The following is a 144179-nucleotide window of genomic DNA, read 5'->3' as shown; positions in this document are numbered from 1 at the left end:
CCCCATCTTGTGCTACGACTACTTGATCATCAGCAAACAATAAATGATGTAGGTAAACTCCATCTCTTATTTCTAATCCCGTACTGTTACATTTACGAGACCATGTTCTAAGGCTAATATCTATATAGATTTTAAATAATGATGGTGACATGGGACAGACATGTGAAAGGCCTTTGCTTGTTCTAAATTTTCACTTGGCAAATGTTATCTTTATACATCTGTTGTATTATTTTAGTCAAGGAAGGGTTTATGTTTGCTATATGTAGTGCTCTCCAAAGTAATTTGGCATACTGTTGACAATCAGGTCTTCTTCCTATGCGTCTTTTAATTCTGCTATTAGCGCTATAACTGTTTGCACTACTCGGATCTTTCTACTGAGGGTGTCAGCGTTCTCACGTAGTTCTACTGGTATACGAAGTACTTCACAATCATATTCTGCTAGTTTTATAGCTCAATGTGTCAGTCAGTACTGGGATCTTTTAAAGGCAACTGCCATAACAAACAGCATGATCATTCATCACTGTGAATTTCTTGCTACATAGATAACATTTAAATAAGTTAACACGATTCATTAAGGCCAGCGACTCTTTTCGTGTAGTACTATAATTGATCTCGGCTTTGCCGAGCTGGCGAGAAGCATAACCTATAGTTTCTTCTTCACCATTGTGCAGTTGACTTGATACAGCACCTATGGCAAAGTCTGAGGCATCACACTAGAATATAAATGGTTTTCCAAAGTCAGTGTCTATCAATAGAGGTGAAATCGTCAATACTTCATTAGCTTTTTGTACATCAATTTTACATTCTGCGATCCATTCAAAAGTTACTCCTATCTTTAATAACCTGGTTAAGGGCATGGTCACAGTGCATATTAGTTTATGAAGTGACAATACTAATCGGCTAGTCCTAAGAAACTCTGTAATTATTTTACGTTTGTTGGAGAAGGGAAATTATCTATGCGTTCCATGAATCACAGGTCCGATTTTACCCCATTCGAGCTAATAATGTGTCCCAGGTACTGAACCTGTGACTCTGCAAAAGAGGATTTTTGCAATTTCAAATTTAGAAGAGCATTCTCTAACCTGGCCAATACATTTATCAACTGTTCTACATGTTCTTTGGTTGTTCAACTGAACACTATAATGTTGTCTAAATAAAAGAAAGAGACAGTGAATTTCATACCTCTCAACAACAGATCAACGATCCTCTGAAACGTGCTGGGTGCATTTATTAAGCCAAAAGGCATCTGCAAAACTCTTACAAGCCACAAGGTTCAATAGAAGCTATATTAGGCTTGTCCTGAGGGTTATCAGACTCTGATGACAGCCTGAGCACATATCAAATGTAGTGAAAAACTTACAATTTCCTGATCTGCCCAGCAATTCATCAATATTTGGCAAGGAGTAGTGACTTCGTTTACTGCTCTCATGTCTACACGTAGGTAGTAGGCCTTCTCACCACTAATCAGTTTCACTGGAACAACTTGCAGTTAACTGTCAGACTTGACAGGGGACTGGCTGCTGGTTGAATAACGATGGCAACAAGTCATTGTTGGACAGTGCATTCCACAACAGACTGTAACTCATACAGGATTTGGCACAATTTCTGTGCATGTCGAGTTGTTTTTCCAGTAGAATTTCATAATGAACTGGATCAACAGCTGACAAGTATTACCTTTCTTCAAATACCCACGGATTCTCCTCTACAAGTGGGTCTAATAAACTTTCCTCAAAATCAATTAAATGAGGCAATCTGTCCTGCACTTGCTCCTTGAGGAATATCATGATTGTGTAATCTTCTCGTACTGGTAATTATTTTCATCTTTCTTAAATTTCTTTTTTAAATGGATTTTTCACTCTCTGTTACTTCTCGCATACATTTACATATTACTAGACCTAGGATTCCAAAATTGTCTAGACACACAGGAATTCTTATTACCGCTCACACAGTTTCTGTTCTACACAGACTTCCTTTCACAAGCACTTATACTCTATTGAGAACGTCATTTTGGGTGAACAGATCAACCAAAATGATGGTCACATCCTTACTGCTACGGATCTCGCTCCGTCTGCCGCCACCATCAGCCGTAACGGCGGGGAAAAGACTGAGGAAAGAGGTGAAACCCCTGCTAACAAATAAAAAGCTGAAAACACGAGAGAGATTGTTTTTATTTTATTTTAAAATGATGGTCTACCAGGGAACTCTCCCAGTGCCACCGTTTACAGTTTCAGGGATTGTTGCCTCTAGTACTAAGATATGTGGTGTATCCTAGTTCCTTCCCCAGATTTCCTCATGTCTGTGAGGTGCTGTCGCCAATAAAACAGTGAACAGATTCGCCAAATTTGTTACTGAGTGATCAGAAATCAGTTAGGCCGTGGAACTGACATAGGAAATCACTTCCCAGTTTGGTATCAAAATGAGGCTTACTTTGCCTTATAGTTTCCATCTCAATCTCATAGGTGAAGTCATTAATTGTCAGCTTTATTGAACATGCACCTGGAGGGTGCACCACTAAAACCACAATGGGCGGTTCTAGCAGCTGCTTGCTACCAGGAGAAAGAAACAATAAATTATCTAGGTGCCCATATTCACTAAAATTTGGGCCATTTTTTCTTCTATCTCTCTCTTCACAATCACATTTGCCATCTCATTCAAAGCTCTGTAATTTAAGGGCTTAACTGACTTTACTGGGAGTGTTATTGGGTGGCTGTGCCTACGCCCTTTCTGAGTTTTGGACTGAAACACTTGTTTGTTGCTATGTTGTGTACTGCTGTGGTTGTGGGTTTGTCTGTTTTGGGACCACATACAGCACACTTCTAGGTGTCTAAAACCACCAGCAATCAGGGCAGTAAAGTGTCAAGCATTAATCAGCAATATGACAGGCTCTCCTACATTCTCAACAAACTGACTCACTGATAAACACGTGATGTGGATCATTATTACGCGCAAATAGTGTCTGGCTTCTTCAGGTAACCAAACGAGCTGCCTCATGTAGTGAGTTGGTAACGGATAATTTAGCCTCCATTCTGATTCGCGAGTCAGTACCGTCAATAAAAAGATCGATCACTCGCATTTCAGCTTCTTCTAGGACCATATCATTATGGGTTGTGTACCGACCGAGGATATGTGTTTTAAATTAGATAGATCTTCTGCAATCTGCAAATTGTTGGAGATATTCCTCGCTATTTGTCTCAGGATGGAAAGTTTATGAAGGTAACAGTTAACACCCTCTTGACGGAATACCACTCTAGTAAACTTTTTGCAGGAATCCACGTCTCTCATCATTTTTCGGAGTATCGACTAGCCAACAAGTGCAAGCATTCCTTGCCAGGTTCAGTTCTACCACACACATTAGGAAATTGTCCGGCCATGAGCAGAACTGACCAATTTCATAGACATTTTGTACAAATGTATGTACATGTTTTGTAGGTTCCCCAAGAACGAAGGAATGAAATTAACTGCTGAACATTTAAGTGGGAAATATTCCCTCGTGATGGAAGGTTGGTTTAATTCTATTTTCCACTCAAAAGCATTCCCTGCATCTCTTCCATTTCCTGTCTGTTCCTCAGCATCAGATTTCGACCTACTCTAGCAAAGTTTGGACCATATCATCATCAGTCGCTTTCAGTATATCGAAGTTTTCCTCTTTAAGGCCCTCTAACGTCGGTTGAATACCTGCGTACGTTCGATCCTGGCACAGACTGCAGGCTAGAGAGCCGCAACTCGTTCCTCTAGCTTTGGTTTCTTGGTCATAAGTTTGATTTGGTAGCGTGTTAAAAGCATGCTTATAACAGGGGAAGGCCTCAGAGTTAACAGTAATGAATCAAAACGCAAGAGGAAATGAAACAAGCCCTACAAGATGAGAAATTCCTGGTCCATCTGGCTGCTAGGTAGGCACGCACATTCACCAACATATTAGTGGCAGGATGCAAAAGCAGTGGCTGGTGACACGTTAGTAGCTAGATGTGAAGATGGCGATGGCGTCGCATCGCAATGGCTCATGGCGTCCGTGACGCTCTATTAGGTGGCGGGGGGGTTCGGCGGGGCGATGCTGACCCTGTAGTCGTCGAGACTCGGATCCCCATGACGACGGCTGAAATGGATTGTTGTGGTGTGCGGTGACAAGTGCTGTCTGTCATTGGACTACAGGATGGGAACAAAAGGAGGCGAGCTGGGATAGAACTGAAGGGGGCAGGGTCGAGAAGGTTGGAGTGAGGTCAGGATAACTCCAGCATCGACGTCTGGACCCTCACAGCGGTGGCAAGAACGGGCAGCAGCGATGTTGAATGCAGCCCAGTATCGGGGAGCAAAGTGGCAGCAGCTGGCAGCGAGATGAACAGAGCCCAGGCGGCAGTGGTGTGTTGACCGGCCGGAATTCAGCGTAGCTGGACGCAGCAGCGAATATAGCACAACCCAAAATCGGCCCATATACAGCAAGACAGCACGCCGACGCATGGGTGAGTGCCTGGCATGCAGCACTTGTTGGCGGGTGCAGCATGGTGAGGACAAAATCCACGCTCTTTGCAGCGCTGGCTAACATGAGCCAGCATCTGCTACAGGCTGCACCAAAAGTTATGTTCTGCACTTGCCAATGGTTAAAACAGGATACTGACAGCAACCAGTCCTTTTGGACCCCAATTCCGATCGGATGGTGAGGACCACGAGTAGTCAAGAGCTGGGCATACAGCTGAGGATGGTCCAATAAATAAGGCAGCATCGTTTCCGAAAAATGACACCCTTTGGGTTCCATCCAGAAAAAGTGGCACACATTCGTGGCACCTATAAACGCAGCCACCGCCTAGAAAGGTGGCCAGTAAAACCAACACGTAAATGATGGCTTGGGAGAGCATGAAAGGAACGTGTTAGCTGGTGGGGCAGCGGCGAGTAAGAGAGAGATGCATCCTCACTCAGCTCTGCGCGCCCACATCTGAGACACCAAGCAACCCTACCCGGTTGACCAAGGGGGATGAACAGAAACAAGGGGGATGAACAAAGTCCATTGAAGGCGCCCTTGTTCAGCATTCCTTATTGTGACAACGTTAACAGCTCAGCAACACATGCTGAAGATGCGAAGGACTGTGGGAAGTCTGACCAGCATCTGAGCTTGTAACAAAGAATTATGAATTCTCAATGAAATAATTTTAAAAATCTAGAGCCTTTACACTCTCCAGTGGGTAACTCCTGCACACATGTGTCTTGCAGCTCGCATGGATTGGGAGAGAATACCACAGTTTTCCAAATCTCAATGAAAGGTATCTTACAAGTCACCACTCACGGTAAGAGGAATTAACGCATCCCAGTAAGTTCTTTTCACGCCTTATTCTTGTGTGTAGAACTAGTAGTTTAGGAGACGAGTGGATGCCTACCAGTTTATGTCGCAATATAATATTATAAAAATACTGCTCGATAATTTGAAAAATACGACATTTTATCGTTATAATGTGGATTGGGAATAACGTTACTATTCTCTCACACACGCTCACAGAACTAGAAGGAATGTGACAATTTCATGTTGCTATCACGTTTCTCTACATCTTTCCACTATTAAAACGTGTGATGTCATTCGCTCTCCTACATATAGCGGTTACATTGAGGAACTATAAGCTCTCTGTAGGGCCTGAATGTAAAAGAAATTCCTGATATGTCTTAAGTTTTATTACCCCTAGTCATTTTATTGCCGTGGAATGTGACTTACGTCGCCTTCAAAGCCTGTTCAGACGGTCCTTGTCTGTTTGTTTTTATTTAGGTTCTGAATGCGGTGGTATTCTACACTGGGTGCTAGTCATACGTATTTGGAACGGTGAAATATTTGGATATTGTATAAAGTGACATGATTCCATAAACTAAACGCAGTAAATATGGACTGCATATCGACGCTCCTACTGATGAAATCACAATAAGTTTGCTGATAGAGTGTAAAAGGGCTCTGTACAAAGCATTGGTAGCATACACTTTACCTACATGACTTAGATTAACAAGTAATACAATTGCTTGACGTTTATCTGATTTTTAAACAATTTATCACTGTTTTAATCTTTTCTCGGTTGTTCTGTCGGGCAGCATCAGTGGTGGGAAGTTTACAGCTTTCGACTCATAAACAGTCGACTGTTTTGGAGGAGAATCAACGTGCGTTGGACAGAAATGACTGGAGATGTGGTCAGGGCTAATAGCATTCGTATCATGTCACTGCTGTGCGGCAGGTTGGTTCCGTGACTGCTGATATCTCAGGACCAACCAGTACCGTTAGCTGTCAGCCCACACTGTCCTGAGGTTTTAATGTTTAACATTTTACCGTCATGCGTTTATTAGATTTGAATATTAATAAATACACTCTTACTATAAAATGGAATTGGTTGATGTTATAAAACAGTGTTCTAATGCAATATTGTAATAGATTCATGTAGATGATACATATATTACGCATAAGCGCCATATTATTATTTAAAAAAGTTTAAGATACACATATTACGTTCCGTCTATAACCCACATCACAGTTCGTAAGGCAAACTATTATCTGTAGTTTTAATTATTAGCATGGAAATCGATTACAAAAACTCACATTGTTCTGCACTCATATTAAATAATGTAATCTGAGCTGTTTACTACTGTTGAAGATGTGTAAGTCTAGGCTAAGCAAGGATTGAGGGTTAACGTCCATATTATTTTGTCAAAATATAGATCTTAGTTCTAATTAATATGATATCGAAGTCATCCATACATTATGACGACCTCCCTTGCTAGGGTAACTCCCAACGTTAACATTACCTCATTCTTTCAAACAGTTGTCATCATTGAGCTCTACTGTTCACTTAGGAGTGGCATCTCACATATTACAGACATCAGGGCTGATCCTTTAAAAAATATATGCTACTAAATTTCCTCTCTTAGTAGGCATTTACGTGTGTAGAGTAACACTCTGCATACAAAAAACACATGCTTGCTGCTTGTCATTTCTGGATCTACTCCACTCCTGCGCCATGCCCCTGTCCGTCGGACATCCACGTCACAGGACAAACGAAAGAGTGTAACAGGGCTACAAGTTTACAATTGGATTTCAAGTAGATTCATATTTAGATGATACAATTGAAAGATCACATGACCATATGTGCTGTCATCATGGCCTTTGTCCGAAAATTTTTGCTACTGGTACGAATACTCATCAGCAGCAAAAAGCATTTGTTTTTGGCAGACATTCTGTTCGTATTGTTATGCTAAAACACTTTCCAGTGTTTGTCCTACACATATATGAATACTAAGACTGACTGAGATGGGATCCAAACCAGCACTTTCTGGAGAACCAAAGTAAATACAGTTGACTTATGTAGAAGTACACATATTGCAGGCAATCAGTTCTGATAATGAGTTATAAAACTATTTAGATATTAAGCGTGGAAACACACATTCCAGTGGTTGACCAACACATGCAAAGAAGAGGCCATTGATAGATGTCTCAAAGATGGTAGATACAAAAATTCTAAAAAAGACTAATGTCTGGAGAATTAAATAAACAAGGTTAACTTTTGTAGAAGTTAACATATTGCAGGCAATGAGGACTGAAAATGAGTTATAAAACTATGCTCTGAATGCCTACACTTTTAGATATTTAGTTTCAAAATACTGTATGTGTTACAGTGTTTCTCCTACACACAAAAAAGAAGCCATTAATAGATATATCAGAGATGATAGGTACAAAAGTTTTAAGACAGACTTCGCATCAGAACAGCGTCTTCTGGAGAATTAAAGCATATATGGTTGACTTTTGTAGATGTATGCACACACCACGCAATCAATACCGATAATAGGTTACACAAACGATCAAACACGGATACTGACAATAGCATTATGAAATATATGTCTGTCTGGAACTCTGTTTTGCTCTGCTGGATGATTGTCTGTTCGTCATAAGAAAATTACAATTATAAATCAGTAAGGGATGCATAAGCGTTACAAGAATGCAGATTTAACACAACGTTTCCTAATAGCGGAAGGAAATTCATGACTTGCTATTCGTTTAATCAGTTCGTCAGCCATTTTACTGAGTCGTATTCTTAGTGTAGCACCAAGACTGGGAAACGCGTTTATTACTATGACATGCAATAGCGTCACTTTTTCAGAGTTTTTTATCTGATTTGCTGTTTTTTATTAATTCTGTCTCCATATTCTCATGCGTTTACTTCCTAATGACCACTTTATTAACCTTACGTGGCTGAGCAAGTCCAACAGAAACACTCACATCAAAAAAGGTTTTGCATTACAGTTCTCAGAACTCCTGAAGATAGACGTTGACTGTGGATATTGTACCATTGACGCAGTCCCTTTGACTGTTCAGAGATGTCACTAAACACGCCCAAAGACCAACCATGCATGAACAACGAGCAACGTCTATTACACGGGGGGGGGGGGGGGGGTCCGACAGCCGATCAGTTCCAGTCATTTCACCAGGAAGGAGGTACACGGCTCGTGTTGTCTGTAGTTCAACCATGCTCAGACGGTCAATACCGCGGTTCGATCGCTTCCGCATTGTTTCTTTGTGCCAGGAAGGGCTCTCAAAAAGGGAAGTGTCCAGGCGTCTAGGAGTGAACCAAAGCGATGTTGTTCGGAGATGGAGTAAATACAGAGAGACAGGAACTGTCGATGACATGCCTCGCTCAGGCCGCCCAAGGTCTACTACTGCAGTGGATGACCGCTACCTACGGGTTATGGCTCGGAGCAACCGTGACAGCAACGCCACCACGTGAATAACGCTTTCCGTGCAGCCACAGGACGTCGAGCTACGACTCAAACTGTGCGCAGTAGGCTGCATGATGCGCAACTTCACTCCTGAAGTCCATGGTCCATAGCGAGTTCCATCTTTGCAACCACGACACCATGCAACTGCCCGCATCTCGTGGTCGTGCGGTAGCGTTCTCGCTTCCCACGCCCGGGTTCCCGAGTTCGATTCCCGGCGGGGTCAGGGATTTTCTCTGCCTCGTGATGGCTGGGTGTTGTGTGATGTCCTTAGGTTAGTTAGGTTTAAGTAGTTCTAAGTTCTAGGGGACTGATGACCATAGATGTTAAGTCCCATAGTGCTCAGAGCCATTTGAACCACCATGCAACTCGGTACAGATGGGCCCAACAACTTACCGAATGGACCGCTCAGGATTGGGACCACGTTCTCTTCACCAATGAATGTCGCATATGCCTTCAACCAGACAATCGCCGGAGACGTGTTTGGAGGCAACTCGGTCAGGCTGAACGCCTTAGACACACTGTCCAGCGAGTGCAGCAAGGTGGAGCTTCTCTGATGATTTGGGGTGGCATTATGTGGGGCCGACATACGCCGCTGGTGGTAATGGAAGGCGCCGTAACGGCTGTACGATACGTGAATGTCATCCTCCGACCGATAGAGCAACCATATCCCCAGCATATCGGCGAGGCATTCGTCCTCGTGGACGACAGTTCGCAGCCCCATCGTGCACATCTTGTGAATGACTTTCTTTAGGATAACGACATCGCTCGACTAGAGTGGCCAGAATGTTCTCCAAACATGAACCCCATCGAAAACGCCTGGGATAGATTGAAAAGGGCTGTTTATGGACGACGGGACCCACCAACCACTCTGAGGGATCTACTCCTAATCGGCGTTGAGGAGTGGGACAATCTGGACCAACAGTGTCTTGACGAACCTGTGGATAGTATGCCACGACGAATATAGGTATGCATCAATGCAAGAAGACGTGCTACTGGTGTTAGAGGTACCGGTGTGTAAAGCAATCTGGACCACCACCTCTGAAGGTCTCGCTGTATGGTGGTACAACATGCAATGTGTGGTTTTCATGAGCAATAAAACTAAACTAAGCTCCATCCGAACAGGCCTTGGAAGGCCCAATGGTACCAACGGCCGCCGTGTCATCCTCAGCCCACAGGCGTCACTGGAGGCGGATATGGAGGGGCACGTGGTCACCACACCGCTCTCCCGGCCGTATGTCGGTATACGAGACTGGAGCCGCTACTTCTCAGTCAAGTAGCTCCTTGGTTTGCCTCAAAGGGCGGAAATGATGTTCATGTTGGTCTCTATTCCAGTTTTCTGTACAGGTTCCGGAACTCTCGGCACCGAGGTGATGCAAAAAACATTTTGAAGTGTGTATTTTGTGTCTTTCTCATGCTCTCGTCGACGATGCTGGCAGCTGGTTCTCGACAGCTAGGTTGGTGAGGTGTGCGGCGATGACGATACGTATATTTACTTTAAAAAGTTAATATACGTATCGTCATCATTATTTAAAAATAAAGTGCAGTTTTCTATCATTTCCTATCTTATACCATTTGGGGGGTATGGGTTACTGTGGACTTCTTAACAATCCAGGAAGAATTTTTACTTGGTCAGAGTTGTTGTGTATTATTTAATCAAGGAAATATACATTTTGGCTACAGTGTGAAATCGGCTATCGTTAAAATGAGTCGACTGTGTGGAACAATATGTAGTGATAATATCAATATGCAGTCGTGAAATACCCATGTTCACTCAACATGTTCGGTTTAATTTTTAACTATAATTTATCAGTTACATAACATGTTTCGGATTTTCGTGGTGTGTTACATAAAAAATACTCCTTTGCTCGAGAGCCTGAGACAGATAACGAGATGCGGTTAATAGATGTGGCTTACAGTTATAGGGGGAAAAATTGCGTCATTATTTCATGTTGTAGAAGTGGGAAGCCAGTCCAGTGTTTAATACATACATTTTGGCAAAAATATCAGGCGAGTGCTCACACACACATGTCGGAGATTAAAGCACACACACTCCGCAAACCACCGTATGGTGCCTGGTAGAGGACACATAGTGCCTCTTTAAAAGATATATCGAGGCCTTTTTTACTGCAGAGCTGGATAGCCAGACAAGGATTCATGTCCATGTGTCCGAACAACTATCGGACTGAACCGAGAAGCAGGCAGATGCTAGCTAATCCTGCACACATGTCTCAGAGTAACCACATTTTTTAACGCCTCTGGTAATATTTTAATGCATGTAATTTGGCCACTTGGTAATGACATCTCTCCCTAACTTTTTAGAACACACGTACTTCATAGATCATGATACGGTACCTGGCGGAGGGCACCTGTGCCACTCACAAAAATACATCAATAGCTAATAACCACCATCCATAAATCTTGGTTAGAGCTCTAAATTCTCGTATCTTACGTGAGATGGATGCAGCCCGCAGCGAATATCAGTTTTACAGGTCGTTATTAGAAAAGCGACTATTTGAGTCCATGCGTTGTTTGGACCTACCAGTAGCAAATCTCTTATTACATGACTGATAAGCAGAAAGCCGTCCACTATATTAACCATTAGTGCCGTCATGGCTTCTTTCTTGAACAGTGGGAGCGAAAGACATCCCTTTTTTACACCCTTTTTAATCCGAGCACCTCGTTCTTGGTTCCCTACTCGTATTGTTCCCACTTGATTCTTGCACGTATTATACAGGGCTATTACAAATGATTGAAGCGATTTCATAAATTTACTGTAGCTCCATTCATTGACATATGGTCACGACACACTACAGATACGCAGAAAAACTCATAAAGTTTTGTTCGGCTGAAGCCGCACTTCAGGTTTCTGCTACCAGAGCGCTCGAGAGCGCAGTGAGACAAAATGGCGACAGGAGCCGAGAAAGCGTATGTCGTGCTTGAAATGCACTCACATCAGTCAGTCATAACAGTGCAACGACACTTCAGGACGAAGTTCAACAAAGATCCACCAACTGCTAACTCCATTCGGCGATGGTATGCGCAGTTTAAAGCTTCTGGATGCCTCACGGTTTAAAGTTTACGGCCCCTTTTTCATCTGCGAAAAAACGTTACAGGACACGTGTATCTGGACATGCTAGAAAATTGGCGCATGCCACAACTGGAGACCGACAGCGCCGACTTCGTCTTTCAACAGGATGGTGCTCCACCGCACTTCCATCATGATGTTCGGCATTTCTTAAAAAGGAGATTGGAAAACCGATGGATCGGTCGTGGTGGAGATCATGATCAGCAATTCATGTCATGGCCTCCACGCTCTCCCGACTTAACCCCATGCGATTTCTTTCTGTGGGGTTATGTGAAAGATTCAGTGTTTAAACCTCCTCTACCAAGAAACGCGCCAGAACTGCGAGCTCGCATCAACGATGCTTTCGAACTCATTGATGGGGACATGCTCCGCCGAGTGTGGGAGGAACTTGATTATCGGCTTGATGTCTGCCGAATCACTAAAGGGCCACATATCGAACATTTGTGAATGCCTAAAAAAACTTTTTGAGTTTTTGTATGTGTGTGCAAAGCATTGTGAAAATATCTAAAATAATAAAGTTACTGTAGAGCTGTGAAATCGCTTCAATCATTTGTAATAACCCTGTATATTACCCGTATTTCCCTATAGCTTACCCCTACTTTTCTGAGAATTTCGAACATGTTGCATCATCTCACATTGTCGAATGCTTTTTCCACGCCGACAAATCCTACGAATGTGTCTTGATTTTTCTCGCTTCCATTATCAACAGCAACATGAGAAATGCCTCTTTAATGGCTTTTTTTCCCTGGAGCCAAACTGGTTGTCATCTAACAGATTCTCAGTTTACTTTTTTAGTCATCTGTATATTATTTTTATTAACAATTTGGATATATGAACTGTGAAGCTGATTGTGTGATAATTCTCGAACTTGTTGGCTCTTGGTATCGTCGAAATAGTGTACATGATGTTTTGTCGTTATCTATCAGATCCTCACTCTTCTTTTCCATTCTTCTGTATTTTATTTTTGTCGGAAAGTTGGATGCATGAGCTGTTAATGTGACTGTGCCATAGTTCTTGCAGTTGTCGGCTCTTGCTACCTTCGGAATTATTTGTATGATGTTTTCCGAAAGTCTGATGGTACATCGCCAATCTCATACATTCTACACACCAAGGCCGTTTTGTTGCCTCTTCCCCAATGATTTTAGAATTTCTGTTACAATGCAATCGAACACTTCTGTTTCATTTGACCTTAAGTTCTCCAAAGCTCTTTTAAGTTCTGATTCATATACTCGATCCTCTCTTTCATTCCAATCGACTCTTGTTTCTCCTTCTATCACATCATGAGACAATTTCTCTTCCCCATAGAGGGAATCAAAGTACTCTTTCACCTATCCGCTTCCTCCTCTGCATTTAACTGTGGAATTCCCATTGCACTCTTAATGTTACCACCCTAGCTTTTAATTTCACCGAACGTAGTTTTGATTTTTCTAAGTGGAGGGTCACTCTTACCGACAATCATTTCTTTTTCTATTTATTCACACTTTTCATGCAGCCATTTCGCCTCGCTCTATACATTTCCTATTTATTTCATTTCTAAACGAATTGCATCTCTATTTGTGCAAATTTCACAGACAATTTTTGTGCTTCCTTCTTTCGTCGCCCAGCTTAAGTACTTCTTCTGTTACTCAAGGTTTCCTCGCAGCTACCTTCGTTGTACCTATATTTTTCTTTCCGAATTCTGTGATTGCGCGTTTTAGAGATGTCCAGTTCTCTTCAACTGAACTACCTACTGAGCTATTTATTAGCTCAGTATCTACAGCTACAGAGAACTTCAAGCGTATCTCGTCATTCCTTAGTATTTCCACAAACCGCTTCTTCGCACATTGTTTCTTCCTGATTAGTCTCTATAACTTCCGCCTACTCTTGATCATTCGTTCAAATGGCTCTGAGCACTATGGGACTCAACATCTGAGATCATCAGTCCCCTAGAACTTAGAACTACTTAAATCTAACTAACCTAAGGACTTCACACATATCCATGCCCGAGGCAAGATTCAAACCTACGACCGTAGTGGTCGCGCAGTTCCATACTGAAGCGCCTAGAACCGCTCGGCTACAATGGCCGGCCTGTTGATCATTATTAAATTGTAATTTGATTCTGGCCTTACAATCCAATATTACGAAATCTCTGCCTGACCATGATGCAATCTAACCGAAATATTTCAGTACCTCCCGGCCTTTTCCAAGTATGCCTCCTCCTCTTGTGATTCTTGAACAGAGTATTCGCTATTACTAGCTGAAGTTTATTGCGGAACTTTTTCTTTTCTCATTCTTACAACAAAGTCCATTTTCTTCCGTAATCGGCTCTTCTACTCCTTACCCTACAACAGCATTCCAATCTCCCTTCACTAATAGGTTTTCATCTCTCTTTATGTACTGAATTACCCATTGAGTATCCTCATATTCTTTCTCTATTTGTTCATCGTCTGGCTGCGGCGTCGGCATGTGTACCAGTATTATTGCGATCGGTGTTGGTTTACTGACGACTCCGATGAGAACAACCCTGTCACTGAACTGTTACAGTAACTCACTCTCTGCCCTACCCTATTACTCATAACGAATCCTACTCCTGTTATAGCATTTTCTGCTGCTGTTGTCATTACCGTATATACAACTGACCAGAAATATTTGTCTTCTGTCCATTTAACTTCACTGACCGTCAATATATCTGGATTGATCCTTTGAACCTCAGACCAAGGACGTTGTGGTTACTAGTCGATTACGCTACCCCTAGATCACATGGGTCCACTCGTTCATATACGCTGATCGGCCAGCACGTTATCACCACGATCTACTATTCATTTATATACATTGATCACTCAGAACAACATGGCCATCGACCTACCATTCATATAAACCTGTCCAGGCGATAGCAGCATCACTTGATGAGGAATGACTGCTAGTCAGACCCGATGCATGTAGTATCAGTGAGCATGCTGCCCATGTGTAGAATTGGCAACGTGCTTGATCTAGCTGAGTTTGATCAAGGGCAGATTGTGATGGCCCAGAGGCTCAGCATGAGTGTCTCTGAAACTGCACAACTTGTCATTGTTCAGCAAGATAATGCACAATGGCGAAACCAAGGTAAACCCACATCCAGACTTCATGGGTTCGGGTGGCCACCCCTCACTGTATATGTTGTACACCATAGGCTGGGCAGGCTGGTAAAATAGGACAGGCACCATACTGTGGCGGAACCTACATCAGACTTTGATGCTTGTCAGAGTGCAAGTGTGTCTGAACACACAGTGCACCAGAGACTCTTAACGATAGGCCTCCGCAGCTGACAATCCATGCATGTGCCATGTTAACACCACAACATCGGCAGCTAGACTGAAATGGGCATGTGATCATCGGAACTTGACGTTGGCACAGTGGCAGAGCATTGCATAGTCTGAATCCTGATACCTTCTTTATCATGCCAGTGGAAGGGCATGATCATCCAAGAGAACAGCTCCTTGCCACCTGTACTGTGGTATGGAGATAAGCTCCGTTGTGCTCTTGGGGACATTCACATGGGCATCCATGATTCCAGCGTAGCTTGTGCAAGGCACCCTGATAGCCAAGGAGTATCGCACACTGGTTACAGACCATGTGCACCTCTTCATGACTGTCATGCGATGGCAGTGTCACTGTTCAGTAAGATAATGCACAATGTCAAAAGGCTAGGAGCGTGATGGAGTGATTCAGTGAACACAGTGACGAGTTCCAATTGATGTGCTGGCCCCCCAACTCGCCAGATCTGAACCCAATCAAACACATCTGGCATGTGACTGAACGTGGTGTCTGAGCTCATTGGCCCCCACCCCGAAAACTATGGGAATTAAGTGACTTGTGTGTGTGCAGATGTGTTGCCAACTCTCTACAGTGACCTACCAAGATCTCATTGCGTCCATGCCACGACATGTCGCCACTATTATCCGTGCCAGAGGTGGACATACCGGCTGTTAGGTGGATGGTCATAATGTTCTGTCTGATCAGTGTCATAAAGAGCTATTTTTCTCCTCAGATATGTGGCAGAGAGCATACGGTATGTGAGAGAGCCATCCTGTTGTGAAATTTTGTGTGAACTACTAGACATGATGGCCTAGCAACAGCCAACACACAACTGCCACATATATCTATGGTCACATTCATCATAATTATTATGGCAATCTCAGCAGAGGTTGAATGACCTTGGACAATCGATGACTTGGCTTATTGAAACAGTTTACTTTTGCTGCACTGTGGTCATTTCTCAGTGTGATATGGATGGATGGAACATGTATATACTTCTTACCTTTGCTGAAGTTACTTATGAGTGTTATTGAGATGTCACACACTAATAATGTATGGTTTCTTTGTTTAAAATATTGTGTTGTGGTAGCTTAATTGTCTTCTTACCATTTCTTATTCCATCTGGGACTGCCGGCTGACCAAGTGTGATGCTGCCCATAGTGTTTCTCTAGTATTAAAAGCTTGTTCCTTATTGGTCCAGAGAGAAAGGGGAGGCAATGGGAGTGTTTGAAGCTTATATGCAAAGCCGCCACATATTTCCGTCAGCATGTCAGGCATTCTTTATCGATATTCATGTGCCTGCTTTTGCAGCAGTGTCTTAACGCCAGCAACCAAGTTAGTCACATCAGCATACATTGTTAAAACATTGCAAATTGCTGGGGGAGATGGGTTGGTGTGCAGTGTTTTCGGTTGGTCATGGCCAGACTCTATGCATCATTGCTCAATGTGTAGCATATCCTACAAGCAACTCATTGGTCATTTCGCCCTCTGTCTGTGCAGAGAGTTCTCGTAAACGAGGTATGTATTTTTAGCAGTGTAGCATTTGTTACACACCCAGTAATTACGTGCGTCTTTGTAATCGGTAAACCACAGAAATTTTACTATGACATTATAAATTTAGTTATGTTTACCGAGATTTGATCATGATGACATTACTTTGATCAACTAAGGAACACACTCTATGATGTCATGCAGTCTAGTAATGTACAGATGACATAGAATGAGTTTATTTTGTTTCTCTATAGCACTACGCTATTAGTTTAACAGTTAAACTCTTTGCCAGAGTGTATTTGTTGTTAAATATTACGTATTTTTTTATAAATCACGCTGTATTTCTTTAAAATTTAAAATCTCTGCAACATCATATTTGTTCTTACCTAATGTGATGAAATAAGAACATATCGTCTTGTTCATTTACATATGAAGCATAGATAACATAGAAATTGCGACAAAAAGTTGAAAATGTGAAAAATATAGAAAAATAGGGACAACGGTAAAAATGTATCCGAATCTCTAGAAAAGGTAAAATTGTGGAGGGTAGAAAAAATATGGGAAATATGTAAAATGTGGAGAGTACTTACACATGAGCCAGTGGTGGTGGATGGTCTCTGCCGCCGCCAGAGACGATGAAATTCATGTAGCTGTGATACTATTAAACTTAATTTGTTATTAACAAATACCCACACACTACTCCTCTCCATAGAGCTTGAATGACGAAACTTACGCAGTTATAATAATAAAAAGCCATTTATATCAAATATCCACACCCTGTTCCTCTCCTTAAACTCAAATGATGAAACTTAAGTAGTTGTAATAACTTTAAATTAGAATTATTTATAACAAATACCAGCACCCCAACCCCAAACAAACGTCATCATCCTCTCTCTATGGTTCAAAGACACCAAATGGAGCATGGTACACAACTGCTTTAGTCATAAAAGGGCTAGGGTGAAGCGAGCTTTAATCCTATCGACTCAGAGAGGGAGGGTAAGGGTGCATAGCCAGGAGTGGGCGGGATGAGGAGGGTAGCTACGTTGAATAAAGTTCGCTCAGCTACCTTAGCTGTAACCTGATACCCCCTCTCTAGGTCAAGTGTAGCCTTACACCGCAAGTCCTTATCAGGTGCATGGGTAGGTCGTCGGTTCCCTTGGGTTACCTTAAGTATAACTCACCCAGTTACATAACATGACTCTGGAAGTGATGTCATCCAACCACATACAACCGGTTCTGCACTTGTATACTCACTACTTGATTACTGGCACTAACATCTTCTTCAGTCATATCATTGTATGATGATAATGCCAAGACAGAACTTGACACTGATGCTAGTGGTTATGGGATCTGTGCACTTCTAGAGCAAATTCAGGAATATGCTGGAAAGTTGATAGCTTATGCTTTCACAGTACTCTCAAAGTCCCAGTTGAACTAATCTGCAACCAGAAAAGGGTCATCAACAAGAACAGGCCGCATTTACTTAGCGAACTATTCACCTTTGTAACGGATTGCTATTATCCATTTTGGCTGACTAGTCTCAAGGATCCATCAGATCAGCTGGTGAGATAGTTACTGAGGCTTTAGGAGAATGATGACATCAGAGTGGTATACAAAAACGCATGCAAACACAATGATCCCAACTGCCTTTCAAGGAATCCTTTGTGGAATATAGGGGTGTGGACGAAATCTTAGTCATCACTCTATTAAATTATATTGCTGCTGAATGGCGGAAAGATGGAAGCCATAAAGTAGTTGGAACCGACCAAACAAGAATTCCCATTAATAAACAGAGCGTTGTATAACGGAAACTGTGATGCAATGGGGCAGAAAATGTTGCTGGTCTTCCCAGCTCAACTGTCGTCAGCTATCCTGTAGTATTTCCAAGACGCTCAAATATCTGGTCACCTGGTATTGATGAAGACTTAGCCAGAATCAGACGCAGGTGTCACTGGCTAGGTCTCAACCAATCTATTATACACTACATGAGCCACTGTAAGGAATACCAATCACATAAGTATGTGCCGCTATTACGTCCACGGCATTTGGTGCCAATCACGCCTACGGCAGCATCATCCTACCGATTTCGAATCGTCCTCATCAGGAGGTTCCTAACGTCGATAAACAGAAACCAATGAAAAATGGTGGCACCGACTTCCTCACCCATATGCTGTCACTGCCAAAGTTTCGGAAACAGCAAAGTCCCTTGTAGAACACACCATTTTGAAGCATGGAGCAACCCATATGACGATCTCTGTTCAGGGAGAAGTTTGACAGACCAGACTAGTATTAGAGGTAATTTCTCATAGCGATATCACGCATCCTCAACTGAGGATGACACGGCGGTTGGATGGTCCCGATGGGCCACTTGTGGCCTGAAGACGGAGTGCTTTCTTTTATATCAGCCACACAACTACCATAAGATATTGGCAGACATGCTTTCGATGTACATTGATGAAAAACAGAGAGACTGAAGTACAATATTGCCTGTCGTGACATCAGCATAAAAAACCGCGAAACAAAAGACTAAAGACTTTACACCATACTTTTGCTCCACAGACATGAGGCCGAAATGATATTGGAAACACTGTTCCGATTTCAACTGGACGATCCACATGATGAGAACACGAAACACATCATCACTACAACCAAAGAAAATAGGCAACTGGCTCGTGTACAGACCCTGGACGTCCAGGAGAAAGACCTAGAGAGCTATAAAACCTAGAACAGCCAGTGAGATACGCCCAGGAGACCTGGTATGGATTTCTGTGCCTGTATGGAAAGTGTAACTATCGACAGGATTACGAAAACAGTACTTTGGGCCATATCGTTTCCTTCATCACTTGTTGATCGTCACATACATAGTCGAGGGTTATGATTCTTCAACAGGAAGACAGAAGCGCAGAGATATCGCCCAGGTTCTCCACATTACAGGCCACAGGTGTAGATCGACGATGGGAGGTTTAAGAAAACTGAAAACCCACAAGACGATCGTGAGATTTCGACAGTGCTCACCATAGTGAAGATGATGTAACAACATGACCACAGTTTGAGGATCCGCCAGCACCGACATACAGAGGACAATTAACAAGATCTCGATCCATGGTGCTATAGATGCCTCCGATGAGGCTCTCCACCGTATCGTGCAATGCACTGAATTGTGATGCATGCGATGTGATGCAGTGGTTAATGTTTCTGGCTGGTGTGCTGAGGATCGCCAAGTGAAGTACGACAACGAGCAGTCATTTTTAATCAATAATTAATTTTCCTGGAAACCTCTTAAAGTATCTTATGTTTGTAATATTTGTATATCTGGGATATTCAATGTTTATATAAATACTAGTATTCTGATGTATTTTGATGTCTATAAGTGAACTCTCTGTTCAAAAGTTCAGACATATTCTACGTGAAGGCTCCAGTTCAGTTTTGTTCTGGCTGTAGGCTTGTTATCGTAATAAACATGCTTTCAGTGCTGCAGTAAGTCTTGAATTTCATTGACGACACTGCCTTCAGATTTGTAGTTTAATGTGGCTACAATATAACAGCATTTAACAGTTCTATTTTTGAAGTGAAGTAATATTTAAGAATAAAAGGTTGAAGTAGAAATATTACAGTGTGTTAATTTTAACTAATGACTGCATTTCATGTAGGAGTGTTATTATAGCAATGACTAGTGGAATGATTATCTGTGAGAGAATTTGCCTTTTAGGAAGATTATAATTTTTTCATACATTTTCCAAAAGTCAAGTATTAATAAATTTTCAGTATGCTATTGCAGCCTAAACTTATGAAAATGTTACTATGATGATATTGTTCATGCAGAACTTATACTGCACTAGGATCTTTAATAATTAATGAAGTTTTTGGTTAACGTGTCATGAACCAGTCCTTCTATAAAAGACTTATAATAACCAGCCTGAACAGTGAGATTCAATAAGTCTCTCCAATAATTAATTTTGCTATTATTAACACAATGGTTAGCACAGTGAATGAAATTAAGTTAAATTTCACACTAATTCAACATACTTATTAATTATAGGACGTAAAAAACGAAGGAAATGTTTGACCTGGATTTAATGATATTTTTGTGAATACTTACATTTGCAAAATGTCTTGCTGCGTGCTTGGCTTCTTGTTTCGTTGAATGAGGAATGCTGTTGGATTAGGTAATGAGAAGGGAACATTAATTATTAACATTTATGTTGCTCATCAGTAGTAAATGAAATTTTGCACTGTGTTTTTCAAATTTTAGTTGTTTGCTTTGTCATTAACTGTTTATATGAGAGAGGGTTATGGCTATGATTGTCACTAGTTCAGATTTCCTGTATCAATTAAATGACTTTTATGAGAACTACCTGTCAGTGGTTACATAACCAATGTTTTTGGAACTTTAGTTTAATTATATTTTCTTAATTATCTGATGTAAGAGAATATGTTGTACTGTGATTGCATCTTAGTTGATTTAGAAAATAGTTTTGTCTTATATTTTAGCTGCATTTCAATAATTATTACATCTTGCAAAATTTTAATTGTACTGAGATAATTAGAAAAACTGTATATTTCCTTACCCACATATGTTTTGTAACATTTACTAACGATTATGGGAGTCAGACCCCATAGTTTTATGAAACTGAATTGGTTTGAAGCAATTGATGTTGAATATATACTATTAATATGTTTGATAATAGTTTTGTTGGCAGAAAGTAATGATGAAGTGGATATGTCTTTGTTACTGTCATGATTTCTTAGTGAGGTGAGAGATTGCTTCATTGATGGAACACTGGTGCTAGTGATGATTTCATTGATGATGTATTGTACAAGGTTGAAACTATATTGTGAGAGGATAGAATTGTGATGACATATTAGGGCTTCATGAGGATAATGAAGTTTATGATTATGATGATGATGCTTTGGGGTTAGCGACGCAAAGTCATGTATAATGGTAGAGTGTCTTGATGGAATCCTGTGAAATGAAGTACTGGTTTGGCATCTGTAATTTGTGAACATAATTAATGAGATAATTTGTGACAAGGGCCAATGTAATGATTTTAACTAATGAATTGTGGAAATGACAGAGTGAAGTACCTTCTGAATTAAACTGCAAACTGCATATTGAGTAGAGATATTTACAATGATCTCAAATTAATTCGGTGATGAATAATTGAAGTATTAATTGATATCGATACTGTAATTACGACCTATAAAGTGTTAACACCAGAAGCAAAATAGAAACCCATGTTAATACAGAGAAATTGGAATGCACAATGATCTAATGAAGGAAATGAGGGGTCATTGTTATTGATTATATGGGAAATTTTAATTAAAAGTAAAACATGCAGAGTGTTTTATTAAAAAAGGAGTTAACAAAATAGTAATTAGTTATTATTTATTACATATTCTGTGCACAAGACGAGCTAGTTATTTTTAATAGCTTAGGACCTTGCCTAGTAAGGTGGTGCGGGTCTCCCACATCGTTCCCCTACACTCTGTAAAGAAGCATGGGACTTCATTTCCATTTCCATTCTGTGCACAAGATGAGCTAGTTATTTTCAATAGCTTGTGACTTAAGCACTACTTCTGAATCTTTGACACCTCTTTGTTATGTTTTTCCATTTCAGTCTTTAACATGTAGACTATGGCAGGACCATAAGCATGAGTCTTATGTGTAAATATCTAGGAAGGGTATGGGTGGCCTGTAATGGTAAAGATTAGTGGAGCATTTGATCTCCCATCTTTAATGAAGAATCAAATCTGAAGATCAGAATTATGTAAATTTTTTGTATTTACTGGAAACAGAGATAATTTTCAGATTTCGATGTGTTATCTGCCTGCAAATGTAATTACATCAAATAACACACCGTCACACGAAAATTATTATTCTCTTATGTAAAATTATTTTGTAAAATATTGTAACAACTCTTATGGTGTTTTGACCCAATAAATGCCCATATTTATGTGTTAACCATGTAGCAAAGACTTGGGGATAAAGTTATCATAAAAACAATAATGTAATTAAAATGTAAATCATCATTATCTTGTACTAATTGTTTACAAAAAGTAATTAATAAATTGTTAAACTAAAATGTACCTCTTCCTAAGTTCTGATTATACGAAATTTGTAACCATGTATTGCAGTAAGCAATCCTCCATGAAACTCATCCAGTATGTATAACCATTAACTGTATTAGTTTTTATGCACTTCTTTTAAAAATACATTGAGAAACACTGTTTGTTAGATTATACATATAGACGGTGATGGAGTCTACCAAACTGAACGCTGTTCTAGTGATAGTGGAGAGTAGTTGTCACATTAGTTATGAAGGCAAAAAGTTATGCTTTTCTCCATTGCAATGGGATTTTATAAGACAAAAATAAGTGGACGTACTTATAAAAATCCATGCAAATAACTGAGTTATACTTCCAAGAGTTGAGTAAAGCTTAAAACCTTTTCTTAGTTGTAAGATTGTCATTTGAAGTTTTATCTCAGTGTGATGTACATTACCAGTTGTTGAAGTAAAACCACCTCTAGCTTTTCTAAGTTTATTTTCGGTATTGATTAGGATATTTTGGTTAATTCACAAGTTTACAAATGCTCATTTATTTCCTTTGGCCTTTCCAAGGTATGCTCTGTTGCGACATTTATCTGTTTGGTAAATGTTGTTTAGGTATTATTCTTATTAAGATTGATGTGAAGCTGCTCTTCTTCTTTCTTCTTCTCCTGCTTTTAGAGTCTGTATTAAGTTGTAAATCTGTTGACAAAGTACCACATGTAAACAAGTAGCTTAGGGTGCAATAAGTACTTACGATTATAGAATTGTATAATTTGATCATTGATGTAGGTAGCTTGTCAAACAGTGCACTAAATATCAATAGTCACTCAACATAACGAAGCTTTATTCTGCTGATATTCTTCTTACTGACATTTTTCCTTCCAATAATGATTACAAGCAAATACAGCACACATTATACAACATATTTTGCATAATTTGTAAACATACAGTCAACAAGGAGCAAATGCATTGGAAGGATTACCATGATGGTGCATTCTGGATATTGTTCAGAACGACAATGTCAGACCCATTTCAGTAGCCATACCGCCACATGCGTTCCTTCCAGACCTTGAGATATTGTTACATGTTGTGCAGAAGCGATGCTGAGTTCAGAAGCGATGCTGATTTCCTCTCTGGTGGAGCACAAGAACACATCTGTAGTAAACTGCTCTCCCACTGCCATTAAGTTGATTGATTAAAATGAAGCTTATTACAGTATAAAGGCACAATAAAAGGTTTGGAAAACTGCCATGCAGAAATATAAAATGACAAACAGTTTAGCAACATGTGTTATATTTTTGTAGTCTCTTCATCTCAAAACTATATCATCTTGACAATTTTATCAACTAAAATGTTAGACCCATTGTAAGTACTCATAAAAATCATTGGCATAGCCATTCCTTAACTATCTCATAGTACCCATATAACTTTAAGTTTTCATAATTTCTTTACTCTTTTGCACTGTCAGACACCCCCCTCAACTGAACTTTCCTCTTACAAGATAGAAACACAGAAATGAATTTGACACACTTTCTCTGTAATACTCGCTTGTTGTTCGAACCTACCACTAACAAATGTATGTGGGGTCTCCAACTGTGATATAAATTTTGTGACTGAGGCATTAAAACCAATTTTATTTTTGAAAAAGATATTATTATGTCAAAACAATTTTTTGACGAAAACTATGGAAGAATTCGATGCTGGTCATGAATTCAAAGGACAGTGAATACTCGTTGAAATACTACTGGTAAATTAAGGTAACATCAAGCTGCTCTTCGAAAAAAGAGATAAGATAAGGATGAAATAGATTTTACAGTTTGTACTTTTTGATGTAATCGGTTTTTAAAAGTTTCAAATACTGCTGCATTCCAGAAATCTATAAGACAATTAGAGGGAAGGTTTCACTTGATTTAGGTTACAAAACATCCAGTAGAAGAAAGGAAACCAATCCGGTATGATTTGTAAGATCAGTTTCAAAAGAAATAGGTTCTAAAATATTTGAAACGGATTTGGCAATGAAATCTATTAGCGGCTTTTTAAAATCTGAACTGTAATCTAAAATAAGTAAACGATTAAAAAGTTTTAAGGACGACATAAAATAGCAAATAAAAGTACAGTCTTTTTGGATAGCAAACTAAACGATATTAACAGCAAAATCAGTCTTATTGTTAAAGAGCATCATCAGAAAGTTTAGTTGTTAATGACAATATATGGTAAAGGCGCTGACCAGAGTAGTAGTAAAATTTGAGGTTCACATTGAAAAAAACGACAATGTTTCAAACAGATGGAGTGCAGGAAATTTCTGATGAGTAACTTTGGTAAAGATGCTCTCAGAGGATGACAAGTTCTATTTGACTGTCTTCTTTCTCGTATAAAAATTATTCTGTAGACATATAAATGGCTTATGATGGATAATTAATGTCACAATGTCAGGAAAAATTTTTCTGTAATGGTATTTGCTGAAGCTGAAAATTTTCTTGGATATGGTAGGTAAAAGTATTGGTTATTATTTATGTCAATAACTTTTTGAATTTGAAATAACATTTACTACATTTTGAATTTGTACTCTGTTTGAATTTCATGAAATTTATATGAACAAAAGTTGTTTGAACCTACAGTCTATGCTTTTTGCAAACATAATCTACATGTCGTCCAGCTAATTCAAAAAAAGATGTGGAGTATTGTATTGTTGCTGTGTTGAAATAGTTAAATGAATACAAATTAATGCAGTCCTTGTTTGGAAAATTTGGAAGAGAAATTTGGTTTTCCCAAGATGGGAACTCAGACTACAAGTATTTTATGGTTTTGTTGTGATTATAGTCAGCTGTTATAGTAATATGAAGGAATCAGAAGTATTAGTAAAAAATACTGATGGGAAATGGAAATGTTATATTTTTTGCAAACTCTGTCAACTTTATTTCTGTTTTTGTATCTTATAAGAGGAAACATCAGTGAGAAAGATGTTTGACAGTCCAAAAGAGTAAACAAATTATGAAAACTAAATGTTACATGAATACTATGAGATGATTAAAGAATGCCTGTATTGATGATTTTCATGAGTTATTTCCAATGCGTCTGATATATTTGTGGTGTGTCAATTTTAGTTGACAACACTGTCAAGATAACATAATTTTGAGATGAGATATTACTAGGATAATCCATGTAAAGTCTCGAATATAATGTTGTGGCCTGTTACAAAAATACAACACCTGATGATAAACTTCGAATCTATCTGACCAATTAAATGCACAATTTAACATAAATAAATGTATGGTACCATTCAGTACTAAACAAACAGGAATACTGTTGATTTATATCAGAAATACTTCATGGTGACAATATGGTTGAAATGATTAGAGTGAACTTGACAATTAAAAGTTATATATCTACTGTGAGATCACTTAAAATCTTGTTTTCATCGAATAGTGAGATTATTTTGGGGTTTTATCACTATTGCTTTGTAAAAAATGGTTCAAATGGCTCTGAGCACTACGGACTTAACATCTGAGGTCATCAGTCCCCTAGAACTTAGAACTGCTTAAACCTAACTAACCTAAGGACATCACACACATCCATGCCTGAGGCAGGACTCGAACCGGCGACTGTAGCAGTCGCGTGGTTCCAGACTGAAGCACCTAGAACCGCTCGGCCACTGCGGCTGGTTATTGCTTTGTACATTATGTTGACTTTGTATAGACTAGAGGATGAAGTCAATTTGTCTTTAAATGCACAGCTATTTGTGAGCATCTATTTAACTAAATACTTTGTACTATGCATAATATTCAAAAATTTTGCTATGTTTTTGAGACTAATTCATTTATTTTGCTTTGTCACAAAATGCTAAGTAAAGATACTATCCACCTTTTGGAAAGGAAAGTAAAAGGGATTATACTCACATTGTTGCAGATTTGAAAAAAATATTCTTGACTTGTCTTACAGGTCAGCAGACAAGTTTACAGAATTCTGAATCATACTTTTCCCTGTAATCCATTGCTCCACTTGTCTACATGTATAAATGTGTCCTTATGAGAAAAATTTCATTCTAATATTTTTTGTGTATATAAGTCAATCTGAAAATTTCACCATTTAACCTAGTGATGTGACACTAGCTTTGGTGCCGGTAGCAGCTAATTTGTTTGGGTTTTGTGAAGTATCCTTTGCCAATATTCTGCTATGTTAGTCATTGAAGGCTTCATGCATTGACTGCTCTCTCTCCCTATCTATAGCTGTATCAGTTTTTTACAAGTTTCTTTAAAGTGACTGTTTGCCGTGGAGGATCTCTCACAACATAAATTGTTCTGCTTGGTACCTACCTATCTGTGCATGGTCAACTATTCTTATAATCTTGAGCCATAGATCGTCGATATGTTCTTGTTCTGAGCTCAAGTTTCAAGCCCATTGCGATATGACACTACCCCTTCTCAATCTAGTTTGCTGAACATGCTACTAGATCTATTATATTTCCATCATGAATGGGGATCTCACTATCTGTTGTAGGTAGTTTTCAGAGAAGGAATGTAGTAACATTTCACAAGTTACTTCTCTCACCAACCACGATAATTAGTCCAATTGAATGGTGGATAACTAAATTCCTCTCCAATTATTTTAGTATGATTAGGGATTTAATGTAAAAGAGAACTGAGGTTTTCTCTAAAGGTCTCGGTTACATGAGAAGATGACTCTGCAAATACACCATATTTATTTCCCATTTCCTTATGCTTTCGGTATGGACTTAGATTTTAACCAGATATCTCGCTACTGTCAACGTTAGGTTTTTAACCAGGTTCCTGTGATGAGTATTATGTGAGATTCAGTGCTTTCCAATAGTGTATCAAACAGTGGTACTTTGTTGTGAATGCTTTGGCAATTAACTGTTAGGCTTTTAATACTGTCACTAGTGTGAAGCTCTTCTGTGGATCTTACAATGATACTTAAAGATTTCCTATAGCTATCGTTATTTGGACTGAATGGGAAGTCCCCTAATGTAAGAACCCTACATGTATACCATACATGGTCAACTACTTCATTCGAACCTGTATGTCAAGAGCACAAATCCTTTAGAAAAACAAAGGCGTGCAGGGTTTTGCCAGCAGTCAGGTCACACGCCATAAAACTGTAAGACTGCGGCAAATACCAATGGAGATACGACCATACTGAAGCCGAATATCCACTGTTTCCTCTTCCTGAGTTGCAGTGATGATGTGAAGAACTGTGCAACAATGTAAACAGTCTTTTGTTCACGTTATAATAAGAACCACCACAAATCTATTTGGATTAGCGATGAAAACTCTGTCTCTAAAATATCTCTGAGTAATTCTATAGTACTTTGATCGGTAATACGCGCACAGTGACTTCAAGCTTGACATACCATATGTATGAACTACAGGCAAGAATAACGTCATATACTGTGCTTTGGATGGTGGTAGTCAATCCAATTTAATCAAAAATTTCTTGGATGACGTTCTGAAATAAGAAACGATAGTCAGTGAGCCACTGACAGTACATGTCTTCAACATTTCTTGTGTAACATCGGGTTCATGGCGCATAGTAGAAGTAGAAGCATATATAACAATGAATAAACCTCTCATACCGCCTTCAAGAGCACACATTCCTTCTTGCAACATCCAACAGTTCCTCAGTATTTGGAAGTACAGAGAAAGACGCGAGAATTCCAATTACCTGACCCTAGACATTACATTACATTAAATCATGAATACGATATTTCGTAATGATATGGAACAGACCCTATCTGCCTGTCTAATTACACATAACAGCTAAGAATGTTGTGCCAGAATATATTTCTCTATAGCATGCTTTAGAACCTTCCAAGTTTTGTTAGATTTCCAGCAACAATCACTTATGAATACCCATAAGCTACTGAACAGTGAGTTCCATCACTCTGTCTGAAGACATCTTCTGTAGTTTCTAGAACATAGAGACCATGGGAATAACCACAAGACAAGATCTTCCTAAGAGTCAAGGAGATTCTGCACTATTGGAAGAATTACATATATCCTACCCTATTGAAGGTCAGTGACGAATCGTTCACATTCTACTAGTGCAAACAACCTTCATATGTAACTATACTCATAACTTAATTTATTCCTTTGTATCGATTAAAAACAATGATATCTTGAAGACTATATACGAGGCACAGATTTTAGAATACATGAGAATGGGACATGTAGCAGCAGTCGTTTTACTTGCCACATCACGTATTGAGAAAGGACAGATCAGGGACTGTTAAATGGCGAATAGAATTCGACATATCATCACTTGAAGAAAATGTCCACTTACTGTACTATGTACTTCATTTTGACAGCCATTTCCAAACTCAAGCATTGACCATACTAATGAGCTTACATCTACAATTCTTCTCTGTCATCACGGATTTTATTTCTGATTTTCTGCAGACGACCCTAATAGGACTGCTATGCTGACTCTGGCTCACCTAGTACTTAAATGAAGCATGTGATATTGCTGGTATCCCAATCCGAATGAGAGAATTTTGCAAGAGATAGTATAGGTTACCGACTTGTCAGGGGCAATGACGTTATCAATGACTTTTAATACATAACAGCATCAAGATGGTGTGAAATTTAAAACTTAAAAATGGAAGATAGCAGGAAATTTAAAAATTAAATATGGTGAATGGTAAGAGAGTTAACAATTACAATGGTGATGGTGAGGAATTTTTAAACGAAACAGCCAATCGAAGTCCTTAAAATTTGCATTAAAACGAGATAGCCAATGACAGAGAAGTATTTTTTTGCTGAAGTCCCCACCAAATGCCAAATTATTCACGTTAAGTTTCTATGGGCAATATGTTCAAGAGTATTCGATTGATTTGTCACTAGCATCCAAACATTCTGAATTTTATGCACCAAGTTAAAAGCTATTTTCCTTAAAAATTATGTAGAAACTGCTACTTTCAGTATTTCCATAGGTAAAAGTATTTCACAGGCATTAAAATGAAACAATCAGTCAGAATGCGCTCTTCTTGCTCATGTTCAAAAGTATCTGAATGGACTGAATTGTTTTGGCGCCATTTTTGCATTTAGTCATCCATAAAATTATGTTAAGGGTATAAATAGCAACATTTTAGACTGTGTTTAAAGTTATCCCAAAACTGTAATTTTTTGTTTTACAGCATATTCAAAAGTATTTTTCCAAAAAAATACATAATGGTCTATCCTTCAGATTTTAACTGTGTTGAAAAGTATCCAAATGCTCTGAAATCTTTATTTCACCAGTTTCAAGGGAGTTTTATCGAAAAAGTTGCATAAAGGTTGCTGTATGCAGTATTTCTGGCTATGCTCTAACATACACGAAAACTTCTTACACCATGTTCAAAAATATTTTTCCAAAAGAAGTTATGTAAAGTGTGTAACATATTTCCACAACTCCAAGTCTCAATACTATACATGTTTAGTACCCAAGTCACGACAGTTAAAAACATGTAATAATGTAAGTAATATAACTACAGGGACTCAAATGCACTTGATTTTGATCCCTCATGACAGCTTAGGTGTGGCTCAGTACAACATGCATGACACTTCAAATCCATCTAGCCTAGTTGCTATTCTCAGCAAAAATTCTGCCTCACCAGTAAATTTCATCACTCTCGAAACAAGCAATCACAGCCCAGTATTTTATCAGCCATTAAAACGAAACAGTCAATCCTTATCTTTGTCCTCTGGACCTCCCACTTGTCAATGTATATATTTGAATCTATTTACCACATTTGATCCAATGGACACTAAAACTAAATATTTCAATACCTAAAACATCTATGTTTTGGGTATCAAAATACAGGACATTACTACTGACATAATTTACAGGTTAAGGTGCGCGTGTCAAGGAGCAGTGGAACCCAAATTAAATACTTGAGCAACCGAACAGTCCAAATCATTATTCTATAATCGTAAAAATTACATATTAGCTTAAAAAAAAGGACCATACAATGTAATAACGATGTTATCACATCGAAAATGTATTTTAAAAATGCTTAAAGAAATTGATAGTACTAATGTAACTTGCTTGATTTCCAGGTCTAAATCGACTGCAGATATTAGCTAAGTTACACAATATTATTCTACATCTAAAATTTGTGAACTACTGGTGCAACTCATAGTATTTCCAATTCATATTGTTTTCAGTAATAAGTAAGCATACACATAATTCTTATGTCACTGTTATTACCAAGTCTAAAGTTTCTCTGTTATTGTTCCATAAAACATATTTTGGCTAAAATAGTCTGTCAGCTGTTGGAAGAATGTAATTATTTGCAACTTTCACTTAATGCCTAGTCTATCTATAAACCTCTGATTATGAACAAAAACTGTGCCTCAGCACCAAAATAAAATTGGTCATATTATTTATCAAAGCACATAAAAATGTCGAGTACAGAATGCAAGTGGCACTATTATCATAATGTAATTGTTCTATAACATTTTAAAAAATACAAATCGTTCACATATCAACACTAATGATGTAATGTACAGGCTAAGCTGCAGGTGTCAATGGACATAGTTAAATGGCTACAAAGTCTTTCGCGACGTATTTCTTGAATAAAAGTCTCTCAGTGTACATGCCACATCAGTCCAGGATAAAACTCCAAGCTTTCGACCACTACCTCCATAGTCGTCGTCGGGGCTAAAACTGACTGTCGTAAAATAGCGAGGCTCCCACTGTTATATGCAAAGGATGGCTTCTGCTTAACAAGCATAAGATTTTATTTCAAGAAACGAGAGTTATAGCCCACGCATCGAATTAATTACTGGGACTCTGTGACCCGGGAAGCAGTCGAAATTAGACTTAGCGATAATAACTTTAACAGAGACAACGGCTATGCACTTAGCAACACCTGGAAGAGTGCACTGGATAAAGAAAAATCGCAGAGGAAAACTTCCCGCACTTTACCTCCTGATTCAAGGGATGGCGCTGCAAGCAACACAGGACAGAAACTACATCTATGGAAGTAGAGGGCGCCACTTCACTACGCGCCATATCGCTGTTGCTATGACGTATTCCAGCCAATCAGAAGCCATCCTTTGCATATAAAAGTGGGAGCCTCGCCATTTTACTACAGTCAGTTTTAGCCCTGACGACGACCATGGAGGTAGTGGTCGAAAGCTTGGAGTTTTATCCTGAATTGACACAGCATATACACCGAGAGACTTTTATTCAACATAGTTAAATCATTATACAGTAGCACACTTTAAAGAAACCAAATATTGTTTGTATGGTATGTACAAAAAATATGTGAAGGTTTGTTGTGTAACATTAAGAAACAAACAAAATGGTTCAAATGGCTCTGAGCACTACGGGACTTAACTTCTGAGGTCATCAGTCCCCTAGAACGTAGAACTACTTAAACGTAACTAACCTAAGGACATCACACACATCCATGCTCGAGGCAGGATTCGAACCTGCGACCGTACTGGTCACACGGTTCCAGACTAGAACCGCATGGCCACCCCAGCTGGCTAGAAACAAACATGTGACTACTGGTGACCTAACGTACAGTTCAAGTGCACTAGTCAACAAAAACAGTTCGTTAACTGTACCAAAATTTGTCCGTAATGTTTGTCAAATCACACATGTCTTCTGTTTTGTTACTACCAATCTAATAAGTTAAATTGCATTTGTTGAGGAGTTATTTATACTGTTACACGGTGGAAACTTCGTGACATTTTGATGCACTAGCATACTGTGTGGGAGTAATACATACATGTACAGGCTTACTATGCTTTGAACTAACCTTTTTCAAGTACTTTTAAAGTCATCCAAACATTACAGTGACTCCATGCTGGGTTACTAACTTTTTTTTACAGTACAAAAGTCTGTCACTTTCTGTCAATAATGCTGACTACACTTTCACACAACAGAGACTATTGACACTTTACCCCTACCTCATACATAGTCATTTTACAGCAAAATTGTAACAATTTGTCTTGTACAATACCATGATATACCTGAATGTTACCAAAAGGGCAGCATACATCGCATGTTGCAGCATTCTTGAAACAAATTGCCTGATATATTGCCATGTGCCAACAATATTATCAGCCCCCCCCCCCAAAATTCTATAAGTCCCTCCAGATTCTTGAGAGTCCTGCACTCTGCCTCACCTTCCATATACGCCTCCTGTCCCCCACATGGATCCTCTATGATCTCATTCCTTTCCCCCATCTGCCCGTGTTTCTCGAACATATCCACATACTCTAAACCTCCTGCCGCCTAGATCCCCCTCACCCCCTGGTTGCTCCTCTCCTCTCCCATCCCCGCCCCTTGGCACGCCTTTGCTGTTGTGTCCCCCCTACCCTCCATCTCTACACCCTTCATCTCCTTTTCCAAGGTGGCTTCCATCAACTCCCCCTCCCAGATGACGCCCTCTCACCCTCCATTTATCCCTCCCATCAACTCTGATCCTCACCCCCCTCCTTTCCTCTGTCCTTTCCCTGGGCTTCCTCTTTCCGCCCTTCCATTCTGTGTTTTCTCCCCACCTCACCTCTCCCTACCTCCCTTCTCCCCCCCCCCCGAGTCCTTTTCTGTTCCCCTCCTCTGCCTTCCCCACTCCCTGTCGCGTCTGCTCAGCACCCCCTGCCCCTCTTATGGGTCCTCATCCTCCATTGGCTCCTTTCCCCCCTCCCCCCGTCGCTTTTCCTCTCCTTCCCCCTTTTTTATTTTCCCATTATCTGTCCAGTTTCTCCCCACCTGCTCTCGGCTGTGGTATGTCATATTTGCCAAGTGTTCCAGTGAATGTTCAGTGTTCTTTCATCTTTCCAAGTGTTGCGAACAGAAACCATGCTGTCGCTGGGTGTGAATTTTATCTTTTGGGAACAGAAACCTGACTGTCGCCGTGTTTTTTAATTGTCTATTATTTTACCTGTCTGCTTCAAATGTATTTTAGTAGCATGATCATCCCTTTGTTCTTTGTTTTAAGTTCCACGATTTTTTCGCCATGTTCCCATTTAAGTCTCCGATTTTATCGCCTGTGTTTATTATATATTATCTTCACCTTTTTCAAACAAAGTCTGTAGGCTGAAGAGCGGCATACTATACTCCTGTCAGCCTGGCACCGTCGGGGGGAATCGAAATTCAATAAAGAAAAAAAAAATATTATAACAAACTGTCAAATACATCACTATGCTTCAGCAAAATTGTAACAAAGTGCCCCATACATCGCCATATTACACCAAAATTGTAACAGATTACCAAATACTGAGATCTCAAACGTATTATGACAATGTATGTCCCATTAAATGACGATGGGGCTCACCTACTGGGTCCCAAATAGTAAACTAACACCAAAAGCCGACAGTGCGTATGTGTCGTGCTGTGTTGGAATAATATGAATAAAATTTGGTAACTTGCCTCCAGTGATACACTTGTAACTGTTCACAATCTATGTACTGGTGTTGTTGCTGTTGTTGTGGTCTTCAGTCCTGAGACTGGTTTGATGCAGCTCTCCATGCTACTCTATCCTGTGCAAGCTTCTTCATCTCCCAGTACCTACTGCAGCATACGTCCTTCTGAATGTGCTTAGTGTACTCATCTCTTGGTCTCCTTCTACGATTTTTACCCTCCACGTTGCTCTCCAGTACTAAATTTGTGATCCCTTGATGCCCCAGAACATGTCCTACCAACCGATCCCTTCTTCTAGTCAAGTTGTGCCACAAACTCCTCTTCTCCCTAGTTCTATTCAATACCTCCTCATTAGTTATGTGATCTACCAATCTAATCTTCAGCATTCTTCTGTAGCACCACATTTCAAAAGCTTCTATTCTCTTCTTGTCTAAACTATTTATCGTCCACATTTCACTTTCATACATAGCTACACTCCATACAAATACTTTCAGAAACGAATTCCTAACAGTTAAATCAATACTCGGTGTTAACAAATTTCTCTTCTTCAGAAATGCTTTCCTTGCCATTGCCAGTCTACATCTGATATCCTCCCTACTTCGGCCATCATCAGTTATTTTGCTCCCCAAATAGCAAACCTCCTTTACTAATTCCATTATCCTTGTTTTGCTTTTGTTGATTTCATCTTATACCCTCCTTTCAAGACACTGTCCATTCCGTTCAACTGCTCTTCCAAGTCCTTTACTGTTTCGTACTGGTATGCCTCTAAAATAGTTCAATACAGTGGTCAGAACACTTGTACTTTCCCACAAAGTAATATTAAATTCACAGATGTATTAGCTCTTCAGTACTTACTGACCACGCAGTGCTTACAGTTAATGTGCAGTGCTGACTTTAATACCAGTTCATATACTGTGTATATTACTGTCTGAAATAATTGTGTAAGCGATGAATGATGACATGGGTCAATAGTGAGTAAGTACTTATCCTATGTTACTCCTTGTTAGTAAACAATTTATTTATGTACATGAATCCAACTGGCATATACTCAGAGAAAGACCCAGATATCGTTAACGAGTTGCTTGTTCTTCTTCATATTTTTTAAAATTAAATCTATGATTTCATTCAATGTAGACTCAAGAACAAAGACAAATAATCCCTTTTTGTTATAGATGTCACACCTTTACTGTATCCTTTTGTTGTAACTTAAATAAATTTATCAAATGGCTTCAGTCTTCCTGTGAAACAGTGCTGAGAGATTAAAATATCTTGGTGTTTTAGTTACATGTAAATACCTTGTGTAAGATGAGCTAGCAATATTATTATATACTAGCTTGTGAATTGAGTCTTACCAATGCTTAGTTTCATTACAATATTGTAGATGTGTGGATCCTTTCCTTCTCTAATATTCTGTTTAACATGCAAAAAGTAACAGTAATTAATATACAGTTGATTTAAAGCTCAGTTGGCCCTCTGTTACATTACTGACCAGTATGGATAACATAATTAATTTTGGTTGCTACCTATGAAAGATTCCGTCTTCCATATAACTACAGTTAAAATGCCGAAATATTAGGCAAACCCAGTGATAAGAAATACAGTTTACCAAAATATACCTACAAGCTTGATGCTTTATTTCTTTTGTCATATCAGTTATGTTAATTCCTAGCAAAATCAAGTTAACTGACAAGTTAGAACATGGAATATTAATCTCCTTCTGAGTGTTTATCAGTTACAAACAACATGTTTCCTTTACTGCTTTTAATATTTTGAGAATTACCATCAGCTATACCTATTGCTTAAAATAATAGATAGTTCTTCTTTTTACTTCTGTAAAAAATATGCAAATGATCATTATCATGTAGATAGATACAGCACACTTAAATTGTATCTTTGAACTGTTATTTTCTAATGCTGTAACAGAGAATTACTAATTTCTTTATACTCTCTCTTACATATCTTTCAAACTATTACTTCCATTTTCCCTCTTTCTTTGGGTCTCAAGATTAATTAGCGGAAAATTCTGTTTACTTTAAATGAGAAAATGGGAACTGACTTTTAATTTTCCACTAATCGAATATTTATTTGATCTCTATAATCATAATGGCAGCCTTTTGTTGGCTGTAAACAAGTAGATTCCCAAAACCAACAATGATAATAAGTAATAAAAATCATTTAGTGCCACTACCACTTTAGCATCTGAAGTTCCATAATCAGTTCAAAATTCTACCTATTCAGGTATTGACAGACACATTAAACTAACGTTTCCTTGATGAATAGTCAATTGCCACAATGATGCTGTAAGTGTAGGATAAGCTCGCTTGGATGGTTCCTTTAGGATACAATTTTTAACAATTCAGGAAAATATCTTAGAAAATCTTCATGCAGCACATGCTGTATCACCAAATTAAATTCCATTTTAAAACCCCTTGCTCAAGTTAAACGAAATTCCTGCAGTTGAATCAATTCCTTTCTCAACAGAGAGTAGTAAACCAATACGCAATGCAAATGCATCAGCTATCAATTACCTTAGAGGGCGCTGGACCAGACCACTAGCCTAAAGATATGGAACAAATTAGCTCACAATTGGTCACAAAAAATCCTCAGTCCAAAATAACAATAATAATTGCTTGGTCTAGACACAGCTCTACCAACACAATACTCAATAATCCAGTAATTCATATATGCCCACTCACCATACCATCATTTTACGAGTTATACCTATATTAACAATGCTGTCATGCATGTAAAACGAATTCTGAGCAAGTTAATATGAATCTGCTATATATTTTCACAAGCAGGTAATTCAAGTTGCTAGTAGTCACTTTTTATATAGTTGACTTACCACACATGCAAGGTAGCTCCCAACAGTGTCTGGACTCCCATACATATGTGGTCAGTGGTTACTCTGACCTGTGAGTTCCTAAAGCTCAACTGCAACTGGCCATACGACCCACATTAGTCCTTTGTGAAACCATTAAAGCAAATAAATATAGAGCGCCACCATCAGTCTTGACTATTAGTATATTTTTTACGATGGTCACCAGTTCATCATCTAGTGGCCAAATTCTTTAAAGTTTTTGCTGCTCGAAATGCCATTTGGCTGAAGGAAACTGATCTGTGATTTTGCAGAGGTTCTCATTCATTTTGATCTGTAACACATATTTGAACAACAACATGTAGGTACACATTTACAATGGCACACAATATACTCACTTTTTTTATGATGATGAACATCCTGATTTGTGATTTCCTCTGCTGCAGCTCTACATGACAAAACAACGTATCATCCAGTAACGATTATGGTCATACACTGCCTCTAAAGTATCAATAGATTTGCTACAAAATCAGAAAAGCAAGATTCTAACACAGAACAGTAATTAAACAAATAACTTTTTTCATACACATCAGTCTTTCTGGTTATGCCAGCTCCATACCATAGTTTTACTCTGTAGTGACAGAGACAGCAAGTAATACCCTGTGAACCAAATGCATTCTATCTGAAACCTTTGTGTTTACTACAACAGTGGTTCTTATTATATGATATATGACATTACATTGGTATGTCTTCTTCGAAAAGATGGCGGAACACTGAATTTAGTGGCACAACGATTGATGAATGTAGATGATCTGAAGATGGCAATCTCAATTGCACAAACTAATAGCTAAATGTGTAGCTATTGCGATCTTGGCAAAGGAAACTGTTCTAGTAAGAAGATTACATTTTTCAAATTCAGAAATCGCTCTCCTGCTGACGTTGTCAGGTAACCACTTACAGATTTATTGAGGTGAATTACCTTTCAAGAGAAAGTTCGTTGGATGCATTTGCCAACATCTGAGGAGGCGGAATTTCCATTCAACTGTATAACTGCAGGGCCTAAAGTGGTAGTGGCGTCTAGGTTTGTAGTTTTCACTTTTTATTATTCACAGTCATTGTCGGCTTGGGAAATTATTTTGTTGACACTTGTTTATGGGCAGCGGGAAATGGTGGTGAATATAATAACAATAAAATAAACATTACACTAGTGAAAAATTAAATGTCATCTCCCAACCTCTCATTTGAAGTTAATAAAATTTACACCTAATTAATCTTGAGGCTCAAAGAAAGAAAGAAAAAGGAAATAATATTTTGAAAACTGTGTAAAGGGGATGTATAATGACATTAGGAAATCTGTTAGCTGCATTGCAAGGTGACAGTCCGAAGATACAGTTTACTTTCTCTTGGAGTTAGCAAAACTTGTATGCCAAATAAAAACATCAAGCTCGTATGCATATTTTAGTAAGCTGTAAGTAAAAGGACATTTACTATGACCATGTTTGAAAATTATTTAGCATTTAGCCGTAATTAGATTGGAGACACACTTTTTCATAAGTAGTAACGAAATTTTATTATATTATCCATATCAGTCAGTGACATAGTAGGGGTACAACTGCACTTTAAAGAAAAAATTTTTGCATGTTAATCAGAATATTATATAAGGAAAGGTTCTGCTCTTCAGTGATATTGTAATGGAACTAAGCATTAGTAAGGCTTGAATTACAAGTTAATAAATAATAATGTTGCTAGCTCACCAAGTGATAGATATTTATGTGTTATTAAAACACTAATATATTAATTTAGCAGCATTGTTTTACAACAAAACTGAAGCCATTTCATAATTTTATTTAAGTGTTAATACATGGATGCAATATATGTGTGAAACTTCCTGGCAGGGAAGGGTGTGAAAATATGTGTCAAAAAGGGATGTATAACTTTTTGTACTTGGGTCTGCAAGGAATGAGATTATAAATTTAATTTTAAAAATCAAACGCCTTTATGCAACCTCTTAACAATAAATGGGTCTTTGTCTATGTATATGTCAATCAAATGTGCATGTACATATATAATTAATTGTGTACTGGAAAAGAGTAATAGAGGTCTGATACATACTTATCTTTTACATATGTCATCAATGACTGTTTAGAAATTATTCCAGACAGTAATATATGCAGAACACATACTTGTATTAAAGTTAATCCCATACATTTCTGGAGTTTGAATTTTAAATTTTCGTTTAAGGACATTCTGTGAAGGCATGGTCATTTATTAAAATAGTGAGCTTTTCTCCAAACAACTATTTTGTGAAGTGTCTAAGATAAATGCGTACAAGAGGGTGTAATAGCCTTCCTCACTTACAAAATAATTATAAATGATTCAGCCAATTATTTTTGTAAGAAATTAAAAACATCAGTACCAATGTATAAGGAAGTAGGGACAATAGCATATAACTTATCTCATATGGTAGTTTAGGCATTGTGGTAAGGTTTGTCCAGTTTACTGCCAGTCACAAGCAGTGGTGGCCTTTTGGAGCAAGCAGATTCATAAGATGTTGCACATGCCTGAACCTTTACAGCAGCATCGCAATATGAGCAAGACTACAGTCTGATGAGGCATAACCATAAAGACTGATGAGTATTAAAAAACTTATTTTTCCAATTACTGTGCTATGTTAGAATCTTAGCTGTGTGATATTTATAGTAGATTTAAAAATACTTTAGAGGTGTGAATGGACATAGTCATTATTGGATAGTATTAATTTTGGTGGTTAGTTTTACATGTAGATATGCGACAGGGGAAATCGCTAATGTTGAATAATATATATATATATATATATATATATACCAAAATGAATGAAGACTTACAGGCTTTTGTGGCTCAAATAATAGTCGGACAGGAGGAAATAGAAAAACACAATGAGGAGGAAATACAGAGCTTAGTAAGAATTAAAACATGAATTTAAAAGAGGAACTGAAGAATTGAAGCAATCACTTACCATAGGGCGGAGGCAGCAAGAAAGGATACATGGAACTGAGTCAAAAATATTAGAAAATTAACAATATGATAATAGAAGTAGAAAGGTCACTTTGTAAACTGTTGACAATCTCTCATTAAATAGACAAAGGAGCAGAAATAAAAGAAGAGGAACATTTAAGTGAAGACAATAATGGAAGTACAGGAACTGATTGAAAAAATTATGTTACAGAGAAGTATTCAGAGTCATGTAGTTTGACCAACAAAGAAAAATGTAATTTAAAACAGTTATTAATAATTAATGATCTAGTATTCAGTGAGAAACCAGGAGTAATGGAGGGATATGCATGTAAGCTATAGATAAATGAACATGTACCACTTTTCAAGTCACCCTATTCTATTGCATTAAGTATACAAGAAACAGTTGGGGGTAAAATAAATGAGGGATTGGAGAGCTGTGAGTCTGATAAACAAACAGGAGAGGAATTTTTATTTATGAGTATTAAGCAGTTGAGAAACTCTGGGATAAGGAAAGCATTCGACTTTTTATTTGGAGACAAAAAGAGAGAGACACTATTATGACATCAGAAGAACAAGAAAGAGAAAAGGAGAATTAGCAAAAGGAAAAGGCTGGAGTAAGGTTTGGTTAAAAACGAACAAAAAGACAGGAGGTGAAAGAACTTAAGGTAAGGAGGTCATGGGATTACAAGAAATATTAAGTTTTATTGTGGTTCTGTAGGTGTTGAGTGCATTTACTGAAGCCACGACTCACAAGGGACAGCAAGATTTCTATTCCAGTTGAGTAAGTTGTCTTATAATTGTTAAAAAGATTAACATAATTTGTGCTTATGAACATAGTGGAAGTTCATTAAAGTTATGGTATAAAAAGAGTGAGATGATGGTTTTAATGATAGTATATGGCTTTAATTACAGGCATTAGAAAGAGTATCTACTTCATAGGGTAATTTGAAAGTATTTTGGGTTGAAAATGAATCTGAATTCCATAGCTACTATTCAGGGCCCAGTGTAATGGTGACATCCATCTTTAGTCTGTCTCTATATGCAATGTATCAATATAAGTGCCTGATGCATGGTAAAGTGTGTAGATACAATGCTTTAAGAATCTGAAGAATCACCTGACATAAGGAATTAATCACCTGTGAGTGATAGTCGGTTGACGAAGTTAGTCAGAATTAAAAATCTTACTGGAAACTGGAAGTGTCTCAACTAATCTCAGCAAAATGAAAGACATTGGGCTAATCTTCTAATTTTGTTAGTTAGAATTGTTTGTGACCTCTGAACCTGTTGAAAAGGTTTTTTCGTAATTCTGTACGAAGTGTGCTTTGAAAAAATGTGGAATAATGAACATGAAAAAAGTTTGTCTGTTGGAGTAGGGTTTGACATATGATTTCTTTCAGAAAAAGAGAAAAGTTATTTAATTTACAATTATCTTCCAAATTTCAATGCAAAATATCTGTTTAAATGGAGACTCTCTAACCAGAAGTGCAAAGTAAAATAAATATTGTATGTAGTTGCAGGATTCCTTAGCATATTCCAGTGATGAAATTTTCTCAGATAATCAGCCGAGTGGTAGCGTTGTCTGTCTTGTCAGAATGTTTCAATGAGTTTCGTACTTATCACCTTCAAGCAAAGTGTCAGTGTGCATCATGACACTTTGCTTGAGAGTGATGGGCAGGAACATAAGACAACTCCACCACTCAAGTAATCACCCAAGAAGATTCATCATCAAAATAAATATTGTATAAATTAATTTTAATTTCCAATATTTCACAATAATTTAAGATGAGGGGGTGGGTCTGTGATAGGTCAAAATATTTGATGGTATTTGGTGTTGTGGTAGTACTATTATCTTAAACTGTTGGCTCAGCTCCTGAGTGTACATTTTCATTAAAAAAAGATGTTTATCACAATTATAAATGTTTTCATATACTTTGTTGCCCAAATACATTTTAGAGATGAAAATGAAATAGCTCCTCTGAAAATACGCGTATCAGTTGTCTACAGTCCTTCAGCATCTTGAGTAGTAAAGATGTTAAAGCATGAGGAAACTGGTCGCTCAAAAATATACAAGGTGTGAAAACTGATGGTGGCGCTCTATATTTTTAATGTTTCCAAAAAAAATTAGTGTGGGTCTTATGGACAGTTGCAGCTGAGCTTTAGGTACACCTCGGGCCAGAGTAGCTACTGACTACATATGCCTGGAAGTCTAGACATAGTTGGGAGCTAGCTTGCAAGGTTTTTAAATAAACTATGTAAAGAGGGACTACCAGAAGATTTTGTAGCTCTTCAAGTACTCTATTTTATGGTAGGTTCATATTATCTTCGTTAGAATGATAGCATTGCTAATTTTAAGAGATCTTGCGACGGGATGGTATAGTGAGTGGGCATACATTAATTATTGAATTACTGCAGCATTGTGTCAGTAGAGCTGTATCTTGACCAAGCAATTATAATGGTTATTTTGGTGTGAGGATTTCTTGTGACCAGCCTGTAGGGCCCATTTTTTCCACAACTTGTGGCTAGTGGTCCAGTTCAGCACACTCTAAGGAAGTGGAGTGACTGCTGTATTTGCATTGGGGATTGACTCGATGATCTGGTTGAGCACTGTATTGACTCAGTTGCAGGATATTTTATTTAAGAGGCATCATAGTTTAAAACGGAATTTCACTTGGTCATACAGCATATTTTGCCTGAAGACCATCCCCTGAATTTTTTTAGGAATTTTATTTTAAAGGATCCATCAATGTCAGCTTTGTGCAAAATTATCCTACCTTATGGAAAAATCAATGGGAATAATGAAACTTCCTGGCAGATTAAAACTTTGTGCCAGACCAAGACTCGAACTCAGGACCTTTGCCTTTCGCGGGCAAGTGCTCTTGGTAGAGCACTTGCCCACGAAAGGCAAAGGTCCCGAGTTCAAGTCTCGGTCCGGCACACAGTTTTAATGTGCCAGGAAGTTTCATATCAGCGTTCACTCCGCTGCAGAGTGAAAATCTCATTCTGGAAACATCCCCTAGGTTGTGGCTAAGCCATGTCTCCGCAATATCCTTTCTTTCAGGAGTGCTAGTTTTGCAAGGTTCGCAGAAGAGCTTCTGTAAAGTTTGGAAGGTAGGAGACGAGGGACTGGCAGAAGTAGAGCTGTGAGGACGGGGCGTGAGTTGTGCTTGGGTAGCTCAGTTGGTAGAGCACTTGCCCGCGAAAGGCAACGGTCCCGAGTTCGAGTCTCTGTCTGGTAGACAGTTTTAATCTTCCGGGCAGTTTCACATCAGCGCTCACTCCGCTGCAGAGTGAAAATCTCATTCTGGAATGGGAATAATGTGTCAATACCTACATAGGTAGAACTGTCAACATGGCCCAAAGTGGTGTTGGCACCAAATTTTTTGTTCGGGTTTTTTAGTATCTACTATCGTTGTTGGTTTGGGGATTTAGCTTTGCTGATTCTCATTCAAAGTCAACAAAAAACCGCTGTAAAGGTAATAAAGACCAAATTAATTTTTGATTAGTGAAAAGTTAAAAGTAAGCTTCCGATTTCTCATTTGAAATAAGTAGAATTTTTCCCTGATTAATCTCTTGTCCCAAAGTAAGAAGGAAGACGAATATAGTATTTAGAAACATATGTGAGAGAGACCATAAAAGTATTGGTAATTCTCTGTTACTGCATTAGTGGGTACAGTCCAAAGATACAATGTAAATGTTTTATGTCCATCTAAACGATAATGATAATTTTTATATTATTTGATGCACTGAAATAAAAAGAGGAACTAATAAATTTGTATAGGCAATAGGTATTTGATGGTAATTTTCGTATTATGAAAAGCAGGAAAGAAGAACAATAGTTTGTACCTGATAAATATTTAGGAGGAGAGTAATATTAAATCTCTGATTTGACAGTTAACTTGATTGTGCTAGGAGTTAGCACAAGAATATTTGCTATGGTCAGGTTTGAACAATTATTCGACATTTTAACTGTAATTAGATGGGAGACTAATCATTCATGAGTAGTAACGAAAATTAATTATGTTTTATTTATAAGTTAACAGTATAGTAGAGGTGCAACTGTGCCATAAAGAACCATACTTCAATTACTGTTCCTTTTTGCATGTTTATCAAATATTAGATAAAGAAAGGAGCCACACTTCAGTGATATTGTAGTGGAACTAATCAATAGTAATACTCGAATTACAAGTTAACAAACAATAATATTGCTATCTTATCGTAGGCTAGGTATTTTCATGTTATTAAAACACTAAGATATGTTAATTCCTTAACACTGTTTTACAGGAATACTGAAGTCATTTGAGAATATTATTTACGTTGCAAGAAAAGGATACATTACAAGTGTGACCATATGCATCAAAAAGGGATGTATTGGTCTTCATACGGCAATCTGCATAGAATGAAATTTTAGGAGTAATGAAGGTCAACTGCATAGTCACTTTTTATATATATCATCGCTGATAGCTTACAAAATGATTCAAGATTATACTATACACAGTATGTGTATTGATATTAAAGTCAACATTGTGCATAGATTCTCACTGTCATTTGGTCAGCAAGTATTGAAACGCTAGTACATCTGCAAACTTTGTATTACTTTGTGAGAAAGTATACAGAGTTCTGACCACTGTAGTGATTAATTTTAGGGACATGGCAGTTCACAGATTGCAAACTGTTTCTGAGATATCACTGGAGGCTGATTATGTGTACAAATTTTATTCATATTATTCCAATACTGTACAGCTTATATGCACTGTCAGCTTCTGGTGTTAGTTTACTATTTGGGATACAGTAGCTGAATCCCAGTGTCAGTTAATCGCACATCTACTGTCTTCATGCATACAAGATACCAATATTTGGCAATTTGTTACAGTTTTGACGTGACATGGTGATGTATGGGGCAATTTGTCACACTTTTGCTGTAACATGGTAATATGTGTCACAGTTTCTTTCAATATTGTTGTAACGTGGCAATATAATGGGCAATTTGTTACTTGTTTGCTGCACATGGGATGCTTGGGACTCATTTGGTACCACTTAGCCTTATCACAGCACTGTACAGGGTAATTCGTTTCAGTTTCACTGTCAAACAACTGTGTATGGGACAGGGGCAAATTGTCATGTGGTCTGCACTGTGTGACAACATAAATTACCATTCTTAGCAGATGGCGACAGAGTTTTGTACTGCAAGATAAAATCAATAACATAACATAGAGTCACTATAATTTTTGGGTGGCTTTGAAAAGTAGGCTAAGGTCATGCTCCAGTCATCCAACATTGATTGAAATTAAGCTTGACGAGCAGCTCAGACAGGCAGGTACTAGAGATGTTAAAATATAACAAGATTCTCATAACAGTACAGTGAAATATAATGTTAGTATGTCACAAGATTATTGTGAAAGCACAGTGAGAAATAATGTTAGTATATTGCATCAGAATATAAGGCCATTAAAAAACAAAATAGATGAGCGTCTTGTTTGTTTAGAAGATTTAGAAACTGATTGTGGAATAGATGTAAAGTGCTTGTCTGACTGTCATATAGTAACAGGAGTGGAAATGGTATATGTAGGTGAATATAAGCTTTCAGTACTTGCAAGTAGAGACACTATGCAGAGAGGAGGAGTTGCCATATATAAGAGGCATTCAAAAAGAAACGAGCAGGAGGCATAATTACATAAACCAGTACCTTTATATAGAGATATTGACACTGGCCGTTGAGACATTTGTGTTTCAACAGCTAGGGTCAATACTTCTAACATATAGGTATTGGTTCGTGTAATTATTCCTCTGGCTCGTTTCTTTTTGACTGCTCCTTATCCTAATATCTGTCATAGTGTGAAACATTTCGAAACAAAAAATTTTGTGTAGAGCAACTTATAGAACCATGTGCATGTGGGCTTAAACTAAATAATGGCACTTTGTTAGCTGTAGCCATGTATAGGTCCCCATTCGGAAATTTGCAACTATTTTTGAAAAACTTGGATCCTTTGTTGTGCTGTATGTCAGACAGAGGGAAGAAAATTATTGTTTGTGGGGATTTCAATGCAGATTTTCTGAAAGAGTGTGAGTCTGATAGAAACCTTGGTTATTTCAGTTTGATATCAGTTATTGATTTTCCTGCTCGGGTGGTACAGGAAAGCAGCACACTGATAGATCATGTTTTAATAGACCAAGATGAATTTAATCAAATAAAAACTTTTCCCATTAAGAATGGCCTGTCCGATCATGATGCTAGTTACAGTATATGACACAGCTCCATACAGTAATGCAAAAAATTCCTCCAACAAAAGTTAGACTGGGATGAGGTGTGTAGTGAACCTGATGATAATTTAAACTTCACCCTACTTAGTGATAGCTTTGAAAGTATATTTAAAAACAACTTCCCTAAGAGAAGAATGAAATATAATTGTATGAAACCTATGTAAAAACCCATGGATTACTCAAGGGTTAAAAGTGTCTTGTAAACAGAAAATGAAGTGTGTCTTATAGCTAGGAAGGGTTGTTGTGGTCTTCACTCCAGAGCCTGGTTTGTTGCAGCTCTCCATGCTACTCTATCCTGTGTAAGCTTCTTCATCTCCAAGTACTTACTGCAACCTACATCCTTCTGATCTGTTTAGTGGATTCATCTCTTGGTCTCCCTCAACGATTTTTACTCTCCACACTGCCCTCCAATACTAAATAGGTGATCCCTTGATGCCTCAGAATATGCCCTACCAACCGATCCCTTCTTCTAGCCTCTCTAATTCTATTCTGTACCTCTCATTAGTTATGTGATCTGCTCATCAAATCTTCAGCATTCTTCTGTAGCATCACATTTCGAAAGCTTCTATTCTCCTCTTGTCTAAACTATTTATCGTCCACGTTTCACGTCCATACATGGCTACACTCCATACAAATACTTTCAGAAACGACTTCCTGACACTTAAATCTATACTCGATGTTAACAAACTTCTCTTCTTCAGAAACGCTTTCGTTGCCATTGCCAGTCTATATTTTATACCCTCTCTACTTCGACCATCATCAGTTATTTTGCACCCGAAAAAGCAAAACTCATTTACTATTTTAAGACTGTCATTTCCTAATCTAATTCCCGCAGCATCACCCGATTTAATTCAACTACATTCCATTATCCTCGTTTTGCTTATGTTGTTGTTCATCTTGTATCCTCCTTCCAAGACACTGTCCACTCCGTTCAGCTGCTCTTCCAGGTCCTTTGCTGTCTCTGGCAGAATTACAATGTCATCGGCGAACATCAAAGTTTTTATTTCTTCTCTATGGATTCTAATTCCTACTCCAAATTTTTCTTTTGTTTCCTTTACTGCTTGCTCAATATACAGATTGAGTAACATTGAGGAGAGGCTACAACCCTGTCTCACACCCTTCCCAACCACTGCTTCCCTTTCATGCCCCTCGACTCTTATAACTGCCATCTGGTTTCTGTGCAAATGGCAAATAGCCTTTCGGTCCCTGTATTTTACCCTTGCCACCTTCAGAATTTGAAAGAGAATATTCCAGTCAACAATGTCAAAAGCTTTCTCTAAGTCTACAAATGCTAGAAACGTAGGTTTGCCTTTCTTTAATCATTCATCTAAGATAAGTCGTAAGGTCAGTATTGCCTCACGTGTTCCAACATTTCTACGGAATCCAAACTGATCTTCCCCGAGGTCGGTTTCTACCAGTTTTTTCATTCGTCTGTAAAGAATTCATGTGAGTATTTTGCTGCCGTGGCTTATTAAACTGATAGTTCGGTAATTTTCACATCTGTCAACACTTGCTTTCTTTGGGATTGGAATTATTATATTTTTCTTGAAGTCTGAGGGTATTTCGCCTGACTCATATATCTTGGTCACTAGATGGTAGAGTTTTGTTAGGCCTGGCTCTCCCAAGGCTGTCAGTAGTTCTAATGGAATGTTATCTATTCCTTGTCTACTCGCCTTGTTTCGACTTTCAGACTCTTCACACAGTATCATATCTCCTATTTCATCTTCATCTACATCCTTACACTTGTCCTCCAGTCATCCCTGTTTAGCCATTTTGCACTTCCTGTCGATCTCATTTTTGAGACGTTTGTATTCCTTCTTGCCTGCTTCGTTTACTGCATTTTTATATTTTCTCCTTTCATCAATTAAACTCAATATCTCTTCTGTAACCGAAGGATTTATATTAGCCTTCGTCTTTTTACCTACTTGATCCTCTGCTACCTTCACTATTTCATCTGTGAAAGCTACCCATTCTTCTTCTACTGTATTTCTTTCTCCCATTCTTGTCAATCGTTCTCTATGCTCTCCCTGAAGCTCTCTGCAACCTCTGGTTCTTTCAGTTTATCCAGGTCCCATCTCCTCAAATTCCCACCTTTCTGCAGCTTCTTCACTTTAAATCTACAGTTCATAACCAATAGATTTGGTCAGAGTCCACATCGGCCCCTGGAAATGTCTTACAATTTAAAACCTGCTTCCTGAATCTTTGTCTTACCACTATACAATCTGTCTGAGTCCTTCCAGTATCTCCAGGCTTCTTCCATGTATACCACCTTCTTTTATGATTCTTGAACCAAGTGTTAGCTACGATTAAGTTATGCTCTGTGCAAAATTCTACCAGGCAGCTTCCTCTTTCATTCCTTACTCCCATTCCATATTCATCTATTAAGTTTCCTTCTCTTCCTTTTCCTACTATCGAGTTCCAGTCACCCATGACTATTAAATTTTCGTCTCCCTTCACTATCTGAATAATTTCTTTTATGTCATCATACATTTCATCAATCTCTTCGTTATCTGCGGAGCTAATTGGCATATAAACTTGTACTGCTGTGGTATGCGTGGGATTTGTATCTATCTTGGCCACAATAATGCGTTCACTATGCTGTTTGTAGTAGCTTACCCGCATTTCTATTTTCCTATTCATTATTAAACCTACTCCTGCATTACCCCTATTTGATTTTGTATTTATAAACCTGTATGCACCTGACCAGAAGTCTTGTTCTGCCTGCCATCGAACTTCACTAATTCCCACTATATCTAACTTAAACCTATCCATTTCCCTTTTTAAATTTTCTTACCTAACTGCCGGATCTGACATTCCACACTCCAATCCGTAGAATGCCAGTTTTCTTTCTCTGATAACAACATCCTCCTGAGTAATCCCTGCCCGGAGATCCAAAACCGAGAGCGCTGAGATGCTGTATTTCTATCAAACTCAATGAAAAGTTTCTTAACAAGAAGTCAGAAGTAGAAAACATTTTCAGTAATCATTTTTTGGTGTTGTACAGAAAATAGGATCCAGCTATTCATTGGAAAATACAAGGCAGTATATGGAAGAGGTTATACCTATGCAACTTGATAAAATTGGAATTCAACCCACATCTCCTACTGAAATTAGGAAAACAATAAATTCACTCAAAACTAAACGCTCACTTGGAATTGATGGCATTTCCAACAGAGTACTATACGCTTGTTCCCAACAAATAAGTAGGATTCTCAGCCATATATGTAGTACTTTACTGAAACAGGGCATTTTTCCTGGTAGACTAAAATATGCTATTGCTAAACAAGTACATAGAAAAAGGGATAGGTCTGATGCTAACAATTACCACCCACTCTCACTTCTGACAGTTTTATCCAAAATTCCTGAAAAAGTAATGTATTCAAGAGTTGTATCACATGTTTGTAAAAACGAAATAATAAAAATGTGTCAATTTGGTTTTCAAAGGATTTTCAATAGAACATGCTGTATACGCTTTTACTGATCAAATATTAAACGCACTGAATAATCGAACATCAACCATTGGTATATTTTGTGATCTCTCAAAGGCTTTTGATTGTGTGAATCGTCAAATTCTTCTAGATTATCTTAATTATTGTGGTGTGAGTTGGACAGTGTACAAATGGTTTAATTAATTCTTAACTGGGAGACTGTAGAAGGTTGATAGTCTACAAAAGTCCTCTAACTGGGGAGGTATCAAGAATGATGTCCCACAGGTTTCAGTCTTGGGTCTATTATTGTTCTTAATATATATTAACGACTTGCCACTCTATATTCATGAAGAGGCAAACCTAGTTATTTTTGCTGATGATACAAGTATGGTAATCACACCCAAAAAAAAGAATCAGCTGATGAAATTGTAAATAACATCTTTCAGAAAATCATTAAGTTCTTCTCTGCAAATGGTTATCTCTAAATTTTGAGAAACATAGTTTATAACATTCTTTACAGTAAATTGACATAACACCATTGATAAATATAGACTGTGAACAGATGTCTGTTGCTAAGGCACAAAATTCAAAATTTATGGATGTGTGCATTGATAAAAAATTGAATTGGAACAAATGCATCGATGATCTGCTGAAACGATTAGGTTCAACCACTTATGCTATTACGATTATTGCCAATTTTGGAGATAAACAAGCCAGTAAATTAGCCTACTATGACTATTGTCATTCACTGCTTTCATATACCATCGTATTTTGGGGCAATTAGTTTTTAAGAGAGAAAGAATTCACTGTACAGAAGTGTGTAATCAGAATAATAGCTGGAGCACATCCAACATCACCGTGCAAACATTTATTTAAGATACTCAAGTTATACATAGTACCTCTGGAATACATATATTCACTTATGAAATTTGTTATTAATAACCTATCCCAATTCAAAAATAACAGCGAAGTACATAGCTACAACACTAGAAGAAAGGATGATCTTCACTATTTTGGATTATGTCTCCATATGCCACAGAAAGGGGCGAATTATGCTGCCACAAGTCCTTGGTCATTTGCCAAATAGCCTGACAGATAGCCAACCAAAACTTAAAAGCAAATTAAAAGAATTTCTGAATGACAACTCCTTCTACTCAATAGATGAATTTTTATACATGAAGTTGTAACTGTAAAAAACTATTAATTAATTATTTTGTGTAAGGAAAACTTAAGTGAAAGTCACATGTTCCACATCATTACGAAATGTCGTATTCATGGTCGATGGAACAAGTATTAATGTATGTATGTATACTTGAAAGCAGGTAGTTGAAAGCATAGCAACACAAGCCTCATACCTGTATGAATATGTTAATTTACCAAGCTGTATGCTATTGTGTCAAAATGACATGTAATTATCGCTGTGAGACAGTAGAAGTCAGTCCTCAACAAGTGCAATTTACCTATTAGATCAGTAGTAACAATACACAGGACAAGTATGATTTGACAAACGTTACATACAATTTTTGGTGTCTTTAAAGTGTGGTACAATGACCAAACTATTCTTTTTGACAAATGCACTTTAACCTGTACATTAGGTCTCCAGTAGTTCACCGTTTGCTTCATAAAGTTACTGAACAAATATTCCTGTATTTTTATAAACAATATAGACAATATTTGTTTTCAGGTGTGCCACAATGACTGAACTATGCCCATTGATAAGTGTAACTTAACCTATATGCTGTTTGGTCCCCCTTCCCGAAATCAGCCACTCAGCCATAACCTAAAATTTGTATCAGTAGAGACAATATGTGGCCCATATGAATTTTTTTTAAATGTTATAGAACAAATAAGTTATTACAGTAGTGCCCATTGTATTCCATACTTGTCACTTTTATGTATTTTGATAAATATTGTAGACAATTTTATTTTGGTATGAAGACACAATTTTCATTCTTCATCAGAGGATTGTAGTTATACTTGCATATTATGATAAGTGACCTACATGTATTTGTACAAAAAATATATATATATATATTTTCATAAGTTATTATATTTTGCTGTAAAGACTGAATTACCGAAAGTTTGAACATATCTCTCTGCATGGAACCTTGCCCATAACTGTCTTTGACCATACTGTGTTTACTTTTTTTTATTTGGTTCTTTCAATAGTTATGCTTGCGTCTCGCTGTTTAAGTAATACATAATATTAGAAGTATCACCAGAACGCTACATTTTTATTATCATTTATTGTGATAAAGTGTCTGGAAAGTAATATTGGTGGAGAGACACGCTACCACAGATGATTCTCAGACTATCAGTAAAAAAATGTAGTATCTAGTTAACAACTTGATGTATACATTTTTCTTTAACATTATCTTCTCCCTCTCCACACACACACACACACACACACACACACACACACACACACACACACACACACACACACACACACAAACTAAAATGTTGATTTGATAGCTCGTTTCTATAACATAACCATATTTAGGCCTAAGATGTAGTTTCAGCTGCCTGTTAAGCATATTATTTTAGCTACATGTGTTTTATACTGTTACAAGACAATTTAGATGTGGAAACAGCATTGTGGCACTTAATTAGATTGTCCACAGTAATGATTTTAGGTGCTAAGTGTAAGTTACTTAATAAGTGCACTCTTATAGTACCTCTCGCATTATTTTAGTTAACATGTGTGTTTCAGAACAATTAGAAAGACAATATAGACTTAGAAATAGCGTTTTGGCATTTAATTTGAGAAACACAGTCATGTCTGTAAGTGTCAGAAATAAGACACAATAATTACATTCTTCTTGTAGCTGACACATTATTTTAGCTAAAATGTGTCTCATGGAACAATAATACAGACATTTTAAACCTGGTAATAAGACTGACATAACCAGTATGTGTGTGTGTGTGTGTGTGTGTGTGTGTGTGTGTGTGTGTGTGTTTATGTATTTTTGATAAATAACACAGATGTGGAAATACTGTAATTTGGACCAGCAGCGCTGATGTCAGATGTCGAATAATATTGTGTGTATCTGCAGACATTTTAGAACTGGAAGTATTGTAAGTTGCACCAGTTCTGTCATTTTCTTTAAATCCTTGTAACAGGCAATTTCGATGTGGTAATAATATTATCACATTTGACAAGTATATTATTTTAGCTGATATGTAATTTTTACACTCATACAAAAATAATTCAAACAGTTTGGATGTGGGAATATTTATTTTTGGTGTTGCATTGTGCCTTGCACCACATGTGATGCAAAGATCAAACTATGCTCCTTGATAGTGCACCTCAATCTGTAAATTATATCAGCAGTAATGTCATGTGTATTTTGATAAATAATACAGACATTTCAGATGTGAAAATGTTTAATTTTAGCTTCCATGTGGTAAAGAGATTCAACTAAGCTCATTGACTAGTGTAAAGACCAGAGAAGAAAGACAAGGACTGGCTGTTTCATTTTAATGGCTGAGATGTGATTGGTTGTTTCAAGTGTGGTAAACTTACTGATGATGCAAAATTTTTGCTGAGAATACTGTGTATTTGGTTACTGCTGACACAGTATCTTGCCCCTGTAGCTAGGCTACACGCACCTGATGTGTCGTGCACACTGTACTGAGCCACAGCTGAGCTGCTATGAGCGATCAAGATCAATTATGCTAAGAGTCCCTTTGACGCACTACTTATATTATTACATCTTTTCAACCGTCTGTGACTTGAGTGTTAAATATGTATTTTATTGGACTTGGAGGTGTGGAAATACAGAAAGTTACGTACTTTACATAACTTGAAACTTCCTGGCAGATTAAAACTGTGTGCCTGACCGAGACTCGAACTCGGGACCTTTGCCTTTCGCGGGCAAGTGCTCTACCATCTGAGCTACCGAAGCACGACTCACACCCGGTCCTCACAGCTTTACTTCTGCCAGTATCTCGTCTCCTACCTTCCAAACTTTACAGAAGCTCTCCTGCGAGTGTTCGCAGGAGAGCTTCTGTAAAGTTTGGAAGGTAGGAGACGAGATACTGGCAGAAGTAAAGCTGTGAGGACCGGGTGTGAGTCGTGCTTCGGTAGCTCAGATGGTAGAGCACTTGCCCGCGAAAGGCAAAGGTCCCGAGTTCGAGCCTCGGTCGGGCACACAGTTTTAATCTGCCAGGATGTTTCATATCAGCGCACACTCCGCTGCAGAGTGAAAATCTCATTCTGTTTACATAAGTTGTTTAGAACAAATACTTTTTAATATGGTGTAAGAAAGGAATTCACAGCTTTTGGATACTTAAGACCGTGGCCAAGAATGGTGCAAGCCGCACAATTTACACAATTTTTTAATAAAATCCTCCTAACCTGGTAAAAAAAGATTTCATAGCATTTGGATACTTATCTACATGGTCAAAGTACTGAAAGATACACCGTTTATGTTAATTTTCGGATAAATACTTTTGAACATAATTCAAAACAAAAATTTATAGTTTTTGTATATATTTATGGACACCCTAAATTACTGCAACATCATTCCTTCAGGTAATTTTTTGGATAAATAAATAGAGAAATGGCGCCAAAAAGATTCAGACCGTTCAAATTCTTTTGACCATGGGCAGGAGGACTGCATTATAATTGTCTGTTTCATTTGAATGCCCTGTAAAGTACTTTGAGCTACGCATATATTGCAAGTGAGACTTTCTGGAAACATTTTTTTTTTAAAATACCTTTAAACATGGTGTAAAAAACACAATGTTTCTGTATTATCGCCAGAATTAATCGAGTACGCTTGATCATGTTGTCCACAGCAACACGGTGGATGTTCCGTTTTAATGAAAATTTTGAAGCGCTGTGATTGACTGTTTGCTTTAAAATTTTGTGTTAGTAGTAGGCGAACAGTTCGTCACTGACCTTCCATGTCGTAAGATACATCTAATTCGTGCAACAGTGCCGAATCCCCTTGACTCATAGGAAGATCGTGATTATTCTTATAGTTTCTATGTCACAGAAACTGCAGAAGTTATCTTCAGACAGAGTGATGAAATTCACTGCTTAGTAGGTAATGGGTATTCCTGAGTGGTTGCTGCTGGAAATCTAACAAACCTTCGAAGCTTCTAAGGTAGGATGTGGAGAAATACATATTGGCACAACATTCATAGCTATTTTGCAGTATCGATCAGAGTTTGTGAGTAATTCGACTGGTAGATTCGACCGGTGTCTAGTCAGCTAACAGTAGTTTTCGTCTCTTTCTCAGTATTAACAAACATTGAGGAAATTTTGGATGTTGCGAGAATGAATGTGTGCTGCTGCAGGCCGTATGAGAGGTTTAGTCACTCTTCTCACGTCTGCGTGAACCTGATGTGGCATAAGAAGTTATGGAGGCGTGGACTTTAGGTGGTTCACTGACAATCGTTTCTAATTTCAGACTGTCAACCAAGAAATTGCTGATTAAGTTGGATTGACTGCCACCATCCAAAGAGCATCGAATGACGTCAATAAAATGGTTCAAAACGCTCTGAGCACTATGGGACTTAACATCTGAGGTCATCAGTCCCGTAGAACTTAGAACTAATTAAACCTAACTAACCTAAGGACATCACACACATCCATGCCCGAGGCAGGATTGGAACCTGCGACCTAGAACCGCTCGGGCACAACGGCCGGCCTCGAATGACGTCACTCTAGCGTGTACGTCATTTAATGCATATGGTATATCAAGCTTGAAGACACTGCGCGCACATTGCCGATCAAAGTATCGTAGAATCATTTGGAGATATTTCAGAGACAGAGCTTTCATTGCTGCTGCAAATGGATTTGTGATGGTTCTCCTTATAATACCAACAAAAGACGGTTTCTAACTGTATACAGTTCTGCATATCATCACCATGACTGAGGAAGAGGAAACAGTGGGTAGTAGATTTCAGTATTGTGAAATGTCAGTCGGTATTTGCCACAGTCTTACAGTCTCATGCTGGGTGACCTGGTTGCTGCCTCTTTTTTCTGAAGGATTTGCGCTCTTGACATACGGATTTTGAATGAAATAGTTCATTATGTGTGGGCTGCACACAAGGGTTTTTATATCACGCGACTCTCCATCCAATCCATATAACGATAGCTGTAGGAAACCCTGAAGTGTCATTGTAAGATCCAAAGAAGTGCCACCCGCCAGTGAGAGCATTAAAATCCTAACAGTTAATTGCCGAAGAAGTGCTCCTAAAAAACACTGAACCTCACATATCATTTAGCACAAAAAGGTAATGAAAACTTCAAGCTGACAGTCGTGAGATCCATGGGAAAATTTAAGCGTATACAAAAAGGATAAGAAATGGCAAATAAAAATGGTACTTTTGTCTCAGCATACAAGAAACTCAAATCCACCGAGATAGATAATAAAGCTGCATATGACACTGTTTGGGCAAGTCTCAGTTTCAAGGGTGAGAATAAAGTTACAATACGGTCCTTCTATCGACTACCAAACTCATCTGTTAAACGTTACTAAACGCCTTCTCTGGAAACTACCTATTACAGATAGTCTGAACCCCACTCATGATGGAAATATTTTAGATCTAATGGCATCAACGAGACCTGACCTTGTCGTCCACATAGAATCTGATATCAGTGTGTATGAGGCAGTTATAACCGCAATGAATACCAAAGTTCAAAGAGCAACTAAAACAAGCAGAAATATTTATGTGTTCAGTAAACTAGGCAGAGAAGCGGTACTGTCATATCTCAATGAATAAATTGATACTTTTAGCTCAGGACAAGAACTTGTAGGCGAATTAAGGCTGAAGCTTAAAAGAATAGTTGATGATGTGCGGATAGATATGTACTCTACAGAACAGTTCATGATGGGAGCGATACTCTGTGGCACACAGTCACCGTAAAGAAACTTCTAAAGGAACAGATATAACTGTGTAATACGCATAAATGAAATCTTATGGCTACAGATTGGTAGATGTTGAATGAAACATGTTGGCAGTCAAGATAGTAATTACCGTATTGTCGAAAGGTATTTCACCAAACCCAAACAAACTCTCATCATATGTAAAGTTAGTGTCCAGTCACACATGGATAAAGTAGGATGTGAAATTGAGAGCAGCAAAGCAAAAGCAGACATGCTTAATTCTGTTTTCAAATGTTGTTTTACAAAGAAAAACCTAGGAATATTGTCCCAATTTAATTTTAGTACCGCTGGAAAGATGAATGAAGTAGATATTAGTGTCAGTGTCGTTAAGGATCAGCTGATATCGTTAAAATTGAACAACGCCCCAGAGCCAGATGGAGTCCCTATCACATTCTATAACCAATCTTCGGCTGAGTTAGCCCCCCTGTTAATTACGATCTGTCGTAGATCCCCCGAAAAAAAGATTGTCCCCAGTAGCTGGAGTAAAGCACAGGTACCCCGTTTCTACAAAAAGGGTAGCAGAAGTAATCCACAAAACTGCTGTCCAATATCCTTGACATCCATATGTTGCAGAATCTTAGAAAATATTCTGGGCTCAAACTTAATGAGGTATCCTCCGTGCCAACCAGCATGGAGTTCGGAAACGTAGCTCATTTGAAACCCAACACTTTTCTCACATGATATCCCGAAAGCCAGTAACTTGTATTAATGATCTTGCAAACAACGTTAATTTAATAGTAACATCAGACGTTCAGCAGATGATATAGTTATATGTAATAAATTACAGTCTGAACAAAGCAGCACAAGTGATCAGTTGGACCTCGATAAGATTTCAGAATGGTGCAAAAATTCGAGACTTGCTTTAAATGTCCAGAAATGTGAAACTGAGCACTTCACAAAACGAAAAAGCTTAATATCCTATGAATACAATATTAGTTGGTCATAGTTGGAATCCGTAAACTCATACAAATACCAAGATGTCACTTAGTAAGGACATGAAGTAGCACCATCACATAGGCTCAATCGTGGATAAAGAACGTAGCACACTTCATTTTATTGATGGAACACTAGGGATAGTCTAGAAAGGGCATTGCTTACAAATCACTCGTATGACTCTTCCTGGAATATTGCTCAGCCTTTATCAAATAGGACTATAGAGAGACATTGAACATAAACAGAGAAGGGCAGTACGAATTGTTAGTGGTTTGTTTGACTCGTGGGAGAATGTCACACACACGTTGGAAGAACTGAGCCGGCAGACGTAATCTATCCCGAGAAAGTCTACCAATAAAGTTTCAAGAACCCGCTTTAAATTATGAATCTAGGAATATACTACAACGCCCTAATATCGCTCCCATAAGGATCGCAAGGACAAGGCTGGATTAATTACAGCACTCACATATACATTTAAACAATCATTCTTCTCGCACTCCATACGTAAATGGAACTGGGAAAAGGCCTAATAAATGGTACAGTGGGACGTACCCTCCGCCATGCACTTCACAGTGATTGGCAGAGTATAGATGTAGGTGTAGAATGAAAATGAAATGTAGCTGCTTGGGAGGTCAGATCCGTGGAATTAAATTACCCTCTTATCTTCTGCGCAGTAAGTTTCGCACGATGTTCATGAGCTAAAAACAACATAATCTTCAAAATTTTACCTTGTGACAGTTTCTCCAAAATCCCGTGAATTATTTGGCGTTTGTTTAATATGTCGCCAGGTAATGTGCACAGTATATCTGGCGCGAGTACACTACCATGTGTATTAACCCCCTGACTTAGGGCCTGTATACATCGCTTACGGCCTATGAAAGTGATGTTCAAGATTTCTAGCGGGACGATCCGAATGGGTTCCATTTAATTGAGATATGAGGTCTCCATATCGTTTATTGAGGATTCTTTTCATGTCCTCATAAGATGATGCCGCCACTGGGATACCGTCAACGAGTAATTTCTATTGTCCTTCAACACACACTCAGAGAAATTCGTGTTTTTTGACGGTTGGCTGATAGGCGTTGTCTCCGTTGGAGTATCTGAATTTGTTGCAGGAACATAGCTGGCTTTCGTTATCTCCTGAAAAGGACTCCGGTTTACTTGCTGGCAACGTCACAGATTAAGTCAACGAGTTAAAATTTCATAGAGTGGCTGAGATACTAGTTACAGCGCTCCTAGCGGCAACCAACGCTAACTCGGCCGCCATGTTCTCCTTAGTCAAAACATTAGGAAAGCGTTACTGTTGTTTGTGTTGGAAGTGTGTCAGATGTTGTGATATTACTGCAATATTTAACTTTTCTAGTCGACTTTTTTGTTACAAAATATGAAGTCAACATGCCTGCAGTGTGCTCAGCGTTCAATTGCACAAATCGCAGCGATAAAACAATATATTTCATATTATAAGTAAGTATATTAGTACCGAAATACGACACACGTTTTTTAATGTTTATTAAAGAGTCATTTGCATTGGAACTGTAATTATGCTTAAGACAAATGCAGGAAGTAATTTATTTATCGTTGATTACAGATTTCCTTTAAAAGATAAGGAAATTACAAAAAGATGGGCTATAAATATGAAGCGAGAAAACTGGTTTCCTACTACAGCCAGTTACCTCTGTTCAGCTCATTTTGAAGAGAAATATATATACCACACAAATGTCCAGAGGCGCCTTTTGTCAAAACCAGTACCTACTATCTTTAACTTTCCACCACATTTACAAAAGCAAGATAAAGTATTACGACCACAACCCAGAAAGCGATCTTTCGACAATTTGCAAGATAGTGCTATTACAGTGACATCATTAGCACAAAGTAAGTCAATAATTTAATTTTACTCCGTGTTCTTATTACTTTGAATTACATACTTTCTATTATAATCTTATGGTGTAACTGTTATAAACTTATGATGTAACTACATTCTTTCAGTGCCTGTCAGACCCACATCTGTTTCTGGTGACCACAATTACTGTCTACCAAGCCCTAAGAAGTTGAAAACACAATATAACAGATTACAAGCAGAGAATGTGCGACTAAAGAAGCGGATAAAGCAAATGAAGCAACTTAGTGTACGACACAAAAGAAGAATAGTGCAGTTACAGACTGTAGTTGCTGGTTTGAGAAGAAGGCTATGTAGTTCAGTTTCTGAAATGTTAAACAGTGAACATGTAGTTGGTTTGTTGAAGGAGCTATTGGAACTTCGGTGCGGTGCTAAAGTATGCCATTATTCTCAGCAAATAAGGAAATTTGCCCTGACCCTACACTTTTATTCTGCCAAGGCATACAGCTACTTACGAAAATTTGTGAAATTACCCCACCCAAGAACGCTTCGACTTTGTTATTGAATTACTATGCTTGTGTTAACTACTTGTAACACATATTTCAAATAAATTCTCGTTCACAGTGTGCTGGTTTTTGAGGCTTTGACTGTTTACTTTGAAATAGCGACAAAAATATCGCATTTCTGCGCCCGTTACTGTTTCTAATAGTTAACCACAGCATGTTTAGAAGTTTCACCGTAATATTCTGGTGGTACCTGCTCTAATTGCATTAATTTATGGGCAACAAGTAACGTTATAGTGGATGGACAGACTTATTTGAGTTGTCTTGTAGTGTTACCTACATCGAAAAGTTTAGCCATATTTCGACAAAAACATCCCTTTTTGCTGTCAGTGTACACTGAAATGACTGCTGTCTATTGCTTGTTTTAGAAAAAATAAAGATAGTATGGGCTATTTCAAGTAAGTCAAACGCAGTTACAAGGGGGCGGGACACAGCAGACGAATGCCTTGACTAAAGAAAACATGGCGGCCAGAACTTCGATTTGCTTCAAACATGGCGGACCTATAGCCACTCCATGAAATTTTAACTCGTTGGTTACGACTCCTAAAGAAGATACACACCAAAAAGACTGTATACAAAGACTGATATGCAAAGAGCATTGTGCTCAGAAATATTTTTTGTAATATGTAAATCTCCTATTTACTCATATATATGTATCTATTTAAATATTCTATACTGCCACGCTCGCTTGCGGAGCGTGTCGGTAGAGGAGGCATTGTAATGGCACTTTGACTTCCGGGCCTCCGCCAATACAAAGATATAATTTACGATCGCGCACGCAGATTTTTATAAATAATTTTGTTCGTCTTTTTACTTTTGCGTAGGTTTTTTGTTTTTAACAACTAATTGATGAGACACTCTCTCTCTTGTCTTCATACGAAAGACGTGTATTTTTCGGCGATGTGTTGAATGTGCTTTTTGGGTGGAAATTAAAATTACATTACAAAGCGAGGTTGTTTCAATAGCGATTCGAGGTGGTTATCGCCAAATTTGTAAATTGATCATGACAGTGACAACTTGAAGAAGTTTTTCAACAGACGGAGAAAAGTGAAAGACGGGTCGTCCTACAAGAGAAATTAGGAGGACAGCCATGAAGACTATATTGTAATTAATACTGCGTATCTAACAAGATTATAAGGTAAATTTCAATTAGTTTTCTGATGCTATTTCAGTACAGTCGCTTTTTGTAGTGGTGCCGACCCGGTCTGCCATGCACGGTCAAATTACAGCACGATCTCAATCAATATTAAGTCCGCCTTATCCGTAACTGAAACCACCAAAATTCAAGATATCAATCAGATTTTCTATTTTATATTTTTCACGGCAGAGCCCCGAGGATAAGGTAACACTACAGTCTGACTGTAGATCGAGGACGCAGAAAGCTTACCTTCGGCCCTTTTCACTGTCTTCTCAAAATCAAGCTTCACTTTTGCTCCATACTCTTCGCATGCGACAAGTCAGTGTAATGATCATCACCTGACAAGAAATTATGCATTGTGTGTCTTCATGAAATTTCTTCCAAGCGCCTCTTACAGTTCTCTCTTCATTCAAACGGCGTCACAACGTTAACCTCATTAATCATCTGTTAGAATAGATGCACCAAAATCTTTATGTATGACAGACTTTATCGACATTTATCGCCATCGTCAAGAACCTACGAATACAACCTTGGTGAGAACGTGTATCAATGCGAATGTCATTTATAAGAAAGTCACTATATTGTACTCACTTCTAGATTGATGTGACGTCATACTACTTCGTTAGTGAAATGTCTTATAACTGTCACTGTTTTAATAAAATGGTAAATGACGTAATATATTGAAATTAACACGTTAATTATGGTGTGACAGTAGTCTGACAGTTCCAGTCTTACATATTTACAAAGATTATGCAGATGAATAACATTATTTTACTAACTGAAATTTGCATGGAGGTGAAAAAACAGAAGGGAGGTGTCATTAAGTCGCAAACTTGAAGCCGATCTCCACCATCTTAACTAGCCCAAAACATTACGTTCACGGCATTCATACGTATATAGTTCGCCGTGGTGATACTTCCTCGTGACGTCATTCTGATGTACCCATGCCCAGTTTCGACAGTGTTGGGTGGTTTGATTTTGCGCAGACGTAGATGCTTCATTAAAAATGCCACCTTGCGTTGTTTACGGTTGTAGTAATCGATCCGATCGTAACCTCAAGTTTAAAGGAATCACGTTTCATTTGTAAGTGGAGCAATTCATGCAATATTTTCTTTTGTATACATGAATTATTGTTGCACTGTTTACCTTTATTGTAATGGTTATACTTCTCTCATTTGGCTTTACATTTGCCTTACTTTAGTCAGTGTCCGTTGTTTCTCTTCTTTTCCGTGTTTTTAATTAACTCCCAAGTAGCAAAGGCTCCGACATCCGAGCCACACTCTATGAACTGTCTTGTTCCCGGTCAAGACACGGCTACGTAACCGCGCTGATTGTTGGGGCAGAATCTCATGCCCTAAATTCCACTCGCCGATAATTATTATTCCTTGTTCACATTTCCTCCCCCTTTAAAAAAGATTCTGGCTAGAACAGCCGGAGACTACGGTCATTTTCGCGTGAATTTTGTGTGTATGATTGTATGAATGCGTATGTAAGCTGTGCTTCCTTTCTGAGGAAGGATTTAGGTGAAAATTTGTGTCAATACTCTTTCCGCCGTGGCTGCCTTGTGCTCGGCGTGTGAGTAGAAATCGATCCGATTCACACTGCAGTTATTCCCTCATGAAGTTTGTTGTGAATCATCCACTGCACTTCAACAGGAATGATGAATGTACATAATTACAATACCAGAAGAAAAACGGATATTCAATACGCCATATTAAAGTTGCCTGCATCACAAACGGGGTTCACAATGCTGCAGCCAAAAGTTTTGATCACTTACCCGTTGACATAAAATCCCGGACACACAGCAAAGTAAGATTCGAAACGTTTCTCTTTGATAACTCCTCGAATACTGTGAAAGATTATCTATTACTGTGTGGGAGTCGCCAGAAGAACATCTGTGAATGCGCAGTGAAACGCAGCATTATTCTGTGGCGACGAGCGTATGGACAATGTGCTTTACTCTTTGATTCTTATTAGTATTCTTTGTATTGACGTAGATTTTTCAGTTGATTAGTGTTTGAGCTTAAGGAAATAAAAAGTAATTGGCTAACTGCTTCGTTGTATCTCATTAGCAGACGGAGATAAGCTAAAACTGAAATGTAGAAATGATCGGTAGGAATTATTAACATCTGTCTGTCTTTTATTAAAAAACGTAAAAACAATTATCAGAACTGAGGCATATAAAAAAAACAACAATGTCAATATATAATGAGGCTTTCCATATCATTATGATTTATCGTGCAAATGATACGTGGAACATGAAAGTATGTAAGTACTACTGGTATATCACAAAGCGTGGTATACACTTATATGCTTTGTATACGTTAAAATTAAATGCAAAAGTAAAATCAAGTAGGTGATGAAAGTAGACGTACAATCCAATTGTGCCACGTTCAGTTATTTCTAGAAAACTGACGGAGTTACAGGCGAGAAATATACCGGGAAAGGAAGCAAACTGACTACAGTTGGAAAGGTAGGCCTACATCTTACACAGGTTATACCATCATTACTTAACAGTTACTCACATGCATCTTAAAGCAAAATATACAGCGTTTGAGACCATTGCCTTAATCAGAATTTATAGCATTCCATAAATGTTTCAAAAAATATGTATATACAGGGTGGTCCATTGATCGTGACCACGTCAAATATCTCACGAAATAAGCATCAAACGAAAAAACTACAAAGAACGAAACTCGTCTAGCTTGAAGGGGGAAACCAAATGGCGCTATGGTTGGCCCGCTAGATGGCGCTGCCATAGGTGAAACGGATATCAACTGCGTTTTTTAAATTAGGAACCCCCATTTTTATTACATATTCGTGTAGTACGAAAATAAATATGAATGTTATAACTGGACCACTTTTCTCGCTTTGTGATATGTGGCGCTGTAATAGTCACAAATGTATAAGTACGTGGTATCACGTAACATTCCGCCAGTGCGGACGGTATTTGCTTCGTGATACATTACCCGTGTTAAAATGGACGGTTTACCAATTGCGGAAAAGGTGGATATGGTGTTGATGTATGGCTATTGTGATCAAAATGCCCAACGGACGTGTGCTATGTATCCTGCTCGGTATCCTGGACGACATCATCCAAGTGTCCGGACTGTTCGCCGGATAGTTACGTTATTTAAAGAAACAGGAAGTATTTAGCCACATGTGAAACGTCAACCACGACCTGCAACAAATGAGGCCCAAGTAGGTGTTTTAGCTGCTGTCGCAGTTAATCCGCACATCAGTAGCAGACAAACTGCACGAGAATCGGAATCTCAAAAACGTCGGTGTTGAGAATGCTACATCAACATCCATTGCACCCGTACCATATTTCCGTGCACCAGGAATTGCATGGCGACGACTTTGAACGTCGTGTACAGTTCTGCCACTGAGCACAAGAGAAATTACGGGACGATGACAGAATTTTGCACGCGTTCTATTTAGCGACGCGTGATTCACCTACAGCGGTAACGTAAACCGGCATAATATGCACTATTGGGCAACGGAAAATCCACGATGGCTGCGACAGGTAGAACATCAGTGACCTTGGCGGGTTAATGTACGGTGCGGCATTAGGGGAGGAAGGATAATTGGCCCCCATTTTATCGATGGCAATCTAAATGGTGCAATGTATGCTGATTTCCTGCGTAATGTTCTACCGATGTTACTACAAGATGTTTCACTGCATGACAGAATGGCGATGTACTTCCTATATGATGGATGTCCGGCACATAGCTCGCGTGCGGTTGAAGCGGTATTGAATAGCATATTTCATGACAGGTGGATTCGTCGTCGAAGCACCATAACATGGCCCGCACGTTCACCGGGTCTGACGTCCCCGGATATCTTTCTGTGGGGAATGTTGAAGGATATTTGCTAGCATGATCCACCGACAACGCCTGACAACATGCGTCAGCGCATTGTCAATGCATGTGCGAACATTACGGAAGGCCAACTACTCGCTGTTGAGAGGAATGTCGTTACACGTATTGCCAAATGCATTGAGGCTGGCGGACATAATTTTGAGCATTTATTGCATTAATGTGGTATTTACAGGTAATCACGCTGTAACAGCATGCGTTCTGAGAAATGATAAGTTCACAAAGGTACATGTATCACATTGGAACAACCGAAATAAAATGTTCAAACGTACCTACGTTCTGTATTTTAATTTAAAAAACCTACCTGTTACCAACTGTACGTCTAAAATTGTGAGTCGCCATCTATCACAAAGCGAAGAAAGTGGTCCAACTAAAACATTCATATTTCTTTACGTACTACTCGAATATGTAAGAAAAATGGGGGTTCCTATTTTTAAAAAAACGCAGTTGATATCCGTTTGACCTATGGCAGCGCCATCTAGCGGGCCAACCCCCTTCAAGTTAGACAAGTTTCGTTCTTTGTAGTTTTTCGTTTGACGTTTATTTCGTGAGATATTTGGCCCGGTCACGATCAATGGACCATATATATATATATATATATATATATGTGTGTGTGTGTGTGTGTGTGTGTGTGTGACTATTGCACTGACAATGTTAAAACAAGAACTCTACTCTGTGGGGAAGTATACCTCTATGCAGTTCTGTTTCTTTGACATTTCAATAATCATTCACTTAGTTGCTATGCACAAGACACGATAGCATGCCTTGCTTCTTACCTCATTACACACGTTTATGGGCTGGGAAAGAACACGTAGGAAAGGTTTTTGCTAACGTGAACACTAAAAATGTTGCGCAAACGAGTTGAAAGCTGAAAAAGTAACGAACAAGCAATGCGGAACCAATAATCAAACAAGCATTGGTTTCGGAGTTCGAGTTTCACTTGCTATTTATACAGATATAGTAAAAGTGGAATAAATTGAATTACGAAAGAATGCTTTTCATATCACTTCCTTCTGTTTCTGGTTACCAGAAATATTGCAGCAAAAAGCAAGTTAAGGAGGTCAAATGTTTCGTGTTACTAGAGCAAAGACGCACTCAAGAACAGAAAAACGTTCGAAATTGTCTTCCTTACACTACGTTGTTCATGTAAGCAGTGTAACTTTGTTATATGAAACAGCTGTTGCACGCACAGGATGAGATTAGTGAACAAGAAGTAAACCGTAAACGGTAGTCTGCTAATGTTTTGGGCTACTTAAAATGGCGGTAGCCCCCATCCACTCTGGTTTCAAAACAGCGTACAGCGTAAATCTGTAGTGCCACCATCCTTCTTTTTTTACCTCCATGGTTCAAATGGTTCAAATGGCTCTGAGCACTATGGGACTTAACATCTGAGGTCATCAGTCCCATAGAACTTAGCACTACTAAAATCTAACTAACCTAAGGACATCACACACATCCATGCCCGAGACAGGATTCGAAACTGCGACCGTAGCGTTCACGCGGTTCCAGACTGAAGCGCCTAGAACCGCTCGGCCACAACGGCCGGCTTACCTCCATGAAAATTAGTAAGATTATCTGTGGTTATTGCGTATGTTAGTTCCGACTGATCCATTTTCGTGTTTAAAAGTTCAATAAAGTTTTTGAGGTAGCACTTGCGTCTGAATTCTGCATGCTCGTTTAATATTTCTTATGGGTATCTTCTCGTGTGTGTATATAAGTTTCCAGTTTTTCAAGAATCTTCATTGTAAACCTTTTGGTATTTTGTGTATAATCTGGAATGTATTTTCGATCGTATCAGCAGCGTGGTTTTGATTTTTCATGTGTAGAAAGATGCTCGACTGACTATTTTCGCCCTCTCTAATGTGTTCCTTACATCTCACATTAAAATTTCTTCCTGTTCGGCCAATGTAAAAGCTATTACTGCTGCTGCATGCATTTTTATATATGCCTGGGTTATCACACCGTAATAAATTCTAGTTAATGAAATAATATTGCTGTTCATCCGCATGATCTTTGTAAACATAGAGAATGGAACTGTCAATCTACTGTTACATTGTAATTAAAGTTTTATTTTCAATGTATTACGTCATTACCATCTTAGTAAAACAGTGACACTTATAAGACAGTACACTAACGACGTAGCATGGACGTCACATCAGTCCAGGCGAGATTACAATGTAGTCACTTCAATGTACGTGACATTCACATTTATACAAGCAGCTATTTTGATGCATCTATTCTAATAATCATGTCGTTATCAGACACATATTACGCTGCTGGCCATAAAGAAGAAATATTGTGGACTCATTAATCATATTTGTTAACCGCATAACATTTGCTGTCTTCCGAGCTGCCTTTTTGTTAAGATTGTGCAGCATTTTGACGCCTTCTGTTGCTAGCAGCTGTTACCATAAGCTGTTGATATGAGTGCTATAATTAATCAAAGAACTAAACTACTACAAATATACACTACTGGCCATTAAAATTGCAACACCATGAAGATGACGTGCTACAGACGCGAAATTTAACCGACAGGAAGAAGATGCTGTGATATGCAAATGATTAGCAGAATATGGAATCGGTGGGTTCAGGAGGATAATACGGAACGCCGTGCTGGATCCCAACGGCCTCGTATCACTAGCAGTCGAGATGACAGGCATCTTATACGTATGGCTGTAACGGATCGTGCAGCCACGTCTCGATCCCTGAGTCAACAAATGGGGACGTTTGCAAGACAACAACCATCTGCACGAACAGTTCGACGACGTTTGCAGCACCATGGACTATTAGCTCGGAGACCATGGCTGCAGTTACCCTTGACGCTGCATCACAGACAGGAGCACCTGGGATGATGTACTCAACGACGAACCTGGGTGCACGAATGGCAAAACGTCATTTTTTCGGATGAATCCAGGATCTCTTTAAAGCATCATGATGGCGCATCCGTGTTTGGCGACATCGCAGTGAACGCACATTGGAAGCGTGTATTCGTCATCGCCATACTGGCATATCACCCAGCGTGATGGTATGGGGCGCCATTGGTTACACATCTCGGTCACCTCTTGTTCGCATTGACGGCACTTTGAACAGTGGACGTTACATTTCAGATGTGCTACGACCCGTGGCTCTACTCTTCATTCGATCCCTGCGAAACCCTACATTTCAGCTGGATAATGCACGACCGTATGTTGCAGGTCCTGTATGGGCCTTTCCGGAAACAGACAATGTTCGACTGCTGCCCTGGACAGCACATTCTCCAGATCTCTCACCAATTGAAAACATCTGGTCAATGGTGGCCGAGCAACTGGCTCGTCACAATACGCCAGTCACTTCTCTTGATGAACTGTGGTATCGTGTTGAAGCTGCATGGGCAGCTGTACCTTTACACGCCATCCAAGCTCTGTTTGACTCAATGCCCAGGCGTATCAAGGCCGTTATCACGGCCAAAGATGGTTGTTCTGGGTACTGATTTCTGAGGATCTACGCACCCAAATTACGTGAAAATGTAATCACATGTCAGTTCTAGTATATTTGTGCAATGAATGCCCATTTATCATCTGCATATCTACTTGGTGTAGTAATTTTAATGGCCAGTAGTGTATTTTAGCAGCAACTAACGCCATGTAACAATTCTGACGCCGCGTTGCCCTGTGTCAGTGGTGTCATTCAGTTTCGGTATCGAGAGGCATGGATCTGCACACTGCTCTCCCAGCTGTTGTCAGCTACCCAGCCGTGGAACCATGACTTCTCACCCATATTCACAAATGAAAAATAGTTTTGCATCACCTCGGTTCCCAGAACTCCTGAAGATAGACGTTGACTGTGGATATTGTGTCACAGACACAGTCCCTTTGACTGTTCAGAGATGTCACTAAACCCGCCCAAAGATGTAAACAACCGTGCATGAGTAGCGCCTATTACACGGAGGGGGGTCCGACAGATGATCAGTTCCAGTCATTCCACAAGGAAGGGGGTACACGGCTCGCATTGTCTGTAGTTCAACCATGCCTAGACGATCAATACCGGTTCCACCGCTTCCGCATTATTACTTTGTGCCAGGAAGGGCTCTCAACAAGGGAATTGTCCAGGCGTCTCGGAGTGAACCAAAGCGATGTTGTTCGGACATGGAGGAGATACGGAGAGACAGGAACTGGAAATGACATGCCTCGCTCGAGCCGCCCAAGGGCCACTACTGCAGTGGATGACCGCTACCTACGGATTATTGTTCGGAGGAACCTTGATAGCTGCACCACCAGGTTGAATAATACTTTTCGTGCAGCCACAGGACGTCGTGGTACCACTCAAACAGTTCGCAGTAGGTTGCATGATGCGCAACTTCACTCCCGATGTCCATGGCGAGGTTCATCTCTGCAACAACGACACCATGCAGCGCGGTACAGATAGGCCCAAAAACATGCCAAATGGACCGCTCAGGATTGGCATCACGTTTTCTTCACCAATGAGTGTCGCATATGCCTTCAACCAGACAATCGTCGGAGACGTGTTTGGAGGCAACCCAGTCAGGCTGAACGCCTCAGACACACTGTCCAGCAAGTGCAGCAAGGTGGAGGTTTCCTGCTGTTTTGGGGTGGCGTTATGTGGGACCGACGTACGCCGCTGGTGGTCATGGAAGGCGCCGTAACGGCTGTTTGATACGTCAATGCCATCATTCAACCTATAGCGCAACCATATTGGCGAGGCTTGGTCTTCATGGACGATAATTCGCGCCGCCATTGTGCACATCTTGTGAATGACTTTCTTCAGGATAACACCATCGCTCGACTAGAGTGGCCAGCATGTTCTCCAGACATGAACCCTATCGAACATGCCTGGGATAGATTGAAAAGGGCTGTTTATGGACGGCGTGACCCACGAACCACCCTGAGGTACCTACGCCGAATCGCCGTTAAGGAATGGGACAATCTGGACCAACAGTGCCTTGATGAACTTATGGATAGTATGCCACGACGAATACAGGCATGCATCAATGCTAGAGGACGTGCTACTGGGCATTAGAGGTACCAGTCGAGGGGGGGGGGGGGGGACCACCTCTGATGGTCTCGCTGTATGGTGGTACAACATGCAATATGTTACTTTCATGAGTGATGAAAAGGGCGGAAATGATATTTATGTTGATCTCTATTCCAATTTCCCGTACAGGTTCTGGAACCTTCGGAACCGAGGTGATAAAAACGTGTTTTTGGTGTGTAGTTCCCCTCATGAACCATGGACCTTGTCGTTGGTGGGGAGGCTTGCTTGCCTCAGTAATACAGATGGCCGTACCGTAGGTGCAACCACAATGGAGGGGTATCTGTTGGGAGGCCAGACAAACGTGTGGTTCCTGAAGAGGGGCAGCAGCCTTTTCAGCAGTTGCTGGGGCAACAGTCTGGATGATTGACTGATCTGGCCTTGAAACACTAACCAAAACGACCTTGCTGTGCTGCTACTGCGAACGGCTGAAAGCAAGGGGAAACTACAGCCGTAATTTTTCCTGAGGGCATGCAGCTTTACTGTATGGTTATGATGGTGTCCTCTTGGGTAAAATATTCCGGAGGTCAAATAGTCCCCCATTTGGATAACCGGGCAGGGTCTACTCAGGAGGACGTCGTTATCAGGAGAAAGAAAACTGGCGTTCTACGGATCGGAGCATGGAATGTCAGATCCCTAATTTAAAAAGGGAAATGGATAGGTTAAAGTTAGATATAGTGGGAATTAGTGAAGTTCGGTAGCAGGAGGAACAAGACTTCTGGTCAGGTGAATACAGGGTTATAAATACAAAATCAAATAAGGGGTAATGCAGGAGTATGTTTAATAATGAATAAAAAAATGGAGTGCGGGTAAGCTATTACAAACAGCATAGTGAACGCATTATTGTGGTCAAGATAGACACGAAGCCCACACCTACTACAGTAGTACAAGTTTATATGTCAACTAGCTCTGCAGATGGTGAAGAAATTGATGAAATGTATGATGAGATAAAAGAAATTATTCAGGTAGTGAAGATAGATGAAAATTTAATAGTCATGGATGACTGGAATTCGAGAGTAGGAAAAGGGAGAGAAGGTAACGTAGTTGGTGAATATGGATTGGGGGTAAGAAATGAAAGAGGAAGCTATCTGGTAGAATTTTGCACAAAGCATAACTTAATCATAGTTAACACTTGGTTCAAGAATCATAAAAGAAGATTGTATACATGGAAAAATCCTGGAGATACTAGAAGGTATCACATAGATTATATAATGGTAAGACACAGATTTAGGAAGCAGGTTTTAAATTGTAAGCCATTTCCAGGGGCCGATGTGGACTCTGACCACAATCTATTGGTTATGAACTGTAGATTAAAACTGAAGAAACTGCAAAAAGGTACGAATTTCAGGAGATGGGACCTGGATAAACTAACTAAACCAGAGGTTGTACAGAGTTTCAGGGAGAGCATAAGGGAACAATTGACAGGAGTGGGGGAAAGAAGTACAGTAGAAGAAGAATGGCTAGGTCTGAGGGATGAAGTAGTGAAAGCAGCAGAGCATCATAGGTAAAAAGATGAGGGCTAGTAGAACCCCTTGGGTAACAAAAGAAATATTGAATTAAATTGATGAAAGGAGAAAATAAAACCCCATGGGTAACAGAAGAAATATTGAATTTAATTGATTTAAGGGGAAAATATAAAAATGCAGTAAATGAAGCAGGCAAAAAGTAATACAAACGACTCAAAAATGAGATCGACAGGAAGTGCAAAATGGCATAGCAGGGTTGGCTAGAGGACAAATGTAAGGATGTAGAGGCTTATCTCACTAAAGATAAGATAGATATTGCCTACAGGAAAATTAAAGAGATCTTTGGAGAGAAGAGAACCACCTGTATGAATATCAAGGGCTCAGATGGAAACCCAGTTCTAAGCAAAGAAGGGAAAGCAGAAAGGTGGAAGGAGTATATAGAGGGTCTATACAAGGGCGATGTACGTGAGGACAATATTATGGAAATGGAAGAGGTTGTAGATGAAGACGAAATGGGTGATACGATACTGCGTGAAGAGTTTGACAGAGCACTGAAAGACCTGAGTCGAAACAAGGCCCCAGGAGTAGACAACATTCCATTAGAACTACTGACGGCCTTGGGAGAGCCAGTCCTAACAAAGCTCTACTATCTGGTGAGCAAGATGTATGAGACAGGCGAAATACCCTCAGACTTCAACAAGAATATAATACTTCCAATCCCAAAAACAAAAACAGGTGTTGACAGATGTGAAAATTACCGAGCTATCAGTTTAATAAGTCACATTTGCAAAATACTAACGCGAATTCTTTGCAGACAAATGGAAAAACTGGTAGGAGCCGACCTTGGGGAAGATCAGTTTGGATTCCGTAGAAATGTTGGAACACCTGAGGCAATGCTGACCTTACGACTAATCATAGAAGAAAGATTAAGGAAAGGCAAACCTACATTCCTAGCATTTGTAGACTTAGAGAAAGCTTTTGACAATGTTGACTGGAATACTCTCTTTCAAATTCTAAAGGTGGCAGGGGTAAAATACAGGGAGCGAAAGGCTATTTACAATTTGTACAGAAACCAGTTGGCAGTTATAAGAGTCGAGGGGCATGAAAGGGAAGCAGAGGTTGGGAAGGGTGTGAGATAGGGTTGTAGCCTATCACCGATGTTATTCAATCTTTATATTGAGCAAGTAGTAAAGGGAACAAAAGAAAAATTCGAAGTAGGTATTAAAATCCATGGAGAAGAAATAAAAACTTTGAGGTTCGCCGATGACATTGTAATTCTGTCAGATACAGCAAAGGACTTGGAAGAGCAGTTGGACGGAGTGGACAGTGTCTTGAAAGGAGGATATAAGATGAACATCAACAAAAGGAAAACGAGGATAATGGAATGTAGTCGAATTGAGTCGGGTGATGCTGAGGGAATTAGATTAGGAAATGAGACACTTAAAATAGTAAAGAAGTTTTGCTATTTGGAGAGCAAAATAACTGACGATGGTAGAAGTAGAGAAGATATAAAATGTAGACTGACAATGGCAAGGAAAGCTTTTCTGAAGAAGAGAAATTTTTTAACATCGAGTAGCGCGGGACAATTAGCCCCGCCTCCCTCTCGTAGGGCTGCCATCCTACGTCCGTCTTCTGTGCTTCCACGAAAGCAGAACTTACATAACGCTCATAGGGATCGCTGATTCGTTTTGTTGTGATGACACTCGCGTTCGAATCCCTTTGTGCACCAGTATTAGTCTCTTCACTCATGTCAAAGTAAGGTGAAAAAACAAGCAATCCATAACACACAGCAAACTAGAATTCACACAGCATTTGGTAGTGGCTATAGCGCAACTGTTTGCTGCTGTTGCTAGTGGTAGTTCAGGCCCGACCGGTATCAGTATCTTAATCAACCATAGTTCAAAACACTCCCCACCTAAAACTGCCGTGATATAGTGTCTTCATAATACCGTAACCGTCGTGTTCCTGTTGCTGTTTCTCTCTCCAGCACAGCTGTGGGAAGAAACTGTGACAGCCTGTATACTGCGATCCTCTACGTCTTTGTATCACTGGGGTCGACATAAAAATGCTGGAAATAATGCAGACTAATACGCAACAACTTTACTGATAAAGAGTAAACATAACGTATTGTATATCAAGAAGAACACAAACATGAACGTTAACGCAAGGTGTCTACCATAAGAAACCAAGATTACCGCCACCCCCCCACCCCCCCCCACCACAACCAACATCATGGAACACATCTTTCTCAAGGTGTCCCAGCAAAAGTAATGTGCATCTTCAACTTTTAAAGTAGCGACTGTTATGTTCGGCTCATTCAGTGCTGATCATTTTGGCGCTCGATAGTTCACATCAGTGGCTAGTACAGTGTTGAACGGCACCCCAGTCACGCATCAAGGCTTCCAGTATATTCCTTTGTCCAAATGCACACTACATGACTGCTTTAAAAAGCCCTATAGATGCAACGACGCAGAAGATATAATGGCTGCCTGTGACTTAAGCTATCATGGAGAATGTATGAAGAAGAAGAATATTTGAAGTCTCTGTTAGGCCGTGAACTTTCCAGCTTGTCCGCATCAGAGCCTCGAAAAATTTGCATACTTATCTAGCCAGTTAAACACAACGTTATGCACTCTTCAACTCCAGTTCCCTTCTTCTTTTCTTTGATATCGCTTTCTCCACCCCACTAAGAAAGGCCAAACCTCTGGAAGCGTAGAAAAACAGGTTGTGTCAAAAAGGACTTAATAAATTTGGAATGATATAGAAATTTATTGAGATAACTTACAGAATCGGTAGATGTATCATTTTGTAGCGAACAACTTCAAGTTGATTCATGTAGTTCATCAGTACCCGATTCTGCCGCCAAGAGCGCCAGTATAATGCACAGTTAAAATGGCTTCTTTCACTAGTAGGTGCGTGCTCGCTACATATTTTCGTTTCTTGCTCGGCGCAATTTTTACACCGAATTCGCTAAGAACCTCCAAGCAGGCCTGCAATTTACTCTTGGCATAAGAACATTGTGGAGACGGGTTGTTCACTGCGACACGGTAAATAATCGTGTACCAACGTGTTGATGAATATGTTGAACAGTTTAGGGAGAGCTTTTCCCACAGTTCACAAAAACCAAAGCAACATTTTATTAAAGACTGTGTGTATGTTCCTCCCTTACCAAACAATGTAGTCGACCTGAGAAATCGAATCTACACCGCTTATTGGATGTTACATCTGATTTGTTGCAACGAGTGTGGGAAGAAATTGATTACTGGTGGGATGTTTATCACATCACAAGTGGTAGTCACATCGAACCAAAATTACACTTGAGACTTTTATTGAAACATCTACCTATTCTGTCAGTTATCCCAATAAATTTCTATATCATTCAAAAGTTGTAAAGTCCTTTTTGACTCAACTGTATTAGCAGTTCCATTACATCAGCACTAACTAGGTCCTCCACTGTTTTGATAAATAAAAGGGCACCAACTTAAAACTAAATCATCATATGTAATATCGATTTTAGACATGATGTCCTTCACAGTAAAGTTTGGTGCGCAAACAAATGAATTAGAATTACAAATTGTACTTATTTAAGAAAGTTCAAATGGTTCAAATGACTCTGAGCACTATGGGACTTAACTACTGTGGTCATCAGTCCCCTAGAACTTAGAACTACTTAAACCTAACTAACCTAAGGACATCACACACATCCATGCCCGAGGCAGGATTCGAACCTGCGACCGTAGCAGTCGCGCGGTTCCGGACTGCGCGCCTAGAACCGCTAGACCACCGCGGCCGGCTTTAAGAAAGTGTTGAAGTATTGTCACTTTAATAAATTGGGAACTTAATAACAGGAGTCTACTAACACCTACCTTAGTAAACTGCACGACGCCACGTGCCATCCATATAGTTACGATGTGCAAGCCGAGACCAAAGAGCACAAGCATCATCCCAAAGAGCTCTGAGTCCCCGTTCAGCTGCAAGGTGCCCTTCGCCATCCAGTAGGCCAACATGATGCACACCATCACTGCGAAGTCCCATGCAGGTGGGCCATCATTTACAACATGCTCTACGAGTGCATGAAGCAGAAGTAATGCTCCAAAGAGTGTGGCGCAATTGCGACACAGCACACGTATTGTGTCGATGACCAGCCGGAAAATTCCTGTGGCTATCATGTAGACTCCCACCAACACAATCAAGCCACCCACTGCAGCGACCATTCTAATAGAGAGGAGCATTAGCAGCACCCCAGAAACTATACGTTTCACATGGCCAACCATCAATGAACCGGGGAGCTGCTGCTGGAGGTAGGGGCGAGCCACGGTTGGGATTCCTCTGACTGTCATGTAGGCTGCTAGGATTCTCAGTCCCTCAGTGAAAACACGCAGCGGCATGTCGCCTGTTGACCAACAACATGCATGTTCTGTTTGAGTAATGTGCATCTTGGCGAGAGCAGGATGAAAATAGTTCAAAATTAGTGGAACACTCACAGCAAGGTATACCACATGAACTGATAGAACACACTAGACTATACAGGACAGTTTGGAATGCAGGTTGGCTATTTTTTGGGCAAGACACCCACGACAACCAGCTACATGAATTCAGAGTTAGCCCTGCTTTAAATTTAGAACTGGATGCATTCTGGTCTCCCAGTCACCTGCAGTGTGGTGCCAATAGCATTCCAATATAGGAAATCTGTTAATATTGTATGACACATTCAAGTAGGAAGGTTACTCAGTATAAAATTCCACACATAATAATGACAGGCTTTAAGGGGCTGAAGTAAGTAGTAACTGCATAGGGATTGAAATGACCACACATATATTGATACATGATGGTATTATTATTTAACCTGTATCAAGTGAAGATCTGCAAAATAGCACATTGGTATACCCTCTACATACATTGCAGTGTGCAATCTGCATGACACAAGCTCTTGATATATTTGTGAGGGTTTGTGGCAGTAAGGGGCATACCAGTTCTACCTGAATGTTGTGCATTGTTCTTCTTAATTTAACAGCCTGGCCAGTTACCCTAGCCTAATTTAATGACCTTTATGTAAACAAACAGTTCAGTTCTGCTCTTGTTTTGTTTATTTAGGATGTAGTTAATGAGCAATAACTATCATTATAATTCAAGTTAATAGTCCATAACTGTCATTATAATTACCATAATTTATGGCCAAGATGGTGCCCTAGTATCACACTTAAGTTTGTGTTTACCACGGTGTCATAATCCAAAATTACGTCTCCTCTCCCCCAATGGTGCAGTGCACTCTTTCCCCCACCACCACTGTTGTAGTGTGCTTCTACTGTCCCTCCCCTTACCACTGCACCTGCCCCTCTTAGAGCCTCAAGCAGCCTAAGACTGTCATTCTTAACCTGTTCCTCGCTCGAGCAATGGCACCACCACTATGAAGTGCCAGAGAAAATCCACTGAGTGCGAGGAGAATAAATAGAAGAAAACTCTTTCATTCATAGGCAAGTTTCAATTCCTCTATGTCTTGAGTTATTATTATTATTGTTATTATTTGCCATTTGGTGATATTTTCTTTCTCCTGCGATACCACAGACTCCTCATAATAATACAGTTAACCTTCCTAATTTATGGGAACGACTCGATTTTCCGCCACCCTTACCTGATTCGTCAGAATTCAAGTTCCCACCAGCTGTTTCGTCTACTTTCAGCCTCCAAACCACCACCACCTGCAACAGTGTGACATATCACAGAACGATATAAAAGAACTGTACTTCTATGATCATGAGTTATCAGTATTACCTACATTTGCACTACCATCCATGTGGTGACAGTGGCTTACTCATACATTAAAGTGTTTGTATTCATGGTTATGTACAGTCTAAACATGAGAGGTAGCATATGTGTAGTTGTGTGGATGTCATCTGGTCATGAGTTCAATATTCTAATAGGTTTGAAAATCCTCAGTATGCAGTAAGATTGTTATGCTTTCATCATATGACTGTTGGCAGTTATGTGAGGATTTCTCAGGTGTAGCTTCTCTGTTAAACGATAAAACTACACCCCCTTTGTTACTGAGTTGTCACTCAGTGTGTGTCGCTGACTGAAAGTTATTAAAGTTATTAATGATGAGGATAGATTGGACCATACAGGGAGCGAAATTGAGAAACTTGACGTACACAAGTTAAGCAATTTAGCGGGCAGTGAATGGCCAAGTTGGGGGGTGGGATTATGTTTATGAATTTTTTGGTAATGTTTGGTACACTCTTTCAAAGCTGACTAATGAGTACTTTTCTGAAGATGTATTCACAAGAAACTTTAATATGTGTTTTGATGCTGTATGTAGCATGTATGGTAGGGCAATGCTACCTAGTGTAGACAAAGAAATGTATGAAACTTACATGTGTTTATCTTCCCCACAATGTTATCGGAAATTAAAAGAGAAATTAAATGAGCTGTAAGAATGAAATTTTTGTACTTTATTTCATTTGAAGATTCAGTGCTGTTGTACCTGTCAGTAGTGTACAAGCACTAAAAGAAAAAAACTGTGTGGCCCCATTACCAAAAAAATCTAATTTACGAGGGCTATCCACAAAGTACATTACGTTTTGGAATTAAAAATAAATAAAGTATTGGAATTTTTTTATTATATACAGATGAAAGCCACACTTAAATACTACTTTTCTACGTAGTTACCAATTAAATTAAGGCACTTATCGTAGCGATGGACGAGCTTGGAAATTCCTTCGTCGTAATATTCGGCCGCCTGCGCCTTCGACCACGTGGTTACCTCTTCTTGAAGCTGTGCGCCGTCATCAAAACGCTGCATAGCCAACCAGTTCTTCATTGCTGGGAACAAGTGGAAGTCGCTCGGTGCCAGGTCGGGACTGTACGGCGGATGAGGAAACAACTCCCACTTAAAAGATTCGAGAACTTCACGAGTGGCATTTGCCGTGTGGGCCCGGACGTTGTCGTGAATCTTTGAGCCCAACTTTCCCCTACGCTTGTTTTGTATTGCTCTTCTGAGGTTGTGCAGAGTTTGGCAATACCTTTGAGAGTTTATTGTAGTGCCTATTTCCAGGAAATCCACAAAAATCACACCTTTTCTGTCCCAAAAGACAGTCGCCATCACCTTCCTTGCCGACATTGTCTGCATGCATTTCTTGGGTTTTTGGGGCGAATTTGTGTGCCCCCACTACATTTACTGCAATTTTGTCTCGCAGTTCACATGCTTAACCCATGTTTCGTCACCTGTAACGATGCGATCGAGTAATGAGTCGCCATCTTTCTCGTAAGCGTCCAAAAACGTTAAGGCTGCAGCCATTCGCTGATTTTTGTGAATCTATGTCAAGAGTTTTGGTGCACAAAACTTGTGGTAACCAAACTTTTCGGTAATGATTTCGTGCAACAAACTTCGTGAAATTTGTGGAAAACTCATAGAGAGTTCCGTTATTGTGAAATTACGGTTTTCACGGACCGCGGCATCGACTTTTTAGACAAGTTCGGCAGTCACTATGCTTTTGTCTTCCACTTCGCTCTTCGTCGCGAACGTTAGTTCGGCCATTTTTAAATTTTATGACCCATTGACGCACTCCACCTTCAGTGATTATGTTGTCCCCATACACTTCACAAAGCTGCCGATAGATTTCTATCGTTGTACAGTTTTTTGCAGTCAGAAACCTTATTACAGCACGCACTTCACACTTCGCGGCATTTTCAATTAACGCTGATATTTCAAACTGCCACAGTAACTCAACGGAGTACAGCACGAACCTCTCACTAGCACGGCAGGATGCCGACTGAGCGGCGGAATGCCATGACACCAGGATGGCCGCGCTAGCCCCGCCCCTAACGGACACAAACGAAAAAGTAATGTACTTCGTGAATAGCCCTCGCATATAATGCTTACGTATTTTTACATTGCTACTGAACTATCCAAAAATATGAAATAAGTTGTTTTTCTTTATAAAGACCAAGAGAGTTAAATATATTTGATAATTTTCTGGTTTATTCATTTGGTAGACAATAATTCTTTTGAAAACAGATACATAGCATTGATTAGATACTACGCAGATACGTTTTCCTTTATGGATGACTTAGAAAAATAATAACAGAGAAACATTTTTTACACAACTATATCTCCCATGGCTGTCTAAAATAAACGTCATCTCTTTTTGATACAATATTAAAGAGAATCTTCTTTGATACAGTGTTAGGGATTCTTTGTAATGCAATTCTTGTTTTTGAAATAGACTAGGTATTTTAAACAAAATGGGAGATGAATAAAAAATATATACGTTAATAATTCTGGAGTGGGTAGCAGCAGATGAAGAAAAACCTATATACAGTACACATACACACGCTCATACTACATACACTTTACATATTAGATTTGTGTGTAAGTTTTTTGCGTTTTTCTTTTACATGCTAGTATTCTGCTTGCCATTGATTTCTTCATTGTCTTTTTTATTTGTAGTTCACTTACGCAATTTGAGCTTAAGTATTGTCATTCTGTCGTTTGGGGATAGTGAATGGAGCTGTGGACGATAGAAAATGGACTACCAAGTTGAGAGATCGGAACATTTCCGACATATTGTTCTGTTTGAGTTCAGTGGAAGGATGACAGTAGCGGAGGCAGCCAGAAACATTCGTAATATGTATGGGGATAATGCCAGTGGACAGAGCATGGTAATAAAATGGTTTTCTCGTTTTAAGGACGATCGTTTTAACATTAGTAAGTCTCCACATTCAGGAAGACCTTCAGTGTTTGATGAAGATCGTTTAAACACATTAATCCACAATGATCCATGTCAGTGTACTCGAGAACTGGCAAATGTAATGACCCATGATCATGCCACCATTGTCTGACGTTTGCATGCAATGGGGAAGGTTCCAAACTCGTGTGATCAGCTACCACAAACTCTAAGTCACAATCACAAAAATCAGTTTGTGGTCATTTACTCATATCTGCTTGCTCGTCGTCAGTACCTCGGAATAACACCGACCATCCCTATCATGTATTGTTAATGGTGACGATAAGTGCTGTCTTTATGCTAACGTAAGGAAAAGAAATTAATGGTTGAACTCTACAATGCAGCAACTCCCTGTACACAGAACTGCGCTTACCTGCATAAGACAATGTTATGCATCTGGTGGAACAGCAATGGTGTGGTGTGCTACGAATTGTTTCTGCAAGGTGTAACCATCACAGCTGACATTTATTGTCAAAAACTGAGACGTCTTGCAGACGCAATCCAAGAACAACGAACAGGAAGACTACATGAAGTGACACAACTCCGCGATAATGCCCTCCCGCATTACATTACATTGGCAAAAAACACTACAGTAGTTGGGTTGGGAAGTCATTCTGCACTCACCTTAATCACCTCATCTTGCAGCCTCAGATTTTTACCATTTCCTACATCAAACCAAAAGTCTTCAACGAACTTCTTTTATGGATCAAATTGCGCTCTGAACATGGCTCGACGAGTTCTTCGCCTCAGAAGCAAGTGATTTCTACAGTCGCAGAATCTAAAAGTTATGTAGGGTTGGCAGATTGCCGTCAATAGCGGAGCAGAATATATTTTTGATGATTAAAGTCTTTGTTATGTGTATCTTTTATGTTTATTAAACTTAATGAAAAAATGTGATGAACTTATGCACCAACCGAATGCAATTTACATGCAGCGTATGCAGGCAACACCTAAACCACATGCTTATACATAGACCTACTTATGTAACTATGACAAACCAGTCACGCAGCTCTTCTACATACACTCACACATATATATCCACTACTCTCAGATAGCACCTATTAACACACTCAACCACGCCAAGTGTATAGTGTGAGTATGGGAGAGTCGCGATCCCACCCTCACACATGACTCATGTGTCGTCATGAACTGACAGACTGATTCTACATTGCGAAACAGTATACAACCCATGCTCCGTGACTGCGTGTTCACTGAGAAGAAGAATCCTCACCTAGAAGCAGACACTCTAAGTAATCATCACTCATGAGAGCCATGGAGGCTGCACACACGCCCTTAGCCTGCCTTTTGGTGACACCTATGTCAGTAAGGTACACACACATTTTGAATCTAACACCCACAAACGCCATTATCTGCAACACATTCACGTCTTCTTCCATCAGGCTGATAATCATCTTGTTTTGAAGTCTACTACCATAAAGATTATTGACCACAAATCCGAATGTGTAGAATTTTTCAGAATTGTGCCTGACCACTTAAAATGGGTCGCAGCCTTTCACACAGTAGATGAAAAAGTCTGTTTTCATATAAAGTATATATCGATCAGAGAATTTTGTCTTTGCAAAATTATAGTGAAATCGGTACATGTGGAGTTTGGAAATGTCCAATACACACATACCAATATAAACAGGTTTTGGGAACTCTATCGAAATATCAGCCATTTCCAGAGCGACTAATCCTTGATTAAAAACCTTGAGCCATTTAAAATTTGGCCTAGCAGTACACTCTTGTGCGCCATAATGCCCATAGTGGTAAACTACATGAGTTATGCAATGGTTTCTGAAATACTCCATGGTTTCTTGGAAAATAGCATTATTCATTAATTTTAAAAAATCTGTCTCAAACATCACACATCATGAGAACTCTCTGTGCAGTATTAACATCAATAGTTCTTCAACCAGTGTGTCTGCTTGAAGGAGTTTCTGCTGTTGACTCTAATCAGTCCCATTCCCAAACTGATATACTGTTGGAGGTTCTATAGTGCATAATGTATCTATGTTCTCCCCCCCCCCCCCCCCCCCAGTGTCGTCGTCAGCTTGGTGGCAGAACCGTTGGACAGGGCTAGGTGTTCTGGGCATAGCAGCACACCATTGTGTGCATCATGCAAACTAACAGGATATCCCAAATCTGCCTCCAAAACATGTTCTTCACCACAATCAGCAACCACAATCGTGAAATCACCTAATCTGAGGATGTCCCCATCCAACAGCCATCGAAACTCCCCAGCAGGCAGATGCTGTTGCATGGTATATCCATATAAGTTGTCAACCCTTCACTACGCAGCTTTGCATATCTGCAAAGCGGAATTAAACAAAATTTTGTCGGGTATCTTTGCTAGTTTAACGTTGAAGTCCCCTTTACACAACTGCACTAATGCGTATCTAAAGCTGTGTGCAAGAATTTGCCACTAGTCCACGCCACTGTCGACTTATACGATTTATATTCGGCGCATATACAGAAACCTCAGTTTGGCATGAAGCGCCGTCTTGTAAGTGTGTGTACACGTGGTGGAAACGAAGCTAATATATATATTCGTGATTCGATAACAGCGGTGAATGTGCCTTCGTGTTTATGCATATTTCTGCTAATTAACAAGTAATAAGTAATATTATAATGTGTGCACATCTGAAAAAGTGGGTGATATGGTTGTACTGTTGTTTTCAACTCTTACATTATACAGATTCCAACTACGTGTTTTTTGCTGCAATTTCCTGTAGACATGTTGATCAAACATTACTATGATGGATTCTGTTGTGTGTTGGGATAATGGAAAAGTAAGGTTTTGACATCAGATGAATTAATGGCGATGGTTTGCCCTTCAGAGAGTGAAGATTGGCTGGAATTCAATTCGACAATTCTGACGAAGATCCAACAATAAATGTCCAAGACTCCAGACAGCGATAGTGATCCTGGAACTGATATCTAAACAGAACCAATTTCAAATATGTCCAATAGAGCTAAGGGAAATGTTCAAGGAAATTCTCCATCTCTTCCAGAAATTCGAACTAAAATTCCTGTTGCCAATAGAAGAAATATAAAAAAACCATGAGGTTTTATAGAAAAAGCAAAGGTTTCCTTCCTCTCCTGACGAGTTCCCATTCACAGGGAAGGACAAATTACAGTAATCAGTTCTAGAGCTATCTACACTGTACGAATGTTTTAAATATTTTCTCACTGATGAAATTATATCAAGAATTGTGGAAGAAACAAATTTATATGCTATTCAACAAAATCCAAACAAGCCAATTGATTGTACAAATTATGACATTTATAAATATTTTGGCATATGCATCATCAGTGCTTTGGCCCCACCAGCTAACGTCCGTGATCTATGGAATGATGTATTTAGAGGTTGAGTCGGTAAAACAGACTATGTCACAGAAATACTTCTAGAGATTGCATAGTACTTGGCATTTCAATGACAACCTGAAGCGACAAGACCCCCAAGGTCTTGAAACTGACAAACTATACAAAATAAGGCCAATACCAGACCACTTGAGCCAAAGATGTCTTTCAATACCCATGGGTGAACGTCTTTCAATTGATGAACAGGCGTGTGTCACCAAGGTAAGACCCCACATGAAAATGAATATGAAAGATAAACCACACAAGTAGGGTTCAAAACTCTTTATGGCTTGTGGTGAGTTAGGGTTTGCTCACAAATTCGAAATTTATAGGAGATGGAAAATTATCCTAAATTTCGGGCTGATGAGGAACCTGATATCGGAGCTAGTGAAAATGTTGTTATTCAGCTGTCAAGAAAATTGCCAAGACATCAGAATTACAAATTATATTTTGAAAGATATTATACTTCTCTGGATTAAGTGGTGTATTTGTTCAAGAAAGGAATTCAGTGCGTTTGTGCGATTAAACACAATAGAATTCCTAACTGCAAATTCAGTGATGAAAAAAAACTCAAAAAGGAATCATGCGGTTATTCAGAGGAATTCACAACAAAATTTGAGTCAGCTGCCATTTCTACTGTTTTGTACAAGGGTAACAATGATGTCAGTTTCTTCTCCACTTTTGTTGGAGAACTTCCAAAGTCAGCAGTGAGAAGATTTGATATGAAGGAAAAGGAGCACATAATGGTACCTTGCCCAGCAGTTGTCTCCTATGCAATTCTCACATTGGAAATGTTGATATGCTTGTCAGCAATATAGGAACGCACTACATCAAGATCAAAGAGATAACATCTTCGTCTATTTTTTCACCTGATTGACACAATGGTAACAAATTCATGGATACTGTACCGCAGAATACCTCTTGGAACAGTATCAACAGACACGCTCATGAATTAAAAGAGGTTTAGGACTGTATAGCCCAAACTCTATGCCAGGTAGACCAGGAGCCAGGAAAGCGTGGAAGACCAAGCAGCTTGGACCCAATAGAGAACAAGAGAATAAAAGTCAAGGGACCTTTGCTACCATGAAAAGATGTATGATTGAATCCAGTAAACCAGTGGCCGATTTGGAATGGGAAAAGAACAACGTGCAAAAATCCAGTGTGCAAAGGTTACACATTTGTTTCATGTGAAGAATGTAAAGTAAATTTGTGCTTGAGTAAGACAAATAACTGTTTCACCTCATTTCACAAAAAATGAAATCGCTTATACATATTTTGATTACAATGCATTTAAGTTCTTTCTCTATTGTTGTAATTTTGATAGTTTTGTTTCAACATTTTGTTTTATAAGAAAAATATGAAATAAATATTTCTTTGAATGAGGAAAATAATTGTTTCATCTCATTTCATGGACGTAAAGTCACTTAGTTGCATGCAAATAACTGAAGATAACATTTTAGTTTTTGCACTGTTTTTGTTAACCTATAGTTTTGAAATGTTTCAGATTTTTGCTGTTTAGTTTACTTTATCACTTAGTTCGATTATAAACGCGCTGCTTTGCATATGTGCAAAGTGTCAAAGAACAAAATTTATGACTTAATTCGACTATATATGCGCGGCTTTGCACATGTGCAAAGTGTCAAAAAATCAACTTTTCTCAGAAGCCGTAAGCAGAAGATTTTAAAAAATATTTTTCCAATGTTCTGTAACCCGTCCTAAATGTGTATCAAATTATAGTCACTGAGAAAAAAATCGCGTAATGAAGGGTAAACATCAAGGTACATGATGTAACTCTCATCCTCCAGTGCTCTGGACGATCCATCCATTCGCACGTTATTCGCCATCGTGTGCCTACGTACACATTAAAAAGTCTCCCACGAATCTTGTGTTCGAAAAAGAGCAGTATGCCAACATAGTTCAATAGATTAATATTGACATGTGTCCTTTTAAACATTGCATTCCATGAAAGCTCTGGCATGATGTAATAGAATACATGATTCAGAGTGTATGTGTTCATGCAAAAACTTCAGAATTTCTCCAAAAAATCTGCAAGTAGTGATGTATCCATGGCCATGCACACTGAGGTAGAGAAGGTATACTTCCCAATATCATGCTGGACCTCCTTTTGTCCAACGTAGTGCAGCAACTTGACGTGGCATGGACTCAACAAGTCACTGGAAGTCCCCTGCAGAAACACTGAGCTGTGCAGCGTATATAGTCATCCATAACTGTCTAAGTGTTGCAGAGGCAGGATACTGTTCACAAATTTTCTTCTCAATTATGCCCCATATATGTACGATGGAATTCATGTCTGGTAATCTAGACAGCCAAATCATGTGCTCTAATTGTCAAGAATGTTTGGCCCGGTGACGTGATATTGTTGTTTGGGAACATGAAGTCCACGATTGGCTGCTAATAGTCTCCAGGTAGCCAAACATAATTATTTCCAGTCAATGATTGGTTCAGTTTGACCAGGCGACCCAGTCCATTCCATGTAAGCACAGCCCACATTATTATTGGGCCACCACCAGCTTGAAAGTGCCTTGTTGGCAATTTGGGTGCATTGCTTCATGCGATCTGTGCCACACTTAAACCCTACCATCAGCACTTACCAACTGAAATTGAGGCTCATCTGACCAGGCCACGGTTTTCCAGTTGTTGAAGTTCCAACTGAAATGGTTACGAGCCCAGGAGAGTCACTGCAGGCAATGTCATGCTGTTAGCAAAGGTACTCGTGCCGGTCATCTGCTATCATAGCGTACTAACGCCAAATTTCGCCGCACTGCGTTAATTAATACATTCGACATACGTCCCACATTGATTTCTGCGGCTGTTTCATGCAGTGTTGCTTCTTTGTTAGCAGTGACAACTCCACGCAAACGCCACTGTTCTTGATCATTAAGTGAAAGCCGATGGCCACTGCATTGTCCATAGTGAGAGGTAATGCCTGTAATTCAGTATTCTGTGTATGCGATACTACCGCCATCTGCATATGTTTGTACCACTATCGCATTATTTTTGTCACCTCAGTGTTTAGTTCCATACGCTTCCCAAAAAAAGAGATGTTGGATTCCTGTCTAACAGTCACCACATGCTGTTACTATACATTTTTCATGGCTTTGCCTGTAAGCTTATTAGTAAATGCAGTTATGTTGGGCAATGTGGTTTCTTTGAGTCTTGAGAATACAGTTTTTCACAAGGAAAGACCGCAATCTTTGTCATGAAATGAAACTTTGCATCATCAAGAAATGCAGCTCCAGTGAGATACATGTCCTCCTAATACATTGCCTCAGCAAGTTTCTGAAGAGGCACTTGCATAAACTGAAGTGAGTTCAAGAACTGTTAAGTAATGTTTTGTGTCATCCGCTTGAAGAAAGAAATGTGTCTCTCAATACTTTCAGATAGATCACTAATCCAGTCATTGCGCAACCCAAAATCACCCAAGTGCTCTAAAATGAAATGTTCATAATGCCCACTCAGACTTTGGGAAAAATTAGTATGTGTCATGGCACTTGGTGGTTTAAGTTACATGCATTGTGTGCTGCACCACAGAACTTCCCTGTTGGATGACAGCAGATTCTAAGTGGAGTTTCCACTTATGTGTCTAATGACAGCACACAAACATGACATTTGACAGCTTTCTCATATAAAGCATCATTCTCCTGCATATTCGACATAGGAATGTTGGTGTCATTACTGCGATCAACACACCACACAAGTTGTTCGAACTCAGTATGCAATCACCTTGCAAGATTATCCCTGATGTTGGACTGAAACGATTTTTATTTGAACATGATATGCCACCACATACAGTATGTCACACTCTGTGATGGTTGTATGGGAGGCAGTAGAGTCTTCTTAACAGTGTGCCACAGAAGCGAGTAGTCATTCAAAATCAGCATGTACTGCAAAGGAACAATGCTCCTGGTGGTGGAAATTCTTAAACCGAGAAACTTCTGTTTCTCAGTTTGAATTTCCACACATCCAGACACATTGACTCCTGTCTGGAACAATTAAATTGATACTTCTGAAAACCTTACTCATAGTGAAAGGGTTGAAGCGTCTAGAGCAATTATCAGTTAATAAAACAGACAAAACTGAACATTTTTATCTTGGCTATTTTATTAATTAATAGCTTATAATACATCCAAGCCATGGTATCTAAAATTACCAAGAACATAAATGACGTTTATGTCTGCGTTTATTCTTTTGTTTAGAAAGTAAGCAGGACATGTTCTTGAACTATACATAGTGCTGTTTGTCACTCTTGGATAATAACAGCAAATCCACATCTTCTGCACGCTGACCAGCTACGTTCCAAAGTTAGAGGGGTCCGACTACTTGATGCTGCATTTCTTTCTTTTCCTGGACATCGTACGCTCATGGCTCACTTTACACTTTCTGCAGGATATAAATATGAACTGAATAAAGTGGTTTTCTGCCTCCAGATTTTGGTATATCCTGAATTTTATGAGGGAATGAGATGCCATCAAAGTTAAAGAGCGCACACACATTTTCCATCTAGAATGTATTTGAACAGTCATTATACTACGTGTAATTCATGTGGCAAGCCAGAATGGACCAGTCAAAGCCGAATTCGTCTTTGAAATTTTGAACACTAGCACATGCATGTTTCGCAGCTACACTTCTGCATAAAAGATGGCATATGCCACCTGGTGAACAGTAGATGTAGTGATAATGGTTTCACATTGAAATGTGTTGGATCTCCCAGAAGACTTTCTCCAGCACTATCAGCACTATTCTCTTCAGTGTTAGGTTCTCCCCTGAATTTAAGAGTTATTATCCATCACTCTTCTCATGAAAATAAGTTCTTGTTTCGAGTTCATAGTGACCCACTGTGTATCCCATAAGCGTCGTAAGTGGCAAGCATACATTAAAGCAGATGTATTCACTTATCAGTTTGTCTATGAACCATCCTACATTCTGCAGACAATTTACCTCAAAATTAGATGTGGAAACGTATGTTTTGGAAGTTTATGTTATTCCCACATTGCAGGTGCAGTAGATGTCGATGCCATTTATTTCATATCTTATATCTTCAAACAGAAAGGCGAACATATTATGCACCAATCACAAAGTCAATGTGGGTCTCCACCCTTCTTAAAAAACTGTCTTGCTAAACAAAGGAAACTTTGTTTGGAATTGTTCCGGCGTAACGACAAGTGCCTGAAGATCAAGAACGATACAGCAGAGAGAGTTGTGAGACGACATCAGCCCATAGCATGCTGTCTGGGACATCACCACAAGAGCAGCCTGTACAAGAACAGAATAAATGCGACGCACTGCCTACCCTCGGCCGCACTAGAAGAGCCGCACTAGAAGAGCCACACTGGAAAACAAGCCATGACGTGTGAACAGTATACTTACTTGTATGGAAATTGTACACATTGAAGGTCATTGATTATTAGTATTTCGCGAATTGCTTGCGACCAATGTTTGTAAGGGCGCCAAGTTAAGTATTGTCAGTCTACTTTATTGTAATCAAAACCATTAATGTGATTTGCTTGAGCTTTGTTCAGCTATCTGAGGAAGCAGCATCCTAGGCACCCTATATTACATGAGTGGGCAGGATACCACATTGACCAATAGGATTATCCATGGTAGGAAGTGCAGCATTCCGATTAACTCAGAAGCTATTTCCTAGTGCCACTCTGAGTGAACTTTCGCATCGACAGGTCGTGGGTTTGCTAACTAACTATTATGACGAACATGTGAATGTGGTAGCAGCTTGGTATCAACTCTTTGATTTCAAAAAACGGCCAGAAAAACTTGTCTTGAACGGGTAACGGATTTGCAGCGTATGACGGGGAAACGCAAATTCAGATGTGCTTGTGGTGCTTTATATTCAGATGTCATGTTGCGTGATGTGATCGTGTACATTGTACCTGATGTCAAACTCAGAGAACAGATTTTGAAACCGTCCGATCCATCATTTCAGCAAGTAGTTCAAGTACTAGATCAGTACGATTGAGCTGCCCTGTCAGCCGATAAATCTGAGCAGCCAGCAAACAGTCAGGTTGAGTCCCTTGTTTGTGATCGGCCCATTCAGCGGCAGTTTGCGCTCGCCCATCCGAGTAAACAATGCCCACTGCCGCATAAGCAGCTCGCTGAACAGGTGACTACACTGGCGAACAGTATTAAGTCTTGCCATCGGTGTTATTCACAGCACAAATGCCAAGACTGCCCTTCCCGACAAGCTCGGTGTTATGGTTGTGGCAGGAAAGACTCTGTATGTTTGCAAATAAACAAACATAAGAATATGACCCACAAACAAAATTCTAGTCACAAGGCCCATGTCATTTATGGAGTATGTTCAAAGTCTGAAACAGGTGTTCGTAAAACAAGCAAGCGAGTAGTTTCTTCAGTGATACGCCAGTCCAACGAACTTTTTTGTTCACTTGTTTCTTTGTGGGAAATGTGGGAAATTTTAGATGGACACGGGTGCCTCTGTCACACTGCTGAAACGTCACATATTTGAACTGTTAGGCCCCCCACGCCTGTCTAAAACTAGCATACAACTGATGGCTTATAATGGACAAGACATTCCTGTGTTCGAAAATGTACTGCCTGCCATGTATCGCTTGCATATGCCAACAGTGATTTTTAAAGTGCTACAATCACGCGATTCTGAGAACATACTTGGCCTTGATTCATTTGATTTGTTTGGCATTAACATTCAGGGCAATGTGTTGTCAGTGTCTGCATTCCATGAAAAAGACAGTGTAGCTAACTTGCTAAAAGAATTTTTGGAGCTCTTTTCTGAAGGTTTAGGCAAGGCTAAGAATTTTGTTGTACACGTTACCCTGAAAGACAATGCCCAGCTGAAATTTTGCCGGGTCATAACTGTTCCCATTGCATTACGGGCAAAGTCGCAGCTGAACATATACAATTGCTAGATAGCAGAGCTGTTGCGCCCATACAAGCAAATCCATGTGTTGACTTTAAGTCTGCAGTCAACCCACAAACTTTGATTGATACTTATCCATTGCCACGTCCAGAGGATCTCATGGACCGATTAGGTGCTGGACGCTATTTTTCAAAAACTGATTTGCGCGATGCGTATCTTAAAACACCACTCGATGAAGAATTTCAAAAGGTGTGTGTACTGAATACTCATTTGGGCTTGTTTGAATATGTGTATTTGCCTTTTTGCAGTCCTTCCGTACCCGCATTTTTCAACGGTATTTGGAAAATGCCCAAAAATTCAAAGTATCAAACTGTTCAAACTATTTGGACGATATTGTCGTAGCAGGCGTACACCTGAAGAGCATATTGCAAATTTGCGTGCTTTGGTTCGTGTGTTATCTGATGCAGGACTAAAGTGTAGATTGGACAAGTGTGTTTTTTTGAAACCTGAGTTACAGTATCTTGGTCATTTTGTAAACAGTCAAGGTATACATCCTCTTCAGTTGCATTTGTTAGCCATACGACATTTGTCAGTTCCTCACAATGTCACAGAATTGCAGGCAGTCTTAGGAAAATGACCTATTATATTCGGTTCATACCGAATGCTGCACAAATCGCAGCTCCATTGCATCGCTTGCGTCGCAAGAATGTCCCCTTTGTTTGGACAGGTGGATACCAAGTAGCTTTTCTTTTCAGGAACTTGAAGATGCATTCCTCAGCGACCAGTACTTAGTTCATTTTGATCCTGACAAACCAGTTCTATTGGAAGCTGACGCTTTCTCTTACGATAGGGACTGGTGACCTTAGCAGATAAGTCCCATAAGAATTCACCCACATTTTTCCTCTTACGGAATCGGTGCAGTGCTTTCGCACAGAAAAGGTGATAAAGAAAGGCCTATTGCTTTCGTATCAAAAGTGTTTTTCTAAGCTCAGTGTAACTATTCCCAAATTGCAAAACAGGCTTTGGCTGTTGTGTATGGTGTCACCAAATTCCACCAATATTTGTGTGGCAGAAAATTCTACTTAGTAACGAAAACGGGTCCTTTACGAACTGCCAAAAAATTGCAAAGTGGGCTTTGTTGTTTTTTTCAATACCAGTACGAGATTGTGTATCGTCCGACAGCTCAACATGGTGATGCGGACGCACTTTCACATCTTCTTATTGGCCCTGATACCGACTTTGACGCCTCTGCGGCATCCTGTTGTCACACCGATGATCAGGATTCTGAATTGCTTCAATATTTTCCGCTGAAGTTCAGGAAAGTTGCACAGGCCACGGAAGCTGATTCAGATTTTAACGTTTTACTAACATACATTCGCACATCTTATCCTCGCTTCTTGCATAGCATCAAGAACTCTGTAGTGTGCCGATACTTTGCACGTCGGCATAGCCTCGCTATACAGAACGGTGTGATTCTTGTTCAAAATGACAGTGGACAGTCACGTGTGTTGATCCCTAAAGATCTGCAAAAAGAAGTGTCGCAGTTGCTTCACCAAGGACACTGAGGGATCGTTCATACGGAACAATTAGTGAGTCGACACTGTACTTGGCAGGGTATGGATACCAAAATAGAACAGATGACGTCATAGTGTCACGCATATATGGAAAATCAATTCGCCCCACCCACAGAAATTCTCTGCTTGGCCTAAGTCGCAATCACCAAGGGAACGTGTGCACATAGACTTTGCGGGATGTTTTTGGGACACTCATTGGTTCATTGTCGTTGACTCGTATAACAAGTTTCCTTTTGCTGTGCCAATGAACTCGACAACGTCACGTAGCACAATTCACCTGTTGTCCTATATTTTTTGCCTCGAAAGTTTACCTGAAGTTATAGTGTCAGGCAACGGCCCTCAGTTCACGTCAAATGAATTTGAAACATTCTGTGAACGCAATGACATACAGCATCTAACTAGTGTACCGTTCCATCCACAGTCAAACGGCGAAGTAGAACGTTTCGTCAGAATCTTCAAGCAGCAGATGGCTAAACTTCGCTCCCGACGCACCAGGTATCAAGCTTTGCAACTGTTTCTCGCCTCCTCTCGTTCGCGCCCACGAGATGGACCATCGTCGGCGGAATTGCTTCACAGCCGCTGCCATCGGATGCTACTCCACCTGCTCCACTCTCCTCAGCATCCGGCGTCAAAGAAAGGCCGCAAGTATCGCTTCGCGCTGCAATATACTATCTTTTACAGGGTTTTTAACGGCAGCAGACGGTGGGCGCGAGGCGAGATAGTCCGTAGGCTTGGCGCTTGCTTGTATCTTACTTCAGGTCCAGATGGCTTGCACCGCCGACATCAAAATCAACTTCGCCTCTGTCACCTCCACAATGATCTTTCAATGTCTCTTCCCCTAGGTTCAAAGATCCCGAGAATGAGCAGCCGCAGTGGTCGTCAGAGGGTGTCATCACGACACCGTGGGACGACCCGCTGGAGACAGAGCCTTCGCCTCCTCTGCCTCTTCTCGTCCTACCAATGGAGCAGGACCCGCCCACACTGCAGCAGTCACAGCCTTCTTCACCTGGTTCATGGCATCACGAGGTGGATGGATATCCTTCTGGTCGTTTTCTGGGGGACGTTTGCGCCGCAGAAAAGGCCGAATGGCGGGGCACGACCGGAAGCTTGACGTCCCCAGCTTCTGATCCAGTGCTGCGGCCACGCTTCTGCCTCCCCGCCGTTGTTGCGCACCCTGACAGAGACCGTCGACAGTTGAAGAGGGTCGTAATTTGTAATAGGCAGACATCTATCCAGACCATCATACAGGAATTCCAAACTGCATCAGGATCCAATGCAAGTACTATGACAGTTAGGCGGAAGGTGAGAAAACTTGGATTTCATGGTCGAGCGGCGGCTCATAAGCCACACATCACGCTGGTAAATGCCAAACGACGCCTCGCTTGGTGCGAGGAGAATAAACATGGACGGTTGAACAGTGGAAAAACGTTGTGTGGAGTGACGAATCACGATACATAACGTGGCGATCCGATGACAGGGTGTGGGTATGGCGAATGCCCGGTGAACGTCATCTGCCAGCGTGTGTAGTGTCAACAATAAAATTCGGAGGCAATGGTGTTATGGTGTGGTCGTGTTTTACATGGAGGGGGCTTGCACCCCTTGTTGTTTTGCGTGGCACTATCACAGCACAAGCCTACATTCATGTTTAGACCACCTTCTTGCTTCCCAGTGTTGAAGAGCAATTAGGGGATGGCAATTGCATCTTTCAACACGATCAAGCACCTGTTCATAATGCAGGGCCTGTGGCGGAGTGGTTACACGATAATAACATCCCTCTAATGCACTGACCTACACAGAGTCCTGACCTGAATCCTACAGAACACCTTTGGGATGTTTTGGAACACCGACTTCGAGCCAGGCCTCACCGACCGACATCGATACCTCTCGTCAGTGCAGCACTCTGTGAAGAATGGGCTGCCATTCGCCAAGAAACCTTCCCGCAGCTGATTGAACGTAGGCCTGCGAGAGTGAGAGCTGTCATCAAGGCTAAGGGTGGTGGGCCAACGCCATATTAAATTCCAGCATTACCGATGGAGGGCGCCACGAACATGTAAGTCATTTTCAGCCAGGTGTCCGGATACTTTTGATCACCTAGTGTTTTTTAACTATACATCGAATCACATACATTAAATATCTGCTTACAAGGAACCAGCATTTTATTGTACTTGTATACTGTATTTAGAAGCTCATTGCTGTAGGCATCAATAAGCCTCATTTTTATAGTATTATGTTGAGAGCTGTTATAACATGCACTTATTTGTGGGAAAATATGAAGACATTCGTAAGATTCTCGAAGATTACGCTGCACTCAAATAGTGTTTTATTATTCTATTCAAACGTTGCACAGTACTTGGTTTCATATGGGTGAACGTCAGTTTGCTGTGTATTGTGTACAAATTCATTAACATCCTGATTTATGGAGCTCTTGGACGACTGTCTCATTAATTATTAAATAATGCATCGTTCTCGAAGCTCTGTAATGATTGATATGATATCGTCACGTGAGCTGTATTCCCCACAGCAGATGATGCTGTGTTCAGCCATAACTGTTCTATGATTTCATTAGAATTATTATAGTGTATGTACTCCACAGATCGATTGTTCGTTCTCTTATGCTGGATGTCGATGCCTTTATCCACAAGAAGTACAGATTCTAATGCATAAATAATAACATTAATTTACTTCTTGCTGTTTGGGCTTTTTATTTTTCCAATGGAGGAGTTGTTTAGCCTATGTGCATTAGACATACGTAATATTGCAGCATATGCTGCTGTCTCGTTAGGGAAATAACATGCTAGGATTCGAAGTTTTTAAGAATATTAGATGTACTAAACCAGGTGTTGGCTCAAACTCTTTCCTCCAACTTGAATCAAATACTTTCTGAACATATACAGTTTATCATTGGTGACTCCATACTTCCTATCTATTTTGTTAGCACTGTGATGGTTAATGTAGTGGATAATCCTGTATTCCTCTTCCTCCCCCTCCTCCCGCATCTCCCCCTCCTCCTCCTCCTCCCCCTCCTCTTGTTCTCCTCCTCCTCTTGTTCTCCTCATCTTCTGCCTCCAACCTTCATGTGTGAGAGCCATTTAAGACTTCCAATTACTAGCCTAAACATCTCTGAGAATGACTTTGCTCCAACAGCCCTAATTGTTGGAATCATAATTTACAATGAATAGCCTTACACACCTCAATGACTGTGCATTTTGTTGACGTGCTTCTGTATACTAACGTTGAGATAGTGTACAACTTATCCTTAACAGAGCACTTAAGACTTTCAATTTTTGTGTCGACATATAGATGACACATTGAATTGCGCATCACACCCTCAGAATGTGTTCATGACGGCCTTGTCAACCTATCTATAGCAAACATTATACTGATGCAGTTACGTGTAGATACAATATCTTTTAAACCAAAACTCCTGGAAGTTTCATCTGTATTAGCCATCATTCAATTTTCTAGTTTTATCAATAACGAAAACTCTATACTGCAAGTTATTCCAGCAATCCCTGAATATGGCGACGAATGCATTGACTGACATGTTGTTGTTGTTGTGGTCTTCAGTCCTGAGACTGGTTTGATGCAGCTCTCCATGCTATTCTATCCTGTGCAAGCTTCTTCATCTCCCAGTACCTACTGCAACCGACATCCTTCTGAATCTGCTTAGTGTATTCATCTCTTGGTCTCCCTCTACGATTTTTGCCCTCCACGCTGCCCTCCAATGCTAAATTTGTGATCCCTTGACGCCTCAAAACATGTCCTACCAACCGATCCCTTCTTCTAGTCAAGTTGTGCCACAAACTTCTCTTCTCCCCAATCCTATTGACTGACATATGAGTTCCTATATGATCTTAGTAAATTTGCTTTAAATTGAGATTGTCCTTCTTGAATGCAATAATAACGTTTACATTATCTCAGAACAACTTCACTAGTGTCGTTGGGTATGTCTGACTCAAATAGAAGACATTAACTTCCTTATGGGACCAAACCAGAAATATTTTCCGATCTCATCCTGATTTTCCAGTGAAATGTCAAATCTGAATACACTGTTTGATTTTATTTTTTCTGGTTGTGGAACGTTGTTGTTTTTGATGAACACATCTCCCCACATTCAGAAGCCCCAATAATTAAAGCATATATGTTATTGGGAAGGAGTGACCCTTTTTTTTTCTTCCTCTTCTCTGTATCATGAACGTTGTAGGACCAGGTGGCTACTGTGAAGTCTTCAGAAAGAGCCATATTGATGACTACAGGTTTACATTTACATGCAGAGGATTTCATAGAGTAAGAAAACACACATTGCTATTACACCTTTATGCTTTTAGAAATTTTTATATATGCTGGGATAGATATACATACTTAAATACACTCGCAGTTTGATGCCCACATCAGGCATTGTTGGTTGATACATATTTCCACATATCGATACACAGCATGCCTTATGCAGTTGAGCAATGATTTCTTCAGACAGACTAGGAGTTTGGTGCGATAATTTCTTCAAATTAGCCACACTTTCTTGTAGAATGTTTACACATAGGGTTGAAAACTTAGCTCCCTATCTAGAGCATGCTGAATTGCACAACTGAGATACATTAAATTTTTAAATGTCTGTTTCTGTCTCCTTTTCATTATGAATTTTGATCGTTTCTGGAAAGTCTCCTGAGACAACTGTATGGTCGCCTATTAACATTGCTAACACTCACTGGATCTCGACCAACGCGAGCAATAATGTCGTGATACGATAAACCGCAATCGCGATAGGCTACAATCCGACCTTTATCAAAGTCGGAAACGTGATGGTACGCATTTCTCCTCCTTACAAGAGGCATCACAACAACGTTTCACCAGGCAACGCCGATCAACTGCTGTTTATGTATGAGAAATCGGTTGTAAGCTTTCCTCATGCCAGGTGTCGCCACCGGCGTCAACCTTGTGTGAATGCTCTGAAAAGCTAATCATTTGCGTATCACAGCATCGTCTTCCTGTCGGTTAAATTTCGAGTCTGTAGCACGTCATCTTCGTGATGCAGCAATTTTAATGGCCAATAGTGTAGTATTCATAACAGAGTAAGAAATATTAAAAACGAAATGCTGTATAAAGACAGCAGCCCACAATTGTGTCAGGTGTGGAATTATCCACTGAGCCATGAAAAGGAAACGTGTTCGCATACAGTGAGGTCCACACACGAGAGTAATAGTGTGAACACATGAGACCAGATTTCGAAACTGGGTGCTGCTGCCGTCACCACCCCCACCATCCACCACAGTGGCTGCACGAATAGCAAAAGGAGCGCATTGGTGGAAGGGGTAAAGCTAGTTCATAAAGGATGCCAATATGAGCGGAGTAGCAGTCATCAGGGACCACTTGCTGAGGGCATCATGTCTCTTTGCCGAAATATTATGGAGTAAATACAACGTAACTAGGTCAGACACCCAAGAATTCTACAAGCTACAAATAGGCTGAGGAAACATCAGACTGTATATACCGTGATGCATCACCTGCACAATTAAGTCAGCACACAGACAAGATCTCTGACGCAGTTCCAGGTATATCGGAGCAGGGCACAGAACATTTCCAGACTTTGTTTGTTCATCACATCCAGTGCCTGCACCACTCATCAATCCTCAGCTAAATTGTTTCTGGCTGTTGCTGCTGAACATTACTTATCAACTGACCAACAACAGATCGAAACATGTGAATGTCAGTGGACGAAAAACCAGTCCAAGTTGCAAATATTTTATTTTTCATTCGATGACTAGTTTCTGGACGAGAGCTATTTTCAAATCAACATAACAAAGTTGAAAGTGGCATTTTCGAAGATGCCAATAAATGCGTAATGTACGTTCACAGTGCATACAGTTGAGCGTGCCGGAAGTTCACGTTAATGTCAGGTTAACACCTGACATAGACCTCGATGCTATAGCAGAAATAGAGAATATCCGGTGGGGTAAAAAGGTACAGTTGGGTGATATGAAGTGTTCTCAACTACACAGAAGACTGAGGTCATTGCATGACAACTGATTACAGTTCATTCCCTCAAGGTAACTATATCCTTGGCAGCAACTGTGCGTCCATTATTGATGTGTGTGGAGTTTGTATGATGAAGTTAAGATCACAAGACACAACACAGTGCATATACTTAAAGCATCCAAGTGCCTTGAACCCACATGGCTTGTATGCTGCAACATGGATCCCCATGAACAGACTCAAACTATGGTGAACACATGTTAAATTACTGTTTGATATTGTTGTCAAATATGTAGTGGAGCATCAAGCTCAGAAAGAGGGCGATAAGCTAGACTGGTATATAAGTGCATGTATGTTTACTTACCTAAGTAGGGTCTATTATTCCTATAAACAAAAATCCCATACAAGTGCAGTTTGTGGATAGTATACATAAATCTAGTAGTGCTCCATTTTGTATGCATGCAGTTCAGGCTTAATTTGCAACATAATAAAATCAATTATTTTGAAAACATTGCAGACTGATGAATTGTGCCAAAATAAAAAAGAAAGAATGACAATGTTTTAACGACAGTGTTTCATTTCCGACCGTTAACAAAGTACAAAAACATCTAAAAGTTGTATCAGTATATGTATATCCTGTCAGATCATCAAAGTTAAGTGGCTTGGCTAACACTTGTTTAGTGACCATCCAGTCTGTTGGCAAATGGGCTCCACTAAGCCCTTGTGAGGCAATTTGAGGACCTACTTGATTGAGAAGTAGCGGCTCCAGTCTCGTAAACTGACAACAGCTGGGAGAGCAGTGTACTGACCTTATGCCCCTCCATACACGAATTCAGTGATGGCTGTAGATTGAGCATGACATGGCAGTCAGTCAATACCACTCGGCCAATGCAAGTCTGTTTGGATTATATATATATATATATATATATATATATATATATATATATATATATATATATATATATATATATATATATATATATTATGAATTTGGCCAGCTATGGACCGCATACAACGTAAGACTCATGGTGTTTCTTTTTCTTCCGTTCTTCCCAGTACTTCTTCATTTTCTCGCCAACTGCTCGTCTCTGCTCATCTGTCCACACTCTCTTGGGTCGAGGTTTTGGCGCATCTTCTTCATAGTTTGCGTTTTCTATAAGCAGCCTAAAGTTATTCCTGTCACGTATTATTTCTTCTGTAACACCTATTTTGCTGGCGTCTTTCTTTACTCCTTCTATCCATCCTACAGTGTTTTTCAGCTTACTAACGCAATTAAAAATTTTCTTTGTAATCCGTGTTTCTTCCATTCTTTTTAAATGCCCATAAAATTTTAGCCGTCTCTTCCTCATTGTATCTGTGATCTTTTCTGTATTTTTGTATAGGTCTTCATTTCTCCTTTTAATCCACCTATTTTCCTTGTTTTTCTCAGGACCTAGAATTTTTCGTAATATTTTTCTCTCTCTTTTTTCTAGTTCTCTTAATTCGCCTTTCTTATTCAGTGTTAGGCACTCTGATCCATATGTTGCTTGTGCCCTAATAACTGAATTATAATGTTTAATCTTTGCTTGTATGGATATTGATTTCTTATTGTAGTAGTTTTGTGTTAATTTATATGCAAATTCCAACTTTTTTATACTTTCTTTATTTGTTGTGTTATCCAGTCCATTGGCTTAGATGCAGTCCCCCAGGTATTTGAATCTATCAACTCTTTTAATTTTTCCATACTTTGTTTTCATAAACTTTTCTGTATTATGTTTGTGTTCTATATACTCGGTTTTTTCGTAGGCTATTTTTAGCCCAGTCTTTTCAGCAATCTCGTGTAACATATGAAGCATAACTGTTGCGTCTGTTCGGTTTTCAGTTATCAATGCCATATCATCCGCAAAGGCTAAACATTTTACTTCAAATTTGTTCTTTCCTTGGCCCATGCTTATACCCTTTGTGCCTCTGTTTTTTAATGTGTTTTCTCATGTTTTTACTACTTTATCTAAAACCAAGTTAAAGAGAATTGGGGACAGTCCATCACCTTGTCGAACTCCTGTTTTGATTTTGAATGGTTCAGAAATTTCGCCTTGAAACTTAATTCTTGATGTTGTATCTGCGAGCGTTTGTTCAACAAGTCTTCTGGTGTTTTCATCTATCCCTGATTCATAAAGTATCTGGAATAGTGTTTGTCTGTCAGCTGAGTCGTAGGCCTTCTTGAAGTCTACGAAAGTAACTACTGTATTTTTATTTTGTATAGCTCTCACTCTCAAAATTGTTTTTAAATTAAGAATCTGTTCTGCACATGATCTACCTTTTCTAAATCCTGCTTGACAATGTCTTATATTAGGTCCTGCTTGTTCCTCTATTCTATTTAAAAGTGCTTTAGAAAGTATTTTGTATGTCACTGGTAACAAGGATATGCCCCTGTAGTTGTTGGTGTCTGTTTTATCTCCTTTTTTATGGAGAGGGTGGATCAATGCTTGTTTCCAGTCACTGGGTATGATTCCTTTTGTCCGAATGTCTTTAATTACTTTGTGAATTTTCTGACATGCGGATAAGCCCCCTAGTTTCCACATTTCTGCCACTATCCCATCCTCATCTGGTGCTTTGTTATTCTTCAATGCTTTGATAATCTTTTCTATTTCTTCTACTGTAGGTGGTTCCGACGGTGGATTTTCATGTTGTGGTTTTTGAAATTGTAACCTGTCATTAGGCTCCTCACAATTTAATAGATTTTCAAAGTATTCAGCTAAGATTTGGCAGTTCTCTTTATTGCTTAAAACCATTTTTCCATTTTTATCTTTAAAATGTAAACTTGGTGACTGGTATCCTGTTAAAACTTCTCTGAAAGTCTTATACAATTCTCTAGTGTTGTTCCTTTTGAAATCAGAATCCATTTCTTCTAATCTGTCTTTGTCATATTTTCTTTTCACTGATCTGATGATTTTTGCTGTCTTTTTCCTTTCTTCTTTAAACTCTTCCCAGTATTCGTGTTTCTTATTACTGTTCCATTTTTTCCATGCCTTTAGTCGATTGTCAATTGCTTCATCACACTGCTCGTTCCACCTTCTGTGTTTTGGTATTCTTCGTGGTTGTCCCATTTCTTTAACTGACTCTATCATTGTTTCTTTAATTTCTTCCCAATTATCCATTTTTCTTGTGTTTAGTATATGACAGAATTTGTCCTGCTTTTGCAGGAGAAATTTAGTGTTTACTCTTGGAAATCTTCTTGGTTTTGGTTTAGGTTTGTTCCAACAAAACAAACCTATATATATATATGTATATATATCCCTAACGCCCTAGAAACTTTGCACGTGTGCGATATATATAACAGTAAGTAAATGCTTTGGTTTAAAAAGTAGTTTGTTTGTCGGCATTGAAAAAGGCCAAAAACAATGATCCACCTCAAAGTCACCAATAAAATATCTCATGTAATAACATTTGTCATTTGAATGTTTTCCTGTGTTCTAATCAGTTCGCTACATTCGCTCGTTGTGAACACATATCACCAGTCTAGTGCTCTTTTCCTGTTCAGATCTGTGACATCGATGATACTGCTGCATTACGCCTAAAACAAACGAATTTAGTTTAGAAAAACGAGCACAGATAAATCTTTTGCATGAGCTAGGGAAATTGCAGGTGGAGATTTCGAAAACTGTGAGATGTTCACTCCGATATGAACAATATGCTATTGAGAGATTCCCATGAGCAGTTCACATGTTAATAGACCCAGAAACGGGTGGAAGTGGATTATAACAGACTGTGAGGACCGAATGATAGTAAGAGAAGAGGAAAACCTCTTTAGACCTCGCTGCTGAATTGTCTGAAAGTTTCAAGAAAGCAATATCTGCGCGCACCACTCGTAGACGACATCAACAAGCTGTTTTAAAAGGCTGTAAAATCAGGAAGAGGCCATAGCTGTCTGATAGGAATAGAAAGCTACAGTATGAGTGGGCTCTAAAACACCAAACAGGATTGTTCAACTATCGTGTGGTCTCATGAGCCAAAAATTCAGGGTAGTTTTTCAACCTGATGCTCTAACAACACGTACCAGTTTGGGTAGAAAACAAAATGCATTAATTTAAAAACTCATGAAAGTATTCTCTACCATATTTATTCACATTTCTGATTTTTGGAGCACTGGGTGTGACCTATGTCCTTCGCCGGATGGGCAAGGAATATAACCCAGAGTGTGTTGTACCAACTGTAAAACGCGGCAGAAAGAGTGTCGTGATCTGGGGCTACATGAGCACTGCAGGAGTGGAACATATGGTCGTATGTGAAGGCCGCATGGATTCCACAAAGTACATAGACGTCCTAGAATCTGTTTTACTGCACTGTTTTACAACCCTTTGTGGCGATACAATCATCGACGGTGTTAAATTCCAGCACGATAACGCAACCTGTCACAAATCTGTCCACACAATAACCTCGCTTCAGGAAATTAACATTGAGCTTCTGGACTGACCTTCCCAGTTACTCGACTTGAGCCCCATAGAAAATTTATCGGGTGTATTGAAGCGTAAAGTCAGGTAGCACACAATTAATTGAAGAAAAGAATTAAAAGTCCACCTGCGCCTTGAGTGGAACGACATAAGTGCCAAAGATGGTAAAAAGCTGGTGTAATCTCTATCAAAAAGAATTTCTGCTGTAGTAAGGGCGAAAGGTGGACCCACGAAATGTTGATTTCGTGCTGCTAATAAACATAGTAAACTCAAACAAATTGTTTTCATTTATTTAATTTTCTTATTTTTCACAACATTCAAAGTTACCTAGGGTGCTCAATATCTTTGGGCAGGGGTGTGTCTACATATATCCCATGAGACTTAAAAATTCTTATATGCTGCAAAATAATGTAGTTGGCATTCCCAGATAAGAATTAAGATGCATTACCTGGTGAAGCAAAAAGTGACAGAATGGAGCGATATCCCCCTGGAGCAATATCGTAGTTGGGGCAGCGAACTGTCTGGTACCAACTCAGCAAAATGACGTCACAGGGAGAGAGGTTTCATCACTGTGGTGACTATGTACCATCAAGGAACAAGACTTATTTATGAGGCAAAGACGCTCATTCGCGAAGCTAACTAAGCAGAAGAAGCTAGCCAGCACATCTGAAGAGTGAAGTTGCACTGTGTTACAACTTGGCAAGGTTCCTTCGGGAGCTGATTGAGAAGGTCAGAGTTAATGAAGTCATTGACGGAAAATAGTGAAGACTGCCTATCATGAACTGCTGCGTCTTCCAGGGTGGGGCTGCTGCTGTTGGAGCGATAACAGCCAGAAGACTCTCATAATGAAATGAAATGTACCTATGGCAAATATGGCCATGAGACTCCTTCTGGAAAGTTTGGCCTCCTGGTGCAATGAAATGTACCTATGGCAAATATGGCCATGAGTCCCCTTCTGGAAAGTTTGACCCCCTGGTGCAAGACTTTTCGCTTGACACCACATCAGCAACTCGTGCGTCAATGATGATACACTTCTGGCCATTAAAATTGCTACACCACGAAGATGACGTGCCACAGATGCGAAATTTAACCGACAGGAAGACGATGCTGTGATATGCTAATGATTAGCTTTTCAGAGCATTCACACAAGGTTGGCGCCGGTGGCGACACCTACCACGTGCTCACATGAGGGAAGTTCCAACAGATTTCTCACACGCAAACAGCAGCTGACCGGCGTTGCCTGGTGATACGTTGTTGTGATGCCTCGTGTAAGGAGGAGAAATGCGTACCATCACGTTTCTGTCTTTGACAAAGGTCGGACTGTAGCCTATCACGATTGCGGTTTATCGTATCGCGGCATTGCTGCTCGCGTTGGTCGAGATCCAATGAGTGTTAGCAGAATATGGAATCGGTGGGTTCAGGAGGGTAATACGGAACGGCCTCGTATCACTAGCAGTCGAGATGACAGGCATCTTATCCGCATGGCTGTAACGGATCGTACAGCCACGTCTCGATCCCTGAGTCAACAGATGGGGACGTTAACAAGACAACAACCATCTGCACGAACAGTTCGACGACGTTTGCAGCAGCATGGACTATCAGCTCGGAGACCATGGCTGCAGTTACCCTTGACGCTGCGTCACAGACTGGAGCGCCTGCGATGGTGTACTAAACGACGAACCTGGGTGCACGAATGACAAAACGTCATTTCTTCGGTTGAATCCACGTTCTGTTTACAGCATCATGATGGTCGCATCCGTGTTTGGCGACATCGCGGTGAACGCACATTGGAAGCGTGTATTCGTCATCGCCATACTGGCGTATCACTCAGCGTGATGGTATGGGGTGCCATTGGTTACACGTCTCGGTCACCTCTTGTTCGCATTGACGGCACTTTGAACAGTGGACGTTACATTTCAGATGTGTTATGACCCGTGGCTCTACCCTTCATTCGATCCCTGCGAAACCCTACATTTCAGCAGGATAATGCATGACAGCATGTTGCAGGTCCTGTACGGGCCTTTCTGGATACAGAAAATGTTCGATTGCTGCCCTGGTCATCACATTCTCCAGATCTCTCACCAATTGAAAACGTCTGGTCAATGGTGGCCGAGCAACTGGCTCGTCACAATACCCCAGTCACTACTACTGATGAACTGTGGTATCGTGTTGAAGCTGCATGGGCATCTGTACCTGTACACATCATCCAAGCTCTCTTTGACTCAATGCCCAGACGTATCAAGGCCGTTATTACGGCCAGAGGTGGTTGTTCTGGCTAGTGATTTCTCAGGATCTATGCACCGAAATTGCGTGAAAATGAAAGCACATGTCAGTTCTAGTACAACATATTTGTCCAATGAATACCCGTTTATCATCTGCATTTCTTCTTGGTGTAGCAATTTTAATGGCCAGCAGTGTAAAATGGCGATGAGGACAACACAGATACCCAGGACCACGGGGGAAAAATCCGTAAACTGGCCACGCATATGATAAAGAGTCAGAAACACTACTACAAGACCACGAGCTGCTGAACGACGCTCGTTAGCATTCCCCAAATCAGAAGCTCATTTCAGGATTTCTCAGTTTTTAGATAGTCTGCAGGTGTGTAAATGAAACCAATCTAACTCCGAGTCGAACACTATTGGCAGTGCTCAATGATGTAGCCATTCAACTACTCTGCTCTTGGACTGCAGAAGCTGCAGTTATCCCCGTGAACAGAAAAGATGGAATGCAGACTATATGACGTCTTCACACCACCAAGTCACCTACTGGGTGACTACCTCCTGATGGCATCCACCTTCCTGGGGGGGTGTGCTTTCGGATCTGGACCGGTAGCTGCCTGGTGTACTGGGACATAACGCTGGTTTACCTGTATGTGTACATGTTTTATTTTTTATGTCTATTTTTATCCGTTCATTCGCCTAAGTAGTTTACGGCAAAGATTAAATCGGGCTACGCCCACAGCAATCAAGCCTGTAAAGCTAGCGAGAAAAGACGAACAACATTAATTTTCCCTTGTTTGTAAAAGCTCCTATCGGATGTTTCATCGATCTTGAACTGTCTGTCTTTTCTTGTCCATGATAGATAGAGGACGTGGATATCTGTTTAGTTCACTAGTAATGTCAAAGACATTAATTCTTATGGTAGGAATTCGATGTCACTTATTAGTTCCTTATTTCACCTGATTTGTCTGCGTTACCGGTGCCTGTAATACTTCGGAGAAGCAAGAAATTTAAGCAGAGAAACCTGGACGTCGTAACATTGTCTAACTTCAAGGCTCGAACAACTATCAACTAATAATACAATATTATACGTTACACATTTTTCGTATAAAAGAAAAATCATAAGACTCACTGCCTGGAGTGTGCATCGCTGTTCGCAAAATAGCTGAGACACGTACTCTCTAGAGAACTCACTATTGTTGCAAATTTTCATCGTAGTTATTATTCTTAAAATTATTATTAATGAGTAGAACCGGCGACCATTCCATTGACGGTGCCGCAGATTAACAGCTCTAATAATTAAATGACAAAAAACATTTTGTGTTATCAATATATTGTACTAATTGTTTTTATTTACTTTGTTTCATGATTGGAATACTGCCGAGAGGAAACCAAGGTCAAACACCGCGTGTTATGCTTAAATTACAAATGGTTAACCGGAGGAATTGTAACAACAACATTTAAGAATGTAGAAAAGAACTTATACCTCGCATGACCACGCTTGTTACGCCTCGATTAAAAGTAGTATCAGTACCTTGCTCTATCCAGTCATAAATTTGAAGCATTTTTCTTTAAAGCAATAGAGTTTTGGCTTAAGATTATTTTGATTTTTTGGGATGTGGATACAAAAATTGTAAACGGCAACAAAAAGCTGAAATACTGGCGCAAAGTACACCGTGTACTGATCGGGAAAATTCTCGAAATCAGTATTAAGATTAATATTCAATTTCATTTCGTATTTGGATCTTTCACAAAGATTCACAAAACGGAACCAGTTAATAAGGTTGTGCTGACTGATGAAAATAGTGTACAGATACAAAATGTCCCCACAGTGGGTGTGACGACAAATGATAGTGGCACCGAAAATATCGATCATTTCGACGGCAGCCGGGAATGTTACACAAATTCAGTTTATGCGGACGCTACCATGCTCACGTTAGACAAGACTAGTTCCCACATCTCACCGAGAAGCATTTACTCGCTTGAAGCAACTGAAAGATCCGCTAGTGCGAAATCAATAAATTGCTATTTCTCCATGCCACGAGCGCTTGTTTCAAATGTGATGGAGCAAGACACGGTAGTTACACAAGAAGCTAAGGCGTCATCAATGTATTCAATGCAGGATATGTATGAAGGTCTTACTCACATAATTAAGAATTTATTTGATAATTTTTCTACACAACAAATCGAAAAACTTTACGAAAAATTTCGTATTTCTAATAATACACGAAAACAAACATTTGATGGTTTTAAGAATTACCTACCACTGAGGTTCGATAATTTAAGACAAAATGTACACCGTATCTTTCTAACGATTTAACATACAAACTTCAGATACAGGGAAGAAACTAAAGGTGAAATTATTCGCTGATTTGTGTCAAGAGATAAACAGCCTAGATCAAAAAGTGTCATCTATAGACGAGGCACAAGGGTAAATTGCAAGCAAACTAAAGATTATAAGTGTCTTGCAGACTCAGATGCAAGAGGCTCAGTCGGAAATTTGTGAAAATTTAGGCACCGTTAATGAATTGCAATCTAAATGTAAAGATTTACTGGAAGTAGTACTGGAGCTTTGGGAAAAAATGTGTAATTTAGATTTATTCACTAAGTTCATAAAGAAAGCACAGAAACATCGAAAAGGAGATAAATGATTTAAACGACAGAGCAGAAGCGGGAATGTTAGAGAAGGGTACAATACTAGCACAGAAGGTTATACAAGAGCATAAGAACCATGCCAAAGTAGTTGAAGAAGTGGTAAAGGAAAGGGAAAACGAATTGACTGGTAGGATTGAGCTAGGCTTAAAGGCAGCGCAAGAGAAGTTGCAGAGCTGCCTAATTGATGTAGCGATAATACTTATCAACTATTTGCTACCAGCCCTTCAGACGGAGAAGAAAAGGATTACATAATTCAACAGGCACTGCCAATGTCAATGCCAGTTGCGCAAACGTATTCAGAATATAATCAGCTACATCCGAACAACCCCACGACGGCAACAGACAATACTGCATGTTTGTCTACTTTATTAGCGAACGAGGGTCTGCTCCGTCATAGGCAATTTCTGATTTTTTCGACAGATGGTAAGAGAATGAACAGCGTCGTGTTTATAAGAGCTTTTTGCAACGTGTTACGCCACAACTGGACAGAAGCAAAGAAGATCCAGTTCGTTGTTGGGTTCACACAGAGCCCCACCACCCCGCCCCCCAGTAGCCTCTCCTCCTTGATGACTGTCCCTTTCCTGACAACCTCAGAAAGGCCAACCACTTTGCCTCTCACCTATCCGATGTTTTTTCCATCCCAGATGATCCCAAATTTGATTATTCCCTCTTCCATGAAGTCATCAACCATACGAATACCTCTGTTCCTCCCCTTGCTCCTAGCTTCCAATACTCGGGCCACACACCACTTTCTGAACTTAACACTCCCATCACTACACAGGACATCAGCCTCATACTCCGCACTAAATGCAACACTGCTCCCAGCCATGGCCGCATTGCCTACTGCCACCTCAAACACTGCCCCCCCTCCTTCCTTGCAGTCCTTGCCACCCTCTACAATGTCATCCTTGCCACCGGTTTCTACCCCAACCTGTGGAAAACCTCCCGTATCCTGATGTTCTCTAAACACAACAAGCCTCCATCTGATGCCTCTTCCTATCAGCCTATATGTCTCACCTCGGTGTCCAGCAAGCTCTTGGAATCCATTCTTATCCAGCGCATCCATCACCATCTCTGCCGAAGCCATCTCCTCCCCAACACCCAATGTGGCTTTCGATCTTCCTTCTCTGCCAAAGACCAACTCCAACGCCTCACTTTCCCTCCAGTTTAACTACCGCTGCTCCGCCATTTTTGTCTCCCTCGACCTCCAAAAGGCCTACAATTGTGTCTGGCATCCTGGTCTCCTGTTTAAACTTCAAACCTACGTTCTTCCTGTCAACTACATCCGTCTGATGGCCTCCTCCCTCTCCCGCCACCCCTCCTACGTTACCATCCATAATGCCGATTCTCACACCTTCTACCCCTCTGCAGGTGTGCCCCAGGGCTCTGTTCTCTCCCCTCTCCCCAACCTACCCCCTCCAGAACACCTCCTGCAGTATGCCAATGACACCGCATTCCTTGCCCTCGCTCCTACCCTCCCACAATCCCAACACCTTCTACAGAATTATCTTGACCTTTTTGCTGCATAGTGTAACCAGTGGCTCCTGAAAATCAATCCTTCCAAGAACGTGGCAATCATCGTATGTCGTACCACTCGCTCCTTCCAGCTCCTGGATTTCTCCTTTACCATCTGCACCCGTCCTGTCTGCCTCTCCCCCGCGCTCACCTACCTTGGCCTCACCATTGACTGTCACCTCACCTGGATCCCTCATCTCCGCTCCATCCAATCCAAAGCCCACAACTGCCTCTGACTCCTCAAACTCCTCTCTGTCCGAACATGGTGGTTGCACCCCTCTACCATCCTCCCACCTACAAATCCTTAACCTGTCCCATCCTCTGTTATACCAGTCCTGCCTGGATATCCGTCCCCCGCCCCCCCCCCCCCCCAAATTCTATTAAGTCCCTCCAGATACTTGAGTGCCATGTACTCCGCCTGTGTCCCCCACGCAGATCCTCTACAACCTCATTCCTTTCCCACATGTGCTCCTATTCCTAGAACATATCCGCATACTCTACACCTCCCGCCGACTTGATCCCCCTCACCCCCTGGTTGCTCCTTTCCTCTCCAATCCCTGCCCTCTGCCACGCCTTTACTGTTGTGCTCCCCCTACCCTCCATCTCTACACCCTTCATCTCCTTTCCCAAGGTGGCTTCCGTCAACTCCCCCTCCTGGATGATGCCCTCTCTCCCTCCATTTATCCCACCTATCAACTCTGATCCTCAATCCCCCTCCTTTCCTCTGTCCTTTCGCTGGACTCCCTCTCCCCCCCTTCCATCCTGTTTTCTCCCCACCTAACCTCTATCTGTCTCCCCTCCCCCCCCCAAATCCTTTTGTATACCCCTCCTCTGCCTTTCCCCACTCCTTGTTATGTCTACCCAGCACCCGCCCCCCCCCTCTTGTGGGTCCTCATCCTCCATCGGCTCCTTTCCCCCCTCCCTCCACTTCGTTTTTTCCTCTCCTTCCTCCCCTTTCCTTTTCCCTCATCTGTACAGGTTCCCCCCGTCTGCCCTCGGCTGTGGTATATTTGTGCCAATTTTTTAGTGCAGTGTTCAAGTGAATGTTCAGTGTTGTTTGTCTTCCAAAGTGTTGCGAACAGAAACCACGCTGTCGCTGGGTGTGAAGTTTGTATCTCTTGCGAACAGAAACCAGACTGTCTCCTTGTTTTTTTAAATTATCTGTCTATTATTTTACCTGTCTGCTTCATATGTACTTTATTAACATCATCAATCCTTTGTTTTACGTTTTAAGTTCTACGATTTTCTGCCATTTTACCATTTAAGTCATCGATTTTATCGCCTGCTCTTATTATTTATTATCTTCATCTTTTCAAAACAAATTCTGTAGGCTGAAGAGCGGTGTACTAAGCTGCTGCCAGCCCGCCCCCTTCGGGGGAATCGAAACTCAATAAAGAAAAAACAAAATCGCCTTACACGAGTGGCATGTAAGTTTTTAATTTAGTGGGTATATATATATATATATATGTGTGTGTGTGTGTGTGTGTGTGTGTGTGTGTGTCTATTTACAAGCATCTCGCTACTGACCAAGAGGGAAAGCAGCGAAACCTTACAGTCCACACTGTCAAACTATCATGCCAATTAATAGCTAGAAGCAATAGCAGTAAAAGGAGACATTAAAAGTAGTGTCAGTTTAAAACCTGCTAACTAAAAGTCGACAAGTAATCGAGGCTTACATCAGATACGGCCTGACGCATATTTTACATCATGAAAGACAGTGAAGTGGTTATTCAAGAATAGAAGTATATTTATATATTTTATTTATTGGGTGACTTTAAAAACACGCGTAAATTTAATTGTGTGGTCTAAATGAAAAAATTGTTAACTGATATTTACTTTGTAGAATATTACGTGAAAATGAAAATACAACAATATGATAATTAGCCTCGGCGTATTTGTTCTTTAAAGAAACTGAAATTATTGTGGACCCACACAACACTCGAAGAATACTCCTCTTACCATCATATTCAGGCTTTGGTAATCGAGTCCTGGCTCTCGGCATAAGCTCAAAAGTAAAATCTTAACCCTTTCAGACCTGAGTTTTTATTTACTTATTAAAAAAATATCTGACATCATTTTTACATTCAGGTGACTCTCCTGACAACATTTTTCTAAGAAAAAATTTCACCTGATCTCCAGTTTTCTAGATATTAAATGTACACAATTGTGTTCATCAGGTCTCGAGCTTCATGTCATACATTACGGAAGTTAACACTATGGATCAAGTATGCCACTCTTTATTTCCCTTTAAAACAAAAGAAACAATAAAAATAATTCCAAATTACAGTTCTTATTTAAACAACAATGGTCAAAACACTGATTTTAAAGTTTCGCATGAAACTGCAAAAAAAAATTTCTCTCCTTTTGGAGACACAAATGTACTTTACATTTTCTGCACTGAATTCTAGAATGCCCTGTACATTTTGGAAATTTGCAGCGAATTGGAGCTCCTACATCATGCAAAGGCAAATGATCAATGGAATCAAACTGTATCTCTAAAGCTGCTCATAATTCTTCTCTTCTTCTTGGTATGACTCTCACGTCTGAAGCCAGTTCTTCATCAGACAGATGCCCCCTCTTCTTTTCAGTCACTTTCTTCTGGCACAGTATCAATCCATCTGCTACCCTGATATGAAAGGAAAGAAGGTCCATTTGCTTCTTCTTTTGGATAGACAGGTTGTCTGCATCTTGTCTGTATGCCAACCAACTTTGCACGATGGCAAAGTCAACAGCATGAAAAATCATATGGAAAGCCCATTTTCGAGATCTGATGAAAACTCTGTAATAGCTTGTCAATTGATCAAATAGTTCCACACCATCCATTGCATGATTGTATCTTCTCACTATTTCAGGTCTTTCTACTGTTACATATTTATGGTGTTTTTTGTCCCAACACTCAACTTTATCCACTGAGCCTTTACCAACAAAGTTTCAACACAATACAACTGGCCTATAGTCTAACCACTTACACATGGTAATGTCATCAGCACTAGTGATTTCTTCCCAGTAACCTCTGGTTTGTTTCATTATTGTTTTATGATCTGAAAAAGGCAAGTTCTTTATAGATCTGTTTTGATGGACAGTACCTGATGCATTGATATATTGATACAAAAGGAAATCTTGCACTATTCCACTCTTTTCACATGAAGACTTTGATTCCCCATGGACTTGGTTTCCCTTTGACATACTGCTTTGCAGAAAACTTCCCAGTGAAAGGAATATTTCCTTCACTGACACCAACATTCTCTTCTATAGGTAGTTCACTGCAGCATTTTCGAATGGCTGAGTAAATTGGCCTGACTTTGTAAAATTTATACTTATTTTCAGGTGGCTTTTCCAGATTGTTCACCAAGTGTAAATTTGTTCGTAATTCTAAAAATCTGTCTCGCGACATGTTTTCCCAAAATACATTTACCTTCATGCTTGTATCTCAATACATTTATAATCTGGAAATTTCAATGTGCCAGTCAATATATGCAAACCAAATAGCATCTCTTATGCTTGAGGAGTTGTCTGCTTGAATGAGGTTTTGCCTCATTGTAATGCATAAATATGAGTATGTGCTGCCATGCTAGTGAACAAATCATCTGGAATATATCTTTTGAAGTATTGCATTGGAGAACACAAGAGAGACTCTTCGAAATTTGGAACTTTGTATGTTTCTGCAATGGTACTTGGAGGCTTGCGTTTCCATTTTTTGGATTCTTTAGGTGTCACCATCATGTTGTCACACAGGTTATTAAATTCTGGGTTGTTTTCATTGCATAAGAATTTCATTTCATCATCCACCACCTCTCCATCATCTTCATCTTCAGATATGGTGTCTCTACGCACATAATTCACGCCCACTTTATTTGCTCCAACACGTCTTACTATTTGTGGAGCCTGCCTTTCAATAAGTGGTACACTCTCATCCTCATCTCCTCTCAAACTAATGTCAGAAACGCCACCATTTTCAATTATGTCCATAATCAAGTCCCAATCTTTCTCCTCAGAAAGAAATTCCTTATCCATATTTGTAAGACAAAAGTCAGCAATATAAAATAAAATCATATGTACGGGTCAGTTATTCTCCTTTCTTGCTGCTGATACTGAAATTAATTGAAATATTTCCATACATAACTACCATAGCCATGCAAATATAGCTGACACACATTTTAGGTTATTTTTCCTATTTTACACCATTAAGGGCCTGTTGTACACAAATGTGTACATTAGTCTTACCTGATACATAACACAAATATCGAGTGAATAAAATTGCTGAAAATTCCACTGAAAGAATGTCTAATGTTTCCAAAAGAAGGAAATCACACAAAACATTCATAAACAAAACCCACAACATGACTATTATAGCAATTAAGTCAGTGAGTAATGGCTTCCCACAGAGAGACAACACCAGAGAGTATATTTTGCTATGTGGTTCACAGACTGTTCACAAGATAGCAGCAGCTGCTGGAGCATGGCTAAAAGAAACATACACACATGTGAAAAGTGGGTTTGGATGCACCTGACATTTCTTGTCAGCGAAATATTAGTGAACAAACTTTATGTACACAATTGTGACCACCAGGTCTGAAAGGGTTAAAACTAATGTTGATCTCCGCTTCGGTTTATTGCTGTGAAAACATGTTTGTTAAATGTTAAAGCGGGCGATCGCTGCTCTTCCGCTATGATTTCGCTTTTTAGATCGACGCGTAATGGTGTCCGTTGAAGCAGCGGCCGCTTTTCTTGTGGAGCTGTAAACGTCTTAAGAAAAATTAAACCAACGCAAGGAACATGACAGAGGGCTCATTGTACACTGAAATGACTCAAACAGAAACTTTGGTGTACTATATTAACACGGTTAAGAGCATAAAAGCTTACATTACTTTCGTGCAGCAAGATGTCTGCTTCGTAACACCAGAAACAAGCGAAGGAAGAGGAAGAGAAGAACAATCTAGGAGCGTTCTTCTCCCTTATTAACATCATAGAGATTATTACATTCTACGAGTTTGCTCCTTGATACTAAGATTAAAATTTAATATTTATAATGAAACATGGATATTTTCCGCCGCCTATGCAGTCAGTGAAACACATAAGATTCGCGTACATTTATTTCATCGTATAATATTTGTCGTTCCAAGTTTTTTTGTTTTGTTTTAAATGTATTTACGACACAATCGTCGCTGGGACGGCACAATGCCCCCCAAAATGTTCGTGGCACATAAATTTTTTTAATTGTGGGTCACGAATATTTCTTTCCGTGCGTCCACAGCCCTCGCACACTTTGGAAAGCCATTACGATTCACACTTAGTAACAACTTCAACATCTCGTCGAGATTACAAGTTCTTTTGGCTTTAATTTCCATTCGTAGTCATTTAGACAAAACATGAAAGTACACAGTATTTAAACAAGATAAACACTGCATACACAGGTATTGACATTACAATGAATGTGGCTTGGTTTTCTAAAACGATGTAACTAAATTGCTAAACCGAGGTCGTATCGTACTTTGACTTTTTGCAATTCAGATTGTGCTTACAGGCACACATATATGGGATAGTGTAATATTTTGAAAATTCGCAGGGATTCTGACTATTCGCTCCCCATTTGGGCAAGGCCTGAGGGAAACCCCGGGGAAAACCTAGGCAGAGTGATAAAGTGACCCATTTTCATACTTACTGAACTATAACTTATGCAAGATCTCAAAATGGTTCAAATGGCTCTGAGCACTATGGGACTTAAATTCTGAGGTCATCAGTCCCCTGGAACTTAGAACTACTTAAACCTAACTAACCTAAGGACATCACACACATCCATGACCGCGGCAGGATTCGAACCTGCGACCGTAGCGGTCGCGCGGTTCCAGACTGTAGCGCCTAGAACCGCTCGGCCACCTCGGCCGGCTGCAAGATCTCAATAATAGAATAGGTTGTGTTTGATTTTTGCTATGATCTTGGTGAACGTGTAGTTATGTATGACAAATTGCTCACTCGTTGCGTCGAAAGCTGTTCTCCGTCGTGTTGTTGAGGCTGGTTCCTGGCGGTGGTGGCTGGTAACCGTTGGAGGCAGAGAGGTCTACGCCCAGTGCGTGCAGACGCAATACTCGCTGACGCGTCGGTTGTGGCCAGCTGATGCAACGCCTCGGTATCTGTCCGCAGCTGGGCGAGTGGGAGTGGAGTGGTGTCGCCCCTCCCCCCCGGGGGGTCGCCCCCCCCCCCCCGCCCCACCCCCGCTCGCTGACGAGACTCAGCACAGAGCAACTCGTCTCCGTCAGTGAACATAGAAAATCACACATACAACGTAACACTCCTTTCCCGCTACAGACGTTGTAGCTAGTAGGAAAAGGACGAATCATTAATCTGGCAGCTAATGTGAAGCTTTCGCCGGCCTTGAAGCTAGCATGTCCTGGCAGAACTCATGACATGTTTTGCATTGATGCGCAGTTCGCACGTTACATTGTTTTCGTGTACACATCTCACTTTACTTTCGTGAATGACACTTTATTTCACACATCGCACTTGCAGGCACATTTCAGCGTCCAATGACGAGTACGTTACTATTTAGCAAGTATCCGTTGCGCCGCTGCGTTCACTGTATTTCTAACAGTCTGCGCATAGCAGATCAAATGCGTATTGTTCGTCTAAATGAAAGTATAGTCTGTCTCAAAGACATTGGCCTTGTGTTCGTTTTGTGTTAGTTTCCACACTTTTAGAGAACAAACACACACAGTTTTTCGTGCACGATATTGTCGTCTTCCGTGTCTTTTCACTATATAACGTTCAGTATCTGCACTTCACCGTCTACAATAAAGAGCTTAAATTTTACAGTTTCACATAGTTCAAGGGTAATTGTCTCAGCTAGCAAATTCGGCACTGACATTTTTAAATTCTAGTCAGACTGTTTTTCAGTTCACTCAGGGTTCTAGAGTTCTTTCCTTTACAAATTACAGTTCATAATTATGTTTTGCGTACATACAATATTTTTCCAACAGTTTTTAGACAATACTATTGTATTTTCGTCCTATCTGTGGCGAGTTCCATGTCACTTTTTGCACTTTGAGTCCCATGTCGCCGGCCGTGGTGGGCAAGCGGTTAAAGGCGCTACAGTCTGGAACCGCGCGGCCGCTACGGTCGCAGGTTCGAATCCTGCCTCGGGCATGGATGTGTGTGATGTCCTTAGGTTAGTTAGGTTTAAGTAGTTCTAAGTTCTAGGGGACTGATGACCTTAGAAGTTAAGTCCCATAGTGCTCAGAGCCATTTGAGTCCCATGTCACGCTCGACTTTACAAAAACTTTGCCTGTACTGTTATCTATGTATTTTTCACTTATTTGTGTTTCTTTCTGACGTCTAAGACGTTTACTTAGGCTCAAAGTGCAAGCTCCTATGTTTAGAGCTGCAAGAAAAAATCTTTGTAATTTCAATCAAGGTTGTATTTTACAAGGGCCTAACTTTCGATTCGTATCTTAAATGCGTAATTTCGTGTACATACAACACACGAGGTATCCTTGGTGTCAGCGCACCTTACTCTCACGTTCGCCTTTAAAATCAGTGCTCACACATCTCCCATTTTTTATCAAAATATTGCCTAAGGGCATAATATACAACATTTATATCTACACACTTATTCGCCAACAAGAAATAACACTTTTTCTAAACACTAATGGAAAATTCAAATCAAAATTCTTTCAGAATTCTGTGCTGTCATTCACGCTTGGATAAGTCTTTAGAATATACACGAATTTATGTTGTGCATTATATTTTTAAACATTTGAAATGATTTCATCAGCAGTATTGCTCTGCACTTGGTACAGTTACTCACATAAATTAACTTTTAAAGCATGGTTTTTTCTATACACAACTATTAAAATATTCTGTCTTCACACTAGGGAAAAAAAATGTATCACAAGTTTAAACTACTATTTACACATTTAGGTACTGCTCTACTGATCAAATCCTTTTAAATCTCTATACGTATATAGTCCTCTGATTAACTGCCTCCTTTTTGGACTTTGGGACGGTGTGGTTCGCATGACAAAACGAGCTATGAGGCACTACCCCTATGTTGTAGGTATATCCCTTGATAGTACCCGGCCTCTCTGCGAACACATTCTCGTATTAGCAACTGAGTCAGTTCTTTTTACTGTGTAGGAGACAAATATTCCGATTCTAACGCTTTACTATTTATGAGTTCCCTTTTTACTTCGGTGTTCTGATTTGTAAATTCATTGGTTCACATAAGCCTGCGCCTAAATGCATAACCTGTAAACTTTCATAATTTACTCGAAAGCTTCGGCAGTACTTGCCGTGGTTCTTGCGTGCGTGACATTGACAATATGATTCGCTTACCATGTTGACAAGACTTAGTTCTCCGCACAAGAGGTCGATTATTGCGTCCCTGTGGCGTAGGAACTCTGTTCCCAGGATCCAAGAACCATCAGCTCTTAAACTGATAACGAGCGCTTTATGGCTTCATTTCCTACTCTGTACTGCCGACCGCTGTGACCGAGCGGTTCTAGGCGCTTCAGTCTGGAACCGCGCTGCTGCTACGATCGCAGGTTCGAATCCTGCATCGGGCATGGATGTGTGTGATGTCCTTAGGTTAGCTAGGTTTAAGTAGTTCAAGTCTAGGGGACTGATAAAATGGTTCAAATGGCTCTGAGCACTATGGGACTCAACATCTGAGGTCATCAGTCACCTAGAACTTAGAACTACTTAAACCTAACTAACCTAAGCGGTCGCGCGGTTCCAGACGGTAGCGCCTAGAACCGCTCGGCCACACCGGCCGGCGGGACTGATGACCTCAGGTGTTTAGTTCCATGGGGCTTGGAGGCATTTTGACCATTTTTGAACCCACTCTGAACTCAACCTGCATCTGGTGCCTAACCACTTGAGACTGTGCGCCGATTGTGCCTGTCACTCGGCAATTTTTAACCGGCAAGGCAGGTATACTGTTATTTCGACTTATACAATTCTAGACTCAGGACGTTCTCCGACGCACCTGTGTCTACTATCGCCTGGACCGGAACGCCGTAGATATCTGCTTGTAATACGGCGTGCACGACAAAATTGGAAATTTGTGGCAAGGACTATGGGACAAAACTGCTTAGGCCATCGGTCCCTGGGCTTACACACTAGTTAAACTAACTTAAACTAATTTACGGTAAGGACAACACACACACCCATGCCCGAGGGAGGATTCGAACCTCCGACGGGGGGGGGGGGGGGGGAGGGGGGGGAGCCGTACGAACAGTGATAAGACGCCCCAGACCGCACGGCTAGTACAGCGCTGCCCTGCACATCTTGATCGGTTTGTTCACACTTCTGAGGCACGTTCATTAATTCATCCTCAATGTTAACTTCATTATTGTACCATTTTTAGATTGTCGTCTTGTGTGTGGAATGTGCCCTCACAACACCCTATCACAGCCAGCAATGGAGAGCAGATTGTGGCTGGTTTTAGTTTGACGCGTCGGTTAGAGAGGGTTGACAGTTTGTCTGTCACCTCCACTACCCTCACTTTATGATTTTGATTATTGTTATGATTGTTGGGTAGGCTGTTTTGCCTCCCCTGTGGTGTAGTTTGATAAGCCGTATTATTTTGATATTGTTGCTGGTTGCTGTAACCAGCCGTTATATTCGAAGGTTGGTTGGAATTCTGTGCCCATTGTGGCACCGTATTTGGTTGCCACTGCGCTGGCTGTTTGTTGTATTCTCGCCCTCGGTTACGGTTACTCCGCCACTGCGCTTTACCGTTACCATTGTATCCATGGTTCATACACTCGTCGTCACGTCTTTTCCTACACTGATTCGTATACCCGTTACTATTATTCGGCCCCCGAATCGGTTGCCTCCATTCGTTACTGTTACCATTACCATTAGGTGTTGGTTAACACCGTTGCAATTGTTTTCAGCTTATTGCTTACTACAAACTGCATGATTAAATTTACCTTCGCTTTTCTTATCTTTGATAAGCAAATCTACAGAGTCAACAACCTCCATAAACTGTTCAAGGTCATATTCAGGTACATCAATAAAGTACTTTTTATGTCACTAGGTAATTTTATTTTAATTGGCCTTATTTTATCTCGGTCCAACATTGATTCATCCTGGTATCTAGTCTTATTAATATGCTTTTCAAGACATTTGCGAAGGGTTCCCAGTCTTGGATTGAACATCTCAGAACTGCATATAATTGGACCAGAACTTTTGTAGAAATGCGTACTCAAACTGCTGCATGGTATGGCATCTCTCGGATGCGTCCGTTACCCAGAGGGCCGCGTCACCTTGTATTAGTGATACGATGAATGAAATTCTTTGCCTTTCCGTCCATCCCCGTGGAAAAACGTTACGGAAACTTTTAATGAATACCACGGAGTGTACGGTACGCTTTCCGTTGTTGAACGGTTGAAACTGCCTATGTTTAATCACATTATCCTACTTATGGTACGGTAAATGACCACTGTCCACTTCCATCCTTATATCCGGCGGTGAACAGTAAGTCATTCCGAATTCTGAATTGCTGTTGTCAATCAGTGGTTCATGCGTGTAATCGCTCTGCACATTGTTTGTGTTATTGCTCGTTTCCAAGCCAGGAATCTGACTACCGGTCTTCGACTATCGGCTTGCTTTTCCAGTTCGGTTAGTCCCCGAGCGACATCTCTTTGCCAAGCGGGTAACTCTGCTGGTACACGCGACTCTAGCTGAACTAATTCTGCTTGAGTTGCGGCAGCGCTGGCTTCGGTCTTCGCGCTCAGATCCGTTGTCGCTTGTTCAACAGCTGATTTTACGCTTACTTCGATCGTTGATGAGATTTCGTGATCCGTTACAGATAGCCACTCATCAAACTCTTTTTCGACCTTCATTGTTTGGCCGTCTAGATGTTTGTCTCTGTTCTGACGTGCCCCAAGCTATACATTTTCGACACGACTTGCCAAAATTTAAACTTCATTTTTAAGGCTAGTGTGAGCTATTAGCAAATTTTGCATCTGACTAGTTAGGTTTTGAACTAAATCCGGTATTTCTTTGCATACGCTACGCATTACCACAAGTTCGGAATGTATGCTACCGAGTTGCTTCTCTAAAATCTGTTCTCTTTGTTCAAGTTTTTTACCGAGGATTCCTCGTGTGCGTATGGCCTTGATATTTCGCACAAAATTTTCAGGACTCTTGCACTTTAAGCCTTACCTTTTTGTTACAGGTTTTGCTGTTTCAATTACTTTCGTTTCCTTTCTCAAGAATATCTTCTTTCTTTCGTCTTAGGGTGTTAGTTGTTGTGCACGAAAAAATTTTTTACATTGACATTAATACAACACAATGGTTATGCAAGTACATAAATCACATACATATATAAATTTTCATGCGCCGAAGTTGGGCGCCAAATGAAATGGGTATTTAAGAAGAGTAGTATATTTATTTATTTACTTCAATTATTGGGTGACTTTAAAAACACGCGTAAATTTAATTAGTTGACTGCGTAGCAGCGAGGAGAGCTCCGCCTACCATCCTAAGGGAGCCATGGGTCTGATGATGGTTTTGTAGAAAGAACCGAAACCGGTTACCTGTATCATCAAAACATACATGACGTGATCAAGACTGAACTTTAGTCAAAATATAACAATTAATTGATCACTGCTTTCCAAAAATGTTTACCAAAATTGTGCTTCAATAGGTGCCCGGCCTTATGCGTGGTGTAGAAGGCGGGTATAAGACCCTCTTTTCTAAGCCATTTGCCAGTCTTGTCAGATACAACATCTACATATGGGATTCGGCAAAAAAATTTTTTTAGAGTTATCACTATTAGTAGATGACGTGGTAATCCCGTACAGCTCTTTGGAAGCGGGGCGACAGTTTTAGTATCGTCCTGTCCTATGCTGTGTTACACAACCGGAGGCAGGCCCGTTTGTTGTTGTTGTTGTGGTCTTCAGTCCTGAGACTGGTTTGATGCAGCTCTCCATGCTACTCTATCCTGTGCAAGCTTCTTCATCTCCCAGTACCTACTGCAACCTACGTCCTTCTGAAACTGCTTAGTGTATTCATCTCTTGGTCTCCCTCTACGATTTTTACCCTCCACGCTGCCCTCCAATGCTAAATTGGTGATCCCTTGATGCCTCAACACATGTCCTCTCAACCGATCCCTTCTTCTAGTCAAGTTGTGCCACAAACTTCTCTTCTCCCCAATCCTATTCAATACCTTCTCATTAGTTACGTGATCTACCCACCTAATCTTCAACATTCTTCTGTAGCACCACATTTCGAAAGCTTATATTCTCTTGTTGTCCGAACTATTTATTGTCCATGTTTCACTTCCATACATGGCTACACTCCATACAAATACTTTCAGAAACGACTTCCTGACACTTAAATCTGTACTCGATGTTAACAAATTTCTTTTCTTCAGAAACGCTTTCCTTGCCATTGCCAGTCTACATTTTATATCCTCTCTACTTCGACCATCATCAGTTATTTCGCTACCCAAATAGCAAAACTCCTTTACTACTTTAAGTGTCTCATTTCCTAATCTAATTCCCTCAGCATCACCCGACTTAATTCGACTACATTCCATTATCCTCGTTTTGCTTTTTTTTGATGTTCATCTTCTATCCTCCTTTCAAGACACTGTCCATTCCGTTCAACTGCTCTTCCAACTCCTTTGCTGTCTCTGACAGAATTACAATGTCATCGGCAAACCTCAGAGTTTTTATTTCTTCTCCGTGGATTTTAATACCTACTCCAAATTCTTCTTTTGTTTCCTTTATTGCTTGCTCAATATACAGATTGAATAACATCGGGGAGAGGCTACAACCCTGTCTCACTCCCTTCCCAACCACTGCTTCCCTTTCATGCCCCTCGACTCTTATAACTGCCATCTGGTTTCTGTACAAATTGTAAATAGCCTTTCGCTCCCTGTATTTTACCCCTGCCACCTTTAGAATTTGAAAGAGAGTATTCCAGTCTAAATTGTCAAAAGCCCGTTTACTGGAAATGTAATTCAACTGCGACCATTCGCTGCCAGTAGCTGGAGTCCTGCTGGTTTCAGTTGGTGACGCAGCTCATGCTCGCCGCTGCCCCGGTGTACCTGCTGACAACAGCTCACTGGGCTCTGCAGCTCACTCTTCCAGCGTGACTACTTCTCTGTATCTAACATGAATAGTAGTACGGTTCAACCATAGAGTAAATATCTCTGGAGTGAGCATTGCGTTCTGCGCATGTTGTCAACATTAAACCAGGACTGTCTCGTGTTTTCGGGACTTCGCTGTGCGTGTGTGCTTTCTGCAGCTTTTGAAGTTTATAATATCAAGAGTTTTTGTTGTGTTTCACAGTTTGTTGATAGTGTAATAGCGATGGTGAATTACTATTGTTGTTACGGATGCAAAGAAAAATATGTGAAAGGAGGGATAGTAACTTTTCATGGCTACATACCATGTAGCTCTAATTATAGTTATCAAATTAGTAAGAGACGCTGTATATGTTTAAGAATTTCGAGACGCATTATAATTAAGGCTTGATTCTGTAGACCTATTTTTCTACGATTTTATGACTATATAATAGATATTACGGCTTGTACAAAAGCTCACAAACAATCGCTGCCTCTCGTAAATTTGCTGGTGGGACAGGAAGGAGAATGGTTAGTTGTTTCAGCAAATACTATCCTCCATGAATTTATCAGTGACTTGTCGATTATGTATAAAGATTACTGAGTCTACTATTTATTTAATAAACTGGGAGCAAGTACGTAAAATGCGTTAAATAAATACTTCAAAGTGTCACCAGTAAGAAAAATTGTGCTTTAGGTTGCAAAAACGATAAAACAAATACGCAGAAATAGCAAAAAAAAAGGACGAATTAGCAGGGATATAATCGTTAAAGTCTGGCAAATTCGGTGTTTTTCGGACACTTGCAAAAGCTCTAGCGTCGTTTTGCAAGACTATCACTGCAAAACTGTACGTCAGGCTCTGTAATACTATAAAGTGCCGTATCATACCGAAAACTACAAAAAATCGAGTGCATCTGAACTGTGACACCTATCGCAAAGAAGCAGGATGTAATATCACTTTCCCTTAAAAGTTACGTAGCTGGTTTATTCCCGGTATCAAATGGACACTGTTAAAATGTCTGCGTAACATATATAAATAATCTACGACACGTACGAAAAGAATCCGTCTGTATTAGGGATGTAGTGAAATTCTAAATATACAGGGCGCTATTCGGACAAACACACGACGTCCCGAGAACACGTGACCACGCCGGCAATGTATGTTGACAACACAAAATCTGTTCTGCGCATGTGAATGCTCACTCCAGAGATATTTACTCTATGTGTCCAACCAGGGATGTTTTACCAGCGGTTCACTACTCGATTTCACTAAACACCTCTCACAACGCACGTCCTGGTGCAAAAGGTGGTATTACTTCCCGGTCTTCACTCAGCTGTTTCCTCTGCCGCAGTAGAGGATGCACCTGCACTTTCTACTGCTGAGATATTGGAATTAGAGAGTCTTAGTAGTTCCTACATTTGCAATGTCAAAGAGACTGTAGTCCAGTTGTTGTACGTCGAAGAGACTTGTCAGAATTTTACATGAGATTAAACGTAACATTACAGCTGTTGAAATGTCAAAGTGTTAGACATTGCAATTCGTACATATTTCAGTTGCTTTCGGACCTGGCAGTTCATTATTAGAAGACAAAAAACGACGAATTCCAAGGCTGCAATCCTTGCTAAGCTAGTCCAATGCAGCTTGTGTTACAAACCATGAGTGAAATTGCATAGGAGCGTCCAGTTCAGAAGATGAATGCGGTCGTATTTCCATTGTGCATAAGCCACAAGTATCGTATGAAAACACTTTGAAGTCTAACGCATTGAAATATGGTAGTTTTTTATCGAACTATTATCCATTCTTTACAAAAAATGTTCGCCGTATATGACTCCTTTGACATTCATCCATTACAGGTGACAAGATTTTGCACAGGTCTTCCATATATCTTGTGAAGATATTGCTCATGTGGTGTCACCGCCAGACACCACACTTGCTAGGTGGTAGCCTTTAAATCGGCCGCGGTCCATTAGAATACGTCGGACCCGCTTGTCGCCACTGTCAGTGATAGCACACCGAGCGCCACCACACGGCAGGTCTAGAGAGACGTACTGGTACTCGCCCCAGTTGTACAGCCGACGTTCATAGCAATGGTTCACTGACAAATACGCTCTCATTTGCCGAGACGATAGTTAGCATAGCCTTCAGCTACAATTGCTATTAGAATACGTCGGACCCGCTTGTCGCCACTGTCAGTGATAGCACACCGAGCGCCACCACACGGCAGGTCTAGAGAGACGTACTGGTACTCGCCCCAGTTGTACAGCCGACGTTCATAGCAATGGTTCACTAACAAATACGCTCTCATTTGCCGAGACGATAGTTAGCATAGCCTTCAGCTACAATTGCTACGACCTAGCAAGGCGCCGTATTCAATTGATATTTATTATGTGAAGCATGTAACATCAAGAGCGATGTTCTACAATTGTGGATTAAACTTAAGTATTATATCAACTACGTACTTTATTTGCAGTTCTCAAGATATTGTCCTGTTCCAGACCTCACGCCAGTCAGCGTGTAATTAAACGCGTGCATTTCGGCCTCCTCTAGAAAAACAGTGTTGGCTCTTCTGCCAAAACTACAGCTCATTATGAGACAATTCTTTTGTTTTTCTTCCTTCTTTTCTTGTGCTTCCTTTTACTCTGTACCTACGTATTTGGTTGTCTAGAATACTTTTTTTGTTCTGTAATATGAACCGTTACTATGTTTTGCTTCATTTATATTGCTACACGAACCTTCTTTTAACTGAATGTGCAGAAGTTTCAATGTGTGTTTCAGTTTCTTTATAATGCTTATGTGTAATGCGCAGTGTAAAACTAAATGTAATAAGCAGCACCCACTATGTTTACATGTGGCTCCCTAAACAAGATTTCATAAACAGTTTCAAGAACATCGTTTTTGGTTGGCCATGTAAACACTGCAAAACCTATTCTTGAAATCCGTTTCTAGTTGCCGCTTTTCCACTTCCACAATCGATTTTCTCTCCCATGTAAATTCACAACCGGTTTTGAAACGCGCATGGACTGTCAGATTTTCAAAATATTGGGCTAACAGGGATGGAGTGACCTATTGTGCAGTGGAGTAGAAGCAAAACCATTTGACTGAGCATGAAGACATCTGCCTCTATCCTTTCAGAATAGAATACTATACAGTTTATACAGTTTTAAAACTGTGTGTGGAACTTCAGAAACAGAAAACTGTGTGTTTGGATCGATGTGATCGCACACAAAATAACATGGAATTATACATAAACTATATCCCATTGGCAATAAGAGTGGAGGATTACATTCAAAGCAAGACGATGTTTCTATGGCAGTTTCATGACTGATGAAGTTACATTACAGTCAATCTGGGTAACTTTGTACCACTTTTTACCATTATTTGAAAATACTCAGCACGAAACAAATTACGTATCACAACAGACATCGAACATTTTACAAAAAATAGTTCAAATAGCTTTGAGTACTATGGGACTTAACTTCTGAGGTCATCAGTCTCCTAGATCTTAGAACTACTTAAACCTAACTAACCGAAGGACATCACACACATCCATGCCCGAGGCAGGATTCGAACCTGCGACCGTAGCGGTAGCGACTGTAGCGCCTAGAACCGCTCGGCCAACATTTTACATCTATAATTACTAAGTGCTTGGAAAAATGAAAATGTATACTAACTATGCCCTTTAGAGTAAAATGGTTCAAATGGCTCTGCGCACTATGGGACTTAACATCTGATGTCATCAGTCCCCTAGAACTCACACCTACTTAAAACTAACTAACCTAAGGACATCACACACATCCATGCCTGAGGCAGGATTCGAACCTGCGACCATAGCAGTCGCGCGGTTCCGGACTGTAGCGCCTAGAACCTTTAGAGTAAAATTTCAGTTTTAAAGCTTTAGACCAGTCTTTAAAAAATTGTTTATCTAATGCTCTGGGTAATTTTAGATCGTGTCAGAAGGATATCAGCTGTTATTAACAAGTAAAAACAGTTTTCATTCAGAACTGCTGATTTACGTTGGTATATCAGGCTATTTGTATCGACATGGAAATGATCAATGTAAATCCCTGTTGTCAGAAGCTCTCTTCACAGCCAACGCAACTGAAAGATAATCTCAAGCCTAAGAGCTCGCAGAAAATTGAAAAGACAACTGAAATAATAACTAGAAATAACAGAGGCAATAAAACTGTTACTTTTATTACAAAAAATGCATGTAGGTGAAGCAGCAATCATTTGTAACAAAAGTGATAAGTGATAGAAATCCATTTCAGACCTTAACACATAAATATGACAGCACCAAACTGTTTCTGAAATTCGATTTTCATCTTTCGGAAGATATTTCGCACGTAAACGTGGTGATGGCTGTTGAATGAACCGTGATGGGAGAGCGATATAGATAGATCTGGTAAAAATTTATCCTGACTGTAATTACGCCGTATCGTCTATAAACAGATAAGCTGCAACGCTAAGCGCTCTCGCCCTATAAAGACTCAAAGCATTGCAGACTGTTTCAGTTGTAATCTCTTTTTCATCTGTAACTAACTTTTCTCAGTATTTACATTTCTTAAAAATAAAGATACTTTCTGTAAAGTGTGTTCGTAAGCCAGTGCTGATATTTTCGAACACTACCTTAATGGCAGTTATTACTGTTTATTTTCTCAGTCTTATTCACTTGTTTTGTTGTAATCTATACTGAACGTGTTTCACATATTCTTCGTATCATCAGACGACACATGCCGACACCCAGGCCTGTCTCCACAAAGTACTACAGCCTAGTTGTGACAACCGTTCATTGCCACTGTTCCAGACCATTCAGCGTGACATATAAAGCTAGCCAGTATTGTGAAGTCAACAAGCAGCAGCAGCAGATTTAAACCCGACTTTTGTCGTCAAATAGCTGAGCAGCCATGAGATGTACAGCCTGTATTGTCCCGCAGTATCGATGTCGCTGAGCAGCCATGAGATGTACAGCCTGTATTGTCCCGCAGTATCGATGTCCCTGTCACCTCTACTATTATGAGGTTCTGAACCTCTGGCCACCAATTGAGCATCCAGGGGCCAGACTTTCCCCTTACGTGGCAGCCACGACATTGGTGTCCAGTCAGCACTAATACTTGTGTACTGCGCAGGAGCCCACACACATGCTGAACGACATATTCAGTTTGCTCGCCACCCATGCTAGTAGCTTTGAGGTTCAATTTTTGTAAACAAACAATAATAAAAATGTTCTTGAGTCTACGAGGGACATTCGATAAATAATGGAACTGTGCCATGCGCCCGCGTTTCATTTCGCGTAATTCCCGCGGATATGGAATGCCTCTGGCCGCAAGAGCTTGCCTGTAAAGGGCAAGTCGGAAGAGAAGGTAGTTGAGGGCTGCGACGACCTGGAGATAAGGGGAGAGTGTGACACGGGTGGCGAAGAGCGAAAGTGAGGCGGCTCGTTGTTGTGGCCAAAGGTCTGCGGTGCTCCTTTCGCAATAAGAGTTGTGCTTTCGCTCACTGCAGGTTTGGTTGGACCGAGGGTTGGTCGCAGCCGTGAACATTGCTCGTTAACAGCTACATCTGCAGAACGCACAGAAATCGGCGTGTCCTCTGCTATTGAAGTTACAAGCAGTTTGTGTCCTTTGTGGTGCCAGGTTGAAGTCCGGTTTGACCTTCGCAAGTACTGGACGCGGTGGCGTCTGCTGGATGTTACCCGTGGGTTTCCGACTAATCTTCGTTACATCCTTCTCTCGGTGCTCTCTGAGCAAACGTTTGTCAATGGGCGATGACTTTTACGAGAAATAATGGTGAGCATCCGATTACTGTGCACGTCGCTTGGTGTCGCGTGGTGGCTGTTTTGACTCCGTATCCTGGTTGCCCGTTGTTATGAATATAAATGTGATATTTATGAAGAATTTGCCTTGTACTACTTGAGTTCAGTTCAGTTATTATGTGTGGATTTGTGGCTGTCACTATTCCAAACTGATTTTAGAAGCTAAGGTTATAGAATGCAGATGTAATTCTTCTAATTTAAGAATTGTACTTCATAGTCAGTTAAAACTGTTTAATCTAGTTACCTTATTTCTGAGGCATGTCTATAGTTACCTGTTGGCTACTGTCACGAGCTCGAGCTGTTTACTAAACTGTTTGCATCTACCAAAAAAAAAGTAACCTCCAGAAAAATGTTATGCCTCAGTAGTCAAGTCAATGTTTCCTGCATAAGCCTTGGTACTTTTCTGCATTTGTGGTGCGTTTAATTTTTACTAAATAATCAACGACTTGTTTAGGTGGTACAGGATAGGTGATTGTATCTATAGTTAATTGTGGTCTAGTTAAATATGCTTGTGTACCATGACTGAAATTTTTAATGAAGGTTTCTACTTCTGTGGTAGAGGTAACCGCCGTCCTATTTTACTAGAGAAGGCGGAATTATTGCTACTGGCGTTGTCTCTGCCCCCGCCTCTATCATAATGAATCTGAACCAAATTTGTCAGTTATTTTGACTATTCGAAGGCAATGGCGTTTTGATAATTACTGGCAATAGCCGATGATTGATATTCGTGACATATTCATTCGAGCGTATGTTTTGCTGTTTGTAATGTAAAGGTAGTTTTACTTCGTATTATAATGTTTACTAAAAGGAAGCGATTTTATATTGTTGACGTTTTGAGATGTTTGCTATCAGCTGTGTTATTGAAATTTAGTCTTTTCCATTCCAGAGGCAATTTGTTAATGCTATTGTCGGATATTTGCTTTTTAAAAATAAATTCAATAGTGTTTTTAGAAACATTAATAAATACATTATGGCTTAGTACCTTTCCACTCAACACCAGCTCTCTACCGCATTTCAGGAACACTTTCTTTTCTGAAAGCAGGTTGTCTTTATTCAGATTCCAATACACCTTATTCTTCCCCACTGTTTTGGCTACAAAAGCCTATTTTTCAACATACTCGTAATCTCCGTTCAGTGTCACTGCCTTACACCGCCTTACCGGGCAGGTATTGTGAGTGTGGGGTTGATCTGAGATTCTGTTATTCTGCGCAACGGATTAATCTGAGATGTACACTTTACCCTGTGGCTCCTGAAAGATTCTATTTCCACCCCCATACTACTACAGAATTCAGACAGACGCTCCTAAAGTTCTAAAGAGAAATGCCTGAAAAACTTTCAGCAATAAATACCTTCTGGAGTCATCCGCTGTAAGGAAATGACACAAAAATTCACAAAATTTCTTACTTAACTAGTGGGATACTTGGGTACTGGAGTAGTGCTAGTTAGTGTAAGAAAAACATGAAACTAACGAAAATTATTATTTATTTTGCAAAAATTCTGAGAAATCACAATGGCACTTTTATTTATGAATTGAACAAGTTATATCCTGGTTCTTTTCGGAATGTGAATTTACCGCTCAAGGATAGGATTCGCTAATGAAATTTCTATACAAAGATTTTTATTGACTTGGCAGAATGGCTGAGAGGTGCGCCTACTCAACTTGAATAATTATCATTTAGAATATTGCTAGGTACGGTCAAGGCTGTCACGTGTTAAATGCAGTGAAGTGTACTGTTGTGGAGGAAATATGGGGATCGCAATAGCTGTAACGCACAATACTGTAAGCTGCGATGACTGCTGTCTGCGCCGCTCGCTGCTGACAAATAAGATAACTCTCGTTCTATCAGGACTGACCTTAGCCAATCAAACTCTTCCTACGCCTTGATGAAGTCAAGGATTCCTATTCGCCCCTAGTCTAACTATTGGCGTGGTACACCGGTCAGATAACCAGTCTACCGCGATACCACTCAAAAATTCGCTCGCAGGCGTTTAACTATAACTCTGTCCGTTCACACCACACAATAAGTGTGTCGGCCAACACAGTGAACAACGCTTAATCGCAAGGACTCAATATAGAGTCGCACTTCGATTCGCTCTCGACAGAGGTACTCTCCCAGTCAAGTACTGAGGAGAGACTTGTTCCTCACTCCAAGAGCGACAACAGTAAGGGGCCTCTCCACGCCAGACGTGAAGGGGTATATCTTTCGGTCTCTTCCATTACTCCTTCAGCTCAAGGCTTAAGGAATATCGTCTGCCAATCAGCATTGTACTTCTAAAACGGGAGAACGATGTTTCGTTTAGGGCGACCAATCCGGAAACCTGTAGTATCGGCGTTTGGCGTTTGCTGTCTCCCTGTGAAAACCCTCTGAAACTGCGTGCTATGTATAAAGAATGCGTAGGCTGGCTGCTCTCACACAATGTACCAGAATTTGCTTTAAAGCCAAACATGGGGTCGTTCCTCCTTTCCCTCGGGCGAATGCTGTCCACTCCACGGGCGTCCACTGACCGACGTAGATGGGTTGGGACTGGCCTTCTGGCATGCGGTTGCCTCTCTCGAACTAAAAGCTCCTGTGACCGTATGTATGTGTGGATGCCAGCCTAGATTATTTCAACCAAGGTGCGCACTTGCGATTTATTAGTTATCTGCGTTTCGTTTACATGAATTCATACAACATTGACTTTATCTTATCGAATTTTGGTTCGAATGAAGCGTCTTGATGTGCGGAATATGATTGTGAGGGCTGAATATGTAAGCAATGAAGGTCAGGACACCACGACGTCTTACATATCTCCCTCCTTCTGACAAAATTTTTGTCTGGTGTTTGTCAATGCCAAGGAAAACATTGACAAAGTCAGGCAAAAATTGTTCTTTTAGATTTTCCAATTAACTTCTCTCAGCCATTCTTAACAATTTTTTTTTCTAATGCTTTCTTTATAGCTATTGTTTCTATTTTTTAATTCTACAATTTATGTTTCTGTTAGGCAAATATAGACTTTAAAATGGTTGTTATTTTTTGTTGTTCCAGTACGTGTCTCTGTTTTTCTTTTTCATTTCCAAAAATTGTTTTTGCACTACTAATTTTTTCTAAACTCGTTAGTGTACAGTGTATCATGTTTTAGTGTGGTTATATCTTTTTTTTAGTTAAGCTTGCGTAAATGTACGCAAAAGCTTTGTTGTGTTACTTTGTTTCATTTATTTAGGCATTATCTTTTTCTTTGTGTTACTGTTTTTTTTGTTTTTTGGTATTTTTTTTAAGAATGAAGGAGTGTTTCCTCTTAATTGTATCCTCAGTATTAATATCATTACCCCAAAAAGGTGTTTTTGAATGTTACTTAAAGAAGAAAATTCCTGCACAAATTCTTTTCTAATTTTACATATAAAAGAAATAAATAGACTTTCCATGAGTTTATGAGATTATATAATTATACTAAGTTTCTTTACAATAGGTTTTAAGGTATCTATAAATTGTGGACTTTATATGCATAATAAAATAATTATGTTTACAAAAAAAGAAAAAATATTTTTACAAATATATCATTTTCTTAACTCTACATTTGTGTTATATCAGTCTTTTCCTTTTTTGCTGCATCAGTTTCTGTGCTCGACGATCCCCACTGAAATACTGGAAGGCGTCGACTCATTTGTATGGGTGTCACAAATCATGAGAGAAGCACTCTAGCATGCGATGCCGGATCTTACATGTTGACATTGTCATCATGGAGTGGTACTTTTAACCAATGATGATGACTGCATAAACAGTAATGTCTTGGTACTCCTTTGCTGTCACACCTAGGACAGTATGGCAGTTCGATGATTGTATTTGATTACCAATGATCGTCACCCAATATTGTGCTGTGACATCTTGGTACTTCACACCTGGTTCGGTATGGTGATTTGATGATGTGGTAGGGAGAATACTGTTCATTTTGCTGAATCTATTTCTAGATAATGTTGGTTGGTACTACTTAATATTCTGTATGCCATTCGCTTGTATTTGTTTGACGATTCAAGGTTTATTTTTGGAGAGGTGGTTGTAGTAGTTGCCATGCCTCAAAGTTCATGGAAAGACGTTTGTAGCAATTTGCTTTATAGGATAGGAGAGAAAGATATCTTGCTGTCTTCTGCCCTTCTTCATCTTGCATCTTCTGTTCTTCTCTTCCTTCTTGCATTCTTCTGTTCTTCTTGGGCTAGGAATATGTGAATTTTAGTGTAGGAGTGGTATAGGATTTGTAGGATCTGACTGCCTTTCCAACTGTTACTTGATGAGTTTGTAGATCTTAGCAATTTTTTGTACCTTCATTGTCGTCTCGTCATATTATGATTCTCCCCAAGCTCTTCTGTTGTGTAGCAGCGTCTTGACATATGAAATGTCCGTGCTATGCGTTGTCCTCCTGAAGTCCAACTTGGTTGTAACCTGCATTTCCAGTGTGGCGTTGGTCTTCATGTTGTTGTTATTGCAATAAGTGCTTTCTCAACATGTCTGTACCCTCTCCGTCGCTATCTCGAAGCATCTGGTGTTAAGGGAGCTGGTGACTGGTGTTGGTGGCGATGTCCCTCTGATGCGTTGAAATATATACAATTTTTGTTTTACATATATTTGTTATTTACAAAAAAACTCTGATTTTATATAATGCAAAAATTTTCTGATAGTTGCAAAAATTATATATATATATATATATATATATATATATGATTTCTTTTCTTTATTCTAATTATGTCCTTCCACTTCTTCATTCTTTTAATTGTTGTGTACCATTCACCATTCATTGTTTGTGTGCATATTGTAGTGTACTTGATACTACAAGAGATTGTTAGTGTGTATTCTGTCTCTTTTTCTTTTAATTAATGAGTTAATTTGTTGATTCGTAATTTATTTTTTGATTTAGTGGTTAGTACACGATTTGCGATTGCCCCTCTGTCTGTTTCCTTTTCTTCTCTTTTGTCATTTCTTTCATTCACATTCTTTTAGGTGGCTCACGTGGTAGATGCCAATACTTTTACCTGTTTTTGGGTTCGTTAGCTGTACGGAATTTTCGTGAGCGATCCTGGAAATTATCATTGGCCCTTTATAGATTGCAAAAAATTTTCTGCATTTATTTTGACTCTTATGTGAAAGGTAATGAGTTTTTACGAATACCTTTTGGCCCAGTGTAAAGCGTTTCTTTGTGGCAGATTTGTCTTGAGTGATTTTACATCTCATTGCTGCTGAGCGAATGTTTTGTAGGGCAGAAGCGACGATTTGTCTATGTTGCTTTCGGGGAATAAGTGGAAATTTCATGATTTCTTTTATTTTTTATGGTGGATCTATATTCTTTAATACTGTAATTGGTGGCTAAGTCGTGGTACTATGTGGTGTCTCATTAATTACCTCTTGCAAATCTCGTAGATGTAGGTCCCAAATACAATGGTTCTTTCCACAAAACAGTCTACAAAGTGTTCCCAAATCTTTCATGGTACGTTCAGCCGGATTTCCACTTGGTTTATATTTGGAAATAAAGGTAGGTTTGGTTTTTAATTTGTCTAATGTGTTTTTCCAAAGCACTGATCTGTATTGGGGCCCATTATCTGAGATGATTCTTTTCACTCTCCCAACTTGTTGTATAAAGTCCTTTTGAAGTGCTTTACTAATCGTAAATCCAGTGGCTTTCTTTAAGGGTGTAAGTGTAGTGTATTTTGATGCTAGTTCGATTACAACAAATGTGTAAGTGAAGCCTTTCCTTGTTCAAGGAATTGGACCATAAATATCCGTTGCAGCAATCTGTCTTAATTTATCAGGGATAACTGGAAACATTGGGGGTCTGGTCTGATATGTCACTTGCTTTGACTGTATGCATTTTTTACAACTTTTAAGAACGCGTCGAATACGTCGTTCCATGTTTGGGAAGTGTACTGTTTGTTTCATTTTTAGATAGCGTTTCTTGGGTCCAAAATGTCCACTGCTAAAGTGAGTGTACCAAATGTATTTCTTAATAAGTTCGTCAGGGATAAGTTCGTTGTGAAGTATCATTATTACATTTGAAAAATAGGATATTATCCTTTATTATGTAATTTTTTCTAATTTCTGTGTTGGTTTTATCGGTAAGTTGGTGTTTGATCTTGAGGAGGGTCTGACCTTTGTTTGGTTCGTCAGATAAATTTTTGAAAGCATTTGTGATAAAATTTTCGAATGGTACGTTTTTTAGATAATGTAGTCCGTTCTTGATCTTCAATGTTGATTTTCTGGTCCTCTGACATTCTCTGTGGATAACGAGACAAAGCATCGGCCAGAATATTTTCAGGTCCTGGTATGTATCTGATTGAAAAGTCATACTCCCGCAGTATTTGCATCCATCTTGCCAAACGTCCGTGGGTTAATTTGGAGGAGATTAAAGACTCTAATGCTTTATGGTCTGTGTATACTTGTTTTTCTGCCAAATAGAAAACGTTGAAATTTTTGAAATGCCCATACTGTGGCTAGAGCTTCTAATTCTGTTATGGAATAATTCTTTTCTGCTTTCGGTGGTACTCTGCTTGCAAAGGCTATTGTTTTATGTATTTTCTTACCGTTTTCCTCAATTTGTTGAAATAGTACCGCCCTTAGCCCGGTCTTTGCACTATCAGTTACTAGACAGAACTCCTCACTTAAATCTGAGTGTGATAAAATTGAAGCATTATTCAATGCCTCCTTCAACTTATGAAATTCTTCATCTGCTTGTTTATCCCATGTCCAGGCTGTGTTTTTTCCTTTCAGTGCACAAAGTCTCGGTCCTGCAAGTATGTCTATCCATAGCCCGGTCTTTGCACTATCAGTTACTAGACAGAACTCCTCACTTAAATCTGAGTGTGATAAAATTGAAGCATTATTCAATGCCTCCTTCAACTTATGAAATTCTTCATCTGCTTGTTTATCCCATGTCCAGGCTGTGTTTTTTCCTTTCAGTGCACAAAGTCTCAGTCCTGCAAGTATGTCTATCCATATAAATTTTTTGTAAAAATTTATCTACCCCAAGAATCCCCTTAAACTTTTCTTGTTGTAGGAAGTGGGAATATTACGAATAGCGTCTATCTTCTTCTCGTCTGGCGTTATACCTTTTGCAGATATGTCCTAAAATTTTAATTTCTGATTTTCCAAAATGCGATTTAGTAATGTTGACGGTGACCCCATGTTTTTTCATAATTTGTAGGAAATTATCCAGTATATAATTATGTCCTGCCGAAGTTGCCTCCGCCACAAGAACGTCGTCTACATAGCAAGTAATTTTCTGAAGTATGTCGAGATTCAGTATAGAATTCAGACCGCGAATAAAGGCAGCTGACGAAATTTTGAGGCCAAACAGTAAACGTTTGAATTGGTAGCAACGACCAAAGACAATAAAGGCTGTGTATTTTCGACATGAAGGCTCCAATTCTATTTGCCAAAAACTTGAACGCAAATAGGGATGTAAAAAAATTTGTACTCCATGAAACTTCTGAATCAACTCTTCCAATTTCTCTGGTCTATCTGTTTCCGATATTATAATTGTTTTTACTTGTCTTGAATCGAGCACCAAACGTATGCTCCCATCCTTCTTACTTACAACGTGTTAGGGTGAATTATATGGTGACTTGGCGGGTTCAGTTATAAATGATGACTAACTGAAACCCTCAGCTGCCGACAGGTGTTGTTGATATACCTCGATGTGGACAGCTGAAAATGTGTGCCCCGACCGGGACTCGAACCCGGGATCTTCTGCTTACATGGCAGACGCTCTATCCATCTGAGCCACCGAGGCCACAGATGAATAGCGCGACTGCAGGGACTTATCCCTTTCACGCCCCCCGTGAGACTCACATTCCCAACTGTCCACAATTCTAAATATGTAATGTACCTCGAGTCCCGGTCGGGGCACACATTTTCAGCTGTCCACATCGAGGTATATCAACAACACCTGTCGGCAGCTGAGGGTTACAGTTAGTCATCATTTATTCCAGGGAAAAGCGGCACGGTCAACAACAGTAATCTGTTGTTTCGAGAACAGTTACTGTCTTCATATATATAGGGTTCAATTATGTCATCACCCAACATTTTTCTGATTTCAAGAAATACTTGTTCTCGATAACTATATGGTATGGAATAAGGTGGAACACAGAAAGGTTTATGATCTTTGACCTCAAATTGGTATTGAAAATCTTTAATGCTAACTGTCTTTGGTGCAAATATCTCCGCATGTGATCTCAATATGCCTTCTAAATTTTTTTTTTATCGTGGAGTGAAATATCATCTATTTCCTCTATCTTCTTACTAATTTCTTGATGAATTTCTTCTATTATTTTGGGTGGGAGTGGGTCAAGGTTTTCCTCAAACTTATATCTAGGGTGTCTCTCCTCCTCTATTTCATTCCCTTCTTGACTTAAATGTAATTGCTTTACTTTTCCCTGTTCTTTTTCATCGTTCAAAGTTTGAATAAAATATAGTATTACATCGTCTACTCTTACGAAGCCTTGTGGTATGCAAATGTGAACCTTACACCGATTATCACATCATCCATAAGTTTTGGTATGATTATAAAATTGTTTTCAAATTCGTAACCTTGGCTATTGAATGAAAGACGTGTTTCGTATTTCACCTCTGTTGCATTTTTTCCTAAGGCTCCAAAAACTCTTATCCTTTTTGTCCTTAAAATCGGTAATTCATTCTCTCTATTTCACCTTTCAAATAAGCTTTCTGATATAGCCGTCACTTGACTCCCACTATCTATGATTGCTTGTGTCGTGATTTCACCAATGTTTATCTTTAATATGGGCTGTATAATTGTGGATGTTACGATTTCCTTTTCTTGCGTCAAATCCTCTGATATAGATTCATAGTTTAACCTGTGGATAATTGTACCTTCCCTTTATGTTTGTGTTTGCTTTGGTGTTAACTCCGTGAGCAAAACCGTTTGCGACCTATCCACCTCTTTTCGTCTGTTTTCGAGCTCCTGTCTCTCCTTTTCCTTCATTTCCAAACATTCCCGAATGTACTCTCTCTCTCTATCTCCTCATAGTCACCCATGTTGTATATATTATACGTCTTTTGTGTTCGTGGCGTCTGTGTATTATTTTTATCTAGGATACTCTGCTCTGTTTTATCGCGTTCATTTACTTGCTTCTCGTCAAATATATTGCTAAGTCCGGTTAACAATTCTTCATCGCTTAATTCTTTAATACACGGAAGTGGTGGTTCAAATGGTTCAAATGGCTCTGAGCACTATGGGACTCAACTGCTGAGGTCATTAGTCCCCTAGAACTTAGAACTAGTTAAACCTAACTAACCTAAGGACTTCACAAACATCCATGCCCGAGGCAGGATTCGAACCTGCGACCGTAGCGGTCTTGCGGTTCCAGACTGCAGCGCCTTTAACCGCACGGCCACTTCGACCGGCGGAAGTGGTGGCAGTTCATCCTCGCTTTCAGAATTTTCCCATTCTATGCTGTTTTCCCAGGCTATGTAGCGTAATTCAAGTGTATCTGGTACTGACTCTTTATCGGAAATTTTCGTTAAGTCCTTGTTTGTCTGAATTTTCGCTGTTTTCAGTTTTTTCTAATTTTGATATAGCTACTTCCAAAATATGAATGTCCCTTTTTGAGTGTGTTAATGAATGGACGTCAGTTTGCCTAACCTCTTCCGGATTTTCCCGTCAATCTTTAAGTTTTTCAGGATTTGGTGGCCTAATTTCTACTTCTGGTTTCCCTTTGCTGTGTTGTTCTTGTCTTTGTGGACCATAATTTCCTAGGTAATTATTCGCGCCCTGGACTCACCAGTTGCTGTTTCTAACATCGTGACCTCTTTCAAAGTACCCTTCACCGTTGGCTTTTTGATTCGTAAATCCATATCCGGCACTGTATGAGTGCCCATTACCGTTCCTATTTCGGTACCAATTATTCTGTTTATCGTTTCTATGCCAATTGTCTCCATTGTGCCACTGTCCTTGTCTGTTAAATTGCCTGAAATTATTAGTGTTAGGATTACGATTATTATTATTGGAATATTCGTTCCTAGTCCTCTCCTTTTGCTGTTCCCTTTCCTTTCTTTTTTCTTTCACCTTGTCTTCTTTAAACATAAATTCAAGTTCCCTTAAAACCTCTTTGAATTCTTCGGTATTTTCATTTTTTCCTACTGATTTGATACTTTACCGGTAATTACATTCTACACAGACGTATCAGCTCTCCGTTACTGTATGGTTTGTCTAGGCATGATTATTTTTGTCCATTGTATCAAAGAATTTTATCACGCTTTTCTCTCCTGAGTTTTCATATGGTGTCATCTGAAGTAACTCGTATTTAATTTTGTTTTGCAGCTCCTTGGACCAATATCTTTCGAGAAATGCTGTTCTGAACTATAGGTAAGACGTACAGGTAGCCGCGATCTTTTGCATCATCTCTGCTACTGTCCCTGACATGTGTGCACAAATGAAGTCAAGTTTGTGAGCTACGCTTCAGTGGTTTGGTAAGCCTACTTGAAACTGGTCGATGAATGTGCGTGCACGCAAGCTACCGCCTTCTTCCTTGAAATGTTGAAATTTTCTAACTGTAAGGAAGTGTTCTGTATCATATCTACTCATAAATCCGGTTTGTGGCTGATTCATAGACTCAAATAATCTGCCACTGCTTGTGTCGTCGTGTTTATTCTATGGTAATGTACGGCCTGTCTGCCTATTCTCAATTTCCTGACTAATATCCGCGTCATGTCGTATCATTGGTGAACAAAAGTGTTGTTCGTGTGTTTCTACTCTCGTCGTTCGTGGTACAGTACCTGTGCTGCTATTAATGTGTGTCGTTGGATTTACTGGTTCAATTGCCTGTCTTTCGATTGGTATCGGCTGCATGTATGTGTTCCGTTTTTCTAGATACTGTGCCTGGTCCTGTGGCATGCCATGTATTGCTTTAATCGGGGTTTTTTGTTTCGATTTCTGCGCGAGTGTTACGTTTTGCCTTGGTTCTACTTGAACTTTCTTAGACAGCGCGTGTTCGTGTACTGAATTAATGCTTGACGCGTCAGTTGTTTCGCTACAGGTGTAATCGGTCTCGATCTTTTCTTCGATAGTTCGTATCAGCTCTGTTCGTAGCTTTTCAAACAGATCTTTGTTTTTAAGTTCTATTTTATTGATCCACTGATCATTTTTTTTTTTCAGAGCAACTTCCGACCTTGCTTTGAATTGCTTGTTCTTCCGAAATTTGTATTGCTGTTCGAGTGGCTTTTTTCGTAAAACGTTCCATCTTTTTGTCAACGTTTACGATGTCAAATTGGACCTTGTCCACGTCAGTGCGTAATTGCTGCTGACCTTGTGTTAGTACCTGAATTCTTTCTCTAGATTCTTTCGCGTCTTTGTTTATCTGAGTGATCTGACTATCAATTCTAGCGATCCCTTCTTCCCTCTGGATTTTAACCTGTTGAATCTGTGTCTTTATCTCTTGTCTCAAGTTCTGATTATCCTGTTTCAATTCCTGATACTGTTTTGTCATCTGTGTATTCTGTTTCGTTATCTGTGTATTAATATCCTGATTCTGTTTCGTCATGCTCGCGTTCATTTTTTGTAACATCTCCATGATCGCGTCCTGTCCTGCAACACTACCTTCTGTAGTATTCTGTAGTATTCTCCATCTATTGTTTTCTACTCGGTCAGTTACATCGTTTACTGGGCTACGCTGTGGCGTTTCTAAGTTTGATAACTGCAATAACCCGCGCTATCTATGTTGATGACTAGTTGCGTTTGTCTGTGAACCATTACGTGGCGCAAACAACTCCGCATTCTATCCTCTCTGTTGTGTATGTCTTGTTTTGCAGGTACAGTTGCGTCTGTTACGGAACCTTTTCGTGGCGTTCGTAACTCCGCAAAATCTGTCTCTGCTGTTGGGGCATATTTAGAATGTGTACGATAGGTTCAACTTATTCTAAATGTTCCATCTTGTAATTTTTCCTCCTATCTATGTAATTATGTAGTTATGTAATTCTCAATTCGTTCGAGCAATCAATCACTCATAATAGGAAACACAGTCATAACTCAGTCACTCAAAATGATTCAGAAATTTTACTTGTTAGAATGAAATCAGGCGATGGTTCTTCTTCTCTGCAGGCTCGTGCTTTGCGGCAGTCTGCTAATCTGTACAAATAAAATGCCTCGTAATTTTGGGAGCGTTGTATAATCAGTCGGGAAACCTCAGATCAAGCGGATATTTGGCTTTGATGAAGTTTAACCTTCCGAAGAAGTAATGGAGCTCTTGGATTATTAAATGCAGGTTCGTATCCAGTCTTTCGGAAGTTCCCTTCTCATTAACAACTATGCAATATATCGATGAATATCATTAATTATCAAATGTCAAATAATGTAAATTGCTACACACCTTTTGTATGAAGGAGCAATATATATATATATATATATATATATATATATATATATATATATATATATATATATATATATATATTTCCCTTTTAATTGTACAATTTCGTATGAGTTATCTTTTGCCATAAATCACAATATTCAGATTACAATTCTTCAAACAATGCTCAGGCTAATCGGCACGAAGACAATCTCGGAAGCTATTTTCTAACAACCACCAGAGAGAGAGTACTACAAAGAATAATTACGCGCTCATGGCATAGCTATTGTATGAAACTACTTTGCGCATGGATTCTGCGAATATGAATATAGAAAATTAGTAAACGTCATTCAAGGGTAGAATTGTATCAGAATAATTCATCGAATATAAAGAGATATTACAATTGCCCCTCGCAGCGAGCAAAGTTAATGATAATACACTTTGCGAGCTAACAAAAAAACATTGTTGGAAGAGGAATATTTTGAATTAATAGAATTTTACTATAGAGAGTATGGGTAACATATTAAGAAAGTAAGTTACGAGAATACCTAAGCTGTAGCTTTTACATGTACCGGGGTATACCCGCATCCCGAGTACATAACCAGGGAAGATGTAGATTGGTGTAATTACGAAAAAGGTCTACCCATTTGGGAACTGGCCTTCACAGGGAAACCCTGGAAAACCCGGAAGAATAGACCACAGCTCAGGTATTAAAGAAGATAGGAAAGCCTAATTCCAGTAATTTTGAAATACATAGAAGCTCCATAGATTAGATCGAAGAAAAAGTGCCTCATAGCCAAAAATATTTTACAATAGTGCTCCAAAAAATATTTTCAAAATTCTTCTTTCGATGATGTAGCCGGCGATCTCGTTGTGAAGTCGTTGGAACAGGAGCACTGGGTACGGACAGCGGGTAGGCGATGTACAGCGTTTGGTGCAGTCGGTACGGAGGACAGGCGATGGCTTATGGTACAGGAGAGAAGCTGGTAATGTGCCATGGAAACAGCAAGATGATCTCAGGAAAAGATGGTCAGGGATGTGAACATGGAACAGGTTTAAAGTGGAATAAGAAAAGGTTCTGACTGAATAAATCCCTGGAAGAGAGTGGATTAAGGCAACGAAGTCCATATTTCATCGTTGAACTCAAAATCGGAGTGGATTCTTATATTCTTCCATCTGTACTAGACTGGAACATCCATCAGTCCTGACAATCGCGAATTTTTCGTAGTCCTCAATACCAAAGTAGTTTTGCAATAACAACTGCTGATTGTCCAAAACATTGCCATGTAGACTGTGGGCATTTAAATTTTGTTGTAGCTGATATCGAATGTATTCCTCTCAAAAAAATTTCTTTAATCTAATCTTCGTTTTGTTATAGTGCAGGTGGAAGTAGAGCATTGAATCTGTCCGAGGTTTGCTTTCAATTACGAAATTATGGATAAAATTTAAGTTTACACCTGATGAAAAATTTTTAACATAGGCATATGACACTGACTCCACAAAAGGAATAATTCGTAGAAAAAATTCTCTGAAAAATTTTCGTTATTCTTATAATTAATTGATCTATAGATCCACCTGCAAATAAATATCATTAATGATGACGTATGTTCATTTAACAAATCATCCACTCGCAGAATCTCCTTCATTCTCTCATGAACATTTATGGAAATATATTTCAACAATTATGTCCATAATATGAAACACACAAACTGCTATTCTTAAAATGTTAATTAAAATTCTTAAATTAATTTTCCTGGTAGAGAAGGCATAATGAAAAATCTAAAAATTATAATAATTTTCTCTCGCGCAACCAGAGAGTTTCTTCAATTGTTTGCAGCAGTGACATTATCGACTGTTGCTTCATTTCACAGTTCATTTGTTTTCTCGCGCGAACAGCGCACATCATACACACAGCGTATTTACCCACATAACCCGCACTGTTCAAGTTTCACACGCAATTCTCACATAAGTGCCGAGTCTTGAGGAAATGTAGATGCACTTTCATTGTTTATCATTATGGCTTCTGCTCATAGTCCACACTTACAAACACTAGTAACTAACAAATTCTTCTACCTATCTTAAAATTTTGTGCTAAACTATCACTGGAGTAATCTCACTGTCTCTTAACCAATCACAGGAGTAATCTCACTGTCTCTTACCCTCTAAACAACATAAACATCTTGATATTTATATAAACATTTGACTCATAGTCAAATTCCACTCTAAATTCTTCTCCATATTTGGTATCACAGATCTATGATCCTTCAAAAAATTTATTAATATCATTATGCGGGAATAATCCCTTTATCCTTTTCGATTCGGGATATGCCAACAAGTATGATCCAGGATTTGGTATATTTACAATAACATATGGTCCGGTATAAATAAGATTCCATTTCTTTATTGTCTTCATCAGTTTTGAGGAATGGGTGTGTCGCCTCAATAAAACCTTTTCTCCAAGATGAAACGTCTGAATTCGGTGAATCCGTTTATCATATATCAATTTCCGTTGTATTGCCTTTTTAGTTAAATTGACAAGTGCGAGTCGAATCTTTTCCTCCCATTTTAAATTCTGGTCTTCATACTTTGGCAGATGGTTTATCCAGAAGTTCTTTTCAATCTGACTAAACATAAGCTCTGTTGGAGTAAATTTAGTTGAGGTATGTGTCAGATTATTAAATATTTGTTCAAATTCTGACAAATAATCGGCCCATGATGTTTGTTTACTGTGACAGTATGTATGCATGAATCGGTGTAATTCTCAGGAAACTCGTGCTATTGGATTACCTTGTGGATGATAACATGATGTCAAAATTTGTCGAATACCAAGCTGTGTTAATGTTTGCTTCCATTTAAATCTGATAAAACTTCTGGCATTATCTGTAATTATGGATTTTGGTAAACCTACATGCGGAAGATAGTCACGCACCAATCTCACTACAACAGCTCTGGCAGTAGCACACTTTAATGGGTATGGTTTTACATATTTTGTGAATACGTCAAAGAATCCAACAATGAATTTGACTCCTCCTCTTGATCGTGGGAGAGGGCTGCAGATATCACACGAAATTAACGCCCTTGGCTCTTGTGGAATAATTGAATCCAGAACAGGCTTACTATCTCTATTATCCGGTTTCGCCTTTTGACAAAGTAAACAGTTTTGTATTGTTTGGTGCACTTTTCTCCGAATATTCGGAAAATAACAGTATGCTCCTATTTTATTGGCACATTTGATCACACCAAAATGTTCCCATGATAAGTGGGTCAACCAAATTAATTTTTCCTCGTATTCCTTCAAGATACATACACACCACCGTGGATTGTTGTCCTTCCCACATCTGAAGACTAATACTCCATTTACTAATTTATTATGATCTAAACTAGCCCTTGAATTTTGTTGTTCCTTTAGTTGAATTATCTTCTTCCATCGAGGGTCTTTTCGTTGTAAATTTCCCATATCTCTACAAAGATGTACATAATAAGTTTTGTAGATATTGTCCTGCAACAGTAATACTGGAAAATCCGAAGTATTTACTGATTCTATTTCCGGCGTTAAACCTTCTGGGGATCTTGACAATGCATCTGCAATAATATTTTCTTTGCCAGACACATGAATAATTTTAAATTGGTGCTGTTGTAGTGTCATTGTCCAACGTAACAGTCTGGAATGTAAAAAGGTTAGTGATTGATGGTCGCAGTACACAATCGTTTTCGAACCATATAAATAATAGTTAAACTTCTTGAATGCCCAGATAACTGCAAGTGCTTCAAGTGCTGTCGTCGTATAGGCTCTTTCACAGGGCGATAACACTCGACTATCAAATGCTATCGGGCAGAATGTTGGTACCCCTTTTATTTTCGTTATTTGGAAGAGACAAGCACCTAATCCAACATCCGATGAATCCGTGGACAGACAGAACTCACAATTCATATCAGGGTGATATAATAAGGATGCGTTAACGAGTTAGGCTTTAATGTCTCGAAAAGCTAGTTCATATTCTTCAGTCCATTGTCATGGCACATCCTTCCGTAGAAGCCGGTTTAATACCTCAGAATTCATGGCTTGATTCTTTATGAAACGACGGAAGAACGATGCCATACCTATAAATCCCTTCAGCTGTCTTTTATTCAGTGGTGACGGAAAATTTCGAATTGCACTTATCTTCTTCTCGGTAGGCAGGATACCTTTCGCATCTATCATATGCTCTAAGAACTTAATTTGTGGCAAAGGAAAATGAGACTTCTGTAAGTTTACTGTAATTCCGGTTTTCTTGAAAACAGCAAAAATCCTTTCCAAAATATGCAAATGCTCTTCCCATGTTTTCGTGGCTATTAATAAGTCGTCAACAAACACAGTTATACGACTACGCAATTCTGGTCCAAGAACATAATCCAACGCTGAAA

The 144179-nt window shown here is 39.7% G+C and overlaps 1 protein-coding gene and 1 non-coding gene across 2 annotated transcripts; both read right to left on the bottom strand.

Annotated features, from left to right (window-relative positions):
* Positions 1-23448: 23448 nt before the first annotated feature.
* Positions 23449-114667, bottom strand: LOC126412439 (uncharacterized). The gene is made up of 4 exons (XM_050082037.1): positions 114539-114667; positions 76878-76944; positions 75112-75638; positions 23449-23765 (listed from the first exon to the last, which is right to left on the bottom strand). Exons 3-4 carry the CDS (start codon positions 75631-75633, stop codon positions 23742-23744), a joined length of 546 nt encoding a protein of 181 aa, XP_049937994.1. The 5' UTR covers positions 75634-75638; positions 76878-76944; positions 114539-114667; the 3' UTR covers positions 23449-23741.
* Positions 114668-135131: 20464 nt separating this feature from the next.
* Positions 135132-135205, bottom strand: Trnat-ugu (transfer RNA threonine (anticodon UGU)). The gene has a single exon. It is a non-coding gene; the product is annotated as a tRNA-Thr (tRNA).
* Positions 135206-144179: the final 8974 nt, after the last annotated feature.

The sequence above is a fragment of the Schistocerca serialis genome, chromosome 7 (assembly GCF_023864345.2).
Source record: "Schistocerca serialis cubense isolate TAMUIC-IGC-003099 chromosome 7, iqSchSeri2.2, whole genome shotgun sequence".
NCBI classification, from domain to species: Eukaryota; Metazoa; Arthropoda; class Insecta; order Orthoptera; family Acrididae; genus Schistocerca; species Schistocerca serialis.
Note: the sequence above shows the minus strand (reverse complement) of the source record. Positions and strands in the feature narration are given on the sequence as shown.

Bases quoted from the DNA above. Each gene is read 5' to 3' on its own strand.
- LOC126412439 (XM_050082037.1), bottom strand. From the start codon at position 75,633: ATGCCGCTGCGTGTTTTCACTGAGGGACTGAGAATCCTAGCAGCCTAC. The intron at 23,766-75,111 runs GTAGGTGTTAGT...GTGCTCCACCAG, and splicing joins GCGTCGTGCAGTTTACTAAG to AGAGGAAATCAGCATCGCTT.